General features: G+C 39.8%; 2 pseudogenes; one reads left to right on the top strand and one right to left on the bottom strand.

Annotated features, from left to right (window-relative positions):
• The first annotated feature begins 44,533 nt into the window (after positions 1–44,533).
• On the top strand, positions 44,534–116,382 carry LOC145040474 (threonine--tRNA ligase, mitochondrial 1-like; annotated as a pseudogene).
• On the bottom strand, positions 112,925–113,923 carry LOC145044268 (uncharacterized; annotated as a pseudogene).
• Positions 116,383–144,179: the final 27,797 nt, after the last annotated feature.

Raw genomic sequence — 144,179 nt, 5'->3', positions numbered from 1 at the left:
ATGTTTCGATTGGTTGTATGATTTGGCTTTTGAACATGGTTTATGTTGTGATGTAGTTTGATCAAACAATGTTTTAATTATTAACGTTTTCTAAAGTAATGTTTTTAAAAACGAAATTTTTGGACGTGAAAATTGGGTCATTACAAGTTGGTATTAGAGCCCTGGTTTGAGGGATTTGGACACACGTTTGAGGGTGTTTGAACTCAAATCGAGGGGATTAAAAGATTTTGGAAAGAGAAAATGTTTTCTAAAAGGCTAAGTAAAGGGGTTTTAAGAAAGAACAAAGTGTGTGATGTGCGCGACCGGCCGAGCTCAAGTAAGTATTCCCCAATGTACCCATACAAGTTTATTTATGTTTATCAGTTTTAGTAGTATAGTATGCTAGAATAGGACTAAGGATCTAGGAGTGATGCCTTATGTGCCTGCTTTATGTGCTTCAATATATGGAAGAGTTGCATGCTAGAAATTGAGTAGACAGCAGTAGGGTAGCCTGTTTAGGTTATTCCTGATAGTACGAGTTTAGCTTTGTATGCTAGTTCAGTTCTCCCTACGAGGATAGAGCTGCTTGAGATTGTTTTCCTTATCTCCAAATGTTGTTTGCTTTGTGCTATGTGGGCTTTGAAGTGATGGGAGTGAACTGTTAGGTGAATACGTTAAAGTCACATGTGATCAGGGTTCAATAATCTCAGAGTGTCAGATTTGACTCTATTGTGTAGCTCTTGTTTGAGTCCTAACCGTGGTAGAGATGAGTCCCTTACTCGAAGGATTATCCGAGCCTCATCACATGTTATTGTATTCAGGTAACAGTTAATTGGCATCACCAAGAGGCCTGCAGCAGCTGAGGACCGGATAGAGTAGAGTCAGAGATTTCCCTAGGGCAAGCCTAGGATGAGTATAGCAGTGTTCAACCATAGTAGAAGGGATATGGTGGAGTCGAGGCAGTCCTTGAAGAAGGTACAGATAGATGTGGAAGGTAGTATGGGACCGTATTACTGGAAGCAGAGGATCCGTACCCGAACCAAGGGAGGCCAAGATGAGACCAGGGAATTTGTGGTAGATGTGATCCCTCAAGAAGTAGTAGTGTCACTAACAGTTATTATTTCTATATTGTAGAATGGTGGTACTACGATCGAGGCCAGCAATAGGCAGTTCAGGTTCGGGATCAGGTTCTGAGCTGATAGACGAGGGGCTACGTGAGTTCATCACGTCTGAGATTACCAGAGGCATCCTTGAGTCGACCCCCATTATCTTCGGGTCGATCAAGGAAGGGATCATCGAGTTGATGGAGGATCGCCTCAGGGCGTTCATGAGCGACATGGCATCTGGCCAGTCGGGATCTCACACGTTGTCGTTTAAGGACTTTAGGGGCAGTGGTGCGCCGGACTTCCACGGGGTGAAGGACCCCATTGTTGCCAGGGGATGGATTACAGACATCGAGTTTGCACAGTTGACTAGCTTCTGTCCCGAGGGGTTGAAGGTGAGGTATGCAGCAGGGTGTTTACGAGACCGAGCTCGAGATTGGTGGGAATTAGTGGGTGACTCTTTGGAAGCCTCATTTATCGAGGCTATGACTTGGTCGGACTTTGTGACCAGGTTCAGGGCAGATTTTACGCCGACTGTAGAGCTTCAGCAGTTGGCCAGGGAGTTTTTGGACAAGAGACAGACGACGGAGACCATGGCGGAGATCACCGCCAAGTTCCGGGAAAGGGCACTGTTGGTGCCCCAGTATGTGGGCGATGAGGACATGAGGAGGACCCACTACCATGACATGCTCCGGGCTGATATCCAGGAGCACGTTAGTCTTTCAGCCTGCCCCACCCTGGACTCCATGATTGCCAGGGCGAGGGAGAGGGAGATAGATTTGGAGCATATCCGGAAACGGAAGTCAGAGGAGGGACAGAAAGGAGGGGCTTCGGGGAAGAAGCCCAAGGGATCAAATGGTAGGCCGAAAGGCCAGTCAGGACCGAGCCACTGCAGGAAATGCGGCAGGCCGCACGAGGGGTGTGCAAGATGGGATCATAAGGCTGCTACAAGTACGGCAAGACTGGGCACTATAGCAGGGATTGCACTACTCCGGCAGCAGTTATTCAGACATCGGAGTTGCTGTGTTTCCACTACAACCAGAGAGGCAACAAGAAGGCCAATTGTCCCCAGTTGACAGCTTCAGGGCCGGTGAAGGCGCCAGCTCCAGCGACCCTGCGGATCACAGATGGCCGGCAGGGCAAGGCAGAGGCTCCAGTGGTGAGGAGCCGGGCATTTCAGCTGACCACCGAGGAGGCACGGCAGCACCCAATGTGGTGACGGGTATGATTCTTTCCCTCTCGTTTATTTATATGATGTAATGATATTGATATGTGCTCAGTATATGTATATGTGTTAGGATCGTTCCATGTGAACGGTATCCCAGTTCAGGTGTTGTTCGACTCGGGTGCATCCCGATTGTTTGTGTCCCTTGTGCTTAGCAAGAAGTTTCCTGAGTCTTCGGGCATGTTGGATTGCCCTTTGGAGGTAGAAATTGCTGATGATCGATCGGTGCGAGCATCGATGGTGTTTCGGGACTGCGTATTGCGTTTGTTCGAGGAGCTCTACTTGGTAGATTTGGTTCCCATTCTGTTGCGTGGGAACAAGGTGATTATAGGCATGGATTGGTTGAGCCCTAATGGGGCAGTGATATATTGCGCATAGCAACTAGTGCGAGTCCGGACCCCAGGTGGGGGAGAGTTAGTGATTTATGGCGAGAGGCCACAGTGTGGACCCTCAGTCAGTTCAGCAGCGAGGGCTAGACGATACCTTCAGCAGGGATGCGCAGGTTATGTTGCGTATGTGGTGGATACCCGGGAGGCGGGTAAGGCGACAGTGAGCGAGGTTCCAGTGGTGCGAGATTTCGCAGATGTTTTCCCAGAGGAGCTTCCTGGGATACCTCCGGAGCGACAGGTAGAGTTCAGGATTGACCTCTTTCCTGGTGCGGCTCCGATAGCCAAGGCACCATATCGGCTGGCTCCTCCTGAGTTGCAGGACTTGTCTACGCAGCTGCAGGAGCTACTAGACTAGGGATTCATTAGACCAAGCAGTTCATCTTGGGGAGCCCCGATTCTGTTTGTGAAGAAGAAGGACGGGTCGCACCGGATGGGTATAGATTACCGGGAGTTGAACAAGGTAACGGTGAAGAACCGCTACCCACTCCCGAGGATTGATGATCTCTTTGACCAGCTTCAGGGAGCATCTTGGTTCTCCAAGATTGATTTGCGTTTGGGTTATCATCAGATAAGGGTCAGGGAGGAGGATACGCAGAAGACTGCGTTTCGGACACGCTATGGCCACTATGAGTTCGTGGTGATGCCGTTTGGGCTCACCAATGCTCCTGCCACGTTCATGGACCTCATGAACCGCGTATGCAGACCGATGCTGGATCAGTCTGTGATAGTCTTTATCGATGACATCTTGGTTTATTCCAAGATGCAGGAGGAGCATGAGGAGCATCTGAGAGAGGTTTTGGAGACCCTGAGGAGGGAGAGCTTGTATGCCAAGTTCTCCAAGTGTGAGTTTTGGTTGCGCGAGGTGCAATTTCTCAGACACCTTGTCAACCAGAACGAGATTCTGGTCGATCCGGCTAAGGTTTAGGCCTTGATGAGATGGGAGGTTCCGAAGTCTCCATCTGAGATTCAGAGTTTCCTAGGATTGGCAGGCTATTATCGGAGGTTCATTTAGGATTTCTCCAAGATAGCCGTACCCATGACACGGCTGACGAAGAAAGTCGTAGTCTTTCGGTGGGCACCCGAGCAGCAGGCAGCGTTTGAGACACTAAGACAGCGATTGTGCGAGATGCCGATCTTAGCCCTGCCAGAGGGTGTAGAGGATTTTGTGGTTTATTGTGACGCGTCTCATTCAGGGTTGGGTGGGTACTAATGCAGAGGGGGCATGCCATTGCCTACGCTTCGAGGCAGCTCAAGCCTCACGATGCGAACTACCCGACGCATGATTTGGAGTTGGGGGCGGTGGTTTTCGCTCTCAAGATTTGTCGTCATTACCTCTACGGGGTTCGGTGTACCATTTACCTGGACCACATGAGTTTGAGGTACCTCATGGATCAGTCAAATTTGAATATGATGCAGCATCGATGGTTGGATGTGGTGAAGGATTATGATTGTGAAATCCTTTACCACCCGGGAAAGGCCAACGTGGTGGCCGATGCGCTTAGCTGCAAGGCGGCGCCGATCAGGGATATTTGCATGAGGATGACTATAGTGACTCCCCTTTCGGAGTAGATTTGGGAGGCTTAATAGGAGGCTATCAAGGAGGAACATCAGAAGAGCGAGCGTGTGGTGGGTCAGGTTTCCTCCTTCGATTATGATAGCCGAGGACTATTGACACTACACCGTAGGGTGTGGGTGTCGTATCACGGAGGCGTGCACCAGATCTTGATGGAGGAGGCGCACAAGTCCCGATTCTCTATTCATCCCAGGGCGACGAAGATGTATAGGGATCTTCATCTGGATTATTAGTGGCCCTGCATGAAGCGGGATGTGGCATGGTACGTCGAGCGATGCTTGACATGCAGGAAGGTCAAGGCCGAACATCAGAGACCGCATGGGAAGATGCAGCCGTTGGACATCCCGTTGTGGAAATGGGAAGACATCACGATGGATTTTATCACAAAGCTTCCCAGGATTGCGCGCGGAGTAGATTCGATTTGGGTCATCGTGGATCGATTGACCAAGAGCGCCCATTTTATTCCGATCCAGGAGAGCATCTCGGCCGAAAAGTTGGCTGATATCTACATCAGGGAGATAGTAGCGTGGCACGGGGTGCCAGCATAAGTGATATCTGACCGAGATGTGCGATTCACTTCCAGATTTTGGAAGAAGTTTCATGACGAGTTGGGCACTCGTTTGCATTTTAGCACCGCCTTTCACCCGCAGGCGGATTGTCAGAGCGAGCGGACCATCCAGACTTTGGAGGATATGTTGCGGGCATGTGTGTTAGATTTCGGTGGTAGTTGGGATACCTATCTTCCCTTGGCTGAGTTCTCATACAACAACAGCTACCACGCGAGTATTGACCGTCCCCCATTCGAGATGTTGTACGGACGGAGGTGCAAGACCCCGATATGCTGGGGTGAAGTTGGCCAAAGGGTCATGGGGAGCACTGAGGTGGTGCTCGAGATGACTGAGAGGATCCAGCAGGTTCGGAGCAGGCTTCAGACTGCTCAGAGTCGACATAAAAGTTACGCCATCAAGCGTTGATCCGACTTGGAGTTCCAAGTCGGGGATATGGTTCTCCTGAAGGTGTCTCCTTGGAAGGGCGTCATTCGATTTAGGAACCGGGGAAAGTTGGGCCCGAGATTTATCGGACCGTTCAGGGTTGTAGCCTGGGTGGGCAAGGCGGCGTATAGATTGGATCTGCCGGTCGAGCTCAGCCAGATCTACAACACTTTCCATGTCTCTCAGCTGCGGAGGTGCTTAGTGGATGATTCAGCAGTAGTGCCATTGGAGGATATTAAGGTTGATGACAGCCTGAATTACATTGAGCGCCCAGTCGCAATCCTCGACCGGAAGTCGAAGGATTTGAGGAACAAGAGGGTGGAACTAGTGAAGGTGCAATGGCAGCACCGCAAGGGTTCGGAGTGGACTTCGGAGCCAGTAGAAGAGATGATGGAGCATTACCCCGAGCTGTTTCAGGATTGAGCGACAAACTTTGAGGACGAAGTCTAAAATAAGTGTGGGAGATTAGTAGCACCTGGTTCCTAGTACGTGAGTTTTGCCTAAGTACTTGTGTTTTTGGCCGTGGACTCGACGAGTTGGAGGCCCAACTCGCCGAGTAGAGACGAGACTTTGGGGTGCAGATAATATGGCGACTTGTCGAGTCCATATTATGGACTCGGCGAGTCTGCGCTGTTTGATGAAACCCTAATTTCCAAGGGTTTGCAGCCTATTTAAACACCCATTTGCGCCCCCAACTCCGCTCCCATTCACCCCCAGAAGCTCTCCATACGTTCTAGCTCTTGTTCTTGTGAGTTTGAGGAATTTTAGTGTGTGTTCTTGAAGATTTTGAGAAGGAAGTAGAGTAGATCAAGAGGAAGGGAAGGAAGCCAAGCATCTTAGTGTTCTCTCAGTGATTTCCTTGAGGTAAAACTCGTTTTCCCCTGTCTCTATGCTTATAACTCCATTAAAGTCTTCCTTGAGCCCTTCCCCAAGCTTCTATGTGCATCATGTTTCGTAATAAGTTGATTGGCCTCTAGATCTAGGCATGGTTGAGCTCCAGGAGCTCAGATCTACTACCTTTATGGACCCATATTGCATGAAGACCTTAGATCTACTCTTTTGGTGCATTTTGAACCCTAAAACCCTCATGGATGAATATCTACATGTAGAGTTGGAAAATTTACGTGTTATTCATGCTCTAGGAGCCTAGATCTATGAATGGAATGGACTAGATTCGAGCAAAATCGCGTATATGGCTCTTGCATGAAGCAGACTCGGCGAGTCGCTCATCTAACTCGATGAGTCTAGTTGCGAGTCTCCGAGATTGTCCCCTTTTAGCTGTGTCGAGCTGTGTGGTGAGTCTAGGGTGGATTTGGTGATTTGGAAGCCAAAACTCACCCATAATGGAACTCGGCGAGTCGATGCCCAGACTCGGCGAGTTCAAGGAAATCTCCTTAGATCAAGAACAGACTCGGCGAGTTGTTCATACAACTCGGCAAGTCGTAGCATAAGTGTTCTTCGGATGAAGATGAACTCGCCGAGTTGTTCATACAACTCGGCGAGTAGGATGAAGGACTTGAACATCAGTTTGGATGGAGAACTCGTCGAGTCAACGCCTAACTCAACAAGTAGAAACAGAATCCAGGTCAGTAGATTGGACAGGGACTCGGTGAGTTGGTGAGCCAACTCGGTGAGTCGGGTCAACTGAAAGTTGACTCTGACTTTGACTTAGGGCATGATCAGCGGTAAAATGGTCTTTTTACCCAAAGGACAGTTAGCAGTATTTGATTGACTTGTGGGAATTGCAGCCAGAGGATTTCTGGAGCAGTATCGACAAAAGTAGACAGTCAGTTCCCGATCAGATCAGCAGCTACTCCGAAGTGAGTTGCCTTCCAGTAGCGGTGGGTCTAAGGCCACAATGTCGGCCCACCAGTAGGAGATATATGATAGATGATTGTCTTTGTGATATCATCTAGGTTTGCTACTACTTGATATGTTATATGCTAGCATGATATGTTGTATGTGATAGTAGTAGAGTTCGGTTGTTAGGACCGAAGGGTAGTCAGACACCCCAGATATGTCTGATATTATGTTTGTGTTATGATATATGTGATGGTAGTAGTAGGGGTGAAATAGTCCCCGAGATTCAGTTGTTAGGACCGAAGGGCAGTCAGCACCCCAGAATAGCTCGACATGGGTAGGTCAGCCCCCCAGAATGGCTTGACACGGGTAGGACGACACCCCGGAATGGCCGCACGGGTAGTCGGCACCCCAGATTGGTCGTACCGGGTAGTCAGGCACCCCAGAATAGCCTGGCAGTATGTATGTTATGTATTGTATGGTATGTAGTACGATGGGGAAACTCACTAAGCTTTGTGCTTACAGTTTACAGTTTTGGTTTCAAGTACCTCTTCATCGAAGGGGAAGGAGCTGGCACGGTAGCGACACATCATGCACACACACTAGTTTCCGCATCTATTAGATTTCTCTGGGATTTATACTCTGATGTTTCGATTGGTTGTATGATTTGGCTTTTGAACATGGTTTATGTTGTAATGTAGTTTGATCAAACAATGTTTTAATTATTAATGTTTTCTAAAGTAATGTTTTTAAAAACAAAATTTTTGGACGTGAAAATTGGGTCGTTACACACTACCTCGAACAACTCAGGATAATGCCCCTCATCTATTCATTCGGCTCCCAAGTCCACTCAAACCCCTTGCATGCAGCCACTGCACCTTAACCAACTCTACAACCTTGTTCCTCAAGGTTTTTGACTTCTGATCTAAAATTGCCACTGGTCTCTCAATGTAATTCAGGCGGTCATTCATCCAAATTTCCTCCAAAGGTACAACTGTGGAATCATCCACCAAACACTTCCACAACTGAGATGTCACACCCCCAAACCAAGGATGGCGGAAATGTCCGGGGGTGGAGGACTTCATGTATAGTATCATAACCACAATTTCAATAGTAATTTAAGCAAACACAACCAACATATATATAATTGAAAAGTTACATCACTTGTATGAATTACATGTTTGACAACCAATTACAAATGTTGACAAAATATGAAAAGTTTGACGCCTTAACGTCCCATCCTCAAAAGCACTTGATTACCTGTTTAGTGTTTTCCTGAGAATACAAGTTGTTTGAAAAGTGTCAACACAAAGGTTGGTGAGTTCATAAGCTTTTATTAATAAACTTAGTAGAAGTCTTTCACATGTAAATGTCGCGTTTGTTTCAGAAAAATCCGATATTTTCCTTGAAATCCGTAAAATGTAGCCTTATAATCAAGACCAAAATGTATAAGAAATCATCATTTCTTAGTAGAAATGTCGTGAGTTTAAAATGATATGGAAAGTAAATTTTTAATCAACCTAAAACCTACTTCGGTTTTATGAAATCCCGTAAACTTTATGAATTGTTAACTCCCTAGGTGAGTCGCTATAATCATACTATGACTATGTGAACCTGCCACAACGTTTCTCAGACGTCGCAAAATGTAATGACATTTGTCACCCGTAGACCTGCAGGTCCCACTGTAGCTAGCAGCAAGGTGTGGGGTGTCAAACCCAATATAGATCTATATACAAGTATCACGTTCTCCCTCAAGGAGATTCTGATTACAACTACCAGGAATTATATCCCGCACTCGGACGTACGGGGAGAGAGAGTGTCTCACAACAAAGGTTAACAAGTTTACGTGAAATGTGTGTGAATAGGGATCTTCATCTGGATTATTAGTGGCCCTGCATGAAGCGGGATGTGGCATGGTACGTCGAGCGGTGCTTGACATGCAGGAAGGTCAAGGCCGAACATCAGAGACCGCATGGGAAGATGCAGCCGTTGGACATCCCGTTGTGGAAATGGGAAGACATCACGATGGATTTTATCACAAAGCTTCCCAGGATTGCGCGCGGAGTAGATTCGATTTGGGTCATCGTGGATCGATTGACCAAGAGCGCCCATTTTATTCCGATCCAGGAGAGCATCTCGGCCGAAAAGTTGGCTGATATCTACATCAGGGAGATAGTAGCGTGGCACGGGGTGCCAGCATAAGTGATATCTGACCGAGATGTGCGATTCACTTCCAGATTTTGGAAGAAGTTTCATGACGAGTTGGGCACTCGTTTGCATTTTAGCACCGCCTTTCACCCGCAGGCGGATGGTCAGAGCGAGCGGACCATCCAGACTTTGGAGGATATGTTGCGGGCATGTGTGTTAGATTTCGGTGGTAGTTGGGATACCTATCTTCCCTTGGCTGAGTTCTCATACAACAACAGCTACCACGCGAGTATTGACCGTCCCCCATTCGAGATGTTGTACGGACGGAGGTGCAAGACCCCGATATGCTGGGGTGAAGTTGGCCAAAGGGTCATGGGGAGCATTGAGGTGGTGCTCGAGATGACTGAGAGGATCCAGCAGGTTCGGAGCAGGCTTCAGACTGCTCAGAGTCGACATAAAAGTTACGCCATCAAGCGTCGATCCGACTTGGAGTTCCAAGTCGGGGATATGGTTCTCCTGAAGGTGTCTCCTTGGAAGGGCGTCATTCGATTTAGGAACCGGGGCAAGTTGGGCCCGAGATTTATCGGACCGTTCAGGGTTGTAGCCTGGGTGGGCAAGGCGGCGTATAGATTGGATCTGCCGGTCGAGCTCAGCCAGATCTACAACACTTTCCATGTCTCTCAGCTGCGGAGGTGCTTAGTGGATGATTCAGCAGTAGTGCCATTGGAGGATATTAAGGTTGATGACAGCCTGAATTACATTGAGCGCCCAGTCGCAATCCTCGACCGGAAGTCGAAGGATTTGAGGAACAAGAGGGTGGAACTAGTGAAGGTGCAATGGCAGCACCGCAAGGGTTCGGAGTGGACTTCGGAGCCAGTAGAAGAGATGATGGAGCATTACCCCGAGCTGTTTCAGGATTGAGCGACAAACTTTGAGGACGAAGTCTAAAATAAGTGTGGGAGATTAGTAGCACCTGGTTCCTAGTACGTGAGTTTTGCCTAAGTACTTGTGTTTTTGGCCGTGGACTCGACGAGTTGGAGGCCCAACTCGCCGAGTAGAGACGAGACTTTGGGGTGCAGATAATATGGCGACTTGTCGAGTCCATATTATGGACTCGGCGAGTCTGCGCTGTTTGATGAAACCCTAATTTCCAAGGGTTTGCAGCCTATTTAAACACCCATTTGCGCCCCCAACTCCGCTCCCATTCACCCCCAGAAGCTCTCCATACGTTCTAGCTCTTGTTCTTGTGAGTTTGAGGAATTTTAGTGTGTGTTCTTGAAGATTTTGAGAAGGAAGTAGAGTAGATCAAGAGGAAGGGAAGGAAGCCAAGCATCTTAGTGTTCTCTCAGTGATTTCCTTGAGGTAAAACTCGTTTTCCCCTGTCTCTATGCTTATAACTCCATTAAAGTCTTCCTTGAGCCCTTCCCCAAGCTTCTATGTGCATCATGTTTCGTAATAAGTTGATTGGCCTCTAGATCTAGGCATGGTTGAGCTCCAGGAGCTCAGATCTACTACCTTTATGGACCCATATTGCATGAAGACCTTAGATCTACTCTTTTGGTGCATTTTGAACCCTAAAACCCTCATGGATGAATATCTACATGTAGAGTTGGAAAATTTACGTGTTATTCATGTTCTAGGAGCCTAGATCTATGAATGGAATGGACTAGATTCGAGCAAAATCGCGTATATGGCTCTTGCATGAAGCAGACTCGGCGAGTCGCTCATCTAACTCGATGAGTCTAGTCGCGAGTCTCCGAGATTGTCCCCTTTTAGCTGTGTCGAGCTGTGTGGTGAGTCTAGGGTGGATTTGGTGATTTGGAAGCCAAAACTCACCCATAATGGAACTCGGCGAGTCGATGCCCAGACTCGGCGAGTTCAAGGAAATCTCCTTAGATCAAGAACAGACTCGGCGAGTTGTTCATACAACTCGGCAAGTCGTAGCATAAGTGTTCTTCGGATGAAGATGAACTCGCCGAGTTGTTCATACAACTCGGCGAGTAGGATGAAGGACTTGAACATCAGTTTGGATGGAGAACTCGTCGAGTCAACGCCTAACTCAACAAGTAGAAACAGAATCCAGGTCAGTAGATTGGATAGGGACTCGGTGAGTTGGTGAGCCAACTCGGTGAGTCGGGTCAACTGAAAGTTGACTCTGACTTTGACTTAGGGCATGATCAGCGGTAAAATGGTCTTTTTTACCCAAAGGACAGTTAGCAGTATTTGATTGACTTGTGGGAATTGCAGCCAGAGGATTTCTGGAGCAGCATCGACAAAAGTAGACAGTCAGTTCCCGATCAGATCAGCAGCTACTCCGAAGTGAGTTGCCTTCCAGTAGCGGTGGGTCTAAGGCCACAATGTCGGCCCACCAGTAGGAGATATATGATAGATGATTGTCTTTGTGATATCATCTAGGTTTGCTACTACTTGATATGTTATATGCTAGCATGATATGTTGTATGTGATAGTAGTAGAGTTCGGTTGTTAGGACCGAAGGGTAGTCAGACACCCCAGATATGTCTGATATTATGTTTGTGTTATGATATATGTGATGGTAGTAGTAGGGGTGAAATAGTCCCCGAGATTCAGTTGTTAGGACCGAAGGGCAGTCAGCACCCCAGAATAGCTCGACATGGGTAGGTCAGCCCCCCAGAATGGCTTGACACGGGTAGGACGACACCCCGGAATGGCCGCACGGGTAGTCGGCACCCCAGATTGGTCGTACCGGGTAGTCAGGCACCCCAGAATAGCCTGGCAGTATGTATGTTATGTATTGTATGGTATGTAGTACGATGGGGAAACTCACTAAGCTTTGTGCTTACAGTTTACAGTTTTGGTTTCAAGTACCTCTTCATCGAAGGGGAAGGAGCTGGCACGGTAGCGACACATCATGCACACACACTAGTTTCCGCATCTATTAGATTTCTCTGGGATTTATACTCTGATGTTTCGATTGGTTGTATGATTTGGCTTTTGAACATGGTTTATGTTGTGATGTAGTTTGATCAAACAATGTTTTAATTATTAATGTTTTCTAAAGTAATGTTTTTAAAAACAAAATTTTTGGACGTGAAAATTGGGTCGTTACACACTACCTCGAACAACTCAGGATAATGCCCCTCATCTATTCATTCGGCTCCCAAGTCCACTCAAACCCCTTGCATGCAGCCACTGCACCTTAACCAACTCTACAACCTTGTTCCTCAAGGTTTTTGACTTCTGATCTAAAATTGCCACTGGTCTCTCAATGTAATTCAGGCGGTCATTCATCCAAATTTCCTCCAAAGGTACAACTGTGGAATCATCCACCAAACACTTCCACAACTGAGATGTCACACCCCCAAACCAAGGATGGCGGAAATGTCCGGGGGTGGAGGACTTCATGTATAGTATCATAACCACAATTTCAATAGTAATTTAAGCAAACACAACCAACATATATATAATTGAAAAGTTACATCACTTGTATGAATTACATGTTTGACAACCAATTACAAATGTTGACAAAATATGAAAAGTTTGACGCCTTAACGTCCCATCCTCAAAAGCACTTGATTACCTGTTTAGTGTTTTCCTGAGAATACAAGTTGTTTGAAAAGTGTCAACACAAAGGTTGGTGAGTTCATAAGCTTTTATTAATAAACTTAGTAGAAGTCTTTCACATGTAAATGTCGCGTTTGTTTCAGAAAAATCCGATATTTTCCTTGAAATCCATAAAATGTAGCCTTATAATCAAGACCAAAATGTATAAGAAATCATCATTTCTTAGTAGAAATGTCGTGAGTTTAAAATGATATGGAAAGTAAATTTTTAATCAACCTAAAACCTACTTCGGTTTTATGAAATCCCGTAAACTTTATGAATTGTTAACTCCCTAGGTGAGTCGCTATAATCATACTATGACTATGTGAACCTGCCACAACGTTTCTCAGACGTCGCAAAATGTAATGACATTTGTCACCTGTAGACCTGCAGGTCCCACTGTAGCTAGCAGCAAGGTGTGGGGTGTCAAACCCAATATAGATCTATATACAAGTATCACGTTCTCCCTCAAGGAGATTCTGATTACAACTACCAGGAATTATATCCCGCACTCGGACGTACGGGGAGAGAGAGTGTCTCACAACAAAGGTTAACAAGTTTACGTGAAATGTGTGTGAATATAAATCTTTCTTGTATGAATGTACCCTTTTTGTACGAGTGTGTTGAGTGATGTATCATAAACTATACCTATTATAGTTTATCTAAAATGTATGTACTATGTATGAATTCTTTTATGGAATTGTATTAGTGTTGTGAATTTATCAAACTATACTTTTTATAGTTAAATAATACGTGTTACAAAATGAATGAATAATATTTAGTATGAATGACTTAGTTTCAGTTCATAATGATAAACTAACAAGGAAACAAATTCAAATATTAGAACTTATGATTATACACTTTGCTCAACAAAATACAAAGTGTTATGATATTTACATGTTGTTGGCTAACTTTAGCCATTCTGCCCTATTTTGGAAAAATCATAGAAAAATCATACGAAGTCGAAAACTAGATCCGTAAATTTTGACAGTTCACAAAATGTGTCTGGTTTACTCATAATTTTTATGACGATTTTTAATGTCCTCCAACTTGGGTGAAAAAGTCCATAATCACAGACTGGTCCGGATTGTTGTTTGAAATGATAGGCAGTTTTGTAAAAATCACCATAAATTGTAGAAAAATCGTATGGAGATGTGCAAGTAGTCATTTTAAAGCTACAAACTTGAACTATTTTCACCTTGTACAGTTTTTAAAACCAAAATGTTTAAGATGCCCAAAACAGTCCGTGAATGGAGTTGAACTTTTCTGATGAAGGCTGTTAGAAATATTTAGTTATGTTCTTGATGTTTTAACTTGTATTCCCCCCCCCCCCCCCCATGAAAACTTGAGAAAACATGAAAATGTAGGGGTATGAACTCACCTTAAGTGATTTAAGTAGATGATTGTTGAAGAATGGAAGTGTTTAATTCAAGAACACTTGGAGATGCCTTGAAGGTTTTCGAGAATCTAACATTATAGTTATGGAGTTTGTGTAAGAAATCAAAGATTTGAGTAGAAGGAAGTGAAATAATAATAGGGAGGATGAATTTTTTACTTACTAAGAGTGGAAGAACACTTGAAATCAGCCTTGAATCTCGAAAATTTGTGTAGAAAAAGTTTGAGAGAAAAGTGGTGTTTGTTACTTAGTGGAATGAGAGAAATGAGAGAAAATGAGGAGTGTGGTTGTTTGTTCCAGCTCAAAAAAACATGGGAGTGAGTGAAATATGAGTGTAAGGGGACATTGAAGTGACATACGTAAGGTGGGGAGGTATGGCTGGTCATAGAGTGGGTGTGGGGTGGTTGCTTGTGTTATAAGTTAAGGCAAAGTCAACACTCCACCTTAAATAAATCCCCATTAGATCTTTATTATTTAGATAATGATTTTCATAAAAATATGTTTAAATTATGAATATTTAGAGTTTAGTATGTTAAAATATAATTTCTGGAGAAAATCCCGCTTTAAAATCACGAAAAACGGGCTTAAAATGTTAAAAATATCAAAAATGGGCTAAAAGTGACAATTTCCCGAAGTCTGGCCGAGGTTCGGCCTTCTAATGCTGAAACCGAGAGAAGGGAGGGTAGAAACCGAGAGAAGGAGAAGAGAGAGGGAAGGAACCGAGAGGGGGAAGGAGAGAACAGAGGGCGCGAAGAGGCAGAGAGGATAGAAGGCAGAGACCGAGAGGGGTAGAGCGTGAGAAGGCAGAGACCGAGAGGAGCAGAGCGTGAGAAGGCAGAGACCGAGAGGAGCAGAGCGTGAGAAGACAGAGACCGAGAGGAGCAGAGCGTGAGAAGGCAGAGACCGAGAGGAGCAGAGCGTGAGAAGACAGAGACCGAGAGGAGCAGAGCGTGAGAAGACAGAGACCAAGAGGAGCAGAGCGTGAGAAGGCAGAGACCGAGAGGAGCAGAGCGTGAGAAGGCAAAGACCGAGAGGGGCAGAGCGTGAGAAGACAGAGAACGAGCGACCAGAAGAGAGACTGAGAGAGGTAGAGACCAAGGCTCGGTCTCGCATGCCTCAGCCACCAGAGGCTCGGTTCTGGTCCTAAGAGGCCTCTCATTCCGGTTTCGGTTCCAAAAGCCTATTTTTCTCGTTTTCGCCCCGTTTTAAGCTGTTTTTGACCCGGTTAAGGTCCGGAATGACCTGAATGATTCTAAAAAGTTACGGGAACTATTTGAGGGAGATTTGGGAGAGATTTCTCATACTTGGAGAGATTTGGGAGAGATTTGACATTCTTGGAGAGATTTCTCATACAAAGAGATATTTGAGAGAGGTTTCACATACTTGGAGAGATTTGGGAGAGATTTGACATTCTTGGAGAGATTTCTCATACAGAGAGATATTTGAGAGAGATTTGGGAGAGATTTCTCATACTTGGAGAGATTTGGGAGAGATTTGACATTCTTAGAGAGATTTCTCATACACAGAGATATTTGAGAGAGGTTTCACATACTTGGAGAGATTTGGGAGAGATTTGACATTCTTGGAGAGATTTCTCATACACAGAGATATTTGAGAGAGGTTTCACATACTTGGAGAGATTTGGGAGAGATTTGACATTCTTGGAGAGATTTCTCATACACAGAGATATTTGAGAGAGATTTCAAGTGTGGCATTTGTGAGTGTTTGGCTCCGCAATGCAAGTTTCTTGAGCCCCTTTAAGTCATGATTAAGGATCCCACACACTCCCAATGAGTATGCAACATGGTTTTTATCAGTTTAGTTCATTGATTAGCACTAGGGCTTAGGAAATTTTTAACACAAGACTTTTCTCAAGTGATGTTTTCCCATTAATATAGCAAGTTATACAGTATGAACATAACACAAACCCTAATACACAAGGTTTAATCGAGTTGACCGGATTGACTTGATGACTTGACTTGACTCAAGATTGACGATTGGCACATCATCCCCCCGTTAGAGGGAATTTCGTCCCAAAATTTAAATTCGGCTGGGACTTCAAGGGTTTGGGAAAAGATGTGGATACTTTTGCTTCATTTGATCTTTACGTTCCCAGGTAAACTCAGGCCCTCGTTTCGCGTTCCAACGAACCTTCACTATGGGAATGCGACTTTGTTTTGTTCTCTTGATCTCTCGATCCATGATCTCGACGGGTTCCTCCACAAAGTGGAGATTTTCATTAACTTCGATTTCTTCGAGTGGTATTACGAGTGTCTCGTCAGACAGACACTTCTTTAAGTTGGATACGTGGAAGGTAGGGTGTACATTACTAAGTTCTTGTGGTAGTCGGAGTTTGTACGCCACAGGACCAATCCTAGCAAGGATTTCGAACGGACCGATGTACCTTGGGTTTAGTTTCCCTCGTTTACCGAAACGTATCATCCCCTTCCAGGGGGAAACTTTTAGTAGTACCCGGTCTCCGACCTGGAATTCTAAAGGTTTGCGTCGCTTATCCGCGTAACTCTTTTGTCGATCACGAGACGCTTTTAGTCTTTCCCGAATTTGAATGATCTTTTCTGTGGTTTCCCTTATGATTTCAGGCCCAGTAAGGGTGCTATCATGGACTTGCCCTCTGGCTAGCTGAGTATCTCCAACTTCGGTCCAACACAGTGGTGATCTACACTTACGACCGTAGAGAGCTTCGAATGGAGCGACTCCAATGCTAGTGTGATAGCTGTTATTATAAGAGAATTCGATAAGTGTAGATGGGTATCCCATGCCTTACCAAAATCTATCACACAGGCTCTCAGCATGTCTTCCAATGTCTGGATGGTTCTCTCGCTTTGTTCGTCAGTTTGTGGATGGTAGGTTGTACTCATGTCTAGCCTGGTTCCCAGAGACTTCTGTAGGGACTGCCAGAAACGCGAGGTGAATCTACTATCTTGATCAGAGATAATGGATGTTGGTACACCATGTAGTCGCACGATCTCTTTAATGTACGTCCTGGTTAACTTCTCCATCTTGTCTGTTTCCTTTATTGGCAGAAAGTGCGCGGAGTTGGTCAATCTGTCCACAACCACCCATATGGTATCCATCCCACCTGATGTCTTAGGCAGTTTGGTTATGAAGTCCATGGTTATTCGCTCCCACTTCCACTCGGGTATATCCGGTTGTTGAAGTAGTCCTGATGGCTTCTGATATTCCACCTTGACCTTGGCGCAAGTGAGGCACTTGCTCACATAAGTAGCAATTTCAGCCTTCATGTTTGGCCACCAGTATAACCTTTTGAGGTCTAGATACATCTTATCTGACCCAGGGTGAATGGAGTATCGAGTCTTGTGGGCCTCGTTCATTACAACATCTCGGTACCCACCGAACTTCGGTGTCCAAATTCGATTCATGAGATAACGAGTTCCATCCCCTTTGACTTCCAAGTTCTTATCCATCCCCCTTAGTGCTTCGCTTGCCACGTTTTCTGGTTTCAAGGCTACTAATTGGGCATCCTTGATCTGGGTGGCTAGTTGGGAGTGGATGGTCATGGCTAGGGATTTTACTCGGCGACCCGAGTATTCTTTCCTGCTTAAGGCATCGGCTACTACATTGGCCTTGCCCGGGTGGTAGTGAATTTCACATTCGTAGTCATTCAGTAATTCCACCCATCTTCTTTGGCGCATGTTAAGTGCTTTCTGATTGAGAATGTGCTGAAGACTTTTGTGATCAGTGAAGATGGTGCACTTGGTGCCGTAGAGGTAGTGCCTCCAGATCTTCAGGGCGAACACCACCGCTCCTAGTTCAAGGTCGTGGGTTGTGTAATTAACTTCATGTGTCTTCAGTTGCCTTGATGCATAAGCGATGACTTTTCCCCTTTGCATGAGCACACAGCCGAGGCCTTGATTCGAAGCATCGCAATACACCACAAAATCATCGGTTCCTTCTGGAAGAGACAAGACTGGTGCGCTGCATAGGGCTTGCTTTAGTGTCTGGAATGCGGCTTCTTGTTTATCTTCCCATTCGAACACCACACCTTTCTGAGTCAAGGTGGTGAGAGGCTTAGCGATCTTGGAGAAATTTGTATGAATCTTCGATAGTAGCCTGCGAGTCCCAAAAACTGTCGGATTTCTGTCGGCATTGCAGGTGTTGACCAATCCTCGATTGCTTTGATCTTTGAGGGGTCCACATGTATTCCTTCTTTGCTTACTACGTGGCCAAGGAATCCTACTTCACGGAGCCAAAATTCACACTTTGAGAATTTGGCGTAAAGCTTCTCGGTTCTTAAAATCTCCAAAAGTAGTCGTAGGTGTTGTCTGTGCTCTTCTTCGCTCCTCGAATAGACCAAGATATCGTCGATGAATACGATGACGAATTTATCCAAGAAGGGTCGACACACTCGATTCATCAAATCCATGAACACCGCAGGCGCGTTAGTTAACCCAAATGGCATCACTACAAACTCATAGTGCCCATAACGAGTTCTGAATGCCGTCTTGGGGATATCCTCTTCCTGAACTCGCAGTTGATGATAGCCCGACCTCAGGTCGATTTTTGAAAAATAGCTGGCTCCTTGGAGCTGGTCGAAGAGGTCATCGATTCGGGGTAGGGGATAACGGTTCTTGATAGTGAGTTTGTTTAGTTCTCGATAGTCTATGCACATGCGAAAAGACCCATCCTTCTTCTTTACAAATAAGACTGGTGCTCCCCAGGGTGAGAAGCTTGGCCTGATGAACCCTTTGCTCAATAGTTCATTCAGCTGGCTGGATAGTTCTTGCATTTCTGCCGGTGCTAAGCGATATGGAGCCCTGGCGACGGGGGTAGCTCCTGGGATTTAATCAATCCGAAATTCGACTTGTCGTGCGAGTGGTACACCTGGCAGATCGTCTGGGAAAACATCAGGGAAGTTGCATACTTCTGGAATTTCTTTGATGTACTTTACCTCCTGTTTCTTGTCTACGATGTGGGCTAAGAAAGCATGGTATTGCTTTCGGAGGTACTTTTGGGTTTTAACACAAGAGATGATTTGTAGGTTCGCACTAGGTTTATTGCCATAAACGGTGAGAACGTTGCCATTCGGCAGATTGAGGCGGACGGCCCTTTCGTAACATAGAATGTCGGCACGATGAAGGCTTAACCAATCCATACCAATGATTATATCGAAGCTTTTTATGGTGACCGGCATAAGGTCAATTTTGAACAAATGGTTGTCTAGAGTGAAAGTACACCCTATGTAAATATCATTAGCGCGCCCAACCTTTCCATTTTCCATTTCTACGATGTAAGAATCTTCTAGTAGTTGAGAATTTTGCTTAAGTATATGTTTGAATTGGTGACTTATGAAACGTCTTTCTGCCCCACTATCGAAAAGTACGCATGCATAAGAGTTATTGAGGAGGAACGTACCAGTAACCACAGAGGGATCCTTGACTGCTTCTCCCTGCCCTAAAGTTAGGACTCTCCCTACACCCCCAGCATTAGGGGCTCGTGCCTTGGGGCAGTTCCTCCTGAAGTGTCCCGTTTCACCACATCCATAGCAGGTTTGGCTTGCTCCGGTGTTGGCGGTCGTAGCGACTTGTGCGGCGGGTTGGGTAGTCGCTCTACAGAATCGTGCGGTGTTCCCCTTTTTGTTACAGTTATTGCAGTGTAACTCTCGACAAGCACCATTATGGTGGTAGTTACACTTGTTGCACTTGGGAAGAGTTCCTGTATACTGTTTCGGCGGCGCTGGAGTGACAGCAGTAGTGGCGGCACGAACAACAACAATCTGTTGCTTTTTGGCGGGGTCCTGCATTGGTTGTTTCTTTTTATTGCCCCAGAACTTCCTCTTGTTGTTCCCTCCTTTTGTTCGATCGGTGGTGGTTATCACGGTACCACGACTAGCCCTGTGATCTATGAGTTGTTGTGCCAATTCCTTGGCACTCTCAAAGGTAGTGGGTTTCGAGGCCAATACACTATCTTGAATCTGGGATGACAGCCCCCAGAGATATCGTTCCACCTTCTTCACTTCTGGAGTGACCATTGTTGGACAGAGGAGTGCTAGGTTGTTGAAACGGGCAGTATAAGTTTCAAGATCAGTGCCTGTCATTCTGAGGTTCCAAAGTTCTTCTTCAAGTTTTTGTATTTCGCCCCTCGGGCAGTATTCCTTTAACATTAGGGCTTTCAAATCCTCCCAGCTGATTGCGTTAGCTACTGCGGGAGTAAGTGATTTAACTCGGCCATTCCACCAAGTAAGTGCTTTTCCAGTGAAAGTGAATGCCGCATACTTGACCTTGCTCGCTTCGGGACAAGCGCAGATTTCAAAAACTGCCTCGGTCCTTTCGAACCATTGCACCAGTGTGATAACGCCCCCGCTTCCATTGAAAGGGTTGGGTTTGCCATTCGTGAAGTCTTTGTAAGAGCACTCCCTCGTACGCCCTGTGCTGTCCCCATGAATGGAATTGGTAGCTTCGGATCCAGAACTGCCAGAACCATTGGTTCCCATTTGCGATATCGCTGCCGCCACGGGTGCCGTTACTGCAGCCTGGAACATTGCAGGATCAAACTGCAGAGGTGGTGGTGGAGGCGGCACTGTGTTGTTGGAAGGCCTTGGTCTTTTCCTTGGTGGCATGGTTCTGTCATAAAAAAAATGACCAGTCGGTAAGACTTAAATAGTGATAACGAGTCGAGTGTTACTGGTTTCATCCCTCTTGTATTTTATCAAAACTTTATTATTCGTAAACTGTTTGTGTGATCAGGTTATGATGTATAGTGCCAAACATTCAATAAATAAAACACATGCCAAATTTCATTGATACTTTTAGTACATAACGTTTAGAGGGAAAATTTTGACCTCATAAGGGTCTACATTACATCGTTACAAAAGATAGTTTTTGGCATTACAAAAACCCTTTGAATAGTGTAATCACATAGTCGCAGGGTCAACCTACATACAAAGAGTAGCACCAACGCATACTCCTAAAATTTTACTACCAAAATGTGAGAATAGTAATGAGTTCTAATCACTGCGACCCTTCTTTGGCGGAGGCTGCGATGATGTCGATGCGCCCTGTAGTTCCGCCAATTTGCGTTCGGCTGCAACCATTCTTTCTTCGAGTGCCATGTATCTTTCCCAATACTCTCTTGTTTCTGCTTGAGCTGCGAGAAGGTCTTGAATGAGTTGGTCTCTGTGGTGGGAGTCTCGTTCCAGGTCTCTGGTGCGATCAGTAGTAGACTGTACGATGGCACTTAACTCCCGGACCTGATCGGTCGTCGTCCTTCCACGATCATCCATACTTGCTATTCGTTGTATCGTGACGGGGAGAGCTCTGTCAGCCAGTCCACCATGAGTGAGATCATAGTAACCTCGTTGGTAGCCATATGGTGACCGTTGGCGTTGTTGTCGGCTCCATCTTTCGATCATTGTTACCCAAGGGGGTTCAGGTCCGTTGTATCCAAAACGGTGTGTGGGTACCCTCGCGATGTAGGGAGGGTTGAATACTTCTGGTGGTTCATCCGCTTCGTTCCCAAACATGACTATCTCATCACCTTCCTATTCTTCCTCTTCGTCTTCCTCTTCTTCTTGGTCGTCTTCCTCTTCTTCTTCTTGTTCGTCTTCCCCCTCGGGCTCCCCCTCGGGATCCTCCTCGGGATCCTCTTCGGGATCCTCCTCGGGATCTTCTTCAGGATCCTCCTCGGGCTCATCTTCGATCCATCCCGCGTTTCCCTGATTAGGAAAATAGGGGTCCCCGGGTATGTGAAATCTTGCCATGTCGTCTGCACGAGAAACGGGGTTAAGAAGCACATATCGGAAAATAATAATCTGGCACTATAGAAACGTACAAATACTCCTATAGTATTTTTAAATGTTTATATTTGGTTCTTAGCATGTTCTTTATGGAGTGTAATTAGGTTATCAGATTTGTCGCTCATTACGACTATTCCTTAGTGTGCGTAAGTTACTTCTTGGATGGATATAGTTGATCAGGCTATATCCCTCCCAGAATTGATTACACATGCTAAGGCGTACTAATAATGTTCGACTCCTCCTCTTTCAATTTATATTCTCCTAAGATATGACACCATGCTAGTATAGAATGCATGTAAGTATACTTTAAAACAAGAAATTATTTGTTTTCTAAAAGTACAACTCGTTAAAGCATTTTAAGAATCAGAGACTTTTAGTCCCAAATGTGTTTATAGTTTGTATATCTTATGTGGTTTGACATACTTAATTCACTATAAACCGTGCTCTGATACCAATCTGTCACACCCCCAAACCAAGGATGGCGGAAACGTCCGGGGGTGGAGGACTTCATGTATAGTATCATAACCACAATTTCAATAGTAATTTAAGCAAACACAACCAACATATATATAATTGAAAAGTTACATCACTTGTATGAATTACATGTTTGACAACCAATTACAATATGTTGACAAAATATGAAAAGTTTGACGCCTTAACGTCCCATCCTCAAAAGCACTTGATTACCTGTTTAGTGTTTTCCTGAGAATACAAGTTGTTTGAAAAGTGTCAACACAAAGGTTGGTGAGTTCATAAGCTTTTATTAATAAACTTAGTAGAAGTCTTTCACATGTAAATGTCGCGTTTGTTTCAGAAAAATCCGATATTTTCCTTGAAATCCGTAAAATGTAGCCTTATAATCAAGACCAAAATGTATAAGAAATCATCATTTCTTAGTAGAAATGTCGTGAGTTTAAAATGATATGGAAAGTAAATTTTTAATCAACCTAAAACCTACTTCGGTTTTATGAAATCCCGTAAACTTTATGAATTGTTAACTCCCTAGGTGAGTCGTTATAATCATACTATGACTATGTGAACCTGCCACAACGTTTCTCAGACGTCGCAAAATGTAATGACATTTGTCACCCGTAGACCTGCAGGTCCCACTGTAGCTCGCAGCAAGGTGTGGGGTGTCAAACCCAATATAGATCTATATACAAGTATCACGTTCTCCCTCAAGGAGATTCTGATTATAACTACCAGGAATTATATCCCGCACTCGGACGTACGGGGAGAGAGAGTGTCTCACAACAAAGGTTAACAAGTTTACGTGAAATGTGTGTGAATATAAATCTTTCTTGTATGAATGTACCCTTTTCGTACGAGTGTGTTGAGTGATGTATCATAAACTATACCTATTATAGTTTATCTAAAATGTATGTACTATGTATGAATTCTTTTATGGAATTGTATTAGTGTTGTGAATTTATCAAACTATACTTTTTATAGTTAAATAATACGTGTTCAAATATGAATGAATAATATTTAGTATGAATGACTTAGTTTCAGTTCATAATGATAAACTAACAAGGAAACAAATTCAAATATTAGAACTTATGATTATACACTTTGCTCAACATAATACAAAGTGTTATGATATTTACATGCTGTTGGCTAACTTTATCCATTCTGCCCTGTTTTGGAAAAATCATAGAAAAATCATACGAAGTCGAAAACTAGATCCGTAAATTCTGAGAGTTCACAAAATGTGTCTGGTTTACTCATAATTTTTATCACGATTTTTATTGACCTCCAACTTGGGTGAAAAATTCCATAATCACAGACTGGTCCGGATTGTTGTTTGAAATGATAGGCAGTTTTGTAAAAATCACCATAAATTGTAGAAAAATCGTATGGAGATGTTCAAGTAGTCATTTTAAAGCTACAAACTTGAACTATTTTTAACTTGTATAGTTTTGAAAACAAAAATGTTTAAGATGCCCAAAACAGTCCGTGAATGGAGTTGAACTTTTCTGATGAAGGCTGTTAGAAATATTTAGTTATGTTCTTGATGTTTTAACTTGTATTCCCCCCCCCCCCTGAAAACTTGAGAAAACATGAAAATGTAGGGGGTATGAACTCACCTTAAGTGATTTAAGTAGATGATTGTTGAAGAATGGAAGTGTTTAATTCAAGAACACTTGGAGATGCCTTGAAGGTTTTCGAGAATTTAACATTATAGTTATGGAGTTTGTGTAAGCAATCAAAGATTTGAGTAGAAGGAAGTGAAATAATAATAGGGAGGATGAATTTTTACTTACTAAGAGTGGAAGAACACTTGAAATCAGCCTTGAATCTCAAAAATTTGTGTAGAAAAAGTTTGAGAGAAAAGTGATGTTTGTTACTTAGTGGAATGAGAGAAATGAGAGAAAATGAGGAGTGTGGTTGTTTGTTCCAGCTCAAAAAAATGTGGGATTGAGTGAAATTTGAGTGTAAGGGGACATTGAAGTGACATAGGTAAGGTGGGGAGGTATGGCTGGTCATAGAGTGGGTGTGGGGTGGTTGCTTGTGTCATAAGTTAAGGTAAAGTCAACACTCCACCTTAAATAAATCCCCCATTAGATCTTTATTATTTAGATAATGATTTTCATAAAAATATGTTTAAATTATGAATATTTAGAGTTTATTATGTTAAAATATAATTTCTGGAGAAAATCCCGCTTTAAAATCACGAAAAACAGGCTTAAAATGTTAAAAATATCAAAAATGGGCTAAAAGTGACAATTCCCGAAGTCTGGCCGAGGTTCGGCCTTCTGATGCTGAAACCAAGAGAAGGGAGGGTAGAAACCGAGAGAAGGAGAAGAGAGAGGGAAGGAACCGAGAGGGGGAAGGAGAGAACAGAGGGCGCGAAGAGGCAGAGAGGAGAGAAGGCAGAGACCGAGAGGGGCAGAGCGTGAGAAGGCAGAGACCGAGAGGAGCAGAGCGTGAGAAGGCAGAGACCGAGAGGAGCAGAGCGTGAGAAGACAGAGACCGAGAGGAGCAGAGCGTGAGAAGGCAGAGACCAAGAGGAGCAGAGCGTGAGAAGATAGAGACCGAGAGGAGCAGAGCGTGAGAAGACAGAGACCGAGAGGAGCAGAGCGTGAGAAGGTAGAGACCGAGAGGAGCAGAGCGTGAGAAGGCAGAGACCGAGAGGGGCAGTGCGTGAGAAGACAGAGACCGAGCGACCAGAAGAGAGACCGAGAGAGGCAGAGACCGAGGCTTGGTCTCGCATGCCTCAGCCACCAGAGGCTCGGTTCTGGTCCTAAGAGGCCTCTCATTCCGGTTTCGGTTGCTAAAGCCTATTTTTCTCGTTTTCACCCCGTTTTAAACCGTTTTTGACCCGGTTAAGGTCTGGAATGACCCGAATGATTCTAAAAAGTTACGGGAACTATTTGAGGGAGATTTGGGAGAGATTTCTCATACTTGGAGAGATTTGGGAGAGATTTGACATTCTTGGAGAGATTTCTCATACAAAGAGATATTTGAGAGAGGTTTCACATACTTGGAGAGATTTGGGAGAGATTTGACATTCTTGGAGAGATTTCTCATACAGAGAGATATTTGAGAGAGATTTGGGAGAGATTTCTCATACTTGGAGAGATTTGGGAGAGATTTGACATTCTTAGAGAGATTTCTCATACACAGAGATATTTGAGAGAGGTTTCACATACTTGGAGAGATTTGACATTCTTGGAGAGATTTCTCATACACAGAGATATTTGAGAGAGGTTTCACATACTTGGAGAGATTTGGGAGAGATTTGACATTCTTGGATAGATTTCTCATATAGAGAGATATTTGAGAGAGATTTCAAGTGTGGCATTTGTGAGTGTTTGGCTCCGCAATGCAAGTTTCTTGAGCCCTGTTAAGTCATGATTAAGGATCCCACACACTCCCAATGAGTATGGAACATGATTTTTATCAGTTTAGTTCATTGATTAGCACTAGGGCTTAGGAAATTTTTAACACAAGACTTTTCTCAAGTGATGTTTTCCCATTAATATAGCAAGTTATACAGTATGAACATAACTCAAACCCTAATACATAAGGTTTAATCGAGTTGAACGGCTTGACTTGATGACTTGACTTGACTCAAGATTGACGATTGTCACATGAGAGACATCAAAAAACTTCTATGAATATGGCTGCTATCGACTAGAAGATCAAGACGATAAGCTACCCGACCAACCCAAGCCAAAACCCTGAAGGGACCAATATACATGGGGCTCAGCTTCCCCAACTTCTTGAACCTGATGACACCTTTCCAAAGTGACACCTTCAGGAGAACCATATATCCCACCTGGAACTCCAAGTCTAAACGTCGCCTATCGGCATAGCTCTTCTGCCGACTCTGAACTATCTGGAGCCTGCTCCAAACTTGATGAATCAGCTTAGTGGTCTTGAGCACCACCTCTGTACTCCCCATGACTCGTTGACCGACCTCGGCCCAACAATTAGGGTTCTGCACTTCCTCCCGTAGAGCATCTCAAAATGAAGTCGATCGATACCGATGTGATAACTATTGTTATACGAAAATTCTGCCAACGGAAGATACGTATCCTAACTCCCACCAAAGTCCAACACGCACGCTTGCAGTATATCCTCGAGAGTTTGAATAGTCCGCTCACTCTACCCATCGGTCTACAGATGACATATCGTACTTATATGGAGACGAGTGCCCATCTCGTTTTGAAACTGCTTCCAAAATCTGGAAGTAAAACGAACATCCTGGTTTGAAACAACGGACACCGGCACCCCATGATGTGCCTGTTGGAATAGTGTCTAAGGCTGCAACTATATTAGGCAAGTATTTGACCCGATTGTGCATGGTCCTTTTGGGTTGCCTTCACCATAGCAACTTGGTAGGATGATTTATTATGAGAGAATAGATATTATTAATATATTATGAGAATAATATAATGAATAATAATATTGTTATTTGATTAATATAAGTCATAGATAAATTAGTATTAATTTGGTGACTTAAAGAGATTAATTAAATAAGAGGGTATAAACTGTCAATTGTTTGATAGTTACACTTTAGGCTGTAAATCCTTTTATGATAGAGGGTGGACGATTTCTAGGGCTAAGGATAGCCATAAAATCGTCCATGGCTTATCTATGGAAAGGATTGGGATTGCTTAGAGTCTAAGTTATCCAATTAGGGTTTAAGGGTGAAACCCTAGGAGCCTTACAAGTATAAATAGACCCCTTGGGATAGGAAATCGGCATCTCCTCTACAGCAAGGATACCCTGTCTGATTTCCTCCTCTCTCCTCTCTCTCAAATCATTCTCTTTGCTAGTTGGTGTTTGTAAGCCATTAGAGGAGTGACAATTGTGACTATAAAGCTCCAAGAACAAGAAGATCAAACAAGTATTTCAAGGTATGATTCTAACTCTGATTTTGTGTTGTTATTATACCTAATTAGCCATTAGGAGTCTTGGATTCAATGCATGTTTAATTAGAGAAACCTAGATCCAAGTATTAGGGTTTGTATGCGCACATAGGAAAGTTCTTATGTACAAAACCCATTAGTGGTATCAGAGCCTAGATTGGTTTCTATTAAATTTATGCTTAATTGTTTGAATGCTAACTGCAAAATTTGAATTTTCTGTTTCTGAGTCATGGACTCGGCGAGTCCAGTTTGGGTACTTGGCGAGTCCGAGCGTCAGGAAGAGCCAAAAACGGGATTTTTTTCATATTTATCTTATGGAAACTTACCTTAATCGTATTAGATCAACCCTAATCCAATTTTATGATATATATGACTATATTTTTGATCTAATTGAAGATATTTATCAATTAATAAAATATTTAATTTCCTTATATGATAATTATTAAATTATTTTGATTAAATTGGTAAATTGTTTTTCAAGAAATCAAATATGGATAATTATGTGATTAATTGTTTATTTGAATTATTTGTTATTTGATCCTTTATGTTTTAAATGTTTAAAACTTGCCCTCAAGTTTTGAAATTTATGTTTTGTGATTAAAAGTTTAATTTAGACAATTTAAATTTCAAACCCTAGAATTTTACAAGTTTAAAATACAACCCTATACTAATATAATATTACAAGATTAATATCTATATGTATAACTTAAATGCTAGTCTTACCGTTAGTAGGCCTCATTCATGAAGCCAATCTATAAGGTGGGTATAAGGTTGCGGCCTATAAAATGGCGCTTAATGGGTGTACACTCACACCCACCGCTTGCTTGATCGGTGGAGGGTCTTTAGCCGAACGGGTAGGATAGGGTAACCTCATCCTCTCATTAAAAGTATAATAAGAAATACAAAGTAACTACATGTTTTCTTAAAATTTCCCAATCTTAGTTACTTTAGGAAAAAGTGAATTGATGCAATCCCATGAAATTACACTTTGCACCTTGCTAAGAAGTTAGTGGAGCGTGTGTGGTTTACCGGCACACTAATTGGTTCTAAGCGAAGGTGGCAAAGGGTGATTCATTGTTTATCATAGTTCGATGGAGCGTGTGTGGTTTACCGGCACATCGAATAGGTGATCGTTACAATGAAGGCACCATGTGAATTTGCATGGTAATTCACACCCGCTTTGTGATCCTCGGAATCGCAGTCACAAACAAGAGGGGCATATCGAGATTTAAACATGCCATTGAAAAGTTTCAATGAATCTCATCCGAACCTAGGAATTCTCAATATATTTAGGACTAAAAGTTATGTTTTTCATGGTGGAGAATTAGTGAATCGTCATTCACTTACCTTCAAATTGTTTGCATGTTAGATTACGACATCCCTTTTCTAATGTGTAAATATTGTTGTTGGATCCTAGCCCTAATTTTTTTCTTATTGGGTGATAATTAGGGATTCACATTCTAATCAACTTTGTCCTTTCTATTGTAGATGTCGAACACTAACAACGTTGATGCTAGTTCATTCACTTTGATGAGCCTTTGTCAAAAGGTCACCTTTGATGGAACAGACTTTAGCGAATGGATAAGATACATTCGCACGATTTCTCGCTATGAGGATAAGGAGTATGTCCTCGACGAGAAGCTCGAGAAAATCAACCCCAAATTCGCTACTCTCGCCGAAATGACCGCTTTCGAAACTCACGAGCGTGATGCAATGAAAGTACATTGCATCATGATTGTGACTATGAACCCCGAATTCCAAGAGTCCTACGAGGACATGTATCCATACGAAATGCACCAAGACTTATTGGAGAGATACCATCAAAACACGAGACAAGAGCGTTATGAGATTTTCACTAACATGATTTCCGCTAAGATGGGTCATGGAGAGTCTCTTACCGTGCACCAGCAAAAGATGCAAAGGTATGTCGACCGCCTTCGCAAGTTAAACGTTGACTTTGTGGAAGACTTGGCGATCGACATGGTGCTTCACTCTTTGCCTCCAAGCTACAATCAATTTAGGATGACCTATCACATGAACAAAGAAGAGGTCACCCTAAGCAAACTCCAAGGTCTCTTGAGGGTCGCTGAGAGCAACTTCAAGGAGAAGTCTGTTGCACCAACTCCCAATCCGCCCGCCGCTCCTGTCTTGGCAATTGGACAAGGAAAGGGAAAGAAGAGGAAGGCTTCGTCAAAGAACTATCGCAAGGTGAAAGCCCGAGATAGTGCCTCTTCTAGTGGGACCAAAGTTGATCCCGCTAAGCCATGCCCTAACTCGAAGGAGGCAGAGTGCCACCACTGCCACAAGAGAGGACATTGGAGGAGAAGCTTCCCGGAGTACCTGTAAGCCATCAAGGAAGGAAAGATCAAGCCATCTTTCGCAGGTATATATACAATTAAATCTAACGATTCATATCATTATACTTCTTGGGTTCTTGATACCGGTTGTGGTTACCACATTTGTTCTAATGTGCAGGGACTAAGAAAAAGTAGAGACGTTGAGCATGGAAGAATAAATCTAATCATGGGGAACAGAAGATCGTCGCCTGTGACCAAGATTGGAGTGTATTCTTTAGTGCTTGGGAATAGTTTATCTTTAGATTTGAACAATTGTTTCTATTCGCCAGAAATGGCTAGAAACATCATTCATTTCATGGTTTGTTTAGACAAGGTTTTAGATTTTCTTTTAATAATGAGAATGGTTCTATTTTAGCTTATTTGAATGGTGTCTTTTACTTTGAAGCTATACCATGTAATGGAATTTATGAAACTGTTATGATTGTTGATAACTTAGGAAATGATGTTTTATGCATTGATTCTTCCAATAGTATGGATAAGGCATCCTTATGGCATAGTCGTCTTCGACACGTCAACAAGAAACGCATAGCCCAACTCCAAAAGGATGGAGTGTTGGAGTCATTCGACCTTAGGGAAGATGACACATGCGAGTCTTGTTTAGTTGGAAAGATGACTAAGTCACCCTTCGCTGGTACATGCGAAAGGGGTGAGGGTCTATTGGACCTCATACATACCGATGTGTGTGGACCATTTAGATCTACCACGAAGGATGGAAACCGCTTCTACGTGACTTGTACCGATGACTATAGTAGATATGGGTATATCTACTTAATCAAGCAAAAGTCAGAAACTTTTGAAAAGTTCAAAGAGTTCAAAAATGAAGTGGAGAATCAATTGGGCAGGAAGATCAAGACGCTTCCATCCGATCGAGGAGGAGAGTACCTAAGTCTTGAATTCCACGATTATCTTAAGGAGTGTGGAATAGTTTCACAATTGACGCCACCTAGGACACCGCAATTGAATGGTGTGGCAGAAAGGTGTAATCGAAGCTTGTTGGACATGGTTCGCTCTATGATGAGTCGTGCTTCGCTATCTATCTCTTTTTGGGGGTATGCCTTAGAGACTGCCACCCATATCCTTAACCGAGTCCCTACTAAGAAGGTTGCCAAAACACCTCACGAGATGCGGACGGCGAAAGCTCCTTCGTTAGCACATATCAAGGTTTGGGGTTGCGAGGCTTTCGTAAGATGAGATACTCACGACAAGCTTGAACCTCGTAGTGAGCGATGTATTTTCATCGGCTACCCGCAAAAATCCTTTGGATATCTCTTCTATAGACCGAAGGACAACGTTGTCTTTGTTGCGAGGAGAGGAGAGAGAGAACTCATAAGTCAAGGAGACAGTGGGAGGCAAATCGATCTTAAAGAGATTCAAGAGTCGATAGATGAAGGAGCCTCTATCGCTGGCGCTCAACTCGAGGAGGAAAATCCGGTTGAACCGATTGACGTATCATTACCTCTTAGACGTTTCGAAAGAGTTAGAGTTCAACCCCAGTTGTACGGTTTTCATATTACTACCGAAGGGGACACGTATATTAGTGATAGTACACTAATAAATCTTGATGAACCTAATAGCTATACGGTCTCGGAGACTGCAATGTGGAAAGAGGCAATGGATAGCGAGATCCAATCCATGTATGATAACCAAGTTTGGAATTTGGTTGATAATGTGCCTGGACGTAAGACCGTTGGGTGCAAATGGATCTTCAAGAAGAAGACCGATGTGGATGGAAAGGTACACACGTTTAAAGCGCGATTGGTTGCGAAGGGCTTTACTCAAACTCCCGGAGTTGACTATGAAGAGACCTTCTCACCAGTTGCGAAGATAAAGTCTATTAGAGTGATGCTAGCTATTGCCACATTTCATGAGTATGAGATTTGGCAAATGGATGTCAAGACCGCTTTCCTAAACGGGAAGTTGGCTGAGGATGTTTACATGGCTCAGTCAGAGGGGTTTGTGGATCTGAAGCATCCGAATAGAGTGTGTAAGCTTGAGAAGTCCATTTATGGACTAAAGCAAGCGTCTCGCAGATGGAATCTTTGCTTTGATGAGAAAGTCAAAGAGTTTGGATTTGTACGAAGCGAAGATGAATCATGTGTATATGTCAAAGCCAATGGGAGTGTAGTAAGCTTCCTCGTTATATATGTCGATGACATATCACTCATAGGAAACGACGTCCCGACCCTGCAGGAGGTTAAGTCCTGGCTCGGGAAGTGATTCGCTATGAAGGACCTCGGAGAGGCTTCCTATATTTTGGGAATAAGGATAGTAAGAGAGAGAAGTAAGAGACTAATTGGACTTAGTCAGAACACTTACTTAGAGAAGGTACTAAAATGTTTTAGTATGGAAAACTCGAAGAAGGGAGAATTACCGATACAAAGCAATGCCAAGTTGAGTAAGACTCAAAGTCCGAGTACCGAAGCCGAGATAGTTGAAATGAGCATAGTTCCATACACTTCCGCAGTTGGTTCAATCATGTACGCTATGACTTGTACTCGCCCTGATGTAGCCTTTGCTTTGAGCATGGTTAGTAGATATCAAGGGAACCCTAGCAGAGCCCATTGGATTGCGGTGAAGAATATCCTTAAGTACCTTCGGAGGACGAAGGAATGGTTCTTAGTCCTCGGAGGGAGTGATGACTTGAAGGTGCGAGGGTATAGTGACACCAGCTTTCAGACCGACAGGGATAACTACCGTTCGCAGTCGGGCTGAGTCTTTACCCTGAATGGAAGAGCAGTAACTTGGAAAAGTTCCAAGCAGTAAATCGTAGCTGATTCAACGTGCGGATCAGAGTACATTGCAGCGAGCGAAGCGTCGAAGGAGGCAATATGGCTGAAGAACTTAATTGGTGATCTTGGAGTTGTACCTGCCATAAAGGAGTCCATGGAGATTTTTCTGTGATAATGAAGGAGCGGTTTCCTTGACCAAGGAACCAAGAGATCATGGTAGATCACGACATATCGACAAAAAATATCACTTTATTAGACATCATGTAGAAGGACAACTCATAGTGAAGAGGATATCATCAGAAGATAATCCAGCAGATCCGCTTACGAAGGGACTGAGTAGTGTTAAGCATTTGCAGCATGCTAGGAGTATTGGGCTGAAGGATGATATTAGTATAGATTAGATAGTATTAGAAACGTATAATAGATAAATGTAATTAACATTTGATGATTAAATAAAGGAGTTTTATTTATAAGTAATGTTACTGTCTTGTGTTAATTGTTTAACTATTGTTTCACTTTGCATGTTTTGACTTCCAGAATAATTGAGTTTATGAAAAATAATCGAATTATTCAAATTGTCCAATATCATTCATATGTTGGAAGTAGATGTGAATGAAGATTGTCATGAATAGGTGTGTAGAGTGTCTAAATGGTTTTAGACATAGCAAAAGATTGCTGCAACATTCATCAGTGCTTATGAACTAGTTTTGAGCATTGGAACAAACCCGCGCTTGCTGGAATCACCTTATGGAATGTGATAAAAGGGCGATCGCGAGACGATAATATCATATAGTCTTAAAACCTAGATATATGGTTTGTTATTTGTTAATTGATTGTACATTGATAATGCAAAAACGCATTGGTAACTCGATGTTATAAAACACATTATTGTGTATAGTTGATTAATGAATAAGTAAATGCATATAAGTCGAAGTTTATCTGTAACTTTTATCCTAAGAAGGAAAAAGTGATATCTCGGCCGCTTGATGATTTGATTTGACTTATGTGCTGGGCCCAGTCAGAACTACATTGATGTGTTCGATTAAGTTCTATGTCGAATAATTCGGAGATCGAGAAACCAAATGCTAGACTAATCATTCCATAGAATTGTCAGCATGATATCTAACAGAGGACTGTAAGATCCCTTATCTAAAGGACAAGACTGATTAGATCAGAGTTTGACAGTATCTTGAGAGCTACGATTGCAAATCGGATTGCACTTGTGCATATAGTAACTAGACTTATCCAAGTGGGAGACTGTTGGAATAGTGTCTAAGGCTGCAACTATATTAGGCAAGTATTTGACCCAATTCTGCATGGTCCTTTTGGGTTGCCTTCACCATAGCAACTTGGTAGGATGATTTATTATGAGAGAATAAATATTATTAATATATTATGAGAATAATATAATGAATAATATTATTGTTATTTGATTAATATAAGTCATAGATTAATTAGTATTAATTTGGTGACATAAAGAGATTAATTAAATAAGAGGGTATAAACTGCCAATTGTTTGATAGTTACACTTTAGGCTGTAAATCCTTTTATGATAGAGGGTGGACGATTTCTAGGGCTAAGGATAGCCATAAAATCGTACGTGGCTTATCTATGGAAAGGATTGGGATTGCTTAGAGTCTAAGTTATCCAATTAGGGTTTAAGGGGTGAAACCCTAGGAGCGTTACAAGTATAAATAGACCCCTTGGGATAGGAAATCGGCATCTCCTCTACAACAAGGATACCCTGGCCGATTTCCTCCTCTCTCCTCTCTCTCAAATTATTCTCTTTGCTAGTTGGTGTTTGTAAGTCATTAGAGGAATGACAATTGTGACTCTAAAGCTCCAAGAACAAGAAGATCAAACAAGTATTTCAAGGTATGATTCTAACTCTGATTTTGTGTTGTTCTTATACCTAATTAGCCATTAGGAGTCTTGGATTCAATGCATGTTTAATTAGAGAAACCTAGATCCAAGCATTAGGGTTTGTATGCGCACATTGGAAAGTTCTTATGTACAAAACCCATCAGTGCCACCACCTCCTGAACATAAATCTCGGCTAACTTCTCTGCAGAAATATTCTTCTGGATCGGGATGAAATATGCGTTCTTGGTCAATCAATCCACATTGACCTAGATAGGTACCACTCCGCGCGCGGTCCCGGAAAGATTCATGATAAAATCCCAGGTGATGTCTTCCTGTTTCCATACGGGAATCTCCAACGACTACATCTTGCCGTGAGGTCGCTGATGCTCGGCCTTGACTTTGCTACAAGTCAAGCACTACTCCACAAACCATGCTACATCCCACTTCATGCAGGGACACCAATAGTCAAGATGAAGATCCCTATACATCATCGTCGCCCCGGGATGAATGAAGAATCTCGAGTTGTGAGCCTCCTACATCAGAACTTGGCACACACTACCCCAATACATAACCCAGACTCTCCGATGCAGAATCAACATACGGCGATTATCAAAATCAAAATAAGCCACTTGACCCACCATCTGCTCGCTCTTACGGCGCTCTTAGTTCATAGCCTCAACCAATGCCTCATGAATCCGCTCCAACAACAGAGTAATCACGGTCATCCACAAGCATAGATCTCGGATCGGATCTGCGACCGCCTTGAGGCTAAGAGCATCAGCCACCACATTGGCCTTCTCGAGATGATAAAGGATCTCGCAATCATAACCGTTCACCACATCCAACCAACGATGTTGTCTCATATTTAGGTTTGTCTAATCCATCAAATACCTCAGGCTCTTGTGGTCTGTGTATATAGTACAACAAAACTTGAGGGCGAAAACAACGACCTCCAACTCCAAATCGTGTGTTGGAAAGTTCGCCTCATGAGACTTCTGCTGCATCGAAGTGTAAGCGATCACACGACCCCGCCGCATCAACACTGCACCCGAACCCGTGATCGAGGAATCACAATAAACCACAAAACCATCAATACCCTCTGGCAGGGTCAGAATCGGCACCTCACACAACCGCTATTGAAGAGCCTCAAAAGTTGCTTGTCGCTTAGGCCCCAAACGAAATGTCACTGACCTCTTGGTCAGTCGGGTCAATGGAACTGCGATATGGGAGAAATATTTGATGAATCTCCGATGGTAACCCGCTAGACCAAGAAAACTCCAAATTTCAGATGGAGACCTCGGAACCTCCCACTGCATCATGGCCTCAACCTTGGCCGGATCGACCAGAATACCCTTCTGGTTGACAAGATGTCCCAAAAACTACACCTCGCACAACCAAAACTCGCATTTAGAGAACTTTGCAAAAAGTCTCTCCCTCCTCAATGTCTCCAGTACTTCCCTGAAGTGCTTCTCGTGCTGCTCCTGAGTCTTGGAATAGACCAAGATATCATTAATAAAGAATATCATAGACCGATCCAACATCGGTCTACACACGCAGTTCATGAGATCTATGAACGCGGAAGGAGCATTGTTGAGACCAGACGACATCACCAGGAACTCATAATGACCATATCGAGTCCGAAAAGCCATTAACTTCACATCCTCATCCCGTACCCGCATCTGATGATAACTCTATCACAAATCAATATTGGAGAACCAAGATGGACCCTGAAGATGGTCGAAAAGATCATCAATCCTGGGGAGGGCATAATGGTTATTCACTATTACCTTATTCAACTCTCGGTAGTCGATACACATCTGATGAGGCTTATCCTTCTTCTTCACAAACAAAATCAGAGCTCCCCAAAGCGAACTGCTCGACCTGATAAATCTCTTATCTAACAACTCTTGCAGTTGTGTAGATAACTCCTGCATCTCGGGAGGAGCCAACCGATACAATGCTTTGTATATCGGAGCCACACCTGGAACTAAGTCAATCCTGAACTCCACCTGCCTCTTCGGAGGTACCCTAGAAAATCCTCCGGGAACACATACAGATACTCCAGCACGATCGGTACATCATCCATGTTCGCCTTACCCTTATCCCGGGTATCCATAACATAGGAAAAAAAACCCGAACAACCTTGATGGAGATAGCATCTAGCCCTCACTACTAAACACATAATTGGCCCACGTTGTGGTCTCTCACCCCGAATCACCAACTATCCCCCACTTGGGTTCTGACCCCAAACCAACTATTGCTCACAGTCGATCACTGCCCAATTAGGGCTCAACCAATCCATGCCTACGTAACCTTGTTCCGACGCAAAGGAAAAGGAACCATATCCACCGGATACTACTCACTGAATAACTGAAGAGTACAACCCCAATGAACCCTCGCAACCCAAATAGACCTATCATCAGCAATCTCAACATGTAGAGGAAAATCCATCTTCCCTGGAGCTCCAGCAAATCTCTTGCTAAGCACAAGAGATAAACATGATCGGGTAGCCCTCGAATCAAATAATACCATAACATAGATATCGTTCACAAGGAATGATCCTAAAATAAAACACACAAACATAAGCATCAATTCAATTCAATATAAATAAAGAGATAAGGAGAAGATACATACCCGTCAACACATCGGGAGCTGCACGCGTCTCCTCTGCCATCAGCTGGAAAACCTTGCTCTTCGTCGTAGGTATATCTTCCAGGCCCTGATGGCTGTTAGTTGTCCTCAGTGTCGCAGGAGCGGGTGTTGACACTGGTCTTGCTGTAGCCAAACTCGAACAATGGGCCTTTTTTGGCCCCTCTGTTTGCACTGAAAACAAATCAGATCATATACTTGAGTGGTGGGGGTGGCAACAGTACAATCCCTACTAATATATGACTAGTCTGGCTGGACTTGAAGCAGCCAAAACCACCCACTCTGCACGTCCCCTTGTGCACCTTTCTGCACTTGCCACAACGGCCACGGCTATGCTGTCCTCTCGATCTAGAATCAAATACCTTGGGCCTCTTGCCCGAACCCTCAACACCCGTCATAGAATCTGGCTTGCTCTTCTTCTCCATCTCTAAATCAATTTCCATCTCCCTAGCCCTGGCTATCTTGTCTTCCGATGTCTTGCAACTAGATCAACTAAACAATTGTCATATATCACTCCTCATCATCTCATGGTACCGAGCCTTCTTCATCTCCTTGTCCGCTACATATTGCGGAACCAGAAGTGCCCTCTCCCTAAAAATAGTGGTGATCTCAGCCACCGTATCAGTAGTCTGATGAAGATCTTGGAACTCTCATGCCAGCTGCTACACCTCAACTATTGGTGCAAACTTGGCTCGGAACGTGGTCGATAAATCAGTCCAAGTCATCGAATCAATAGCAACATCATCTCCAATAGAACGCCCTACCTCTTCCGACCAATCACATGCCCTGTCCTTTAAGAGGCAGGAAGCTATTTTGACCTTGCCCCCCTTGGGACAATGGATGGTACGGAAAGCATTAGCAACATCTGCCAATCACCTGCTGCTCACAATGGGATCCCTCGTGCAATGATAATTTGGCGCTCCATATGCCTGAAACTCCCTCAAAGTTTAGGAGTGCATCCCGACCAAAGCCACAATCTTAGCGCGAATGGTGCTCAACCACTCATCAAGAAGCTCCAAAATTCTCTCCTTGACTGAGCCAAAGATCAAAGGAGTCTGCTCAAGGATACTGTGCGTAACCTCAGATGAGATGAACTCCCTCGTCTGGTCATCAAGCTGTCCGGCTCCAGAACCTGAGCCTGAACTCTCCCCAGCACCGAAATTGCCCACTGGCCTGCCACGCAATACCACCATACTAAAAATAGACCACATAAACCATCAAAATATACATCAAATATACACATCGAGGAAATCACAACTGCACAAGCTCACTGGCTTCATTGAGGCCCTCCAATTATCGAGTACAGATCCTCTACTTCCAGTAGTACGGGCCCATACTACCTTCCACACATATTCGTACTTTCCTAAAGAAGTACCTTAACTCAACCAAGTTACTTTATAACCAATAATTTCCTCACACATAAGGCTCCCAACATTAAATCTCAACCTAGGATTTCCTAGGGCAAACTCTAAGCCACTCTGCGCCATCATCTGCAGAAGGAACTCACGCTAACTTCTTCTAACTAGCTCACGAATACAATTTCATATTACAAAAACTAGATAATTCTTCGAATGAGAATTCTCACACTACAATGGTTGGACTCAAACAAGAGTTGCACTATAGAGTTAAAACCTAACCCTCTAAAATTATTTAGTTCCCGTAATATGTAACTTAGGATATTCGCTTACTAATTAGCTAAAGCTAGCTAAATCTCCTAAATGAGATTATCACAAAAATGATAAATTAAGATTTATTAAAAATGATAATTCAAATTTAATAAAAGAAAAAATGAAATAAATTAGATAGTTTTTGATTAAAATTTGTATAATTAAGACAAAAAGTATATATTTATAATGTTTGGTTACCTATATTTTTTCCAGACCGGTCCGGTATTTTTTAGGGCCGGTCTCAGAACGGTCCGGTCTTTTTTAGACCGGTCCAGGACGGTCTCGAGCCGGTCTTTTTTCGGTCCGGTCTTTTTTAGGGCCGGTCTTTTTTTTGGTTCGGTATCGTGTTAGACCGATCTTTTTGTGCATGTCTAACAAAATGACACGTTATGCCCTAGCTCTTTCTTACCTCGCCCCCCACCGTCATTCTTCTCACAGGCGACGCTCCAGCCAAGCTCCAAGACCACCAGTGCCACTGGCCCGGACCTCCGTCGCCACTCTTCCAGACGTCCGATGCATCAGGTTTGTGATTCTTTCTTCTCCAATCGTTAAAAAAAAAAAAGACATGTTATGCGGAAAGCTGGCTGATTTGTGGTTCGTTTTTCTCCGATCGCTCAAAAAGCTGAAATCTTGCTAATTTGTGGTTCGTTTTTCTCCAATCACTGAAAAAAAAAGAAACTTTATATTGAAATATTGGTTTTTTTGAAATCGATAGTATAGAGGTGCTAAAAAATACTCTGAAAAATATGTTGATTTCTTGCTAGAACAGAAAATATGTGCTAATTTTTGGAATATATGTGTTGATTTGCTATGTTGTGATTGTCCTTGATTCTTTAGATGATTCTCACTTCCAAAGTTTAAAAGTATGAACCGATGCGTAATGTAACAACGTGAATTTTCAAAACTATTTTTCATTTTTCAAATAACAATAAACTCATTCAATGTTCTCAAATTCCCAAGTTTAACAAATGTCATCATGATAAAAACACATCACAAGATCATCAAATAAATCTCCTGCCAGTGTGTACGGATCATGCCGACGCCTTCCCGCGATCATCGCTAGTACCTGAAACACATAACACATAACACTGTAAGCATAAATGCATAGTGAGTTCCCCAAAATACCACATACAACATATATGCCACTCAAGGCCATAACTCTATCGGATCTTCCGATCCCTGTGTCTCAGGGGACTTCCGTCCCAACTCTGGTAGACCTTCCGGCCCTACCCGTATGACCTTCCGGTCATCATCATCTTGACCTTCCAATCCATACACTGTTGACCTTTTAGTCCATAGCAGGGTACTCATAACATAGCATAACACATACATATCGCGTAACAACACATATCACATACTCTGCATAACATATAAGACCTTCTGGTCACACATAGTTACCACTCTAGGTAAAGTATAGTGAGAAGACTCACCTCGTATGCTGTCTAGTAACTCACGTGCTCGATATCCCTAGACCTCGTAAAAATGACCTAGCCCCACCTAAACATATAAGCAATCATCTCAAATCAATAACAGCTCTCCAGGCTAGACTAGTTCGTTCAAATGTTCTCTCAGAAGGCTAAAAGACCATTTTACCCTTCTAATGGTCCAAAAGTCCAAGTGTTGACCCAACCCTAAAATTCAATGAAAGTCAACGGTAAAAATTTGACCAGACTCGTTGAGTGCACATAATTGACTCAGCGAGTCCAATTTCTAAACCTCATTAGACTCGTCGAGTGAACCTTCCACTCGACAGGCTACAACCGGTCACAAGTCGTAGGACAACCCGACTCGACTCAACGAGTTTCCCTTATGGACTCGGCGAGTTCCTTCCATAGAAACACTGAAACGACCTTCTGAGGTCAGATATGCTTCTCTAACTAGTAGATCTAACCTTCTAGCACTCAAAAGTCACATAAAGGTTCAAACTTTACGTTCAGGCAACACACACAAAGGCATAAATGGAGAAATAACCTTCAAAATGGCAACCTACTCTCAAAATTCTCATGAAACAACATAAAGCTGGAAGGTTGGGACTTTTTGAACCTCTCATGGTTCAAATCTAACATCTACACCACCTTGGGACATCACATGCCTCAAGATCCCACTCAAAATGATGCAAAGAAACCCTAGATTAAATAAATCTTTCAAATACACGAAATGGGAAAGGTTTTGTACCGCCAAAAGCGAATCTCAGTATTAACAACACAGATCCAAGCTCCATAATCGATCTAGCTTGGACTTACCCACTCCTTCTTGCAAGATCACACCAAAAGAATGAAGAATTAGCCTTTCCCTTGCTCTCTAAGCTCTCTTCGCTCTCTAGGGTTTCTCAGGGGAGTAAGTAGATGCAAATGAAGGCCATAAGGACCTTTAAATAGGTCCTAAACCCGAAAATTAGGGTTTCTGACCTCAGCACGGACTCGTCGAGTCCACCCATTGACTCGTCGAGTCCGTTCATTAATCCAGTCAGCAATCATGATCCTACTCAGCGAGTCTAAGCGTCAACTCACCGAGTCCCTCCTCATAAGTCAAAAATAAATAATTAAAATATGATACCTGCAAATCCGAATGTTACACGTAAGCTTAACCCCATACCCCATGCTCTTAGACTATCTCCAAAATCATCAAATGTAATGTGAGACAGAATAAAAAATAAAAAATTTAAATATTATATAACTAATAAAAATATAATAAAGATACATAAAACGTCATAGTTAACTAGAAAACAAATTTGTAGAAATTTTAACAGCATTGTCACAACTAATGTCACACCCCAAAACCAAGAACGGCGGAAACGTTCAGTGGTGGAGGACGTCATTTGAAGCATCATAACAATGTAAAGTAGTAAATAAGAAACAACATCATCCATTGCATTAAAAGTAAAGTTTTAATACATGTGTGTTCTTTCATTGTAATAGGACACCAAAATATGTAATCAAAATAAAAGATGAGTCTTGTCTGTGCTCCGTCTTCTCAAAACCTGGTCATCGTACCTGTCTACTCGTGACCTGAGAATACAAGTTATTTTGAAAGCGTAGATCAGCATAAAGCTGGTTAATTCATAATTATTTAAGTGTCATTACTCTGTTTTGGAAAGTTGTTATGAATGCTATGTAAATATTCGAATGAACATTTGATATAAGTATGAAAACCCTAGAAAATCCCAGATTTCCTATTAGTATAAAAGTAGTCTTCTACCAAGACCCGAATGTTTTATTGTAACAAAGATGGTTTTTCCCTTTTATGACTACAATTTAACAATATATAGTCTACCTCATCGTTTATGTGAATGTATTACAAAATAAAGGTAATAGGAAAAATATAGCCATATAAGTATTATCCTTTTGTATTAGGATAAACATGACATCGCGACTGCCGAAAAGTATTAACCTTGAATGTTCGTAGATGTTCATTATCCTCTGTAGCTAACAGCAGGGTGTAGGAATGGTTAGTCCCGTAAAGGTACCCCTAGTATAAGTATTAACTGTAGGCATCCGTTGATGTTCATTACCTCTGTTGCTAACAGGTGGGTGACGGAATGGTTAGTCCCATATGATATCCTTTTGTACTAGGATAGACAGAACTAAACTACACGTATGAATGAACTGACTCTGGTGTAATTCCTTGTAATAGGAATAATGTTTTGTATCTCCTAACTATCCCTATAATAGTTTACCGAGAGGTAATTGATGTACAAGAAGGTTTATACACCCTTGCTACGCAAGAGTGTGGGAACTGAATGAAGGATGAAAGCTATCATATCAATACATATCTATAAGAACATAAGTGTATAGATATAGTTTTGATCAAGACGATGAAAATGGTTTTGTAAGACATTTAAGAGTTTTGAACAATAAATAACAATGACTTGATGTCATTTTAATAAAAATTTCAAACGTAATACATTTGATAACAAAGTATTTTTAAGATAGAAAACCATTTCATGCATCACATTTTGAAGTATGTGAAATCAATTGGATGAAAACACAATTATGAATCACATATGATTGATTTTATAGCATGCTGTTTTCTACTTGTATCCGCCCCCCCCCCCCATTAAATCATTTAAAATCATTTAAAACATTGATTAAGGGGTATGAACTCACCTGTAGATGGTGGTTCAGATGAACTGAAAGATGTAGGATTGCTAGGTGACAAGTGAAGACTTGTTCACACCCAATGATCCGAGTTAACATATAATCACACATATATGTATTCAATTAGACTTTAAACCACTAATTGACAAGGTTAAGACATCCTAAGGCATGTAAAAGACCTTATATAAGTGCTACAAGTCATAAGGATTGCATCTAAGTGTTAAAGGACATTGCTATTGTGTTTGGGTTCAAGGGTAAACTCCTTTGGTGTTTACGGTTTTCATGACCATTACCCAATGAGTTTATGGTCGTAAAATCAAGAGTTTACAGTCGTAAACTTATCACTTTTTGACCATAAGTTGTTTTGAGGTTTTACAAGTCCTTTGAAGCATTTCCACTTGATGGTTAGGCCTTTGGAAGAGATTAGGGCATCATTACACTCCTTTGAGGAGTTTATGGCCCCAAGGACATTTCCTTTTGGGTTTACTACTGTAGACCCATATGGAAAGTAGTATTTTCATGTTTTCAAGTCCTATGCTCATCAAAGAATGGATCCATGTTAGTTACTAAGGCATAGGAAGGAATATGGGTCATTTATACATACTTTGGGGTGTTTACGGTTTTGGGAGCTCCCCAAACCGTAAACACATATAAATGATAGATTTTCTGTGCTTTTTATGTGATAAAAATATCAAGGAATGATTTAGACATGTCCCTAAGGCTTGTGAATGGACTAAGTCACCCTAAGGCACCCTTTGGCACCTTACTTGGTGTTTACGGTTTTGGGAGCTTCCCAAACCGTGAACACCTTGTTCTTGGTTTTCTTGGGACATTTCTTTGATGTAAAGATGTATAACAAGCTTAATAACACTCTAGGATAGAGGTACTTAGTATATGAAAGCTTAAAATGAGCTAAAAGTCCAAGAACACTAGCGTGTGTTCTTAGTGTTCTTGGTGTTTTGGAAATCTAATCAAAACATGAAATTTGATGGATAAAAAGATGTATAATAACTAGTGGTTATGATATAACAACAAATTAAGCCAATAAGTACTTACGTTTTCGGGAAATCGGTTGAATGATGGGATGGTAGTTGAGAGTGTTTGGAGTTTGCTCTTGAGATTGCAAGTAAGAAGTGAAGTATTTTGGAGAGTAAACTCATGCTTAAGGCAGAAGTTTACGGTTTTGGAGGGATTTACGACCAAACATAAAAGTTTGGCCATGAATCTCTTAACTACGTGGTACTTGCGGTTTTGAAATTTCAAGACTCGACACGACACTTCCTTTCACCCGTTCGTTTAAAGATTAATTATTAAAATAATAAAATGAACTTTAAATTTGCTAAAAACAAATAAAAATGAACTTGACTTATAAATTGAAGTCATTGACTTTAGGGTTTGACCGAATGAAAATTTTGGGTTGTCACAACTAAGTATTAAGAATGTATTAACAAAACAAATATTGAACAAAGTAATGTCAATATAAGTTAATCATCTATGATAGATTGATAGTCAATTAGGTTATTTAGATCGAAAATTTATTTTTTGTTTTATTTAGGTATTAAAAAAATTACATTTCTCTTATTTTTTCATTTTTTTAACAAGTACGCCCTCGCGCTTCCTGCCTCAAGTTCATTTTTCCACCGCCTTTTCACCCGATTTTTAGAACTAACTCGCTTCATTGCTGCTAAAACAAAAAACCCTAAAGCCCATTTTATTTAAAAAGCATTAAAGAAACCAAAGAATGCTATGTTCTGATTGTTCTCCATTCCTTAGGCGATTCTCACTTCTTTGCTGCCTAACACCACTCCGCTTCAAGGTCTTTACTACAAAGTATGAAGAATGATGCTTAGCTTGAATCAGTTATCTCGAAACGTATCCAACTATTTGAGTCAATCGATTTAAATAGATCAAGGAACGCCAGTCCATTGTCAGCAACCCAATCAAGTAAGTTTGGAATTCAATAAACATATTATCGGAACAAGTGATAATGATATCCATCTTTTTACATTCATTATAGGGTTACGTTGCCGGATGGGAATGTGAAGGAGGGGAAGAAGTGGGAAACAACTCCATTTGATATAGCCAAGGAGGTATCCAAGATCTTAGCATCAAATGCTTTGATTTCTCAGGTGGATGGAGTGCGTTGGGACATGTCAAGGCCTTTGGAAGGTGATTGTCGCCTAAAAATCTTCACATTCGATAGTGATGAGAGTCGTGACACCTTTTGGCATTTGAGTGCTCACATTCTTGGACAGGCTTTAGAAATCACATTTGGATGCAAATTGTGTATTGGCCCATGTACTAAACGAGGAGAGGTATTTTTTGTAAACTAACAAATGAAATACATATAACGGCTAGGGTTTCATATTATTATCAAAGAGAAGTATAAATACAATGAAAAGGAAAGACATAATATATAGACAAACTAATTAGGGTTTCCTAGCGGAAAGGCCCAATCATAAAACCCAATACAATATAAAGACCAAAATATTATTAGGTTAACATCCCCCTTCAAACTCACAATGCAACAGCAATAAGCATTGAGAGTCTGTCAGACAGAAAATGGAATCGAGGAGCAGTCAATGGCTTCGTAAGAATATCAGCAATCTGCAAAGAGGAAGGAACATAAGGAAGGGAGATAGTGCCCTTCTGGAGATGATGACGTGTGAAATGACAGTCAATCTCAATGTGCTTTGTGCGCTCATGAAACACTGAATTCTTGGCAATCATTATCGCACTCTCGTTATCACAATACAAAGGGGTAGGCTGAGAGATGTGAACACCCATATCTGCAAGAAGCCATCTCAACCAAACAATCTCACAAGTGGCGATAGCCATGGCTCGATACTCAGATTCTATAGAAGATCGAGAAACAACATCTTGTTTCTTGCTTTTCCATGATATCAATGAATCTCCAAGAAAAACACAATACCCAGTAGTGGACTTACGATCATAAATATCACTATCCCAATTTGCATCGCTATAGGCACGCAACTCAAGAGAGGATGAAGAAGGAAACATAAGAGTGCGGAACTGAGTACCACGTAAATATCTCAAAATACGAAGAACAGCTCCCTAATGAACAGTAGTAGGAGCAGTGACAAACTGGCTAACAACATGAACAGCATGAGCAATATCCAGTCTAGTGACAGTCAGGTAAACCAAACTCCCAACAATGGTACGATAAAGACTTTGATCTGATAATGGGACACCATCAGTTGGAGAGTACTTTGCATTACTCTCTATAGGCGTATCAACAGTTCGATTATCCGTGAGTCGTGCACTTTCAAACAAATCTGAAATATACTTCTTTTGAGATAAAAGATAACCCTTTGGAGATTGAGCAACTTCAATCCCCAAGAAATAACGAAGTAATCCCAAGTCTTTCATAGCAAAACGGTGAGCCAAATCACGCTTTAAAGACTCTATACCATCATGATCATCACCAGTAATAATCATGTCATCGACATACAAGGAAAGAATAATTCGCCCTGCATTCGTACATCGAATAAATAGAGCTGAATCATGGTTACTTGGTTGAAAACCAAGAGAAGTAATCACCGTAGAAAATTTCTCAAACCAAGCACGAGGGGCTTGTTTGAGGCCATATAGAGCCTTCCGAAATCGACAAACTTCACCTGGTCGGTGAGCAATACCAGGGGGAAGAGACATGTATACTTCTTCATGAAGATTGCCATTCAAGAAAGCATTCTTGACATCCATTTGATAAATCTTCCATTGACGAATGGAAGAAATTGCAATCAAGATGCGAACAGTCGTCATTTTTGCAACAGGAGCAAACGTCTCCTCATAATCCATACCATACTTTTGCGCGTACCCTTTCGCAAAAAGTCTGGCTTTACAACGCTCAATGGATCCATCAGACTTTGTTTTGATTTTATAAACCCAACGACAACCAATCGTGTGTTTTCCAGGTGGAAGCGGAACCAGATCCCATGTATGAGTCTGATAAAGAGCTGCAAGTTCCTCAGCCATAGCGGTCTACCAAAGGGGATCAGAAATGGCCTCTTTATAGGATGTTGGCTCAGAGAGACGATGTAAATTAGCAATAAAAGAGGCAAAAGCCGGTGAGTAAGAGGAATAGACAAAGTCAGGAAGCTTTGTGGACTTCTTATTACGATAAGGTCTCGATGGAGGGGGGTCTTGATGATTTGTAGGCAGAGGATCAACGATAGGTGCTGGATCAGCCACATGTGGTGAATCAGCAGCAAGTGGTGGATCATTGACATGTGGTGGATCATCAATGTCAATGCTAAACGGATCAATAATATAGAGCTCCTCTCGGGTTGCATCATGTGACTAAACAGGAATGCTATGGAATGGAATATGCTCCAAAAAGGTGACATTGCGAGATACATATAGTTTTTGATTTGAAGGATCATAGCACCGATAACCTTTCTGACCAATACCATATCCCAGAAAAACACAAAGAGCTGATTTTGAAGACAACTTATCTCTCTCTACATGAGGCTTCAAGACAAAACATGTACACCTAAACACTCGTAATGAAGAATAATCTAGGAGTTGTTCAAACAACATTTCATAAGGAGACTTTCCCAAAGCGTATGCAGTAGGAATGCAATTAATAACATAAGTAGCGGTATGAATAGCTTCTCCCCAAAACATATTGGGAACTTGAGCAGAGAGTAGTAAGGATCTAGCAGTTTCTAGGAGATGTCAATGTTTTCTTTCTGCAACACCATTCTGTTGAGGAGTGTCTGTACAAGATGATTGATGTATAGTGCCATCAGATGCCAATAATTGTTTAAAATCATTGGAGGTAAATTCTCCTCCCAGATCACACCGAAAACATTTTATGACAGCAGAGTGTTGAGTCTTGACAAGAGCTCTGAATTCACTATATATGGTGAAAAAGTCAGACTTGCGCTTCATAAAATAAACCCACGTATAACGAGTGTAATCATCAATGAATGAAACATAATAGTTAGCTCCTGACTTGGAGGTTATCGGAGAGGGACCCCACATATCAGAATGCACAATATCAAAGGGAGCAATAGAACGAGTGACACTTTTATTAAACGGTAAAGCAGAAAACTTTCCCAGTTTACAACCACAACAATCAGAAATATCATCAAATTTCAAAGAGCCTAACACACCAGTGGAAACCAAAAACTGTAAACAAGATGCTAAAACATGTCCCAAACGAGATTGCCAAAGATAAAAAGGAGACGATGAAGGGTTTAAACGAAAAGACGAAAAATCGACACTAGATGCAGCAACATCAGCAACATGTAGCTGCTCCAAGACATAAAGCTCCCCAAGTCTATGACCTATCCCAATCACCCTCCGAGACCGAATGTCCTGTACACAGCAGAATGAATCAGAAAAGAAGACCCAACAACCAGATTTACACAACTGACTAACCGACGCAAGATTCAAAGCAAGTGTAGGAATGTAATACACATCTGTTAAAGATATATAAGGAGTGACAATAGAACCAACACCCTCTACTGACATGGGTGTAGCACTAGCAGACATAACAGAGACAGGTGTACGAGAAGATAATGAAGCAAAAGATGAAAAATGTGGTGACATGTGATGAGATGCACCAGAATCCAATATCCACAAGGATGAAGGAATACCTGACGTGTTGGATGAAGACAGACCTGAATGAGACATGGAAGCTAACATGGCAGTTGGATTGGTAGCTAAGAACTGTCTGAACTGCTCAACAATCTATGGATCCAAGGCTGATGGTGGTGTGAAATCTGTTTCATTCTCAACTGAAGGTGTAGCAGCAGCGTACTGTGCTGGCCTAAAAGATGAAAAAGAGGGACGTGACTGTCCAGAAGACTTGTTCTGCTGTGAAGACTGAGAGTATGCTGGTGATCTTGTTTGTTGTTGCTGTTGATTTCCCTTGCTTGTCAGTAAAGGACAATTTGCCTTCCAATGGTTTTTCTTCTTACAGAAAGCACACTCATCAAATGCAACTCTGGGACAATTTTGGTTTGAAGCTTGGGGTCGTTGTGAAACAGCAAAGACAGCAGGAATGGCTATCTTGGGAGCTTTGTCAACATGGGACTTGATACGAGTTTCTTCAGCAATCAACTCGTGAACAACCGAATCAACAGTGGGAAGAGGTGTACGATGCAAGATTAATCCACGCAGACCTTCAAAATCTGAACGTAATGCCATCAAGAACTGAACCAAACGTTGCTCTTCCTTTCTATCAATATAAGGCTTAAAAGCCTTCAACACATCAGGTTCTGTAAGAGCTAACTGATCCCACAAATCCGACATAGCTGCATAAAATTCCTGAACACTAAGATTGTTCTGTTGGAGGGCTCGAATATTAAACTCTAACTGATACTGCTTTGCAAAGTTAGACTGAGTATACAACCTAGCCAAGTGATCCCAAACCTCCTTTGCAGTGTCATACTTCGCCAATTGAGTACCAATAGACTGGATGATAGAATTATTAATCCAAGTAATGATCTTGGAGTTATCAGTCTCCTATGAATCCGGTAAGGTTTCATAATTAGTGGCCTTCTCGTCTGTTGGTTTCTTCTTGTCACCTGTAACAATCCCCCACATAGTCTTGCCCCGCAAGAAATTTTTCATAACATAACTCCAATAGGCATAGTTTTTGCCATCAAGTTGAATACTAATGGACTGTAAAGAATCATCTCTTGGGGCCATATTTCAATATCAGTCAAATAGTAAATACGAGTAGTAGCAAAAAATGATCAAGATCTCGAAATCAACAAAGCTAGACGAAAACGAAACCCTCAAAACCGACAAACGAACAAATCAAACCAAACCAAATACTGAAACGAGAAAAAAAGGCATACCCCAAAATTGCAAATGGTGACAATGAACAGTACACGTGAATAGTGCTGATGAATAGTAACCGTGAACAGTACTCGGCGGTGAACATTGTCGATGAACAGTAATCGGTGAACAGTAACTCCTGTGAACAGTAACCGCGCAATGAACAGTTTCGATGAACAATAATCGGTAAACAGTAACTCCGATGAAGAGTAACCACACGATGAACAGTGTCGATGAACAGTAACTCCGGTGAACAGTAACCACACGATGAACAGTGTCGATGAACAGTAATCGATGAACATTAACTCCGGTGAACAGTAATCGATGAACAGTACTCGCCCCAAAAAAAAATGAAAAACTACAGATAATCAACCGAGCTCTAATACCATGTAAACTAACAAATGAAATACATATAACGGCTAGGGTTTCATATTATTATCAAAGAGAAGTACAAATACAATGAAAAGGAAAGACATAATATATAGACAAACTAATTAGGGTTTCCTAGCGGAAAGGCCCAATCATAAAACCCAATACAAAATAAAGCCCAAAATATTATTAGGTTAAAATTTTTATCTACTTATTTATTTGATTCAGATTGTGTAGTAACATATATAATTGTTTTTGTGATAGGGTTTCTGCTATGATGGTTTCTTTGGTGACCTGGGCTTAAATGACTAACACTTTGACCAAATTGTTGTTGGAGCAAAGAATGTTGTTGGGGTATCATATATACATCATCTCGTTCTTGTAAAACTTGATAGTTTTGGGTAACAGATTTTGATTTATTTATTTATTTGTTTTGCGCAGGAAAAGCAACCTTTTCAATGAATTGAAGTTTCAAGAGACGAGACTCTTGAGATGTTATTCTGTTAATGAGTTTAAGGTAAGGTAAACCTCACTCTATCTGACAACTGACATGCAACATTTTCAGTGGGATTTTTTATAATGTTAAATGATTATGTTATTATTATTTTTTCTTATCAGGTTGATATTATTCAGGATCTACCTACCGACAAGACTATTACAGTTTACAGATGTGGCCCATTAGTTGATCTGTGTCGTGGGCCACATATACCACATACCTCTTTTGTCAAAGCAATTGCTTGTTTAAAGGTAACACTTTTTATTTATTTATTTATATATATATTTATTTATTTTATTATAAAATTATATTGAATATACTTTTTTTTATATAAATCATATTAGGCTTCAGCAGCTTACTGGAGGGGGAACAAAGATCGTGAAGCTTACAAAGAGTATATGAGATATCTTATCCTGACCAAAAATGTCTTAGGTAATTTTTATTTTTCATTTTTTCGTTTTTCTTTTTTCCTTTTCTATAATTCCTTTGAAATATCATTATTATCATTATATACTTATAAATGAAGTATTTTTCCTTTCCTCACATTCATTTGAAACCCCCATTCATCTTTCCTTTCACCTTATTCATTTGAAACTCCCATGACTTTTCAATTTCTTCCTAATAATGATTATAAGTTGGTTAAAATAAATATTATATATAAACTAAATTTTAATATTAAAAAAATCTATTTTCTTCAACTTATAAAGTTATATTTTTAACTTTTAACATATTATACTTAATTTATTAGGTTAAATACGTTGTTGTATGTAAACCTTTATCATTTTAAAGCTACAACTTTTGAACAATTAGTATAAAATTTTTAAATTGTTATTTTAAATATAACCTTATAGGATTAACTTAAATATATATTTTAGTTCAACTTAAACAGCCCAAAGAATATTTTTTAAATAGTTAAAAGTGAGAAATTATAGTGTCATTCTAATAATGATTATAAGTTGGTTAATAATGTTAAATAAATATCAAACATAAAGTGTAATAATAATAAACAAAATTTCAATATTAAAATAATATCATTACTTCTATTTATAAAGCTATGTCTTTCACTTCTAACATATTATATTTAATTTATTAGATTTAATATGTTGTTGTACGTAAACCATTACAAACTTAAAGCTACAACTTTTGAACAATTTGGAAAAAAATATTTAGATTGTAATTTAAATATAACATTATAGTGTCAACTTAAATATAAATTTCAATTTCACTTAAAATACCCAGTGAGCATTTTGTGAATAGTTAAAAGTGATAAATTGTAGTGCTAAATGCAAAAACTAAATTATAATCTCAATTTAACTAAAATATTTCTTAAAGATATTTTGTCACACCCCCGAACCAGACGGCGGAAACGTCCGAGGGCTATCGTGACTCATTGAATACCATTACAATGCATATACATGAAACATAACATAAAACATCACCAACATTTGGAATAGTACAACCGTTAGTGTTTACATTCGTTACAGTGTTCAAACGTTACATTCTCAAAATAATTGTTCAACATCACTTAAACTACAGCAAACATCATAGAGTATAAATCATCCGTTACCTTATCTGTTACCTGAGAATACAAGTATTTTGAAAAACGTCAACATACGAAATGTTGGTGAGTTCATAAGTAGAGTTTGAAATCCAATGTAATGTTTGAAACCCATCAGAAAATCCGATATTTTCTAATAATAAAATAGTGTAAAATATGTGTTGATCCATGAGTATGCATGTTTGAATTCTATTTATGTAAGCGTAATAGTTGTGAAAAATTCGACCGGTAATTCACAATTTGTAATTATTGAAAACCCTAGGAAAACCCGACGTTTTCCTATCACTTTGTATTACTTAGTTTGTATACCGTTGTTTCGTTTCGTTAGAGGGAAATCGTTGAGCTCCGGAGGCATTGAGAATACAATGGGTGGTGAAGTGTTGTGATGTACGTTAATGAAAACGGCCAATCGACAACCTTACAAGTGATCCCTTAGGTGCCACTCGCAATTCTTCACACAGCTCAATCCTCCCGGACTCGTGTAGTCCCACGACCCGAGGGAAGGAGAGAAGGTGCGAAACCCTAGGTATTTCCCCGCATCGATTGGGATAAATGCAATTGCGAAGGGCCCGAAGCCCAACACGCAATCGTGAGTTACCGACTTTACTAGCAGCACTGAAGAACCCTTGGGGTCCAGCAGCATGTATGCCATTGAAAGTCCTGTTACGTCATGTCGGATCGGTAAAACCCAACACTTCGTAAGCGAGAGAGAGACCTTCGGGCCTTAAGATCAGGTCATTGGGCTAGCTAGGCTCAACGAACAAGATTTTACACTTTTGGGGCCCAAAGATGGTGCATAGACGTCTGCGCACACTCGTAGGTATAGTGAATTCTCCATCGTTATTAGTTATGAATCGAAATGTCGTAATGTCGTCGTGTTAGTGGTTTTGGATTTTTATTGGTTCGAGACCGAACCAATTCGTTTAACAACGACTTTTGGTATTGGAGTGTATTGTAATTCGTCGACAAACATGGTATCGTCAATTGGTCAAATTGCATGTATTAACTAGCATTGAAGATTTTTCTGTTTTCAGCCCTTCCTTAATTGTAGAATTTACCCTTTTCACCCCTTTATTTAAAAACTTTCCGGTTTGTCCCTTAAATTAATTTTATTGACATTTTTATACCATAATTATTGAAATAAGTATTTTCCAGCATTTTTATCATAGAAAACAGTTTAAACCCTTGAAATTTCAGTTTTCTCGGTTATAGCCCCTCTTTTTCGCTACTTTTACGTTTTTGACCCAATTTGGAAAATTTTTACAACTTTGGTCCCTTTTAAATTTGCAAAGTATTTTAAACCTTTGAAAAACACATGGAACACTTATAGTCCACTGTTTTACAGAAAAATGCAGTTTTGGTCCTCCAATTTAGAAAATTTCGCATATTGGGCCTTATTGGGCCGAAAATGTCACACTTAGCCCAATAAGCTTGGAATTTATGTTTTTAACCCTCTAAACAATATATTTTCAGAAAATACATCATGTAAACTGTTTTGACTCATCTCACACATCAGATTTCGAAATATTTCACTTTAGGCCCTTTAACTTTGTATTTTCAACATTTTATGTCAAAAAAAAAAAAAAAAAAAAAAAAAAGAGTTTTTAGTCCAAGTTGAGTGTTGTTACGCTATTTAGCCATTTTCTTAGTATACCTTGCATGTGATAGTCTATTTTATGCTATGATAAAATATATGTCTCGGTTTTTAGCATATCACACTAGATCTATCATAAAAATCATACCAAACATACATGTAAGCATAAAAATCAACCACAACATACACATAATGATGGATCTACACTTTTTCTTGTATTCTCCCCCACAAAACTCATAAAAACCGAAAATAAGGGGATATGAAACTCACCTTGGGTGTTGATTCGGTTCTTGGAAGAAGGATGGAAGAAATGAAGTGATTTTTGGCCTTTGCACTCCTTGATGAAATTTTCGAGTTTATGGGGTTTCTAGAGTGCAAGATCATGATTTTTGCACGGATTAGGAAGAGATTTTTGATAACTAAGGAATACAAGTCATAGATCCAAGCAAAAATCTTACCTTAGATGGAGAATCTAGTGGAAATTTCCTCTTGAATGCTTCCTAAATCTCGAGATTTTGAGTGAAGAGGGAGGATATGTTCTTGAGTGTTCTTGAGGGAGGTTGAGAGATTTTTGTGTATGTGTGTGTGTGTGTGTTCGGCCGAGAGTGAGAAGAGAGAGGAGTGGAGGTGATTTTGAAGTGATGTTGCATGGAAATATGGACTAACTTGCATGGATACCCAATGGATAATAATGAGGTGGCATACTAAGGTCAACTCTCTTCTCTTGGGCTTGTTTTGGGCCTTGGGCCGAGATTTTTGGAATGGAAGGAGAAAAATTGGGCTTTAATGCCCTAAACCCATGTAGATGTTAAGTTGGATGGTTTTTGGTCCAAATCAATTTAAATGTGATTTTTACGACTTGTTAGGGTCAATTAGGTTAATTATGGTTCATAGTCATTAATTTATTTCATTCTAGGTTCAACCTAGCCCAAAATATTGAAATAAATGAATGTAGGTCCAATTAGAGCCCAATTAGGGTTCTAAGCCCATGATAGTCCAATTGGAAGCTAATTGGTCCATTTGGATCCAATAAGGAAGTCCTAGTCCAAAATGGACTTAACAAGAACTTCTAGGGTTTTCCAATTGTTTGATGACTATTTGTAGTACTTGTATAATGTATTTGATTGAAGTTTTTGATTCACATTAGCTTGAATGTATGGATTACATGACACAAAATTTCCAGTTGTGACATCATCCCCCCGTTAGAGGGAATTTCGTCCCGAAATTTTGTTTGAAAGCTAGATTTGAGAAAACTAGAATAGGTGAGGGTACTTTTGCTTCATTTGGTCTTCGCGCTCCCAAGTGAATTCTGGCCCACGCTTTGCGTTCCACCGTACCTTCACGATCGGGATGCGACTCTGCTTAGTACGCTTTACCTCCCTGTCCATGATTTCGATTGGTTCTTCAACGAACAGGAGTTTCTCATTGATTTCGATTTCGTCAAGAGGTGTGATGAGTGTTTCATCTGAGAGACACTTCTTAAGATTAGATACGTGAAACACGGGGTGTACACCGTTTAGCTCTGCGGGTAGTTGCAGTCTGTATGCTACTGGACCAATTCGAGCGACGATTTCGAAAGGTCCAATGTATCGCGGGTTCAGCTTTCCCCGTTTTCCGAAATGTATAACCCCTTTCCAGGGCGAGACTTTTAACAGTACTCGATCACCGACCTGAAATTCTAAGGGCTTTCGTCGTTTGTCAGCGTAGCTCTTTTGTCGGTCACGCGATGCTTGCAATCGAGCTCTGATTTGAACGATCTTTTCCGTGGTTTCACGGATGATCTCCGGTCCCGTTAGTGTTTTGTCCGACGCATGCATTTTTGCTAGCTGGGTGTCACCTACTTCAGCCCAACATAACGGTGATCTACATTTACGCCCGTAAAGTGCTTCGAAAGGAGCCACCTTGATGCTCGAATGGTAACTATTGTTGTATGAGAACTCGATTAAGGGTAGGTGGGTATCCCAAGACTTTCCAAAGTCTATCACGCATGCACGGAGCATATCTTCGAGCGTTTGGATAGTTCGCTCGCTTTGACCATCCGTTTATGGATGATAAGCGGTGCTCATATCGAGGTTTGTTCCCATCGCCTTATGGAGTGATTGCCAAAATCGGGACGTAAACCTACTGTCCCTATCCGAGATAATAGATTTTGGCACTCCATGGAGTCTCACGATTTCTCGTAGGTACAACCGCGTCAGTCTCTCCATCTTGTAAGATTCTTTGATTGGCAGGAAATGGGCAGATTTCGTCAGTCGATCGATGATTACCCATATGGTATCCAGTCCGTCCGATGTCTTGGGTAGCTTGGTGACGAAATCCATTAAAATCCCCTCCCATTTCCACTCGGGAATTTCCGGTTGCTGCAACAATCCTGAAGGTTTCTGGTATTCCACCTTTACTTTGGCGCATGTAAGGCACTTGCTGACGTAGGTCGCGATTTCCGCCTTCATGTTAGGCCACCAATAGTGTTGTTTAATATCCAAATACATCTTATCAGAACCGGGGTGAATGGAGTATCGCGACTTATGGGCTTCCTTCATGACAACATCTCTAAGCCCTCCCAGTTTAGGGGCCCAAATACGGTTCATGAAGTAGTATACCCCATTCTCCCTTGTTTCTAGGTTCTTTTCCATTCCGCGCAATGCTTCGCTTTCTCTATTTTCCGTCTTCATGGCCTCTGACTGGGCTACTGCAAGTTGAGTGGCCAGGTGTGACTGAATGGTCATCGAGAGAGTTTTCATACGGCGGTTAGAGTACTCCTTCCGACTTAATGCATCAGCTACTACGTTGGCCTTGCCTGGGTGGTACTTAATCTCGCACTCATAGTCGTTTAGCAACTCAACCCATCTTCGTTGCCTCATGTTTAACTCTTTTTGGTTTAAGATGTGTTGGAGACTCTTGTGATCCGTGAAGATGGTGCACTTTGTACCGTAAAGGTAATGCCTCCAAATTTTTAGGGCAAAGACTACAGCTCCCAAATCTAGGTCATGGGTTGTGTAGTTCACTTCATGCGTCTTTAGCTGGCGGGATGCATAGGCTATCACTCTCCCACGTTGCATGAGAACGCAACCTAAACCCTGATTTGATGCGTCGCAGTAGACTACAAAGTCTTCCGTTCCTTCAGGTAGAGATAGTACAGGTGCGCTGCAGAGAGCTTGTTTCAAGGTTCGAAATGCGGTTTCTTGTTTATCTGTCCATTTGAATGGTACGCCCTTTTGGGTAAGCGAGGTAAGTGGCTTGGCGATCTTAGAGAAGTTTTGAATGAATCTCCTATAGTAGCCTGCTAATCCCAAGAATTGACGAATTTCCGTGGGCGTTGTCGGGATTGCCCATCCTTCTACCGCTTTGACCTTAGAGGGATCCACATGGATTCCATCTCGGCTGACTACATGGCCTAGGAAGTTCACGCTTCGCAGCCATAACTCACACTTGGAGAGTTTGGCGTAAAGTCTTTCTGATCGTAAAGTTTCTAAAACTTGTCGGAGATGTTGGCCATGCTCTTCCTTGTTTCGAGAATAGACAAGGATGTCATCGATAAAAACAATGACGAAGTTATCGAGGAACGGTCGGCAGACCCGATTCATTAGGTCCATAAATGCAGCAGGGGCATTCGTTAGACCGAAGGGCATTACGACAAATTCATAATGTCCGTAATGAGTTCGGAAAGCGGTTTTTGGAATATCCTCTTCCCGGACTTTGAGTTGGTGATACCCGGATCGTAAATCTATTTTAGAAAAATAACTAGCCCCTTGGAGCTGGTCAAATAGGTCATCGATTCGTGGGAGTGGGTAGCGGTTTTTGATTCTGAGTTTGTTTAACTCTCTGTAATCGATACACATTCTAAAAGATCCGTCTTTCTTTTTGACAAAGAGTACCGGAGCTCCCCATGGCGAGTAACTAGGTCGAATAAATCCCTTATCCAAAAGTTCGCTGAGTTGGCTGGATAATTCCTGCATCTCGGCAGGAGCCAACCGATAGGGTGATTTAGCAAGAGGAGTTGCTCCTGGAATAAGGTCAATTCGAAATTCGACCTGTCTTTCTGGGGGCACTCCCGGAAGATCTTCAGGAAATACATCCGGAAATTCACATGCCACTGGAATGTCTCGAGCGTTAATGTCCTCCTTGGTCTTGTCCACCACATGAGCCAGGAACGCCAGATTGTTCCTTCGTAGATATTTTTGTGCCTTGACACACGAAACGAGGCGAAGGTTCATGCTAGATTTGTCTCCGTAGACCACTAGGGTTTCATGATTTGGAAGACGAAGACGGACGGCCTTCTCGTGGCACATAATGTCGGCATGGTGGGGGCTTAACCAGTCCATACCGATGATCACGTCGAAACTCCTAATTGATACTGGCATTAGGTCTATTCGGAAGGCGTGTTGATTAAGAGTTAGGGTACATCCGATGTAGATTTCCCCAGTGGATTCGGTTTTCCCATTGGCCATTTCCACCGTATATGCTTCATTTAGCTTTTGGGGAAGTTGTTTTAATAAGTGCTTAAACTTATTGCTTACGAAGCTTCGCTCCGCTCCGGAGTCAAATAAGATGCATGCATAAGCGTGGTTTAAGAGAAACGTACCGGTAACAACAGAGGGATCCTGAATAGCTTCCCCCTGACCCATAGTCATCATCCTTCCTGTTCCTCCATTTCTTGAATTGTTGTTGTTGGGACAGTCTCGGCGGACGTGTCCAGTCTTCCCGCATCCGTAGCAGGTGTAGCTAGGCCCTGCGCTGTTGCCGCTGACATGGGTGTTGTTGTTGTTGCGAGGGTTGTTGTTGTTGATTCCCTGATTTTGGTTATGGGGAGGGTAAGCTTTGCAGTACTTTGCAGTGTGACCCCTTCGGTTGCAGCTGGTGCACTGAAAATCCTTGCATTCTCCATAGTGATGGAACCCGCACTTGTTGCATTTGGGAAGATTACCGGAATAAGGTTTGGAAGTATTTGAAGTGGCTGAGGTTGGAGCATGTGGTGCGGCTGGTGCCGATGTGGTAACAGCATTTACCGCCACCGTCTGCTGTTTCTTGGAGGTGTCGGGGCCCTGGCGCCCCTTCCTCTTATTGTTCTTTCCCCTCTTGTCATCTCCTTCCTTCTTCTTCTCAGCCTCCACTGGCTTTTCTCCCTTTTTGTTATTATGGTCGTACAACCTCTTCGCCAGTCTCTTTGCACTGTCAAATGTTTCGGGGTTTGCAGCTATCACATTCCCTTGAATTGGTGATGTGAGTCCCCAGATGAATCGTTCGATCTTCTTTCCTTCCGAGGTGATCATACCCGGGCACAACAGAGATAGTTCGCTAAATTTCGATATGTAGGCATCGATATTCGCGTTCTGCACAGTGAGGTTCCATAGCTCTTGTTCCATCTTTTGTATTTCGCCTCGTGGGCAGTACTCTGCCATCAACATTTCTTTCATTTCTGTCCAGGGGATAGAGTTGGCTACAGGGAGCATCATGGATTCTACATGTCCATTCCACCAGGTGAGCGCCTGATCCACAAAAGTGCAAGCCGCGAACTTCACCTTCATGTGCTCGGGGCAGTCGCATATCTCGAATATCGATTCCACCTTCTCGATCCAGCGCTTCAGAGTGATCACTCCTCCAGTACCATTAAAAGTTCGTGGTTTGGCGTTTGTGAAGTCCTTGTAGGTACATGTCTTGGTGGGTCCTTGATTCATTCCATTGTTTGAACTTCCGGCCCCTTGCCCATTGACTCCTCCATTGTTCCCTTGCTGAATTTGCGCAATCGCTGCAGTGACTGCTGCTGATACGGCTGCCTGAAAGGCGGCTGAGTCAACTTCGGGTGGGGTTGGTCCTGGGTTTCCGCGAGTAGTTGGGCGAGGCATCTTTCTGTCATGAAACGGAAAGATGTTGAGTGTACGTGGTTTCTGTGGGGTTGCGACCCTACTAACTAGGTGTATGATACGAACCTAAACATTTCTACCATCGGGCATACAATCATAACGTCTCAACACATAACAACTGTGAATATCGTAGCAAAGCACACAAAAGTTTATTAATATTATCCGTGTTTAGTACAAGAAAATTTGCTCGTAAGAGCATACATAAGTAACACTAATCCGACAGCATAACGGCTCCATGAGTAGTGTAGTCACTTAAACATAGAGTCGGAGTACATAACATAGTTCCTAATGATCTACTATGATGAGTCTATCCCTAACCACGATGAGCTGCATCCTACTATAATGGTGAAATCATATGCCGAAGTGCTGAGCTAGCAGCTGCGCCATCTCTGTCATGTCTACAATGACCTCATCCCTCTCAAGCTCTGCTCGCACGGCTCGCGCTTCCATGGCGAACAGTTGTTGTCATAAGTCGGCAATCACGGCCTCTGGGGAGCGATTTTCCCTCGCGGGATTCACTGGCGGGACGTGGGGATCCCGTTGCACTTCGCTAACAGGAGATGCGATGTGATCCATGTCCGGGGCCTGGTCCTCCTCCATGTCATCGTTGGTCTCCTCGAACTCGTAATCGGTGTCCATGTACTCGTCTGGTTCAACACCGTGGACTCTCTCTTGATTTCCCTCGGGTCCGTCCTCGAGCACCCCATATGCCTCAGGGGCTTGGAAGAACTGGATGCCCTGATGCTCTCCCTCCATGAAGGCTGAGAGAGTATGCGAATAAGCTACCACTTTCCTATAATTCTATCGTTATGGCACAAGCTAAACCGACGTACTCTTTTCGGAGGTAAGGTTATAATTTTAGGTTCCCTAGATATCCCGATCTCATCAGAACGTGCATTAGTTATATGTTGGAGAGGATGCAGTTGATCAGGCTACATTCACTCCTTGGTACCACTAAGAACAGTCCTGAGTTAACCGAGACACTAGTATTATTTTTGTTTGGTTCGGCGTTAAGTTCCTATTCTTAGTGCAAACAAGGTTGTTTTATTTACTTGTTTTGTTCAGAGTTATGTTAGTCCTTCTTTTTGGTTTATAGTTGCATATCCGTGTGTGGCTAGATATGCTAGTTCACTATAAACAATGCTCTGATACCAACCTGTCACACCCCCGAACCAGACGGCGGAAACGTCCGAGGGCTATCGTGACTCATTGAATACCATTACAATGCATATACATGAAACATAACATAAAACATCACCAACATTTGGAATAGTACAACCGTTAGTGTTTACATTCGTTACATTGTTCAAACGTTACATTCTCAAAATAACTGTTCAACATCACTTAAACTACAGCAAACATCATAGAGTATAAATCATCCGTCACCTTATCTGTTACCTGAGAATACAAGTATTTTGAAAAACATCAACATACGAAATGTTGGTGAGTTCATAAGTAGAGTTTGAAATCCAATGTAATGTTTGAAACCCATTAGAAAATCCGATATTTTCTAATAATAAAATAGTGTAAAATATGTGTTGATCCATGAGTATGCATGTTTGAATTCTATTTATGTAAGCGTAATAGTTGTGAAAAATTCGACCGGTAATTCACAATTTGTAATTATTGAAAACCCTAGGAAAACCCGACGTTTTCCTATCACTTTGTATTACTTAGTTTGTATACCGTTGTTTCGTTTCGTTAGAGGGAAATCATTGAGCTCCGGAGGCATTGAGAATACAATGGGTGGTGAAGTGTTGTGATGTACGTTAATGAAAACGGCCAATCGACAACCTTACAAGTGATCCCTTAGGTGCCACTCGCAATTCTTCACACAGCTCAATCCTCCCGGACTTGTGTAGTCCCACGACCGGAGGGAAGGAGAGAAGGTGCGAAACCCTCGGTATTTCCCCGCGTCGATTGGGATAAATGCAATTGCGAAGGGCCCGAAGCCCAACACGCAATCGTGAGTTACCAACTTTACTAGCAGCACTAAAGAACCCTTGGGGTCCAGCAGCATGTATGCCATTGAAAGTCCTGTTACGTCATGTCGGATCGGTAAAACCCAACACTTCGTAAGCGAGAGAGAGACCTTCGGGCCTTAAGATCAGGTCATTGGGCTAGCTAGGCTCAACGAACAAGATTTTACACTTTTGGGGCCCAAAGATGGTGCATAGACGTCTGCGCACACTCGTAGGTATAGTGAATTCTCCATCGTTATTAGTTATGAATCGAAATGTCGTAATGTCGTCGTGTTAGTGGTTTTGGATTTTTATTGGTTCGAGACCGAACCAATTCGTTTAACAACGACTTTTGGTATTGGAGTGTATTGTAATTCGTCGACAAGAATGGTATCGTCAATTGGTCAAATTGCATGTATTAACTAGCATTGAAGATTTTTCTGTTTTCAGCCCTTCCTTAATTGTAGAATTTACCCTTTTCACCCCTTTATTTAAAAACTTTCCGGTTTGTCCCTTAAATTAATTTTCTTGACATTTTTATACCATAATTATTGAAATAAGTATTTTCCAGCATTTTTATCATAGAAAACAGTTTAAACCCTTGAAATTTCAGTTTTCTCGGTTATAGCCCCTCTTTTTCGCTACTTTTACGTTTTTGACCCAATTTGGAAAATTTTTACAACTTTGGTCCCTTTTAAATTTGCAAAGTATTTTAAACCTTTGAAAAACACATGGAACACTTATAGTCCACTGTTTTACAGAAAAATGCAGTTTTGGTCCTCCAATTTAGAAAATTTCGCATATTGGGCCTTATTGGGCCAAAAATGTCACACTTAGCCCAATAAGCTTGGAATTTATGTTTTTAACCCTCTAAACAATATATTTTCAGAAAATACATCATGTAAACTGTTTTGACTCATCTCACCCATCAGATTTCTAAAATTTCACTTTAGGCCCTTTAACTTTGTATTTTCAACATTTTATGTCAAAAAAAAAAAAATAAATAAATAAAAAAAAAGAGTTTTTAGTCCAAGTTGAGTGTTGTTACGCTATTTAGCCATTTTCTTAGTATACCTTGCATGTGATAGTCTATTTTATGCTATGATAAAATATATGTCTCGGTTTTTAGCATATCACACTAGATCTATCATAAAAATCATACCAAACATACATGTAAGCATAGAAATCAACCACAACATACACATAATGATGGATCTACACTTTTTCTTGTATTCTCCCCCACAAAACTCATAAAAACCGAAAATAAGGGGATATGAAACTCACCTTGGGTGTTGATTCGGTTCTTGGAAGAAGGATGGAAGAAATGAAGTGATTTTTGGCCTTTGCACTCCTTGATGAAATTTTCGAGTTTATGGGGTTTCTAGAGTGCAAGATCATGATTTTTGCACGGATTAGGAAGAGATTTTTGATAAATAAGGAATACAAGTCATAGATCCAAGCAAAAATCTTACCTTAGATGGAGAATCTAGTGGAAATTTCCTCTTGAATGCTTCCTAAATCTCGAGATTTTGAGTGAAGAGGGAGGATATGTTCTTGAGTGTTCTTGAGGGAGGTTGAGAGATTTTTGTGTATGTGTGTGTGTGTGTGTTCGGCCGAGAGTGAGAAGAGAGAGGAGTGGAGGTGATTTTGAAGTGATGTTGCATGGAAATATGGACTAACTTGCATGGATACCCAATGGATAATAATGAGGTGGCATACTAAGGTCAACTCTCTTCTCTTGGGCTTGTTTTGGGCCTTGGGCCGAGATTTTTGGAATGGAAGGAGAAAAATTGGGCTTTAATGCCCTAAACCCATGTAGATGTTAAGTTGGATGGTTTTTGGTCCAAATCAATTTAAATGTGATTTTTACGACTTGTTAGGATCAATTAGGTTAATTATGGTTCATAGTCATTAATTTATTTCATTCTAGGTTCAACCTAGCCCAAAATATTGAAATAAATGAATGTAGGTCCAATTAGAGCCCAATTAGGGTTCTAAGCCCATGATAGTCCAATTGGAAGCTTATTGGTCCATTTGGATCCAATAAGGAAGTCCTAGTCCAAAATGGACTTAACAAGAACTTCTAGGGTTTTCCAATTTTTGATGACTATTTGTAGTACTTGTATAATGTATTTGATTGAAGTTTTTGATTCACATTAGCTTGAATGTATGGATTACATGACACAAAATTTCCAGTTGTGACATCATCCCCCCGTTAGAGGGAATTTCGTCCCGAAATTTTGTTTGAAAGCTAGATTTGAGAAAACTAGAATAGGTGAGGGTACTTTTGCTTCATTTGGTCTTCGCGCTCCCAAGTGAATTCTGGCCCACGCTTTGCGTTCCACCGTACCTTCACGATCGGGATGCGACTCTGCTTAGTACGCTTTACGTCCTTGTCCATGATTTCAATTGGTTCTTCAACGAACAGGAGTTTCTCATTGATTTCGATTTCGTCAAGAGGTGTGACGAGTGTTTCATCTGAGAGACACTTCTTCAGATTAGATATGTGAAACACGGGGTGTACACCGTTTAGCTCTGCGGGTAGTTGCAGTCTGTATGCTACTGGACCAATTCGAGCGACGATTTCGAAAGGTCCAATGTATCGCGGGTTCAGCTTTCCCCGTTTTCCGAAACGTATAACCCCTTTTCCAGGGCGAGACTTTTAACAGTACTCGATCACCGACCTGAAATTCTAAGGGCTTTCGTCGTTTGTCAGCGTAGCTCTTTTGTCGGTCACGCGATGCTTGCAATCGAGCTCTGATTTGAACGATCTTTTCCGTGGTTTCACGGATGATCTCCGGTCCCGTTAGTGTTTTGTCCGACGCATGCATTTTTGCTAGTTGGGTGTCACCTACTTCAGCCCAACATAACGGTGATCTACATTTATGCCCGTAAAGTGCTTCGAAAGGAGCCACCTTGATGCTCGAATGGTAACTATTGTTGTATGAGAACGCGATTAAGGGTAGGTGGGTATCCCAAGACTTTCCAAAGTCTATCACGCATGCACGGAGCATATCTTCGAGCGTTTAGATAGTTCGCTCGCTTTGACCATCCGTTTGTGGATGATAAGCGGTGCTCATATCGAGGTTTGTTCCCATCGCCTTATGGAGTGATTGCCAAAATCGGGACGTAAACCTACTGTCCCTATCCGAGATAATAGATTTTGGCACTCCATGGAGTCTCACGATTTCTCGTAGGTACAACCGCGTCAGTCTCTCCATCTTGTAAGATTCTTTGATTGGCAGGAAATGGGCAGATTTCGTCAGTCGATCGATGATTACCCATATGGTATCCAGTCCGTCCGACATCTTGGGTAGCTTGGTGACGAAATCCATTGAAATCCCCTCCCATTTCCACTCGGGAATTTCCGGTTGCTGCAACAATCCTGAAGGTTTCTGGTATTCCACCTTTACTTTGGCGCATGTAAGGCACTTGCTGACGTAGGTCGCGATTTCCGCCTTCATGTTAGGCCACCAATAGTGTTGTTTAATATCCAAATACATCTTATCAGAACCGGGGTGAATGGAGTATCGCGTCTTATGGGCTTCCTTCATGACAACATCTCTAAGCCCTCCCAGTTTAGGGACCCAAATACGGTTCATGAAGTAGTATACCCCATTCTCCCTTGTTTCTAGGTTCTTTTCCATTCCGCGCAATGCTTCGCTTTCTCTATTTTCCGTCTTCATGGCCTCTGACTGGACTACTGCAAGTTGAGTGGCCAGGTGTGACTGAATGGTCATCGAGAGAGTTTTCGTACGGCGGTTAGAGTACTCCTTCCGACTTAATGCATCAGCTACTACGTTGGCCTTGCCTGGGTGGTACTTAATCTCGCACTCATAGTCGTTTAGCAACTCAACCCATCTTCGTTGCCTCATGTTTAACTCTTTTTGGTTTAAGATGTGTTGGAGACTCTTGTGATCCGTGAAGATGGTGCACTTTGTACCGTAAAGGTAATGCCTCCAAATTTTTAGGGCAAAGACTACAGCTCCCAACTCTAGGTCATGGGTTGTGTAGTTCACTTCATGCGTCTTTAGCTGGCGGGATGCATAGGCTATCACTCTCCCACGTTGCATGAGAACGCAACCTAAACCCTGATTTGATGCGTCGCAGTAGACTACAAAGTCTTCCGTTCCTTCAGGTAGAGATAGTACAGGTGCGCTGCAGAGAGCTTGTTTCAAGGTTCGAAATGCGGTTTCTTGTTTGTCTGTCCATTTGAATGGTACGCCCTTTTGGGTAAGCGAGGTATGTGGCTTGGCGATCTTAGAGAAGTTTTGAATGAATCTCCTATAGTAGCCTGCTAATCCCAAGAATTGACGAATTTCCGTGGGCGTTGTCGGGATTGCCCATCCTTCTACCGCTTTGACCTTAGAGGGATCCACATGGATTCCATCTCGGCTGACTACATGGCCTAGGAAGTTCACGCTTCGCAGCCATAACTCACACTTGGAGAGTTTGGCGTAAAGTCTTTCTGATCGTAAAGTTTCTAAAACTTGTCGGAGATGTTGGCCATGCTCTTCCTTGTTTCGAGAATAGACAAGGATGTCATCGATAAAAACAATGACGAAGTTATCGAGGAACGGTCGGCAGACCCGATTCATTAGGTCCATAAATGCAGCAGGGGCATTCGTTAGACCGAAGGGCATTACGACAAATTCATAATGTCCGTAATGAGTTCGGAAAGCGGTTTTTGGAATATCCTCTTCCCGGACTTTGAGTTGGTGATACCCGGATCGTAAATCTATTTTAGAAAAATAACTAGCCCCTTGGAGCTGGTCAAATAGGTCATCGATTCGTGGGAGTGGGTAGCGGTTTTTGATTCTGAGTTTGTTTAACTCTCTGTAATCGATACACATTCTAAAAGATCCGTCTTTCTTTTTGACAAAGAGTACCGGAGCTCCCCATGGCGAGTAACTAGGTCGAATAAATCCCTTATCCAAAAGTTCGCTGAGTTGGCTGGATAATTCCTGCATCTCGGCAGGAGCCAACCGATAGGGTGATTTAGCAAGAGGAGTTGCTCCTGGAATAAGGTCAATTCGAAATTCGACCTGTCTTTCTGGGGGCACTCCCGGAAGATCTTCAGGAAATACATCCGGAAATTCACATGCCACTGGAATGTCTCGAGCGTTAATGTCCTCCTTGGTCTTGTCCACCACATGAGCCAGGAACGCCAGATTGTTCCTTCGTAGATATTTTTGTGCCTTGACACACGAAACGAGGCGAAGGTTCATGCTAGATTTGTCTCCGTAGACCACTAGGGTTTCATGATTTGGAAGACGAAGACGGACGGCCTTCTCGTGGCACATAATGTCGGCATGGTGGGGGCTTAACCAGTCCATACCGATGATCACGTCGAAACTCCTAATTGATACTGGCATTAGGTCTATTCGGAAGGCGTGTTGATTAAGAGTTAGGGTACATCCGATGTAGATTTCCCCAGTGGATTCGGTTTTCCCATTGGCCATTTCCACCGTATATGCTTCATTTAGCTTTTGGGGAAGTTGTTTTAATAAGTGCTTAAACTTATTGCTTACGAAGCTTCGCTCCGCTCCGGAGTCAAATAAGATGCATGCATAAGCGTGGTTTAAGAGAAACGTACCGGTAACAACAGAGGGATCCTGAATAGCTTCCCCCTGACCCATATTCATCATCCTTCCTGTTCCTCCATTTCTTGAATTGTTGTTGTTGGGACAGTCTCGGCGGACGTGTCCAGTCTTCCCGCATCCGTAGCAGGTGTAGCTAGGCCCTGCGCTGTTGCCACTGACATGGGTGTTGTTGTTGTTGCGAGGGTTGTTGTTGTTGATTCCCTGATTTTGGTTATGGGGAGGGTAAGCTTTGCAGTACTTTGCAGTGTGACCCCTTCGGTTGCAGCTGGTGCACTGAAAATCCTTGCATTCTCCATAGTGATGGAACCCGCACTTGTTGCATTTGGGAAGATTACCGGAATAAGGTTTGGAAGTTTTTAAAGTGGCTGAGGTTGGAGCATGTGGTGCGGCTGGTGCCGATGTGGTAACAGCATTTACCGCCACCGTCTGCTGTTTCTTGGAGGTGTCGGGGCCCTGGCGCCCCTTCCTCTTATTGTTCTTTCCCCTCTTGTCATCTCCTTCCTTCTTCTTCTCAGCCTCCACTGGCTTTTCTCCCTTTTTGTTATTATGGTCGTACAACCTCTTCGCCAGTCTCTTTGCACTGTCAAATGTTTCGGGGTTTGCAGCTATCACATTCCCTTGAATTGGTGATGTGAGTCCCCAGATGAATCGTTCGATCTTCTTTCCTTCCGAGGTGATCATACCCGGGCACAACAGAGATAGTTCGCTAAATTTCGATATGTAGGCATCGATATTCGCGTTCTGCACAGTGAGGTTCCATAGCTCTTGTTCCATCTTTTGTATTTCGCCTCGTGGGCAGTACTCTGCCATCAACATTTCTTTCATTTCTGTCCAGGGGATAGAGTTGGCTACAGGGAGCGTCATGGATTCTACATGTCCATTCCACCAGGTGAGCGCCTGATCCACAAAAGTGCAAGCTGCGAACTTCACCTTCATGTGCTCGGGGCAGTCGCATATCTCGAATATCGATTCCACCTTCTCGATCCAGCGCTTCAGAGTGATCACTCCTCCAGTACCATTAAAAGTTCGTGGTTTGGCGTTTGTGAAGTCCTTGTAGGTACATGTCTTGGTGGGTCCTTGATTCATTCCATTGTTTGAACTTCCGGCCCCTTGCCCATTGACTCCTCCATTGTTCCCTTGCTGAATTTGCGCAATCGCTGCAGTGACTGCTGCTGATACGGCTGCCTGAAAGGCAGCTGAGTCAACTTCGGGTGGGGTTGGTCCTGGGTTTCCGTGAGTAGTTGGGCGAGGCATCTTTCTGTCATGAAACGGAAAGATGTTGAGTGTACGTGGTTTCTGTGGGGTTGCGACCCTACTAACTAGGTGTATGATACGAACCTAAACATTTCTACCATCGGGCATACAATCATAACGTCTCAACACATAACAACTGTGAATATCGTAGCAAAGCACACAAAAGTTTATTAATATTATCCGTGTTTAGTACAAGAAAATTTGCTCGTAAGAGCATACATAAGTAACACTAATCCGACAGCATAACGGCTCCATGAGTAATGTAGTCACTTAAACATAGAGTCGGAGTACATAACATAGTTCCTAATGATCTACTATGATGAGTTTATCCCTAACCGCGATGAGCTGCGTCCTACTATAATGGTGAAATCATATGCCGAAGTGCTGAGCTAGCAGCTGCGCCATCTCTGTCATGTCTACAATGACCTCATCCCTCTCAAGCTCTGCTCGCACGGCTCGCGCTTCCATGGCGAACAGTTGTTGTCATAAGTTGGCAATCACGGCCTCTGGGGAGCGATTTTCCCTCGCGGGATTCACTGTCGGGACGTGGGGATCCCGTTGCACTTCGCTAACAGGAGATGCAATGTGATCCATGTCCGGGGCCTGGTCCTCCTCCATGTCATCGTCGGTCTCCTCGAACTCGTAATCGGTGTCCATGTACTCGTCTGGTTCAACACCGTGGACTCTCTCTTGATTTCCCTCGGGTCCGTCCTCGAGCACCCAGTGTGCCTCAGGGGCTTGGAAGAACTGGATGCCCTGATGCTCTCCCTCCATGAAGGCTGAGAGAGTATGCGAATAAGCTACCAGTTTCCTATAATTCTATCGTTATGGCACAAGCTAAACCGACGTACTCTTTTCGGTGGTAAGGGTATAGTTTTAGGTTCCCTAGATATCCCGATCTCATCAGAACGTGCGTTAGTTATACATTGGAGAGGATGCAGTTGATCAGGCTACATTCACTCCTTGGTGCCACTAAGAACAGTCCTGAGTTAACCGAGACACTAGTATTATTTTTGTTTGGTTCGGCGTTAAGTTCCTATTCTTAGTGCAAACAAGGTTGTTTTATTTACTTGTTTTGTTCAGAGTTATGTTAGTCCCTCTTTTTGGTTTATAGTTGCATATCCGTGTGTGGCTAGATATGCTAGTTCACTATAAACAATGCTCTGATACCAACCTGTCACACCCCCGAACCAGACGGCGGAAACGTCCGAGGGCTATCGTGACTCATTGAATACCATTACAATGCATATACATGAAACATAACATAAAACATCACCAACATTTGGAATAGTACAACCGTTAGTGTTTACATTCGTTACATTGTTCAAACGTTACATTCTCAAAATAACTGTTCAACATCACTTAAACTACAACAAACATCATAGAGTATAAATCATCCGTCACCTTATCTGTTACCTGAGAATACAAGTATTTTGAAAAACGTCAACATACGAAATGTTGGTGAGTTCATAAGTAGAGTTTGAAATCCAATGTAATGTTTGAAACCCATCAGAAAATCCAATATTTTCTAATAATAAAATAGTGTAAAATATGTGTTGATCCATGAGTATGCATGTTTGAATTCTATTTATGTAAGCGTAATAGTTGTGAAAAATTCGACCGGTAATTCACAATTTGTAATTATTGAAAACCCTAGGAAAACCCGACGTTTTCCTATCACTTTGTATTACTTAGTTTGTATACCGTTGTTTCGTTTCGTTAGAGGGAAATCGTTGAGCTCCGGAGGCATTGAGAATACAATGGGTGGTGAAGTGTTGTGATGTACGTTAATGAAAACGGCCAATCGACAACCTTACAAGTGATCCCTTAGGTGCCACTCGCAATTCTTCACACAGCTCAATCCTCCCGGACTTGTGTAGTCCCACGACCGGAGGGAAGGAGAGAAGGTGCGAAACCCTCGGTATTTCCCCGCGTCGATTGGGATAAATGCAATTGCGAAGGGCCCGAAGCCCAACACGCAATCGTGAGTTACCGACTTTACTAGCAGCACTGAAGAACCCTTGGGGTCCAGCAGCATGTATGCCATTGAAAGTCCTGTTACGTCATGTCGGATCGGTAAAACCCAACACTTCGTAAGCGAGAGAGAGACCTTCGGGCCTTAAGATCAGGTCATTGGGCTAGCTAGGCTCAACGAACAAGATTTTACACTTTTGGGGCCCAAAGATGGTGCATAGACATCTGCGCACACTCGTAGGTATAGTGAATTCTCCATCGTTATTAGTTATGAATCGAAATGTCGTAATGTCGTCGTGTTAGTGGTTTTGGATTTTTATTGGTTCGAGACCGAACCAATTCGTTTAACAACGACTTTTGGTATTGGAGTGTATTGTAATTCGTCGACAAGAATGGTATCGTCAATTGGTCAAATTGCATGTATTAACTAGCATTGAAGATTTTTCTGTTTTCAGCCCTTCCTTAATTGTAGAATTTACCCTTTTCACCCCTTTATTTAAAAACTTTCCGGTTTGTCCCTTAAATTAATTTTCTTGACATTTTTATACCATAATTATTGAAATAAGTATTTTCCAGCATTTTTATCATAGAAAACAGTTTAAACCCTTGAAATTTCAGTTTTCTCGGTTATAGCCCCTCTTTTTCGCTACTTTTACGTTTTTGACCCAATTTGGAAAATTTTTACAACTTTGGTCCCTTTTAAATTTGCAAAGTATTTTAAACCTTTGAAAAACACATGGAACACTTATAGTCCACTGTTTTACAGAAAAATGCAGTTTTGGTCCTCCAATTTAGAAAATTTCGCATATTGGGCCTTATTGGGCCGAAAATGTCACACTTAGCCCAATAAGCTTGGAATTTATGTTTTTAACCCTCTAAACAATATATTTTCAGAAAATACATCATGTAAACTGTTTTGACTCATCTCACCCATCAGATTTCTAAATATTTCACTTTAGGCCCTTTAACTTTGTATTTTCAACATTTTATGTCAAAAAAAAAAAAAAAAAAAAAAAAAAAGAGTTTTTAGTCCAAGTTGAGTGTTGTTACGCTATTTAGCCATTTTCTTAGTATACCTTGCATGTGATAGTCTATTTTATGCTATGATAAAATATATGTCTCGGTTTTTAGCATATCACACTAGATCTATCATAAAAATCATACCAAACATACATGTAAGCATAGAAATCAACCACAACATACACATAATGATGGATCTACACTTTTTCTTGTATTCTCCCCCACAAAACTCATAAAAACCGAAAATAAGGGGATATGAAACTCACCTTGGGTGTTGATTCGGTTCTTGGAAGAAGGATGGAAGAAATGAAGTGATTTTTGGCCTTTGCACTCCTTGATGAAATTTTCGAGTTTATGGGGTTTCTAGAGTGCAAGATCATGATTTTTGCACGGATTAGGAAGAGATTTTTGATAAATAAGGAATACAAGTCATAGATCCAAGCAAAAATCTTACCTTAGATGGAGAATCTAGTGGAAATTTCCTCTTGAATGCTTCCTAAATCTCGAGATTTTGAGTGAAGAGGGAGGATATGTTCTTGAGTGTTCTTGAGGGAGGTTGAGAGATTTTTGTGTATGTGTGTGTGTGTGTGTTCGGCCGAGAGTGAGAAGAGAGAGGAGTGGAGGTGATTTTGAAGTGATGTTGCATGGAAATATGGACTAACTTGCATGGATACCCAATGGATAATAATGAGGTGGCATACTAAGGTCAACTCTCTTCTCTTGGGCTTGTTTTGGGCCTTGGGCCGAGATTTTTGGAATGGAAGGAGAAAAATTGGGCTTTAATGCCCTAAACCCATGTAGATGTTAAGTTGGATGGTTTTTGGTCCAAATCAATTTAAATGTGATTTTTACGACTTGTTAGGATCAATTAGGTTAATTATGGTTCATAGTCATTAATTTATTTCATTCTAGGTTCAACCTAGCCCAAAATATTGAAATAAATGAATGTAGGTCCAATTAGAGCCCAATTAGGGTTCTAAGCCCATGATAGTCCAATTGGAAGCTTATTGGTCCATTTGGATCCAATAAGGAAGTCCTAGTCCAAAATGGACTTAACAAGAACTTCTAGGGTTTTCCAATTTTTGATGACTATTTGTAGTACTTGTATAATGTATTTGATTGAAGTTTTTGATTCACATTAGCTTGAATGTATGGATTACATGACACAAAATTTCCAGTTGTGACATCATCCCCCCGTTAGAGGGAATTTCGTCCCGAAATTTTGTTTGAAAGCTAGATTTGAGAAAACTAGAATAGGTGAGGGTACTTTTGCTTCATTTGGTCTTCGCGCTCCCAAGTGAATTCTGGCCCACGCTTTGCGTTCCACCGTACCTTCACGATCGGGATGCGACTCTGCTTAGTACGCTTTACGTCCCTGTCCATGATTTCAATTGGTTCTTCAACGAACAGGAGTTTCTCATTGATTTCGATTTCGTCAAGAGGTGTGACGAGTGTTTCATCTGAGAGACACTTCTTCAGATTAGATATGTGAAACACGGGGTGTACACCGTTTAGCTCTGCGGGTAGTTGCAGTCTGTATGCTACTGGACCAATTCGAGCGACGATTTCGAAAGGTCCAATGTATCGCGGGTTCAGCTTTCCCCGTTTTCCGAAACGTATAACCCCTTTTCCAGGGCGAGACTTTTAACAGTACTCGATCACCGACCTGAAATTCTAAGGGCTTTCGTCGTTTGTCAGCGTAGCTCTTTTGTCGGTCACGCGATGCTTGCAATCGAGCTCTGATTTGAACGATCTTTTCCGTGGTTTCACGGATGATCTCCGGTCCCGTTAGTGTTTTGTCCGACGCATGCATTTTTGCTAGCTGGGTGTCACCTACTTCAGCCCAACATAACGGTGATCTACATTTATGCCCGTAAAGTGCTTCGAAAGGAGCCACCTTGATGCTCGAATGGTAACTATTGTTGTATGAGAACGCGATTAAGGGTAGGTGGGTATCCCAAGACTTTCCAAAGTCTATCACGCATGCACGGAGCATATCTTCGAGCGTTTAGATAGTTCGCTCGCTTTGACCATTCGTTTGTGGATGATAAGCGGTGCTCATATCGAGGTTTGTTCCCATCGCCTTATGGAGTGATTGCCAAAATCGGGACGTAAACCTACTGTCCCTATCCGAGATAATAGATTTTGGCACTCCATGGAGTCTCACGATTTCTCGTAGGTACAACCGCGTCAGTCTCTCCATCTTGTAAGATTCTTTGATTGGCAGGAAATGGGCAGATTTCGTCAGTCGATCGATGATTACCCATATGGTATCCAGTCCGTCCGACATCTTGGGTAGCTTGGTGACGAAATCCATTGAAATCCCCTCCCATTTCCACTCGGGAATTTCCGGTTGCTGCAACAATCCTGAAGGTTTCTGGTATTCCACCTTTACTTTGGCGCATGTAAGGCACTTGCTGACGTAGGTCGCGATTTCCGCCTTCATGTTAGGCCACCAATAGTGTTGTTTAATATCCAAATACATCTTATCAGAACCGGGGTGAATGGAGTATCGCGTCTTATGGGCTTCCTTCATGACAACATCTCTAAGCCCTCCCAGTTTAGGGACCCAAATACGGTTCATGAAGTAGTATACCCCATTCTCCCTTGTTTCTAGGTTCTTTTCCATTCCGCGCAATGCTTCGCTTTCTCTATTTTCCGTCTTCATGGCCTCTGACTGGACTACTGCAAGTTGAGTGGCCAGGTGTGACTGAATGGTCATCGAGAGAGTTTTCGTACGGCGGTTAGAGTACTCCTTCCGACTTAATGCATCAGCTACTACGTTGGCCTTGCCTGGGTGGTACTTAATCTCGCACTCATAGTCGTTTAGCAACTCAACCCATCTTCGTTGCCTCATGTTTAACTCTTTTTGGTTTAAGATGTGTTGGAGACTCTTGTGATCCGTGAAGATGGTGCACTTTGTACCGTAAAGGTAATGCCTCCAAATTTTTAGGGCAAAGACTACAGCTCCCAACTCTAGGTCATGGGTTGTGTAGTTCACTTCATGCGTCTTTAGCTGGCGGGATGCATAGGCTATCACTCTCCCACGTTGCATGAGAACGCAACCTAAACCCTGATTTGATGCGTCGCAGTAGACTACAAAGTCTTCCGTTCCTTCAGGTAGAGATAGTACAGGTGCGCTGCAGAGAGCTTGTTTCAAGGTTCGAAATGCGGTTTCTTGTTTGTCTGTCCATTTGAATGGTACGCCCTTTTGGGTAAGCGAGGTATGTGGCTTGGCGATCTTAGAGAAGTTTTGAATGAATCTCCTATAGTAGCCTGCTAATCCCAAGAATTGACGAATTTCCGTGGGCGTTGTCGGGATTGCCCATCCTTCTACCGCTTTGACCTTAGAGGGATCCACATGGATTCCATCTCGGCTGACTACATGGCCTAGGAAGTTCACGCTTCGCAGCCATAACTCACACTTGGAGAGTTTGGCGTAAAGTCTTTCTGATCGTAAAGTTTCTAAAACTTGTCGGAGATGTTGGCCATGCTCTTCCTTGTTTCGAGAATAGACAAGGATGTCATCGATAAAAACAATGACGAAGTTATCGAGGAACGGTCGGCAGACCCGATTCATTAGGTCCATAAATGCAGCAGGGGCATTCGTTAGACCGAAGGGCATTACGACAAATTCATAATGTCCGTAATGAGTTCGGAAAGCGGTTTTTGGAATATCCTCTTCCCGGACTTTGAGTTGGTGATACCCGGATCGTAAATCTATTTTAGAAAAAATAACTAGCCCCTTGGAGCTGGTCAAATAGGTCATCGATTCGTGGGAGTGGGTAGCGGTTTTTGATTCTGAGTTTGTTTAACTCTCTGTAATCGATACACATTCTAAAAGATCCGTCTTTCTTTTTGACAAAGAGTACCGGAGCTCCCCATGGCGAGTAACTAGGTCGAATAAATCCCTTATCCAAAAGTTCGCTGAGTTGGCTGGATAATTCCTGCATCTCGGCAGGAGCCAACCGATAGGGTGATTTAGCAAGAGGAGTTGCTCCTGGAATAAGGTCAATTCGAAATTCGACCTGTCTTTCTGGGGGCACTCCCGGAAGATCTTCAGGAAATACATCCGGAAATTCACATGCCACTGGAATGTCTCGAGCGTTAATGTCCTCCTTGGTCTTGTCCACCACATGAGCCAGGAACGCCAGATTGTTCCTTCGTAGATATTTTTGTGCCTTGACACACGAAACGAGGCGAAGGTTCATGCTAGATTTGTCTCCGTAGACCACTAGGGTTTCATGATTTGGAAGACGAAGACGGACGGCCTTCTCGTGGCACATAATGTCGGCATGGTGGGGGCTTAACCAGTCCATACCGATGATCACGTCGAAACTCCTAATTGATACTGGCATTAGGTCTATTCGGAAGGCGTGTTGATTAAGAGTTAGGGTACATCCGATGTAGATTTCCCCAGTGGATTCGGTTTTCCCATTGGCCATTTCCACCGTATATGCTTCATTTAGCTTTTGGGGAAGTTGTTTTAATAAGTGCTTAAACTTATTGCTTACGAAGCTTCGCTCCGCTCCGGAGTCAAATAAGATGCATGCATAAGCGTGGTTTAAGAGAAACGTACCGGTAACAACAGAGGGATCCTGAATAGCTTCCCCCTGACCCATATTCATCATCCTTCCTGTTCCTCCATTTCTTGAATTGTTGTTGTTGGGACAGTCTCGGCGGACGTGTCCAGTCTTCCCGCATCCGTAGCAGGTGTAGCTAGGCCCTGCGCTGTTGCCACTGACATGGGTATTGTTGTTGTTGCGAGGGTTGTTGTTGTTGATTCCCTGATTTTGGTTATGGGGAGGGTAAGCTTTGCAGTACTTTGCAGTGTGACCCCTTCGGTTGCAGCTGGTGCACTGAAAATCCTTGCATTCTCCATAGTGATGGAACCCGCACTTGTTGCATTTGGGAAGATTACCGGAATAAGGTTTGGAAGTATTTAAAGTGGCTGAGGTTGGAGCATGTGGTGCGGCTGGTGCCGATGTGGTAATAGCATTTACCGCCACCGTCTGCTGTTTCTTGGAGGTGTCGGGGCCCTGGCGCCCCTTCCTCTTATTGTTCTTTCCCCTCTTGTCATCTCCTTCCTTCTTCTTCTCAGCCTCCACTGGCTTTTCTCCCTTTTTGTTATTATGGTCGTACAACCTCTTCGCCAGTCTCTTTGCACTGTCAAATGTTTCGGGGTTTGCAGCTATCACATTCCCTTGAATTGGTGATGTGAGTCCCCAGATGAATCGTTCGATCTTCTTTCCTTCCGAGGTGATCATACCCGGGCACAACAGAGATAGTTCGCTAAATTTCGATATGTAGGCATCGATATTCGCGTTCTGCACAGTGAGGTTCCATAGCTCTTGTTCCATCTTTTGTATTTCGCCTCGTGGGCAGTACTCTGCCATCAACATTTCTTTCATTTCTGTCCAGGGGATAGAGTTGGCTACAGGGAGCATCATGGATTCTACATGTCCATTCCACCAGGTGAGCGCCTGATCCACAAAAGTGCAAGCCGCGAACTTCACCTTCATGTGCTCGGGGCAGTCGCATATCTCGAATATCGATTCCACCTTCTCGATCCAGCGCTTCAGAGTGATCACTCCTCCAGTACCATTAAAAGTTCGTGGTTTGGCGTTTGTGAAGTCCTTGTAGGTACATGTCTTGGTGGGTCCTTGATTCATTCCATTGTTTGAACTTCCGGCCCCTTGCCCATTGACTCCTCCATTGTTCCCTTGCTGAATTTGCGCAATCGCTGCAGTGACTGCTGCTGATACGGCTGCCTGAAAGGCGGCTGAGTCAACTTCGGGTGGGGTTGGTCCTGGGTTTCCGCGAGTAGTTGGGCGAGGCATCTTTCTGTCATGAAACGGAAAGATGTTGAGTGTACGTGGTTTCTGTGGGGTTGCGACCCTACTAACTAGGTGTATGATACGAACCTAAACATTTCTACCATCGGGCATACAATCATAACGTCTCAACACATAACAACTGTGAATATCGTAGCAAAGCACACAAAAGTTTATTAATATTATCCGTGTTTAGTACAAGAAAATTTGCTCGTAAGAGCATACATAAGTAACACTAATCCGACAGCATAACGGCTCCATGAGTAGTGTAGTCACTTAAACATAGAGTCGGAGTACATAACATAGTTCCTAATGATCTACTATGATGAGTCTATCCCTAACCACGATGAGCTGCATCCTACTATAATGGTGAAATCATATGCCGAAGTGCTGAGCTAGCAGCTGCGCCATCTCTGTCATGTCTACAATGACCTCATCCCTCTCAAGCTCTGCTCGCACGGCTCGCGCTTCCATGGCGAACAGTTGTTGTCATAAGTCGGCAATCACGGCCTCTGGGGAGCGATTTTCCCTCGCGGGATTCACTGGCGGGACGTGGGGATCCCGTTGCACTTCGCTAACAGGAGATGCGATGTGATCCATGTCCGGGGCCTGGTCCTCCTCCATGTCATCGTTGGTCTCCTCGAACTCGTAATCGGTGTCCATGTACTCGTCTGGTTCAACACCGTGGACTCTCTCTTGATTTCCCTCGGGTCCGTCCTCGAGCACCCCATATGCCTCAGGGGCTTGGAAGAACTGGATGCCCTGATGCTCTCCCTCCATGAAGGCTGAGAGAGTATGCGAATAAGCTACCACTTTCCTATAATTCTATCGTTATGGCACAAGCTAAACCGACGTACTCTTTTCGGAGGTAAGGTTATAATTTTAGGTTCCCTAGATATCCCGATCTCATCAGAACGTGCATTAGTTATATGTTGGAGAGGATGCAGTTGATCAGGCTACATTCACTCCTTGGTACCACTAAGAACAGTCCTGAGTTAACCGAGACACTAGTATTATTTTTGTTTGGTTCGGCGTTAAGTTCCTATTCTTAGTGCAAACAAGGTTGTTTTATTTACTTGTTTTGTTCAGAGTTATGTTAGTCCTTCTTTTTGGTTTATAGTTGCATATCCGTGTGTGGCTAGATATGCTAGTTCACTATAAACAATGCTCTGATACCAACCTGTCACACCCCCGAACCAGACGGCGGAAACGTCCGAGGGCTATCGTGACTCATTGAATACCATTACAATGCATATACATGAAACATAACATAAAACATCACCAACATTTGGAATAGTACAACCGTTAGTGTTTACATTCGTTACATTGTTCAAACGTTACATTCTCAAAATAACTGTTCAACATCACTTAAACTACAGCAAACATCATAGAGTATAAATCATCCGTCACCTTATCTGTTACCTGAGAATACAAGTATTTTGAAAAACATCAACATACGAAATGTTGGTGAGTTCATAAGTAGAGTTTGAAATCCAATGTAATGTTTGAAACCCATTAGAAAATCCGATATTTTCTAATAATAAAATAGTGTAAAATATGTGTTGATCCATGAGTATGCATGTTTGAATTCTATTTATGTAAGCGTAATAGTTGTGAAAAATTCGACCGGTAATTCACAATTTGTAATTATTGAAAACCCTAGGAAAACCCGACGTTTTCCTATCACTTTGTATTACTTAGTTTGTATACCGTTGTTTCGTTTCGTTAGAGGGAAATCATTGAGCTCCGGAGGCATTGAGAATACAATGGGTGGTGAAGTGTTGTGATGTACGTTAATGAAAACGGCCAATCGACAACCTTACAAGTGATCCCTTAGGTGCCACTCGCAATTCTTCACACAGCTCAATCCTCCCGGACTTGTGTAGTCCCACGACCGGAGGGAAGGAGAGAAGGTGCGAAACCCTCGGTATTTCCCCGCGTCGATTGGGATAAATGCAATTGCGAAGGGCCCGAAGCCCAACACGCAATCGTGAGTTACCAACTTTACTAGCAGCACTAAAGAACCCTTGGGGTCCAGCAGCATGTATGCCATTGAAAGTCCTGTTACGTCATGTCGGATCGGTAAAACCCAACACTTCGTAAGCGAGAGAGAGACCTTCGGGCCTTAAGATCAGGTCATTGGGCTAGCTAGGCTCAACGAACAAGATTTTACACTTTTGGGGCCCAAAGATGGTGCATAGACGTCTGCGCACACTCGTAGGTATAGTGAATTCTCCATCGTTATTAGTTATGAATCGAAATGTCGTAATGTCGTCGTGTTAGTGGTTTTGGATTTTTATTGGTTCGAGACCGAACCAATTCGTTTAACAACGACTTTTGGTATTGGAGTGTATTGTAATTCGTCGACAAGAATGGTATCGTCAATTGGTCAAATTGCATGTATTAACTAGCATTGAAGATTTTTCTGTTTTCAGCCCTTCCTTAATTGTAGAATTTACCCTTTTCACCCCTTTATTTAAAAACTTTCCGGTTTGTCCCTTAAATTAATTTTCTTGACATTTTTATACCATAATTATTGAAATAAGTATTTTCCAGCATTTTTATCATAGAAAACAGTTTAAACCCTTGAAATTTCAGTTTTCTCGGTTATAGCCCCTCTTTTTCGCTACTTTTACGTTTTTGACCCAATTTGGAAAAATTTTACAACTTTGGTCCCTTTTAAATTTGCAAAGTATTTTAAACCTTTGAAAAACACATGGAACACTTATAGTCCACTGTTTTACAGAAAAATGCAGTTTTGGTCCTCCAATTTAGAAAATTTCGCATATTGGGCCTTATTGGGCCAAAAATGTCACACTTAGCCCAATAAGCTTGGAATTTATGTTTTTAACCCTCTAAACAATATATTTTCAGAAAATACATCATGTAAACTGTTTTGACTCATCTCACCCATCAGATTTCTAAAATTTCACTTTAGGCCCTTTAACTTTGTATTTTCAACATTTTATGTCAAAAAAAAAAAAAAAAAAAAAAAAAAAAGAGTTTTTAGTCCAAGTTGAGTGTTGTTACGCTATTTAGCCATTTTCTTAGTATACCTTGCATGTGATAGTCTATTTTATGCTATGATAAAATATATGTCTCGGTTTTTAGCATATCACACTAGATCTATCATAAAAATCATACCAAACATACATGTAAGCATAGAAATCAACCACAACATACACATAATGATGGATCTACACTTCTTCTTGTATTCTCCCCCACAAAACTCATAAAAACCGAAAATAAGGGATATGAAACTCACCTTGGGTGTTGATTCGGTTCTTGGAAGAAGGATGGAAGAAATGAAGTGATTTTTGGCCTTTGCACTCCTTGATGAAATTTTCGAGTTTATGGGGTTTCTAGAGTGCAAGATCATGATTTTTGCACGGATTAGGAAGAGATTTTTGATAAATAAGGAATACAAGTCATAGATCCAAGCAAAAATCTTACCTTAGATGGAGAATCTAGTGGAAATTTCCTCTTGAATGCTTCCTAAATCTCGAGATTTTGAGTGAAGAGGGAGGATATGTTCTTGAGTGTTCTTGAGGGAGGTTGAGAGATTTTTGTGTATGTGTGTGTGTGTGTGTTCGGCCGAGAGTGAGAAGAGAGAGGAGTGGAGGTGATTTTGAAGTGATGTTGCATGGAAATATGGACTAACTTGCATGGATACCCAATGGATAATAATGAGGTGGCATACTAAGGTCAACTCTCTTCTCTTGGGCTTGTTTTGGGCCTTGGGCCGAGATTTTTGGAATGGAAGGAGAAAAATTGGGCTTTAATGCCCTAAACCCATGTAGATGTTAAGTTGGATGGTTTTTGGTCCAAATCAATTTAAATGTGATTTTTACGACTTGTTAGGATCAATTAGGTTAATTATGGTTCATAGTCATTAATTTATTTCATTCTAGGTTCAACCTAGCCCAAAATATTGAAATAAATGAATGTAGGTCCAATTAGAGCCCAATTAGGGTTCTAAGCCCATGATAGTCCAATTGGAAGCTTATTGGTCCATTTGGATCCAATAAGGAAGTCCTAGTCCAAAATGGACTTAACAAGAACTTCTAGGGTTTTCCAATTGTTTGATGACTATTTGTAGTACTTGTATAATGTATTTGATTGAAGTTTTTGATTCACATTAGCTTGAATGTATGGATTACATGACACAAAATTTCCAGTTGTGACATATTTTTATAATCGTTAAAAGTTTTCAAATAAATAGCTTAAAGTAACTTAAAATAACAATAGTTAAAAATGATTTTATATAAATGATTATATTGTTACCTTTAAAATCAAAAAACAAATATTTGATGTTTTAGGTAATTATAATGATAGAAATGAAAAGGTTTAGCAAATAAATTTTAAAAAATAAATTAAAAATAACAACTACTATAAATAACATTAAACCATATATTATAGTTAATTTTATTTATGAGTAACCCGCGAGTAGAGATCATTCAAAAGATTAAGATTATGCAGTTTTGATAAATGTATATATTATCATATAATTCAAAATAATTAATATATTATATCAACTTATTATATGAATTATTATATCAAATTTAACAAAAACATTATTGTTATATTTAAAAAAACATATATTTGTAAAGATTTCAGCTATGTAGATGCTTCTGCGCAACGCACGTGTATTCGCCTATCTATATCTATATATCTTATAAAGCTAGCATTTTTCTTTGATTCTTATGCATTTGAAACCCCCTAATTTAATTTCCTTGATTCTTATGCATTTGAAACCCCCTAATTTAACTAATACCACTCAAAAGACTTTTTAATAATGATTATTAATTCGTTCTTTAATGTAAAAATAACATGAACAACATCAAACATAACAAGACCAAGTATAAAACTAGTGAATAATAGGAACACCTTTGTCATATTTTGAAAGGATTAAGTACCTTTAAAGAAAGAAAAAAAACTTTTATATGTGTCCAACTTTTCATATAAATTTCAATAATTTTTTTCTTTTTACCAACTGTTCAATGTACGATTGCTTCCGGTATGTCACATGTAATATTCGGGGTAGAAACTTTTGTATAAAGATGCAACTAATTCCATTCACTACAGGTACTAAATTAATATTTGACTCATGTATACATAAACAAATCTTGCTGATCATTTTAAATTCTTTGAATAGATTCGATTTTCATCATCATTCCTTCAACAATGGAAACTATCTCTACCTTCACTATTTGACGCTTCCATATGTATCCATGCGTGCAATAATTTTTATTTTTCTTAAGATTTTTTTGTTAAAACCATTTTAATATTTAAGAATATATAAAAAGATGGAAAACCGTGAAATATTCATTGTTGGCATCACAATGTGTATTTATTAAACCCTAGAAGATATTGGAAAATTTGAAGTCATATTAGCAGATGTATTGCTACATATAAATTGTTTTACATGTCAATTGGTTTTAGTTTCAATTAAAGTCATGATTTTCTATTTAATCCTATAAAATATCACATGTGAACTAAAGGCATGTCATGCATATTTTAATATTATACTTGTAAAATCGGTACCAATGAGTTGTCATGCTCCTTTTCAAGTCATGAGAAGGTAATACTTTTAGCTTTCATTTATATATATATATATATATATATATATATATATATATATATATATATATATATATATATATATATATATATATATATATATATAAACATTTATTCTCAACCAAACATTTTTATGGAAAGGGTGTGTTTGTATTAGTCTCTAATAGAAATTAGATGTTGGTATCCAGACTATGCCTATGTGGTTTTCGTTTGCGGATGTTGAAATATGAAAATTAATAGGATGCATCGATATGCATTTAACAAATAATAAGTACATCACATTATTTACTTAGTCGATATTAATGGATATAAATGCCACTTTGTGCATTTGCAGTTGCATAATCTGGATTAAAGTAGAGCGGTAGAGGTGTGTGGTGATAAACAAACATAGGTTTCGTAGTAGTTGTTGGATGTTTTGGTTTTGATAGAAAAGAACCCATCAAAAAAAAAAAAAAAAAAAAAAAAAAACATTAATATATTTCTTAAAATGAAAACGATGTATTTTGAATAACATGTATGGTAAAATATGAAAGGTGTTATGATATAAATATCAATAACATATATTAATTTAAATATTTATTTGTCAAAATATTAAATACATAATTTTACGTTGTGCAACGTACGGCTATTCGCCTAGTATACTTATAAAGGAACCATTTTTTCTTTCAAAACATTCATTTGAAACTCCCATGTATTTTTCATTTCACCGTTCATTTGAAACTCCCATGACCTTTCAATTTCTTTCTAATAATAATTATAAGATGGTTAATAACATTAAATAAATATGAAACCTAAAGTGTAATCATATATAAACTAAATTTCAATATTAAAATAAAATCATTACTTCTACTTATAAATTTATGTTTTTTTTTTTAACTTTTAACATATTATACTTAATTTATTAGTTTTAATATATTGTTGGATGTAAACAATTATCATTTTAAAGATACAATTTTGGAACAATTGCTATAAAATCTTAAATTATTAATTTAAATATAATATTATAGTGTCAACTTAAATATAAATTTTAGTTTAACTTAAACAACCCAAAAAAATATTTTGTAAATAGTTAAAAGTGATAAATTATAGTGTCTTTCTAATAATGATTATAAATTAATAAATAACGTTATATAAATATCAAACTTAACATGTAATTACAGATAAACTAAATTTCAATTTTAAAATAGTATATTTACTTCTACTTATAAAGTTATGTTTTTAACTTTTAACATATTATACTCAATTTATTTGATTTAAAATTTTGTTATATGTAAACCATTATCAATTTAAAGCTACAACTTTTGAACAGTTTGAACAAATTACTTAAATTGTTAATTTAAATATAATATTACAGTGTCAACTTAAATATAAATTTATGTTCCACTTAAAAAACCAAATAATATTTTTATAAATAGTTCAAAGTGATAAGTTTTAGTGATAAATGTAAAAAATAAACTGTAATCTCAATCTAACTACAATATTTCCTAAATGTTGAGTCTATTGGATTGCATCATGGGCTCGGTCCATAGCCTACTTTGAATGTCGGTATTAGGTCTGTCCAGCCGTGCATAATTTTGTATTAGGGTTTAGTAAATAAGTTGCATGCATGCAGACTTAGAGAATATAGCTTTCATTAATTGTTTTTATTTCATATCTTCTGTAAACCCTAGCTCGATTCTACAGCGGAAGTTCTTCATCGAGCTCTGCTAAGGCGTGACTTAGTTTTGAATCATAAGCATAAGTTTGATTATGTTTTGTGTTCTTTCTCATGTTGATCTTAAACTGTTTGATTACTTTTATCGTACTTGTGAAAGATCTAATAGATCTAAGAGTTTTTGAACTCATCAATTGGTATCAGAGCAGGAGACTGTGTAATCCATACACATAGGGTTTTAATTCCGCATTGATTGATATTTATTGAGTCGTCACTCTTTATTGACGTATCTCATTAATTGTTAATCTAACCCTAACGAAATATTACAAGTCTGATCTTTTACAGGTTATCGATCAAAAGTATTTACAATGTCCATGGACGATTCACAAACCAATCCGATCAATATTTCCAACAGCATATGGTCTACAACAAGAATACAAATCTTGTATACACAAGACTATGAAGTTTGGACGCATCACTTTGAAGACTATGTGATTGGATCAGAGGAAAATGGATATCTAATCTCGGAAGCAATCACTTCAGGCCCATTTGCTCAATCAAGCACATCAAAGATTGTTAAAACACAGAAAGAATACAATCAGCTTGTTAATGACGTCAAAGACATTCCTCAGGATTAAAAAGAGAAGTTTCAGTGCAACATCAAAGCTCTATGGATGATAAGGTTTGCTCTACAATCGGATACGTTTCGTTTAGTGAGTTCTTGTGCTACAGCTAAGGAGATCTGGGATAGATTCAAGGAATTATATTCCACAGATGAAGATCTGGAAAACTCTATCCAAACTCTCTTGTTATCTGAATTTGGTGACTTTAAGCAGAAGCTTGAAGAAAAACTTGTTCAAACTTTCGATCGCTTCAATCATCTTTTGAGTAAGATGATAAAGCATGGAATTGAAAGAAGGGTAATTGAACAAAAGGTCACTTTCATGAACGGCCTCAGATCTGAATGGATGGTTGTTGTGGCAACAGTAAAGGCTCATGAACAGTTCAAGTCTTACTCTCTGGCAAAACTGGTGGGTATTTTAAAATCCCATGAGAATGCTTTATCAAAGGAAATGAATGTGGTGTCGGGTCTAGGTTCTTTAGCTCTTGTCTCCAAAGGAAAGAGTTTGGTTGAAGAAGAAGAGGAATTAGATCTTGCTAATTTTGATCTAACCGGCGAAGAATACGCCATGATGGTGTCAAATCCCAGAAAATTCATTAAGAAGAAATTCCCAGCCAACAAGAACCGAAACTGGCAGGGAAGTTATAGCGCCGAAAGGATCAAGGAGGAACCGAAGATGGGTTCAAAGTCAGAAGAGTCAAAGAAGGAAGCTATAGTTGGAGGAGACTCAGGATTCTATTGTCATTATTGTGGAGGCAAAAATCATTTTGCTAAAGATTGTATGCTGAGAAAGAAAGAAGAAAAGACAAACGAAGAAGATGAAGAAGCGAGCCTTTTAAGAAGATTGGAGGAAATAAAGAAAAGAAAGTCTACTGTTAATAACTCTACCATGAATGCTTTGATTGTGCAGGGTACAAATAACAGTGATGAATTTGGTGGTGTGGAGGTCTGGTCCACAAATTCTGAGGATGATGAAGTAAGGAAGCCTACTCGCGGAAAAGCTATGTTGGCAAAAGCAGAACAGGCAACGGGAAGATGTTTTGTAGTGAGCGAGGGTGTGTCCCAAATGAGAGGATACATAACTGATGGGGGAGTTGAATAAAAAAGAGAGCGAGAGGACATATATTTTGCTGCCAAGCCTGTTAGTGCTCTAATCAACGAATGTGATGAGTTGATAAAAAAGGTAAAAGATATTCTTGCTTCTCTAAAAATACCTACTAATAATTATGAAAAGGAATTAAATAATTTAAATTCAAAACTCTTTAGCATAAGTAGTAGTCTCACCCAAAACCCTGTCACAAATTCTAACCTAACTGATCAAATCAGCAGGATTTCTTCAAAGAGTGAGGAACGAAGAATATGGATCGAGCAGAAGGAAAAGGAGTTAATTAGATCTAAAGATGATTCTATTTATTTGTAGAGAGACAATCTTAAACTTCTTAAACAGAGAAATGTTTTTTTGTTTAATTGTTAAGAGACTCTATTTTAACATCACTCAGTTGCATCTTGATTGTGAAATAGGGAAGAAGATACATCGTATGATTTTACCTTTCCTTGAATTAAAGAAGGATGAAATTGATGTTGAAGCGTAGAACTGTGAAAGTGTTGTATCTTCTGACGAAGTGTCCCCATCATACAAAATAGGTCTGGAAAAAATTGAATCCTACATAAAGTCCAAGGACCACAAGGACATGCTCAAATATCTGTTAGATGAAAATGATAGATTGAAATTGAGAGCCGAAACTATACAAAAATTTGACTCCTTGAATGTCAATTTAAGTTCAGAAAACAAAATTGATGTTGAAAATACATCTGAAATTAATGAAGATGATGACATGAGTGAAATTTATGTAGTAGATTTGGTAGACTGTTCTGAATTAGCCAAAAACGAACCCAAGTCCCATAAGAACCTAATTTCTGAAAACTCTGTTGAGTTTGCTCGTTCCTCTACTGAAAAGTCCAAAGTTCTTAAAGATAAAGTTGTTGTGTACCAAAAGGTTTAAACCACTCCAAACCAAGTCTACACAGTGTCGATATCACTCCACAACAAACTGCAGAGTTAACTACCATGGTAAAAGAAGATAATACTGGTGGATGTGATGAATTCTTCTGGTCGGACCCAATAGACAACACGGACGAGACGAAGGGTCTTTCTCAGAAAACCTCATGGCTGGTAAAAGGTAGATACATACCTGAACCACTAAATGAGCCTACAAAGTATGATGTGCCGAGCACAAGCGGAACTAAAACTCCTTTGGACGAACCTATGCAAACCACTAGTGATACTTTTTCAACAAAAAGCGCATGTTGTGCACATGCTTCAAAAAGAAAGGCCAACATTCATAAAAATCCAAAACAGGTGGCTGATCATAAGCATCAAAGAGATCTGAGATACAAGAAGAATCTCTCAGAGAAAAAACAATTTTGGAATTCTCAAAATCCTGATTTTGTAAGGATTGAAAGGAAGCAAAAATCACAAGAAGACTCAAGGAACCGAAAGGATGGTTTCGGTCCTTCTACCAACGGGAACCAAAAGGATGGTTTTGGTCCTTCGACCAACAGGAACCGAAAGGATGGTTTCGTTCCTTCAACTGACAACAACCGAAAGGGTAGTTTCGGTCCCTCAACTGAAAACAACCGAAAGGGCAGTTTCAGTCCATCATCCATCTACAACCGAAAGAGCGGTTTCCGTCCCTCATCCTACAACAACCGAAATGAGAGTATCGGTCCCTCATCCAATGGCAAAAGAAATTGCAATTTCGGTCCTCCTGCCTGCAAGTCTGATAAAAAAACTGGGAATCTAATGTCTCTTCTAAATCCAATTCTCTAAATTCTAGTTCCTCAGCCAAAAGCCCCAGTCCTCCTAAATCAACTAAAATTAGAGTTTTCACTATTAAAAGACAAGATGAAACAACCTTGATTAAACGTACATATATGGTTGATATTTCTCTTACTATCCCTGTCCTGTAAAAGGCTCACAAGGACCCAAGAAACTTTGGGTTCCTAAATCTGCTTAATATTTTGCAGGTTATTCGTGACGAGCAGTTTGACGAAGAATGGTACATTGATAGTGGCTGCTCACGTCACATGATAGGAAAGAAGGAGGAACTAAGAGAGTTTCGTTCTTGCAAAGATGGTGGTATTGTAAAATATGGCAACAACTCTTTTGGAACTATCAAAGGCTATGGAATGAACACTAATGGCGAGTTCTCCATAAGTAAGGTTGCATATGTTGAAGGGCTCCAACACAATCTCATCAGCGTATCACAGCTGGTGGTTGGTATCGGATTAAAAGTATCTTTCGATGATGAAGGCTCAGAAATTGTCGAAAAGAGCTCAAACAACATTCTATTGAAATCAAAGCGAAAAGGGAAAATGTATCCTTTGAACCTCAATCCTATAAGAGGTAAACCAGCAGTATGCTTACTCGCAAAGGCTCACTCCGAGGAAAGCTGGTTATGGCATAGGATACTTTCTCATCTGAACTTCAAGGACATCAACAAGTTGGTCTTAGGTGATCATGTTCGAGGTCTACCAATTCTAAAATTTGATAAAGAACATCTCTGTGCAGCATGTGAAATGGGAAAGGAGAGTCGGAAGAGTCATCCTTCAATTATCAATACTAAGGTGATAGAACCATTGGAATTACTGCACATTGATCTATGTGGTCCTTCGTCCATCGAAAGCATTGGGGGAAACAAATACATTATGGTAATTGTGGATGATTTCTCGATGATTACATGGATTTTCTTTTTCAAGCAAAAGTATGAAGCTACTCCAAAGCTCATGCTCTTCATTAAACAAATCGAGACGCAACTAAGAAAGGTAGTCCGTAATATTAGGAGTGACAATGGCCTGGAATTTAAGAACAAAGACTTTCAAGGTTTTCTTGTTGAAAAAGGGACGACTCACAAATATCTCAGCTCCCTACACTCCGCAGCAAAATGGCATTGTTGAAAGGAGAAATCGGTCACTATGTAAAGCTGCTTGTACCATGTTATGCTTCGTGTCCTTGCCGTTGTATTTCTGGGCTGATGCAATTGCGGCTGCATGTTATACTCAGAATCGATCATACTTGAAAAAACGATTCTCAATTACTCCTTACAAGATCCTGAACAATTGAAAACCAAAAGTAAAATTCTTTCATGTTTTCGGTTCAAGATGTTTCATTTTCAACACCAAAGAGAATCGAAACAAGTTTGATGTCAAGACAGATGAAGGAATTTTCTTAGGCTACTCCTTGAACTCCAAGACGTATAGAGTTCTCAATAAACGATCGAAGAAAATTGAAGAAACATACTATGTCACTTTTGACGATAGTTATGTTAAGAAGTTAAAACCAACAGAAGATGCATCTCATGACATATTTTCGAAGAATGGTCAGGTTACTATCTCCATCTCGAATTTTTTCGACCAATTCATGCTCTTGTTTGATGAGCGTCAAAAGACGATTGACTCTGAATCAACTGCAAAAGACAACAAAGTTGATAATCTAAAAGAGGTTATAGACGATGTTGCTAAGAAGATGGCTGAAAATCAATCCAAAGACACCGAAGGCACAAACGCAACCGAACCTTCTGGTGACCATCCTACTATCCAGGGGGAGGGTTCCTCTACTCCTCATGATGAAGTTCCTTCATTCCAGGGGGAGAACTCATCACCAAATTCATCAAGCTCTACTGAAATTCCAGTCAATGAAGAAGATACAAATGCTAGTCCTGAACAGGGCTTATTCTTCAAGGGGCAGAACACCAATGTTGGTGATGATGACACCATGTCTGAACTAGGGGAAGAAATTAATGTTGAACTAGATCCTATTTATGATCCAAAGTTTCCTCCACTTATCAAATGGACCAAAGATCATCCGCAAACTCAAATTATTGGGGAATCATCAGAAAAAGTGTTAACTCGCTCTCAAATCAAAGTGAAACAAGCTGCACTTTTTTCAAAAGTAGAATTCTGCATGTTCAATTCATTCGTTTCTAAAATTGAACCAAATACTGTCAACTCAGCTCTTGATCATTCGAAATGGGTTCAAGCCATGCAAGATGAGTTAAATGAGTTTGAGTGAAACAAGGTATGGCGTCTTATTCCAACTCCTAAGGATGCTTCGGTTGTCGGTCTCAAATGGGTATTCAGAAACAAGATGGATAAAGAGGGGAATGTCATTCGTAACAAAGTTGGGCTAGTCGTCAAAGGATATTGTCAGGAATAGGGAATCGATTATGAAGAAACCTTCGCTCCTGTGGCAAGATTAGAATTTGTTCCTATCTTTCTTGCGTACGCTGCTCACAAGAATTTTGAAGTCTATCAAATGGATGTCAAATGTGCTTTCCTCAATGGTGAACTTGAAGAAACCGTATATGTTGAGCAACCGCCAAGCTTCGTGAACGAGAAGTATCCCGATCACTGTTATATTCTTGAAAAAGCTGTATATGGTCTTAAACAGGCTCCCAGAGCATGGTATGAAACTCTCACTTGTTTCTTAAAAATGTCTAAATTCAAACATGGTTCGGTTGACCCAACCTTCTTTCATAAGCTAGAAGGTAACCACCTTATGATAGTCCAAATTTACGTTGATGACATCATCTTTGGCTCCGCGAATCCTAGGTTAATAGCTAAATTCCGAAAGTTGATGGAAACTAAATTTGAGACGAGCTCAATGGGTCAGTTGGCAATCGAAGAAACAAATCTATGTTTCGTTATCCAGTGCAGAAGCAGAATATATTGTTGCAGCATCCTGTACATCTCAGGTCGTATGGATACAAAGTCAACTCTAGGATTATGGGTTAAACATGAAGAAAATCCCACTATATTGTGACTCTGAAAGCACAATTAGGATTTGTCACAACCCAGTGCAACACTCCAAGACAAAACATATAGCACTGAGATATCACTTCATCAAGGATCACGTCGAAGATGGTAACGTAGAAATTCACTTCGTCAGAATGACTGATCAATTGGCAGACATATTCACGAAGGCCTTACCTGAACCAAGCTTCAATAAGATCCTACAAGGCCTAGGAATGATGCAAGCTGAGTCTTTACCGAAATTTCCTTCGCTCTCATAGAGGTAACAACCGAAATAGAGCGAACCGAAATGAATCGAACGTTCGGTCTATTTTGGGTGAAGTTGGTCCATGAACCGAACGTTCGGTCTATTTTGGGTTCGGTCCTTTTGAACTCGTTCGTTTTTTTTTTGGCATTTCAATTTTTCTCTTATGTACATCTTTTCTTTACTTCTTTTCCACTTATAAAATTCCAAAAATATTTTCCTTTTATAAAAATTGTTAAGAAATCCAAAAATATTTTTCTCTTTCGTTCAATTGGTCTACTCTCACAAAATTCAAAATTATATATATATATATATATATATATATATATGTATATATTAATATATATATATATATATATATATATATATATATATATATATATATATATATATATGGCTCTCGATGGCAATGTTAAGGCAAGTACATGGTTATCCTAGTTAGGAGTCCCTAGAAGCATGCTGTTGTATGTTGACTAAAGCCCCGACAGATTTTGAGTGAAGCCTTAATAACATGATATATACCAATCATGTTTTCCCAATCCAGGCTATGCGATTCACTCTAATCATGAGCTACCTTACTCTGCTCATATTGAGTTTTGAGTTTTCTGCTTGGTCCTTCTTTTCTATAATGCAGAGGTACTTTCGCTTCTTATACCATCTCCATCATCTTTCTCCATTATAATTCAATTCATCAATTTAACCCCTGAGACTCTCAGTTTTAACCACTGAGGTTTATGGTTATACGAAGTCTGTGTTCATGATCTTAGTTTCATGCTACTATGTACTAAGTGAAACCCAAAATTCAACGCCATTAATGAATTGATGGTGAATTTAACAATTCAAGATCTTACTTGTTACCCTTTGAAATCTCCTTTTTCTTTTGAGTGATCTTTATTAGTTTGCCTTTCACCAAAGCTTCTCTAACCCTAAAAGATCCTGTTTTATTTTTTTGAGATTTCCTCTTTCCCTCGTCACTATAAAGTTTATAATACCTACTTGTTCAACATATCACAATGATCTCACAAGTACTTCATTCAGTTTCGGTCTTAAGTTAAGTATCGAAATTATGAATTGAAGCGAAAGCCACCCTCTTTAACCTTTAAAAGAAGCCTTTCAAAACTTCTCAACAAGTTATTGATCGTTATTCCATGGGAAACCAAGCAAGCACTTTAATGTCTCTCTTGACATTAAAGGAAGTGATTTCTACCCAGAATCAATTTTTTAATGTCAGATTATGACATCACATAAGATCCCTAAAATCTCGTTTTATTTCCATATCTTTTACACCCTATGCACGAAAATTTTTAATTTTCCAAATTCTAGTTCTGATTCAAATTGATCATTAAAGCGCTAAAGGCACAAAGATTCAAGCGTCATAAGGAGAAACGATTGGGATAAAGTGGACGCTGACTCAGCAGCGATCCAAACGAATTGGCGATTTGAAAAAGTGAATTTTATGAAAGGGCGTGTAAAAGGGAAACGTCTTTTCTCTCTCATGCATCATCCTCAGCATGCCAACTGTCAACCCATCAACTCAGACGCTTTTTCCGAGATAATCCAAGATTTCAGCCAGATTTTTCTCTCTCCTCATTGTACATATAAAAGGAATTGGAATGGTACACTCTCCTCCTTTACCACTTCCAAAATTCTCTCAAAAAAACCTGGTGATTCTCTGCAGCTGTTCATCATCTTCTCCAAGCTACTACAATGGCAGATTCCTGATCCGTTCATGATACCTCCGTTCATCAACCCCTACTCACTATCAAACCCCAACAAAACCTGATCATTGATCTCACTCCATTCTTATATGAGTCCTATATGCTGTATGTGGTCGAGTGTCTCAAATACCCACCACTCGTCGACGCACTGAAAAAAGTTGAAGTCGTTCCTATGTCGTTCACATCTCATGTCTACTCTACTGCATTCTACGACAAGGCTAATGAAAGAATTCACTTTGAACTTCACGATGAGAAGATCTCTATCTCCAAGAGTCGATTATGTGCCCTAATTGGTCTTTCTCAAGATCCGTCTCTGGTAAACCCTGATTCCATTACCACTGGTCAACTATTCACTATGTTCTATCAAATGGGCTATAGCGAAACCCTAACAACTGTCACCAAGTTCAAAAACTCTTGCCTTCCTCCTCAATGGAATGGATTTTTCACGCTATTGTTCAAGGGATTGTCTGAGAGGAGATCTGGTTATGATGGTGCAAGCAGTTCATTCATGATGATGCTGTATGGGTTGTACAATGGGCTTAACCTCGACTATGGGTCAATAATTTGGCACCAGTTGGTTCAAAGCAGGGTTTCTTTATCTAGGCATTCTGAGATTTCATGTGGGTGTTTTTGGTCTCTCATCACCCAATGGGCAATGGATCGTCATCGTGTCCCAATAATGGTAGATTCCTTGCTCTCCTCTATTGCCACTTTTCACAAGACAAAAATCATCGTCACTAATCCAAAAAAAATTTCCTACATCGGACCTATTCCTGAAACTATGCTAGGTCGTCTTTCAGCGCCTAGTAATGTTCTTCAACAGTACAGGAAGCGTCCTCCTGTTGCTCCAAGAGAGCTTATGCCGGCAATGCTTTGTTCCATTGAAGAGGCTGATAAGCCAGACAAGAGGGGTAAGAAGCCTGAAACACAGAAGGAGGGACCGGTCACAAAACCAACCAAGGGGTAGACCGCCAAGAAGCGAAAAACTAATAAAGCTGCTCCTTCTCAACCTCAACCCAAAAAGCAGAAGAGGCCTGCTAGGAGACTTATTCTTCAATCCTCCAGTGATTCGGATTCAGAATATGTTCCTCCTATGTAGAAGAACGCACTTCCTTTAGAATCTGAGAGCAAAAGCTTTGATGAAGAGACTTCGTGCCAAGGGGATACTCCACTTCGCTCCCTTACTCCAGAAATTCCGGTTCGTTCTTTTCATCCTTCACCTCCACCTGTTACCATTCCAGCTTCTATCCCTCATATCTCTCCAATAACCACCTCTCAACCCTTCACTACAGTTCCCATTCCCACTCCAATTTTCACAAATACTACTTCTACCACAACTACAAGACCTAACTTTACTGTTCCCAATCCACCTGTAACCGAACCTCTTGTAACAACCGAACCTCCACCTTCTTCAAAACCCTTATCTCCAACACCTTCTACTGAAACAACCCCTATTTTAGGCGGAGAGGACTTGGAATTCGATTCCACATATTTCAGTCCTTATCGTGTACAGAGTGAGGATGATGACGATGAGCCTATCACCAAACGTCATCTCAAAGTGGTAAACGACAATCTTGATCAACTGCTTTCCTCCTTTTCCTCTAGAGCTTATTCAGACGCTGCATTAAAAGCCTTATTCTCTTCGGTCGTTGCCAAACATAGTGCCTCATTATCTGCTACAGCCAAGGCTATTGAAGCCTCCACTTCCCAATGTCAACAGGCCTCTCTTGCTGTTGATGCCTCTACTAAGGAGTGCAAGGAAGCGACCAAAAAAGTCGATAAACTAGTTTCACATGGTCACTTGTTTCTAGATTCCTTGCAGGCTGCTGCTGCCAAGAATGTTGAAACTGTCAACACTTCAGTAGAGAATCTTCAAAAGACTCTTCAATCTGAGTGCTCCAACATTGCAGCGGCACACCATTCCATTGAACAAGCCAATGAATCGCTCCATGCTAATGTCAACGAACGCTTAACTCAACTGGAAGAGGACTTAGCTATGGAAAATCAGATTATGGATAAGCTCGACAGACATACAGCCCAGCTTAAACTGCAAACACAGAAGCTGCGAACTGCTAATGCTGAGATTAATGACCTCAAGTCAGAAAGGGAGGTTATCCGAAGTTCTGCTACAGATGTTCACTCCATCCTTCTTCATCTTATTGAAGGTCATGATCCCCTTATCACTATCACTGTCAGAAGGCATTTGGCAAACAAGCTCAGACCGGTACTGGACGTTCTCAGCCGTATCGAGGGTGTTCCGGTGACTGGGGTCCAACTGCAACAAAGGGGAGAGAAAGAGTCAAAGCAACCTCCTCCTTCTAGATCAAAACCAGCTGCTGAACCGACGGGAAATGAAGCTTCGGTCAGTAACAAAGATAAGAAGAAAAAGAAGATCGGTGAAGATGATACAGACAATGTAGATGATGTCTATGTCAAGATTCCCAAGAAGCCTGTCCCGAAGGTTAACACTTCTGAAAAACAAACTGAAGAAATCACCATGAAGCAGCGAGTTGAGCTAGAACAGAAGCGAAAGGAGGTGGAACTCCTAGAGAAGAAAAAGTCTATGTTTCTTGTATGGACAAAAGATTCGCTTCAGAGGTGTGTAATCGACGAGCCAACTGTTCTCTGGCTCGATCCAATAATGTCCTTTGGCCTTGACAACTCCAAGGATTCACAGTTCAACATGCCAATCAATTGAAAGGCATTCATCTTCCACTACTTCAACTCGACTGTTTCCATTCCATCTCCTGACCCGAAGGTAGATAGGGATCTTATGGAGTTTTACTTGGAGTTTGCTCAACCCCAATACCTAACCTGGAGCTCAAAGAAGATAACTACAGTCAAGGTGATGAAGCCCTATTCAGTAGGGAAATTTATTAATGTCAAATTCAGGGTGACTCGAGGAACCGAAGGCTCGGTCTACCATTTTACCCTTGCTGATCTACCAAACCTCAACCCCCATGACTGGATACTCCTCAACGACATTCTTCTTTTGAATCCTTGGTAGTATCAGCCAATAATCGATCATGTCAAGCGTATGCTTGTTTGCTACATACATGAGGTAGCGAAGATGGACCAGGAGATTGCCTCTGCCATACACAAACAACCAACGATCAAGCCCATAGGCAGAGCTGGCAATGTCAATACCATGATCCAGGGGAAGATAGATTCAAAGTATCACACGGTTATGTTTCTCAGGGGCGAAGGTCAAAAATGTATGTTCGCTCTTATTGATAAACACCTCTTCTCGACGTCTTGTCTTGAGCATATCTTGGAGATCATACAGAGGTGCGACCAGAACAATGCTGCTGATAAAAAACTATTTATTGACATGCTAAGGTGGTACATTCTGTTCCGACAAACTCTTCTTGCCATTATTCCTAAACTGTTTAAAGTTATACAGATTTTGAGGCCTGCTCAGAAGAAATAATATCTCGCCTCATTTGACGCAAAGGGGGAGATTGTTGAGTCTATTGGGTTGCGTCATGGGCTCGGTCCATAGCCTAGTTTGAATGTCGGTATTGGGCCTGTCCAGCCGTGCATAATTTTGTATTAGGGTTTAGTATATAAGCTGCATGCATGCAGACTTAGAGAATATAGCTTTCATTGTTTTTATTTTATATCTTCTGTAAACTCTAGCTCGCCTCTACAGCGGAAGTTCTTCATCGAGCTCTGCTGAGGCGTGACTTAGTTTTGAATCATAAGCATAAGTTTGATTCTGTTTTGTGTTCTATCTCATATTGATCTTAAACTGTTTGATTAATTTTATCGTACTTGTGAAAGATCTAATCGATCTAAGAGTTTTTGAACTCATCACCAAATATATTTTTATAATCGTTAAAAGTTTTCAAAGTATCTTAACAAAACTTACAATAACAATAGTTAAAAATAACACTATATAAATAATTATATTGTTACCTTTAAAATCAAAAAAACAATGTATGTTTTAAGTAATTATAATGATAGAAATTAAAATATTAAGCAACAATAAATTTTAAAATATTAATTAACAATAACAACAACTATAAATAATATTAAGCCATATATTATATTTAAATTTAGTTATGTGTAACTAGCGGGTAGAAGTCATTCAAACAATTGAGATTATCGAGTTATAATAAATGTATATATTATCATATTACTTAGTATACAAATTATTATATCAAATTTAACAACAACATTACTGTTATATTTAAAAAAAACATATATATGTAAAGACTTCAATCATTTAGGTGTTGTTGCGCAACGCCCGAGCATTCGCCTAGTATATTCATATACAGGAGTACATTGCGTTTCTAGAGGAAGTGAAAACATATGACCACAAAGAGGTAGGAAAGAAACATGAACTTTTCTTTTTTCATTGGCTCAGGTAAGTTTCAATCTAAGAATGTAAGTAATCTCTAGTTTATTTATGTACACTGTTAGTAGATGTTAATATTTTTCAGCCCAGGAAGTTGTTTCTTCCTTCCTGATGGTACTCTAATAACTGAAAAATTATTCACATTTAAAAAAAAGATTATCGTAAAAGAGGTTACTCAGAGGCAAGTTGTATATTTTTTCAAACCAAGTGTTACATTAATCTTGTAGGATTTCAAGGAGACACCTTCTGGGGTACGAAGTCTCCAACCTAAAACTCGATCTGACAAAATCGAGATCGGTACACCATGTGACAACCCGATATTTCAACTACATGTAAACGACCTAAAAAGTCAAGTATTGTAACCATGTTAGTTGTAATAAAATTAACTTCGAAAATAAAATATCCAAAAATCACTAATTAAATTACCTATTATGTTAGAAGTCATTAAACTGTGATCGTACGTAAAAAGAACGCCCAAATCCGACTTCGTATAAGAAAGTTAGGAATTTTTCAAGTTCGGCTTAACGGAAGACGGCTAAAAACTCGAATCAGAGATCAAACGACTTTTGGCCCGAATGACCTAAACGACAATCGAAGGTCTCAACAATCGTATTTCAGCGGTAAAAAGTCTGGCAAAAACCGACGTCAGATAAAGAAGTTATGAATTTCTAAAGAAATTTTCTTACCGCGACCTTTTAAAAATAAATAATAAAAATAATTTCAGAATTTGCCAACGGGATCTAAACGAAAGTTGTAGAGTATGGTCTCACATTCGCGTGGATATAAAGAACGTCGAAAACGAAGTTCGTATGAAGAAGATATGAATTTTTGAAGTTTATTAAATAATTAAAATATAAATATAATTAAAAACCCTTGGTATTATCCGAAGGGGAGTCACCCGATAGGGCCGAGTTACGCCTAGCGTAACCCCCATACGCCCAGCGTACGCGAGGCCTTGGCCTCGGATCATCCACGTCGCACCTGTGCGAGGCTATGTCCCGTCCCATCCGAGCTCCAAGGCAGTCGAGGACTCGCTCACGCATGACGCACGCGTACGAGGTCGGTTCCCAGTCCCTATAAAACGGATGCGAGGGTTCTGGGGAAAACACACCATTTCTCTAATTTCCCTTACGTTCTCGCCTCGTTTTCCGTGCCCGTGCTACCCCGAAGCCCCGATCACTTTGTTCAAGTCCCGAAGGTCGTTTGTGCTCCCGAGATTCCCGAGAATCCCGAGGAAATCCACTTTCTCGAGCCGAAATTATGTCCGGTTTTCATCCCGCAACCTCCGATCTTTCAAGTGAGTTCATACCCCTATAATTCACACTTTTAAATGTTTTATGAGTACTTTTACATGCTTTTAAGGGGGGGGGGGGGGAATACAAGTAAAACACTCGATTATTATCGTGTGTTATATAAAGTTTCACTATACGCGTTTTATCAAAGGAATCATATGTGATTTAAAACTATTATAGGGAAACTTTCATATGCAAATTATACCACGACAACATATTATCTTTTGAAATGAGAAAAGATTTATGTATTTATATAAATCAGATACTTTGCTTATACTACATTTCTGTGTGTCGGTTTTGGCACTACAAAAACTACACTTTTCATAACAAGTGAACATTTTCACTAAGGGTTTATTATACAAACGAAACACACTTTTAGGAAACTATAATAGGTATAGTTTTACGAGAATACTACGAACTTTTACATACATGGAAATACTATTTCAAGAAGCTACTTTCATATACAATAACGAACGAACGTTTTCACACGTAAATCTGTTTTATACTAAGTTTTGTGAGACATTCACTTCACGTACGTTCGAGTACACATTTCAAGTCCTGTATTATATACCAGAATCCCTTGGAGGGGGAGCATGGTGTTTGTGTATAGATCTATACGGGCTTGACAACCCGCGCCCTGATTGTTAGCTACAGTCCACCATTTGGGGTGACAAACGTCAGAACATTCCAACGCCTGAAGAACATTGTGTATAGGCATTCATTGTCAATAGTATGGTTATAAAACTCACATAGAGTATTAAAAACACAATGATTTATGGGGTTTTTCAGACGTATTGGAAATTTTATACGTACATACATTTACTAGAAACAAACATTGGTCTTGAAAGAAGGCTACATTTGTACTAGTAGAAAATATAGGATTTTCTAGGAACAAACAAACAAGAACAAAAACATTTCATTTCATACCCCTACATTTTCAAGTTTTAAGGGGGGGAATACAAGTTAGAACACTAAGCATAACTTAAATTTAAATGACAGCTTTCTACAGAAAAGTTGAGTCCTGTTCACGGACTGTTTTGACCATCTTAAACTTAATATCTTTCAAAAATGTACAATATGAAAGTAGTTCAAGTTTATACCTTTCTAAGGACTACTCACAAGCGTTCATATGATTTTTCTACAATTTATGGCGAGTTTTATAAAACTGCCTGTCATTTCAGAAGTGATTTCGGACCAGTCTATGAAGATGTTCATTTTCACACTAGTTTGAGACCACTAAAAATCATAATAAACATTAGGAACAAAGTAGACTCATTTTATAAACTCTCAGAGGTGACGGATTCAGTTTTTGACTTACGATGATTTTTCTATGAGTTTTCTAAAAACAGGGAAAGTAAAGGGTGAAACTGTCAAAAGTGGTTTATAGATTTATTAACACCTTCCAACATTTTTGAGCAATGTTTATACATTAAGGAAGTTAAAACACAATCATTTAAATATGTTTAATTACCATTTTTACAAAAGTGATAAGTACAAAAAGGTCTTTAGTATCAAACTTAAGGATTATTTCATGCAAAGTTTCTAATGAAAACGTAAGAATATGAACAACAATTACGAAACAAACCAAATCATCTTTTAAAATTGATACATACATATATATATATATATATATATATATATATATATATATATATATATATATATATATATATATATATATATATATATAACCATATACATATATAGGTTTTGTATACAAACTTGTCTTCTACATCGAAAATATACATATATATGTTTTGTTTACAAACTTGTCATCTACATCAAAAATATACATATATAGTTTACGAAACTCTACTCCATTTGTATCCTGTTGAGCAAAGGGTAAAACATTGTCATTAAATACTTATGAAACTCACCAGCTTAAATGCTAATCTACTCTTTCAAAACTACTTGTATGTCCCAGGAATTCAGTAATTACAGGTAACAAACAGGTTTTGGAGAAGGGATGTTGCGACGCCAGTTTAATTTCATATTTTGACATCATATTGTAATTGGTTTTGAACATGTACTCATTTAAACAATGTAAACTTTCAATTATATATATGATGGTTGTATTGCTTTCTTTACTATGTATTCATTTGTTACGTTACCACATGAAGTCATCCGCCCCCGAACGTTTCCGTCGTTCCGGTTTGGGGGTGTGACACACCATGTCGCGATACCACCTCTACCACATACATTTCTGCCAGCCTTTCTGCGGAAGAACTCTCACTGATAGCAAGGAAGTAAACGCTCTTCATCAACCGATCAACAATCACCCAAATTACGTTAACACCGTTCGTAGTTCTCGGCAATTTGGTGATGAAATCCATAGAAATCTATTCTCACTTCCACTGGGGAACCTCAAGTGCATGCAACTTGCCATGTGGATGCTGGTGCTCAGCCTTAACCCTGCGACAGGTCAAGCACCTCTCAACAAACCATGCAACATCCCTCTTCATACAGGGCCACCAATTTTCTCTTCTCAGGTCCAAATACATCTTAGTGGCCCCAAGATGGATCGAGAACCTCGGTCTATGTGCCTCCTCCATCAGGATGGTATGCACCCCGCCCGTAAACGACACCTAAATCCGACTCTAAAAGGTCATAAGCCCTCGGCTATCGGTAAAAAACTCCGATACCTACCCAATCACATGCTTTATCTTGCGGTTCTCCAGTCTCACGGCCTCTATCTGGTCCTATCGAATGGTATCCAACACCGGAGTCATCACCGTCATCCTCATACACATGTCTCGTATCGGGGCACTTTTCGCCCTACAGCTCAGGGCATCGGCTACAACGTTAGCCTTGCCCGAGTGGTAGAGGATCTCACAATCATAATCCTTTACCACATCCAATCATCTCCTCTGGTGTATATTCAGGTTGGGGTTATCTATCAAATATTTCAAGCTCTTGTGGTCCGTGTATATGATACACCAAACCACATCTAAATGATGACGCCATATCTTGAGGGTGAACACCACGACTCCTAATTCCAAATCATGGGTGGGATATCTCACCTTGTGAGGCTTCAACTGCCTCAATGAGTACGCTATCACGTGCCCTTTCTGCATAAGCACCGTGCCTAACCCTGATGTCGATGCGTCACAATGCACCACAAAATCCTCCATCCCTTCCGGGAGGGTTAATATCGGGGCTTCGCATAATCTCTGACGAAGCATCTCGAATGAGGCCTGCTGCTCTGGACCCCAACTAAAAGTCACGTCCTTCCGGGTCAACTTGGTGAGAGGAACGACAATCTTTGAGAAATCCTTGATAAATCTCCAATAGTAGCCGGCCAACCCCAGAAAACTTCTGATCTCGGTGGGGGATTTCGGCACCTCCCATCTCATAACCGCCTCAATCTTGGCCGGATCGACCAATATCCCGTTCTGGTTAACGAGCTGTCCCAAGAACTGGACCTCTCGTAACCAGAAATCACACTTGTAGAAGTTGGCGAAAAGCCTCTCCGACCTCAATACTTTGAGAATCTCTCTCAAATGCTCCTCATGCTGCTCTCTAGATCTTGAATATACCAGAATATCATCGATGAACACGATAACCGACCGATCCAACATCAGCCTGCACACCCTGTTCATGAGATCCATGAACGCTAACGGTGCACTGGTGAAACCAAAAGGCATCACCATGAACTCGTAATGCCCATAACGAGTCATGAATGTTGTCTTCTGGATATCTTCATCATGCACTATCATCTGATGATATCCAGACCTCAAATCTATCTCGGAGAACTAAGATGCTCCCTGCAACTGATCGAACAGATCATCGATCCTCGGTAATGGATAACGGTTCTTGACCGTCAACTTGTTCAACTCCAAGTAATCAATTCACATCCGGTGTGAACCATCCTCTTTCTTGACAAAAAGGATTGTCGCTCCCCAACATGATCTACTTGGTCTAATAAACCTTTTTCCCAACAGCTGCTGAAGCTGCGAGGATAACTCCTGCATCTCTAGCGGCGCAAGGCAATAAGGCGCTGCCCCCGTAACTAAATCGATGCGGAACTCCACCTGCCTCTCGGGAGGCACTCCCGGTAACTCCTCGGGAAAAACATTCGGGAACTCATGCACTATTAGAACATCATCAATCGAACTCGGCCTCTCTGCAGCCACTCGTGTATCCATCACATAAGCTACCAACCTGCTACAACCCTGCTGCAGACTCTGTCTCGCTCTAGCAGCTGAACAGAATGCTGACCTACAACGGCTACCCTCTCCATATACAGTCAGCACTCCCCCAATAGGGTCTCGTATCGTCACTATCTGTCGCTCGCAGTCTGTAACCGCCCCAAATCGGCTCAACCAATCCACTATAACGCAAATGTCCCCTATCGCAATCGGGACCAGATCTATCGGAAACTCAACTCTGAAGATCTCCAGTATACATCCTCGAATCACATCAGTATCATACACCGCTCTCTCTTTAGCTATGGAAACTCGTAGAGGTCGACTCAACGCCTCTCGCCGAATACTGATGTGTTGACTAAACGCTAACGACACAAATGATCGACTCGCACCCGATTCAAATAACACCAAAACAGGCATAGAATTCACAAGAAAAGTACCTACGCATATCATAAAATAAGCATAATATCTCAACTCAACATAAATAAATGAAAGGATACATACCAGCCACGATGTCGGACACTGCGTGGACCTCCTCTGCTGTCAACTAGAAGGCTCTCCCTTGTGCCTCGGTGCTTCAGCCTTCACTGGCCGACCCTCAGTAGCTCGTGTAGTAATAAGGGCAGATCCCTGCGCTGATCCCTGTAACAGCTGCAGGCACTCGGCCTTCCGATGGCCCATCTGGTTGCAATGAAAGCAAACCATAAATCCCTTGGGGGTAGTCCTTGGCTATATGCCCCTCCTTGCCACATTTGTAGCAAGCAGCCGACCGACTGACCCCATCATGTCCTTTTCTGCACTTCCCACAGGTACGCCCCTTCTCGAATCGGCAGGCTTAGCCCAGTTGGCTGCCGACTGAGACTGTATCGGCCGCCTATCCTTCCCCTAAGACTCGACCTCCTCCCTGGCATGAGTCTCTAGCTCAATCTCCCTCTTCCGGGAATTTTCCTGGAGCTCAGCAAATATCCGATAACTCGAGTTCACCACGAACTCCCGGATGTCCCTCCTCAAAATTCTCAAATACCAGATCATGCGTGGCTGCTCAGACAGCACGTGCTCAAGGCAAAATAACAACCTCTAATGGAACATCCATGTAATCACAATCACTGACTCCGTCCCCTGCTTAAGGGACAAAAACTCCCATGACAACCATTCCGTCTCTACCGGGGGAACATACTCGTCTCTGAACATGGTGGTGAACATCTCCTAGGTTACCTCAGAAATCTCTGCAAGAGTAAAGTTCTCCGTCACAAACTTCCACCATTCCTTCGCTCCCAAGCAAAGCTGATTGAGTGCAAACCGAACCCCTAAATGCTCTGGACACGAACAGGTGTAGAAGCATCCCTCGATACCATAAATCCATCTCATCAAAGAAATCGAATCCTGCGTCCCATCAAACTCCGGTGGCTTTGTGTTGTTGAACTCCCGGAACAACATCGAGTCACCCCCTGATGTCTAGCAGCAGCCACAGCTGCAGTGGCTGCAGCAGCCGCAGCTGCAGTAACCGTTGTGTATCTCTCGTCAAACGTCTCAATCAAAGTGGTCTTGATAGACCCAAACATCTCCGGTATCTCTACGCAGATAGTCGTAGCCACCTCCTCGTGGATCATCTAACGAAGCTCCTCGTCACTCACGCCACTGGTCTCTGGTTTGTGGCGTGTCGCAACCAGGATGTCTCTGAAATACAACATAAAAATATCAAAGACTTGCTCGAGTGTACTCACACTCGACAACTCAACCCTACTTGTTCCTTAGTACCCAAAGGATTCTTACATGGACTGCGCACTGATCCGGTGCTTCCAGTAGTATGGGCCCTATACTACCTTCCACACCGCATTAACATTCATTCCAAGTCCTCCTCCTAGGATACCAAATCACAAGTACTCTACTTCTCGCTAAGCATAGGCTACCCTTTGGTAGGCCCCTCATAAGCTCCTCACTGCTACCTATTCACTCTCAAGCATCTCATAGCAGCAGTAATCTCCTAGGGTAAGGCATCACAGAATAGGCCACTCTAGTCCTAATATGAATACCTAGCCTACTCTAGCATGCATAACATATCATATCATATCATATCTCATAAAACATAACGTAAGGGTATTTTGGGAAATCACCGTTCGGGCGCTGACTGATCGTACACATTGCTTCCTTCTTAAATTCTTTTACTTTTTAGAAAAATTGTTTCTTGTATGAAAACTTTCTCAAATCTTCAGTTTGAGTTCAGATACGCTCGAAGGTGCATCCAAATCCCTTAAACAAAGGCTCTGATACCAACTTGTAACATCGTGAATTTTCAAAACAAATTTCCATTTTTCAAATAACATAAAACTCATTCAATATTCTGAAATTCCCAAGTTTAACAAATGTCATCACGATAAAAACATATCCCAAGATCATAAAATAAATCTCCTGTCAGTGTGTACGGATCGTGTCGGCGCTTTCATGCGATCATCGCTAGTACCTGAAACACATAACATATAATACTGTAAGCATAAATGCTTAGTGAGTTCCCTAAAATACCACATACAACACATACGTCACTCAAGGCTATAACTCTATGGGATCTTTCGATCCCTATGTCTCAGGGGACTTCCGTCCCAACTCTGGTAGACCTTCTAGCCCTACCCGTATGACCTTTCGGTCCTCATCATCTTGACCTTCCGATCCATACACTGTTGACCTTCCGGTCCATATCATGGTACTCATAACATATCATAAAACATACATATCACATAGAAACACATATCACATACTCCGCATAACATATAAGACCTTCTGGTCACACATAGTTACCACTCTAGGTAAAGTATAATGAGAAGACTCACCTCGTATGCTGTCTAGTAACTCACGTGCTCGATATCCCTGAACCTCGTAACAATAACCTAGCCTCGCCTAAACATATAAGCAATCATCTCAAATCAATAACGGCTCTCTAGGCTAGACTAGTTCGTTCCAATGTTCTCTGAGAAGGCTAAAAGACCATTTTAGCCTTCTAATAGTCCAAAAGTCCAAGTGTTGACCCAACCCTAAAAGTCCACGGTCAAACTTTGACTAGACTCGTAGAGTGCATATAAGTGACTCGGAGAGTCCAAGCGTGTACTGTGGATCTTTCTAAACCTCACTCGACTCGTCGAGTGAACCTTCCACTCGACGGGCTACAACCAATCACGAGTCGCGGGACAACCCGACTCGACTCGACGAGTTCCTTCCATAGCAACACTCAAACGACCTTCTGAGGTCAGATTTGATTCTCTAACTAGTAGATCTAACCTTCTAGCACTCAAAAGTCACATAAAGGTTCGAACTTTATGTTCATGTAACACACACAAAGCCATAAATAGAGAAATAACCTTCAAAATGGCAACCTACTCTCAAAACTCTCATTAAACAGCATAAAGCTGGAAGGTTGGGACATTTTGGACCTCTTATGGTCCAGATCTAACATCTACACCACCTTGGGACATCACATGCCTCATGATCCAACTCAAAATGATGCAAAGAAACCCTAGATTCAAGAAATCTATCAAATACATAGAATGGGAAAGGATTTGTACCTCCAAAATCAAATCTCAGTATGAACAACACAGATCCAAGTTCCATAATCGATGAAGCTTGGACTTTCCCACTCCTTCTTGCAAGATCACACCAAAATGATGAAGAATTAGCCTTTCCCTTGCTCTCTAAGCTCTCTTCCCTCTATAGGGTTTCTCAGGGGAGTAAGTGGCCGCAAATGAAGGCCATAAGGACCTTTAAATAGGTCCTAAACCTGATAAATTAGGGTTTTTGACCTCAATACGGACTCGTCAAGTCCACCCATCGACTCGTCGAGTCCGTTCATTAATCCAATCAGCAATCATGATCCTACTCGGCGAGTCTAAGCGTCAACTCGCCGAGTCCCTCCTCATAACTCAAAAATAAATAATTAAAATATGATACCTGTAAATTCGGATGTTACACGTAAGCTGAACCCCATACCCCATGCTCTTAGACTATCTCCAAAATCATCATATTAGGCTTTGACAGCTTACTGGAGGGGGAACAAAGATGGTGAAAGCTTACAATGAGTATATGGGATATCTTATCCCGACCAATAACATCTTAGGTAATTTTCATTTTTCATTTTTCGTTTTTCTTTTTTCCTTTTCTATATTTCCTTTGATATATCATCATTATCATTATAAACTTATAATTGAAGCATTTTTCCTTTCCTCACATTCATTTGAAACCCCCATTCATTTTTTCTTTCACCACATTCATTTGAAACTCCCATGACTTTTCAATTTCTTCCTAATAATGATTACAAGTTGGTTAATAAGGTTAAATAAATATAAAACCTAATGTGTAATCATATATAAACTAAATTTTAATATTAAAAAATCTATTTTCTTCAACTTATAAAGTTATATTTTTAACTTTTAACATATTATACTTAATTTATTAGGTCAAATATGTTGTTGTATGTAACCATTAGCATTTTAAAGCTACAACTTTTGAACAATTAGTATAAAAATTTTAAATTGTTATTTTAAATATAACCTTATAGGATTAACTTAAATATATATATTTTAGTTCAACTTTAACAGCCTAAAGAATATTTTTTTAAATAGTTAAAAGTGAGAAATTGTAGTGTCTTTCTAGTAATGATTATAAGTTGGTTAATAATGTTAAATAAATATCAAACCCAAAGTGTAATCATAATAAACAAAATTTCAATATTAAAATAATATCATTACTTCTACTTATAAAGCTATGTCTTTAACTTTTAACATATTATATTTAATTTATTAGATTTTAATATGTTGTTGTACGTAAACCATTATAAACTTAAAGCTACAACTTTTGAACAATTTGGAAAAAATACTTAGATTGTAATTTAAATATAACATTATAGTATCAATTTAAATATAAATTTCAATTCCACTTAAAATACTCAATGAGCATTTGGTGAATCGTTAAAAGTGATAAATTGTAGTGCTAAATGCAAAAACTAAATTATAATCTCAATTTAACTAAAATATTTCTTAAAGATATCTGTATAATCGTTAAAAGTTTTCAAATAAGTACCTTAAAGTAACTTACAATAACAATAGTTAAAAATGATTCTATATAAATGATTATATTGTTACCTTTAAAATCAAAAAACAATGTTTGATGTTTTAAGTAATTATAATGATAGAAATGAAAAGGTTTAGCAAACAAATTTTAAAAAATAAATTAAAAATAACTAAAACTATAAATAACATTAAACCATATATTATATTTAATTTTATTCATGAGTAACCCGCGAGTAGAGGTCATTCAAAAGATTGAGATTATGCAGTTTTAATACATGTATATATTATCATATAATTCAGAATAATCAATATATTATATCAACTTAGTATATAAATTATTATATCAAATTTAACAAAAACATTATTGTTATATTTAAAAAACATATATTTGTAATGATTTCAGCTATATAGATGTTTCTGCGCAACGCGCGTGTATTCACCTACATACTTATAAAGAAACCATTTTTCCTTTCACAACATTCATTTGAAAGTCCCATGTATTTTTTCTTTCACCACATTCATTTGAAACTCCCATGACCTTTCAATTTCTTTGTAATAATAATTATAAGATAGTTAATAACGTTAAATAAATATGAAACCTAAAGTGTAATCATATACAAATTAAATTTCAATATTAAAATAATATCATTACTTCCTACTATAAATTTATTTTTTTTAACTTTTAACATATTGTACTTAATTTATTAGTTTTAATATATTGTTGGATTTAAACTATTATCATTTTAAAGACATAATTTTGGAACAATTTGTATAAAATACTTAAATTATTAATTTAAATATAATATTACAGTGTCAACTTAACTATAGATTTTTGTTTAACTTAAACAACCCAAAAAAATATTTTGTAAATAGTTAAAAGTGATAAATTATAGTGTTTTTCTAATAATGATTATAAATTGATTAATAACGTTATATTAAGTGTAATTATAGATAAACTAAATTTTAATTTTAAAATGATATATTTACTTCTACTTATAAAGTTTTGTTTTTAACTTTTAACATATTATACTCAATTTATTAGATTTAAATTTTTGTTATATGTAAACCATTATCAATTTAAAGCTATAACTTTTGAACAGTTTGGACAAATTACTTAAATTGTTAATTTAAATATAATATTACAGTGTCAACTTAAATATAAATTTCAGTTCCACGTAAAAAACCAAAGAATATTTTTATAAATAGTTCAAAGTAATAAATTTTAGTGCTAAATGTAAAAAATAAACTGTAATTTCAATTTAACTAAAATATTTCATAAATATATTTTTATAATCGTTAAAAGTTTTCAAATAAGTAGCTTAAAAAAACTTACAATAACAATACTTAAAAATAACGCTATATAAATGATTATATTGTTATCTTTAAAATAAAAAAAAACAATGTATGGTGTTTTAAATAATTATAATGATAGAAATTAAAATATTAAGCAGATAAATTTTAAAATATTAATTAACAATAACAACAACTATAAATAATATTAATCCATATATTATATGTGTGACTAGCGGGTAGAAGTCATTCAAACAATTGAGATTATGGAGTTATAATAAGGGAAATATGCGAAAAAGTCCCAATATTTTAGGCCAGTTTACGATTTAGTCCCAAATTAAATTTTTTTTACAAAAAAGGACAGATTACTGACTAAAACTTCGGATTAACCCTTCGTGGCCGGTTTCACAGATTTAGCTGATATCTCGTCTTTTTTCGTTAATTAATCAAAATTCTGGGGCTTTTTCATTAATTAATCAAAATTTTAGGGCTTTTTCATTATTTATTACCAATAAACCAAAATATTTGGACTTTTTTGAAGATTACCTTTAAACTAATATATATTATATGATCTAATTTAATATGTACTATTCCATGTCTTCTTTCTTATGATCTTGTTGGCTCACCGTGTGTTTTTATCGGTGTCATCAAACCCAACAACAAAAATCTCACTTACAAGCCTCGTGAACTCTATCGATTTTTCAAAATTATCCATTCATAACTCTATGATCATCTTTCAATATCCAAATAAAGAACGGAGAAAATTCTTGTTGATTACGTGGATGTCCCTATTACCTAACCATGACTTAAACCGTGGTTCCAACACTTGGATGTTCCTGTTACCTAACCATGACTTGAATCCTATTTCAAACACATACACTATTCGCATTGTCCATAGTGTTGTTCACAACAAAATACGAATCCCACATGGTTTAACCACTGATACCTTGGCTCAAGTCTTACATGAACCTTGTTTCCTTACAATAGGGCTTGAAAACCATGAAGAATGAACGATTAAGCTTAAAAAACTCAACATAGGTAAAAAAATCAACTCGATAGTATGTACTGAAAACCATGAAGAATGTTAACTCTAATTGTAAAAAAATGTCAACAAGCTATCCATCATAAACTATTAAAATATTAATTTGGTATACCTACGAGCTACGGTTCCAACACTCGGATGTTCCTATTACCTAACCATGACTCGAACCTTATTTCGAATGCATACACTAATGGCATTGTCCATAGTTTTGTTAACAACAAAATACGAATCCCACATGGTTTAACCACTGATACCTTGGCTCAAGTCTTACTTGACCCTTGTTTTCTTACAATAGGTGTAACATCCCAACTCCCATGTATAATATTTAATTAATTTATATTCTTGTTGTCTGATCAACTTGACGAGTTGGTGGCCCCAACTCGCCGAGTAGAGAGTGTTAATGGTCGCGTAATTTCTAGAGTCTACTCAACGAGTTGGAGGACCCCAACTCGACGAGTAGGAGCTGAGTGTGAAAACCCTAATTTTCAGGGTTTGTGTCCTATATAAAGGACCTTAAGCCTTCATTTCCGCCTCCCTTATCCTCTTAACACTCTGAGAGAAACCCTAATTGAGCTATATGCTTGTAGGAGAGAAAGAAGGGCTAATATTGCATATTGTAGTGCATTTTTTGGAAGAAGATTGAGGAGAAAAAGGCTTGGGATAAGAAGGAGATCTTGGATCCATCAATAAGATTGTGTTCCGATCTTTATCAAAAAGTTCATCATTTATTGGTTTTTATCTTGCCAAAAACTAATACATTCTAGAAGCCCCAAATAGACTAAAATGTAATAATGACAATTGTTGTGATGTTACGTTTAAGTTATATTGACAATTGGTGTGATATTACAATAATTGTCATTATTACGTTTTAGTCTCAAAATGCTTTACTTTTTGACAAAAAAAAAACCAATAAATGATGAACCATGTGGGATTCATCTTACGTTGGGGCTTCTATAGTGTTGTAAGGAAACAAGGGTCAAGTAAGACTTGAGCCAATGTATTAGTGGTTGAACATGTGAGATTCGTTTTATATTGTTAACAACACTATGGACATTATTGTATGGGTTCAAGTCATTGTTAGGTAATAGGAACGTCCAAGTGTTGGAACCATGGTTTAAGTCATGGTTAGGTAATAGGGACATGCACGTAATCAACAAGGATTTTCTTCGTTTTTTATTTGGAGATTGAAAGATGATTATAGAGTTGTGAATGGATAATTTTGGAAATTTGATGGAGTTAACGAGGCTTGTGAGTAAAATTTTTGTTGTTGGGTTTGACGACACTGAAAAAAACACACGGTGAGCCTAGAAGATGATAAGAAAGAATACATGGAATAGTACATATTAAATTAGATCATATAATATATATTAGTTTAAAGGTAATTTTTAGAAAAGTCCAAATGTTTTGGTTTATTGGTAATAAATAATGAAAAAGCCCTAAATTTTTGAGTAATTAATGAAGAAACCCCAAAATTTGGATTAATTAACGAAAAAAGACGAGATACCGGCTAAATCTGTGAAACCGACCACAAAGGGTTAATCCGAAGTTTTAGCCAGTAAAGTAAGTTGTCCTTTTTTTAAACAAAATTTAATTTGGGACTAAATCGTAAACTGACCTAAAACATTGGGACTTTTTCGCAGATTTCCCGTTATAATAAATGTATATATTATCATATTACTTAGTATACAAATTATTATATCAAATTTAACAACAATATTACTGTTATATTTAAAAAAGCATATATTTGTAAAGACTTCAATCATTTAGGTGTTGTTGCGCAACGCCTAAGCATTCGCCTAGTATATTTTTATACAGGAGTACGTTGCGTTTCTGAAGGAACCGAAAAAATATGACCACAGAGAGCTGGGAAAGAAACAAGAACTTTTCTTTTTTCATCAGCTTAGGTAAGTTTCCATCTAACAATGTAACTAATCTCTAGTTTATTTATTTACACTGTAAGTAGATGTTGTTCATATTTTTCAGCCCAGGAAGTTGTTTCTTCCTTCCTCATGGTACTCTAATAACTATTCACATTTAAAAAAAAAAAAAAAAAAAGTATTGTAAAAGAGGTTATTCAAAGGTAAGTTGTATATTTTTTCAAACCAAGTATTACATTAATCTTGTAGGATTTCACATATTAATAATTAAATAATGCAACATTTTTTTTTCAGGTTGGGACACCAAATATGTACGACATGCAACTATAGGAAACTTCAGGGCATGCTGCCAATTACAAAGAGAACATGTTTGTATTTGATGTAAGTCACGATATGATAACTTTTTTTAATAATTTATTTTCAATTGTTACATGGATTGATTTCAATGAATGCAGATAGACAAGCAAGAGTTTGGGCTTAAGCCAATGAATTGTCCAGGACATTGCTTGATGTTTGATCACAGAGTTTCATTCTTATAGGGGTCAGTCTTGTAAATTATTTGTAAAACTATATCATTTCTATCTATTTTTAACATAAATATTTATTAAATCATTTCAATTTCAATTTTACAGAACTTCCAATTCGGTTTGCGGACTTTGGAGTTTTGCATCGCAATGAAGCGAGTGGTGCGTTGACCGGTTTGACCCGTGTTAGAAGATTTCAACAGGTAATAACAAATAGTAATAAATAATAAATAATAGTAGAATGATTCATATGTCTAACATTTTATTTTATGTTATAATTAATAGGATGATGCTTATATCTTCTGTAGAGAATCCCAGGTGACTGAGTGAGATTAAATAAATTAATTTTAAATTTTATGTTTTGTTGACGTGTTAATTTCTTGATTTATATATGTAGATAAAAGATGAAGTGAAGGGTGTTTTAGAATTCATCAATATAATTACGTGTACGACATATTTGGATTCACCTTCGAACTCAAGCTATCCACAGTAAGTACGTGTTAATATAAATTATTAAAGACAAAATTGCAAGAATGGTTCCCATGGTATGTCTAAAATTGCTACTTTGGATCAAACATGTTTGGACTAGCATTAATACTCAAAAAGTTTTCATTTTCTAGGGTTTTGGTTCATATCAGTTTAAAAAATCTAAAAGTGATGGATTTGTTATTTTCTATTTGTTTTTTGCTTTTTTTTTTGTTATTTAATTATTTTCTAACTAAAATAAATAAATAAAATAAAATAAAATAAAATCTCTCTCTTAAACACACAAACCCACCTTCTCTCGCAATCCTAATCCATGAAATCCTCTTGATTCCAATAACTATTGCACTAGAACCGGTACCTAAATCCACCCACAAACCTTCGTTCAATTCTTGACTTTGCTTGAAACTCGGTTTCAGGGCTTGGAATCAGAACACCTTCTTCGACACTTAGAACCAAATCCTTCGATGGTCACATCCTGTAATATATATTGTGATATATACTGAAACAATTTTCTCTTTTCAATCATTTTCTTCCATAAAGAGTAAAGATCTCCCAAATATGCTCTTAATTGCAAAACAGAGTTGTGTTTGGAGTCGTTGACGGTTAGTAATGGTTTTGAGTTTTCTAGAGCATCTTCAATCATAATTGAGTTCTCTGTGTAAAATTTTGGAGTCTTGGCCGTTATCTAAATATGTGAAAGATGAACTAACAGATGACGTTAGGGTTTTCGCCCAATTCTGCCATTGTTGCGGGTCGGATAAGGTTTCGCTGAAGGTGTGTGGTCAGAGAAATAAGGGGAGGTTAGGATTTAAGTGGGAAACGGAAACTGATGAAGAACAATAAATGGGTTTGAAGGAAATAGAGCGATTAAGGGTTCTTGATGCGAATGTAGTTGAGAGAAAAGAGAGTCGTGCCAAGCTCGATAGATTCAAAACCCAGATGAAATCAAGCTTGTGGAAATATGAATTTATGTGGAGGTTGCTTGAAATCGCAAAAGGATGTTCTCTTTCTATGTATGAAGGGTGAGAAGTGAGTGGGGTTTAAAGAGAGAGAGAGAGAGAGAGAGAGAGAGAGAGAGAGAGAGAGAGAGAGAGAGATTTTCTTTTAGTTTTTTTTTTTAGTTAGGAAATAATTAAATACCAAAAAGAAAAAGAAAAAAACAAATGGAAAAGAGCAAATCCGTCATTTTTAGATTTTTTAAACTGATTTGGACCATAAACGCAGGAAAATGAAAACTTTTGGACAATTAGTGCTAGTCCAAACATATTTGGTCCAAAGTAGCAATTTTGAACATACCACAGGGACCAATCTTGCAATTTTGTCATTATTAAAAGCAATGTCTATTGTATTGTTTATTTTCTAAATGACTATTCTACCCTTACACTTACAGAGGCCAGAGAAGTATCTAGGAGATGTAGAAACATGGGAAAAAGCCAAAACTGCCCTTGCAGACGCACTGAATGAATTTGGAAAACCATGGAAGATCAACAAATCTGACGGGGCATTCTACGGACCAAAAATCACCATATCGGTTTCTGATGCCATGAGAAAAAAATTCCAGTGTGCAACACTCCAGGTTAATTTGTCAAACACACTAAGGGTATTTTACGGAATTATTTATTGATTTGTCAGATGACATGATATGACAGCTGGACTTCCAACTACCTGAACGTAGGGATGAGATTTAGAATCGGAAACCCAGACCGGAACCGGAATCGGACTGGAACCGGAACCGTTAGAACCGGAATATATAAAACCGATTCCGGTTCCGGGTTTAAAAATTGGCTTTATCCAGGTTCCGGGTAATCCGGCTTTGGGTCCATTAGGTCCGGGTAAACCGGGTCTAAAAACCGGAACTGGTGATAGGAACCGGAACCACTTTTAGGGCCGGAACCGGTTTTTGTGAAACGTTTAAAAGATGCATATCTCATTAGTTTCAACTCCGATTGACATGCGATTTTTTTCAACATGTAGTTTAAAGTTTGTACATGATTTTAGACTATAAATTTGACATTTTTAGTTTTATATTCATTAACTTACAGCCCTTCAAAGTCGAGATATTAAAACTGGAAGTTTTTAGTTTTTCAGGTTTTTTGTATTCGGTGAAAGTTTTAAAAGATGCGTATCTAATTCGTTTGAAGTCGGATTGACATGTGGTTTTTTTCAACTTGTAGTTTACAGTTTGTACATGAGTTTAGACTATATTTTTATCATTTTTGCTTTAATATTCACTTATTTACAGTCCTCCGAATTCGAGATATCAAAACTGAAAATTTTCAAAGTTCAACCCACTAAGTAGTAAGTAATTACCAAAAAATTCTAGTTTTTCCTGGTTTTCCGGTTCTAAACCCACTTTATCCGGTTCCAACCTACCCACTTTGATGTTTCCGGGTTTTCCGGTTCTAGACCCACTTTAATCGGTACCATACCCGGAACCGAACCGGAACCAGTTCCTATATACCGGTCCGGTTTCTAGTTCTAAAAAATCCCGTTAACCGGTTTCGGGTTTTCCGGGTCCGGGTCCATCCGGTTCGGGTTTGGACCCACTTTCATCCCTACCTGAACGTTTCAACTTAAGCTCTTCAGGGGAAGATGAAAACAAAAAGGAAAGACCTGTTATGATACACAAAGCTATTTTAGGGTCAGTGGAACATATGTTTGCTATTTTGTTGGAACATTATAAGGGAAAATGGCCTTTTTGGTTAAGTCCACGTCAGGCACTTGTTTGCCCTGTTTCTCATAAGTCACAAGACTATGCTCTACAGGTATACTACATATAATGATGATGTCATAAATAGCATGCAATCTACTTTCTTTTTCTTTTATTATTAATTTTTTTTCTTTTTTTTTTCGGGCCTACAGTAAGGGCCATATTTTTTAAGCTGGTTATCACGTTGATATTGATGAACTGATTGAACAATCCATAAAAAGGTACCTTATAAACTGGAGGAAAGACTATAATACCCTTATAAATGGAATATTTAAAACCTATCATTTTTCATACAATCTCATAAAGAACATACATATCCCCTTTAAACATAACATGTGTCCTACAAGTCATATATTAGCATTTTATTATATATAATTATTATATAAAATGCACATGAAATGTCACAAAATTGTATGATTTTTTTACAAAAACCAGCATTCAACTTATATTAATGAAAAGCTATCCTTTATTTTTTTCGAAAATTTTCATAATGTTTTATATAACTACACTAAACACATATTTTTAACAAAAAATCATGTATTTACATCCTAAAAGTCACATATTTTTAACAAAAATCATGTACTTAAATTAAATGTCACAAATTGTATGATTTTTTTACAAAAACCAACATTCAACTTATATTAATTAAAAGCTATCCTTTATTTATTTCGACAATTTTCATAATGTTTTATATAACTGCACTAAACACATATTTTTAACAAAAAATCATGTATTTACATCCTAAAAGTCACATATTTTTAACAAAAATCATGTACTTACATGAAATGTCACAAATTGTATGATTTTGTGCAAAAAGCAGCATTCAACTTGTATTAACGAAAAGCTTCAATCTCTTCTTTAAAATGTTGAAGAAGATCAGGAATGGTCTTCATAGAATGTTGTTGCTTGTCTCTCACTCGAACACTTACCTGTAAATACACATATCATTTAAACCACATGGTACAATCCAAATTACATCTTTACCATCGTGTTATATCAAAAGATGAAGATGAGTAAGTACCTTTCCAGTGTTAACTTCCTCTTCTCCAACAACCAATATGTAGTTGTACTGTGCCAACTGAGCAGGGTCGTTAGCCAAACGGGTAGGACAAGGACTGGTGGAGGGTCCACTCTCACCCACCACTTCCTTGACTAGTGGAGGGTCGTTACCCAAACGGGTAGGACAAGGACTATAATTATCCCTTCATTAAAAGTATTAATGATAAATACTAAGTAACTAAACCTTCTATAAATACTCAATCTTAGTTACTTAGGAAAATGTGAATTAGGTGCTAATCCATGAAATTACACTTTGTACTTTGTTTAAGTCGTTAGTGGAGTGTGTGTGGTTAACCGGCACACTAACCTGGATTTAACAAGGTAGGAAAAGGGTCACTTAATGTTTATCATAGTATCGGTAGAGCACGTGTGGTTAACCGACACATCGATTAAGGGGTAAACACTTAAGGGTATCAAATATATTTGCATGGTTATTCACACCTTGTTTTGTGATCCTCGGCATCCCAGTCACAAAACCTGAAGTGCAAACCCAAGATTGAAACATGCCATTGAAAAGTTCAATGAATCTCAAAAGAATCTAGGAGTTTCAAAACTAATTAAAACCTATTAATACATTTCGTTTATCTTGGTGGAAATTGGTGAATCGTCATTCACCTACCTTCAAATATATTATAGCTTGGATTACGGCATCCATCTTCCAAGTTATAAAAGTATTGTGTTGGGTCCTAGCCTTAATATTTCATATTGGGTGTTATATTAAGGACTTTAAATCAACTATCTTGAATATCTCCCAAAAGATGTCTGGTTTAGACATTTATGATCTTCCCAAATCTCTTGAAACAAGCTTTCCTAAATGAAGATGATGTCCCATGGAAATCATACTTCTTTCACCTCCTCCAATTATTCTCCCTAACCCACAAGTTCTTGAAAAGTTTAAGGTCACTCAAGCCCTATTGGAAAGCAAAGGTATATGTATGGTCACATCTTGAAGATGTAGTCACATATTGATAAGCCGGGAGAGTTGGGTGTCAAAGTCTTGAGAAAGTTGGTGGTTCAATCACTTTCTAAGTCACATAGTGAGTTCCTTTGGGACTCCTATGAAACAGACTATGAAAAGACCCTTAATGATCTTATCTATTTGCTAAGATGAACTTCCTAAAATTTGTGGACATTGACAATAATGACATTGGATATCTAGTAAGGCTCTCTCTTCCCAATGGAAAGGGATCGACCATAGTCAACTCGGTTGACCAAATGGTAAAGAGAAAGGCTAAGTTTGTGATAGTCCCATGTTCCATTACCAAAGCGTCCATATGTTAAATTGTCAAAGGAAGGGGAATTGGTTGCGAAGCTGCCAATTTTACCTAAGGGTGTTAAAGTCAATAAGTTTGACTCTACTTCAGGTAAAGTCCACTATCTAACTCTGCTAAGTTTCTATTCTGAGATTCTTGATACATGAGGTGACTAGGTCACATGGTGATGTTTTAAGAATCAAAGAAAAGTGAAGGAACTTAAAGAAATAATATGTTGAATCTGATCGCGTAGATGGATTTCTATCGCATAGTTTGAAGATCGGATTGTTGAGCTACTTCTTAGGAGTTATGAGATATTGCTTAGGAATAGATAACAAGTTTTCATATGGATTGTAAGGATAAGATTTTCCGCAAAGTTTTAAAATAAAAGGAAATTTTTGATTTTATTTATTTTATGTATCCTTACAATGGAGTTTGTGGAAAATTGTTGCTTATAAGATTCCACTGATAGCAATATTGGAAAGTGAATTTGATTCTTTCATTTGTGGTAATGTCTGAGGTTACCAAATAAGGAAAGATCCTCATCACCCAAGTTTCAATTAGACCGAAACTTGGAATCATGCAAGTTGTATAGCATGATGAATGAGAATTTTTCATCTTTAGAAAATTAAGACTAGTTCCTTGTTCACATGTATATGTGACACAAGTGAAGGACTAAGGGACCGAGTACACATTCTTGTGCACTGATTAAGTCCACCACAATGATCGATAAGACTATTCGTCATGATTTACTTAAGTTTAGTAAATATGGTTATACTTACAAGTTTAAGTATAATTCTGAAACATTGGAAAAGTTTCAATGTAAGGCAGAACGAATAAGAAGAGTCAGGTTAGGCAGAAAGATAAAAGTTTCTCAAATCTGAAAAGATGGGAGAGTACTTTAGTATCATGTTTTGTGATCATCTTAATGATTAAGAAACCATATCACAATTGGTCTTCTGAGGAAATCTTAGTGCATTTTTATGACTAAGAAGAGGAGTCATGAAATGTTGAAGTGGTTAAATCAAGAAGATGAATCATACTTCATTCTAAAAACAATTCTTAGAGTCATACTCTAAGATTGTAAATTGAGTGACATGCCTTAAAGAAGGTCTAGAACACTTGTCAAATGTAAGAGTAAAAGTTTTCTACTCTTGTACATTTGAAATTGGTAAGTTGTGATGTTTTTGGATAAAACAAAGACCAACTAAGGCCAATTGTGTGAAGTGTTTGTCTTGATTAGAATCCACACTATCTCTTGAATATTTGACAAGAGAGTCTTATATGTCAAGAGGATAGTGGGAGTCTTAAAGGTCTTGAAAGTCTCAAGAACTAATCAAGAATAAAACCTGAATTTCTTCACTAGCACACGACTTGAGGTTTATAACCTATCGTGTTGACATATTTTGTGCCCATTCCAGTTAAAGTTGGATCTACATATGAGTTCTTAGAGTTCTCAATTGGTTGCATAACAACTTGGAAGCAATGGCATGCCCTTGAGCTGTCATGTTGCAAGAAATTAAGATTGAGTTCAGTCCATATGAGTTTGGATTTGTCATTATCCTTGTCTTGTGACTATGGTTTTGACAATTCACATGGATAAGAACACATACACCATTAAATCTAAGTGTCATAAGGTTTCTCTCTGATTCATGAAAATGATGGTGAGGAAACACTTTCACTAAGTAGATTTTAGCTAGATAGCAATTGTGATATTTGCATTCTCAAAGTCGTTAGTGGAGCGTGTGTGGTTAACCGGCACACTAACATGGACTTCTGAGAAGTGGCAAAGGTCTAAACAATCGAGACTATGATTATGGCATCCCTTTTCATAGTTCTTAAAATTGTTTAGACACACCTGTGAGATATCTAAGATAAGATGTATGATATTGATAAAGTTTTATCAAAGCAATCTAGTATCAGAAATCTGAACTTTGGTAAGAAAGTCAATAAAGTATTGATTTCTAGAAGTCCAACTGATTTCTAAGTACATATCAAAGCTAGTGGGAGCATAAGTGTTATGCTAATAATCATCATGTTAGTGGGCGCATGATAATTATGATAAGTATTGCAAGTTAGCAATGTTAATTATAAAAAACAAAAAATTTCAATTAGGAAAGAGTTGTTTTGATATAATTAAGGGAGAGGAAATTATACTTCATCTCAAATCTAAAAGCTTAGATTGAGGTTTTAATCGTATTTAGTCAAGGATATAAATATGAATTTCATGTTGGAATGGATCAACATAAGGAAATTCTGTATATGAGTATATTATTTGCGTTCTCAAATTCGATTATGATTACGGCATCCCTTTTCATAATCTGAAATTATGAGAACTTGTCAAATAGAAATATTGTAGCAAAAGGAATGGTCTAGTATCATGTATTTATGTGAGACATCTTTGTTGAATCCATTTGTGTTGCGTCTTGGGCCATAAGTTTTGTACCCGGATTGGGCCTATCCATCCGTGGTTATCTAGAATAGTTTGATAGTTATCTAGATTAACTAATAGGGTTTTGATATAAATATGCATGCATGTATGCATAATTAAATGCGATCGTTCACTACGCTTATCATTGTAACCCTAAACTCCTCTACAGTTGAAGTTCTTCATCGAGCTCATTTGATGTGTTGAAGTTATAATCATTTGACATATCCAGTACAATTCTCGTGTTCATTATTACGTTATTATTTATTAACTTGTTTAGAATCATTCGATCCTAAAAGAACTTAGTTCTAACAGTTGGTATCAGAGCAGGAGATTGTGTGATCAATACACATTCCTTCTGTATTCAGATTACTTTAGGGTTTCCGCTTTTATCGTATAAGTAGAAGTCGTCTTCTTCATATCGACGGTAACTCAGTTTCTGATAAAACCCTAATCTCAAGATTACAGGTTTGATTCTAACAGCTCACCATGACTCACGATGATTCGCATACAAACCCCATCAACATCTCAAACAACATTGGATCTACAACAAGGGTACCCATACTCTATACTCAAGATTACGAAGTATGGGCTCATCACTTTGAAGACTACGTGGTTGGATCTGAAGATAAGGGCTATCTCATCTGGGAAGCTATCACTCTTGGACCCTTTGTACATTCAGGAACGAACACGACTGTTAAGTCCCAAAAGGATTACAACAAGCTGGTGACAGATGTAGAGAAGATACTACAAGATGAGAAAGATAAGCTCTTGTGTAACGTGAAGGCCATGCGAATGATAAGATTCGCCCTGCAATCTGACACCTTTCAGTTAGTTGGTTCATGCACAACGACTAAAGAAATATGGGATAGTCTGAAGGAACTTTACTCAACTGATGAAGATCTAGAACACTCAATTAAAACCCTAATACTGCCAGAATTTGGAGTCTTCGAACAGAAACCTGAAGAGAAGCTTATACAGACTTTTGACCGGTTCAATCATCTCCTAAGTAAGATGATCAAGCATAGAATAGAGAGAAAGTTGATCGAACAGAAAGTGACGTTCATGAACGAACTGAGACCGGAATGGATGGCCATAGTTTCCACTGTGAAGGCACATGAACAGTTTAAGTCTTATTCTCTGGCTAAACTTGTACGGATACTTAAGTCCCATGAAAGTGTAGTAACCAAGGAAGCGAAAGTGGTTTCTGGTGTGGGATCGTTGGCTCTTGTCTCTAAAGGAAAAATTATTGCAGAACAAGAAGAAGAGTCAGATATGTCTGAATGTGACCTTACAAGTGAGGAGTATGAAATGATGGTCACAAATCCAAAGAAATTTTCAAGGAGAAAACTTCCTATCAACAAAAACCGAAACTGGCAGGGAAGTTATAGTTCTGAGAAGATAAAGGATGAACCAAAAGTCTCCTCTCAAAAGGATGAAGAGAAAAAGGGGAGCAACCTTGTAGGAGATTCTGGTTACGACTGTAATTATTGTCATGGCAAGAACCATTTTGCCAAAGATTGGATGTTGAGAAAAATAGCTGAGAAGAGAGAGGGTGAAGATGATGAGGCATATTATATGCGCAAGTTAGAGGAAATCAAGAAGAAAAAGGCGACTAACAACTCTATGAATGTCCTTATTGTACAGGAGAATGCTGGGGAAGATGAGTTCGGTGGCGTAGAAGTTTGGTCAACCGACTCTGAAGATGAAGAGGTTAGAAGGCCCACTCATGGAAAGGATTTTGTGGCACAGGAAGAAGGTTCGGATGGAAAGTGTTTTATTGTCACTGTTGATCCATCAACCGAAAGTGAATATAAGGAACCGAACCTGACCGATAATAAGTGTTTTGCGGCCAAGCCAGTGAATGAGAAGATCAACGACTGCGATCGGCTGATCAAAAAGGTTCAATCTCTTCTTCAAACTCTTAAAATTCCAAAAACAGATTATCAAGAAGAATTAAATGAATTAAACTTTAAATTTTCTAACCTAAGAAGTAGCCTCATACAAACTCGCTTAGCGAATTCTAACCTAACTGACCAACTCAGCAGGGTGTCTTCAAAGAGTGAGGAAAGAAGAATGTGGATTGAGTTGAAGGAAGCAGAGTTAGTTAGAGCTAGGGACGAAAGTATTTATTTGCAAAGAGACAATTTAAAGTTTTTAAAACCAAGAAATGTTTTCTATTTAATTGCTAGGCGTCTTCATACTAATATTGCTCAATTACATTTAAGCTGTGAAATTGGAAAGAAAATTCATAAAATGATATTGCCCTTTCTTGAATTGAAGGAAGATGAGATCATAGCAGAATGTGAATAAATAGTGTCCTCCGAAGAGACATCTATGTCTTATAGGTTAGGTCTGGAAAAGATAGAAACCTTCATCGACTATAAGGAACACAAAAGCATGCTAAAAGATAACCTAGATGAAAATGATAGGCTAAAAATTAAATCTGAAACTATTCAATCATTCGATCTCTCAACTGCCGAACTTGACAAGGAACATAAAATAAACTTAGAGAGTACGTCTGAATTTGATATGGAAAGCGAGATGAGTGAAATCTCAGTAGAGGACGAAGTTGACTGCTCTAAGTTTATGAAAAATGAAACCGAGAATGGAAAACCACTAATATCAGAAAACTCGGTTGAATTTGCTCGTCTGTCAGTAGAACAGAAACCGAAACTCAAGGAAAAGGCCATGGTCTATCTAAAGGTTCAGACTATGCCAAATTAGGTTTATGCTATTACTGGGGTCACTCAAAGGCAAATAGCAGAATTAAGAATCTTGGTCGACAAAGATAATGTTGAAGGATGCGATGACTACTTCTGGTCTGCTCCAATTGACAACGCAGATGAAACTGTTGGCCTATCTGAGCAGACTACATGGAGGGTCAAAGAAAGATATATTGCAGAACCCATCAACACACCCTCCGGTTTCGACAAACCAAGCACAAGTAGAACCAAAGAAATTCCTGAGGAACCAATTGAAGAACCGACAGTTCTAACCAAGAATAGTGCACAAACAAAAGTGTCCAACAAGACAATCGAAACTCAAAAGGAAAATGCAACGCCCACGTTTCCAGGCTAGGCATTATCATTGATGTAATAGTCTAGTTTAATCCTTGTAACTCTTTTTGAAGTATTAATGATGAAATATTTGAGTACTATGTGAATTATGTGTTTATTTTCTTAATTATTATAATTTAATGAATTAAGAATAAAATAAGCGTCAAAATTAAAGTATGAGATAATCTCGATATCTTTGCATAAAGATGTAGTGGTCGAAACAAGGATTCCAAAGATATAAAGAATGCCAAAATCCGAGTTATAACGAAGAAGTTATGACCTTTCGAAGTTTCGCGATAGAACCGACAACGCTGAATGACGTAAAAAGTGAAATTTACATTAGAAAAATATTTAGCCTTAGTAGTCACACCCCAAAACCGGAACGAAGGAAACGTTCTGGGGTGGATGATGTCATGTCAAGTATCACAACACATGCATTATAGTAATCAAAGTACAACAAAACATTGCATTAATAGTAATAGTTTTACAATGTTACATTACAACGATTTAAAGTAATACAAGTAATAGAATAAATACAGCATGGTACAAAGCTATCTTCATCAACAGCTCCGGGGATGTACTTGTCTAATGCTGACCTGAGAATACAAGTTATTTGAAAAGCGAGTATCAGAATTTTTACAAATGCTGGTGAGTTCATAAGCATTTAGTGACATTTCATTCAAATAACTTAAGAAAGTAATAGTTTAAGAGATTTCAGTGTATTAGAGTCCTTTCCAGAAAATCTTATATTTTCTTTAATAAAAGCAGCCTTCTACCAAGACTGGTCAGTGATGTAGGGTAAAAGTAGTTTTCCCTAAATTGCTATCATTATCAAAATACTGAATTTGATTATTGAGGAAAGCAACGACATCAGGGAATATCATATACCTCAGCAATGAGGACTGCTGACTAAGGCGAAGAACATAGACTCCAGGGGAGTATCGAACTAACATCACGCCTGGTTCAGTCTAACAAATGGAGACACAGACCCGAGAAGGTACCAAATGAAAGGTACATCTCGCAAGGTCAAAACAGTGAAGACAGACCGTGGACGATACCAAATGAAGGGTACATCTCGCAAGGTCAAAACAGTGAAGACAGACCGCAGACGATACCAAATGAAAGGTACATCTCGCAAGGTCAAAACAGTGAAGACAGACCGCAGACGATACCAAATGAAGGGTACATATTGCAAGGTCAAAACAGTGACGACAGACCGCAGACGATACCAAATGAAGGGTACATCTCGCAAGGTCAAAACAGAGACTACAGACCGCAGACAGTATCACATGAAAGACACATCTAGCAAGGTCAAACAGTGTGACTCTGAAAAAGGTGACATCAGCATACAATGTAAATTGCTGACGAAATACCGTTACCTTAAAACCATGAATTATAAGGCAACCCATGATACTCGTAACCATACTGACTAGAGTTCTAGACGCCCTACAAGCATCTATATAATGTGACATTTGTCACCCCTTGGCTTGGTAGGCCGTGGACTGTAGCTAGCAGTCAGGGTGCGGGGTTGTCAATCCCGTATAGGCCTATACACACAATGTCCGCTCTCCCTACAGGAGACTCTGGTTACCAACTAGACGACGGAGAAGGCCGCATCCCGAAGATGCATCCCAAATAGAGGATAATGTGTTACTAGGAGGGAGTGGGTTTCTAATGTAAGTGTAGACTAGAGATAGAGACTCTTAACAGAACTGACTGGAGAATTTCCTGTATGTCCATACTCATATACATAGTATATAAGTAATGAACCGAATGACTTTCGGACGGCCACCCGATCCCACCAGACCACATCTCAACGAAGAAAAGGAAATAGGGCGGATGAGCCTTCCTATGTCTTTCAATCGTTACTTATATGTATCTATATACGCACAGACGTACATCTAACTATGACTAAGTGTGTAATAATTGAAGACATATCATCGTGGTGTGAATTCATACAATGTGGAATAATAGAATCGTAGAGTATAAGTGTATCAAGTATAAGTGATTCTTGTGAAGTAGGAGTGTCTAACGAGTGAAGTAGGAGAGGTCGCAAATGAAGTAGAAGTGTCGAACAAGTATAAGCGTATCACGAAGTAGAGGCGACAATAAGTGAAGCGAGAGCATATCAAGTATAAGTGAAGTAGAGTAGATATCCAGTATAAGTGAAGTAGAGTCGATATCAAGTATAAGTGAAGTAGAGTCGATATTACTAAGTAAGAGCATGAATAAGTATAAGCGTCATCAAGTATAAGCGACTATAGGTATAAGTGAAAGTGTTACCGAGTCAGAGTATAAAATAAGTATAAGCGAAGTAGCAGTATTTAACAAGTAAAGGTATACGTCAAAAAGGGAAATCTTAATGAAAAGCCTCTATGTACAGAGAAAATCACAAATTGAATTCTTTTGTAAAATATGTTTAAAAACCTTATAGGATCCTTCATAAACCAATTTAGAATGAATTTGGATAAATCAGTATAAGTAAAAGTTATGAAATAAGTAAAAATCATTATAGTGTCCCACTCGGTAAAACAGTGTAAAGTGGTAAAATGTTGTGCATGCGGGTTATCAATCACATGTAATTGACCTGATAAGTGGCATGTTTAACTTGTATTCCCCCTATAAAACATTTAAAAGCCTTTAAAAAGGTTCATTCAGGGGTATGAACTCACCTGGTGTAAGTAGGTCCGACGAGAGTGTTGTTTGGGCGTTCGGTGCCACGTAAGGACTCGAACACACTCAATGACCTATTTAACATATGATAACATATGTTCACATTCAATTAGTATATTTAATTCTAATTACACAAATATACGCACTCAAAGGAGCGGAAAACACTTTTGGTTAAGTGTTTGGGGTCCCGGGTAGCGTTTAAGGGTGCTACGGGTCTCCTATCAGTTGTGGAACTTTGCTAAACTCAAATATCAAGTGTGTAAATGGGTTTAAGTCATTAATATGGACCATTTTGGAGTTTACGGCCTAACTCAAGGGAGTTTACGACCGTAAACTCCCATGGTCATATTCTTGGGTGTTTGATGCTTCTAGTTTGTTCATTGATTTATTCTAAGCTCTTTTCCCAAAAGGCATGAGTGGGTTTGAGGCATCGAAAGGCATGATCTATGAGTTTACGGCCAAGGAACCTCTCCTAAAGGAGTTTACGGCCGTAAACTCTAATCCTTAGAGTTTTGGGAAGTTTAAAGCCCCTAATGCCTTTCTAGTGATTTCTAATGAAGTATGATGCTATTTTGGAGGATTAAAACCATCATTTGAGTGGGTTTTGGGGAGTTTACTACCTAGATAAATGCTTGGGTCGTAAACTCCAATTCAAGCCTCGTTTCCTTGTGTTTAAGCCTTTAAATCCTTCCTAGCATTTTATATAAATAGTCTAAGGCCATTTGGGGGACAAAACCCAACATTTTGGGCATGTTTGGGGAGTTTACGGCCTAAGCATGTGCTTGGGCCGTAAACTCATTTTTATCCTTCATTTTGATGTGTTTTAGTGATCTAAACCCAAAATACCAAGTCCCTAAATTATGTATGAAGCCTAAGGGTGGTTTGGGAGTGTTTTTGGGGCCTTTTAACATGATTTTGGGGTGTTTATGGCCTAAGATTGTGCTTGGGCCATAAACTCTCTTTTGTCCCTTAAATCATTGTGTTTTCATGTTTAAACACTCCTAGGCAATCCCCTTAATTTATTTCCAAGCCTATAGGGACAAGTTTGGGTCATTTTAGCCTCACTTTGGGTGTTTACGGCCTAAGGAGGTTCTTAGGCTGTAAACTCCTTTTCCATTGCTTCTACGTCCGATTTTTGGGCTATAAACACAATCAATATGTTTAGAATAAGCTAGGGTAAGCGGACTTACAATTTGGAAGCGTTTGGTTGCGGATTCGGGGCTAAAACGAGTCTAGAGAGAGAGTATAGAGAGAGAGAGTGTAAAAAGTCTCCCATGGACTCCACTCACCCTTACATAGGGTTCTGAGTCGGGGCTCAGTGGGATTTTACCCGATACTGCCGTTAAACGGGGCTTTTGATCGCACCCGATTTAGTGGTCGTGATAATAAACTAATATTTTCCAAGTAAATGGAAATATGTGCTATGTATATTATTTCCTTTTATCACGACATAACGACATATAAACATACACAATTGAAATGTTTATTAAACTTGACGACTTCTCATTAACGAAACTTTTGAACAGTGGAATATTCCGTTAACGGTAACGGAGAAATGTAACGGGGCAACTTGGGTTGTCACATCATCCCCCTGTTAGAGGGAATTTCGTCCCGAAATTCAGATCTAGGCAAGGAAGTAGGTATGAATGGCCAAGTAGAGGTAAGAGAGTACTTCCTATGTGGTTGTCCTTGCATCCCCAAGTGATCTCTGGTCTGTGTTTGTCATTTTAACAACCCCTCGCGTACGAGATGCGGATTTCATCTTGCGTAGCTAGTGGGTTCCAACTAGTGTATCTACAAGGTTAGGGTTCTCGATGGATTCTATCAAGATGAGTGAGGCACGAAGAGTGTTGTCGGGAATTCACGTATCAAGTCTAAGAAGTGAGTCGATCGAATGTGAACCTTGTGGTATATCCGAAAGTAGTAGCGGCCTGAAAAGGGTCGGACCTTGTCTCCATGAGGATTCTCGGATGGTCCTAAGCTCTCGGAAAGGAGTAGAGCTTTTCAGTACTAAGAACATAGTGTACTTCTATGGCAAGATCAACACTGGCGTGATCGCCATTACGAAGTTCCTAACGTTCTCACTTGTACTGGATGTGTAGTCCTTCAGGTTAGTCCTTAGGAAGCTCAGGTGGTCTTCGGTTTCGTGTTTTCTTTCAACTGGCTGATAGAGACTTTCCAGATCGTCAAGTGGGTTGCGTGGCTATGGTTATTCGTTTGCTATAGAGTGTCTATCTCGCGCTTGTGAAAAATGAACCTGCACTAACGAAGCTTGAGATATGGAAACCCTGAGGGTCGAGGAGATAAGGTTTCACCTAACGAGTGTTGGACTATCTCGGGAGGTAGTTCTATTATCTCTGCGTGAGATAGTATTTGTGGAACACCTAATAGTCCAATGAATCTCTAAGACTGTGGTTTATCCTGGCGTGGAAGGTGTATGTTCCTGCATAACTCTTCGACTAACACCAGGGCTGGTGTCAAGTCTATGATCTCTTCGGGATCAGGGTCAAGAGGCTTAACGCAACTATGTTCGCACTTTACCAAGTATTCTTGGCTGCGAAGGTTATCTTGTGGTTCTCGGTATCCTAGGGTTCACTTCAGAAAGTGTAATTTCATCGTCTACCGGGCGACAACGATTTCCTCCTTGCGAAAGGGTGGAGGATGATAGTCACTACCTGTCTGTAACAGGGTGGGCAAGGTGCCTAAGTAGTTATAGCATCTACTGCAACTACTCTTTCGAAGGTTCTGAGTTTTCTCGATTTAGGTCTAATCTAGTGGGTATATGATTCATCATTCGAAACTTTACTTGCTCATCCCGAAATGATTCTCTTGACTTCGGCTCCTATGTTATGGAAGATGGTGAAAGTGTTTTGCTAAGAGGTCCGTGGTGGGTCTCATGCCTAGCCTAACCACAAATACCGGGTGTATGCGAGCAGTGTACAATTGAGGTCGGTGGGATGTTCAGCTGTGCGACTCCACCCCAAACCCACAACCCAATGAGGAACAGGGAATAGGGAGGAAACACACACCTTAAATCTTTTTGATCTCAATTATATGCCACCCTTATGCATATACCTAGTTATAGCGGTCAGTCCCATGAGTTTTATCTTCTGGGTTCACGAACCTGATGTGCGAGGTGCGAAGGGTTTTCCGAGGGAATCTACGGAGTATGCTTCGGTTGGTTGTTGTCTTCTGGAGTATCTTGTAGTGTGTTTCGCTTCGGTGTTCATCTGACTACGAGGGATCAGTCAACAGTGTATGGTACCCTCCCTTGGGTACTTCGAAAGGTTTGAGATAAGAGGGACTATTGATAGATCGTATTAAGTTTGATTATTTGTGTTAGATTTAGGTTCGGAAGAACCTTTATTTGCCGATATGGCTATGGAGAAAGTTCTTTTTACACAGCACTCATAATGTACACATGGTTGCACGTAGTCAAACCATGATCAATAGAGTCGTCGAAGTTGGCACACTCCGACATGATATAAAGTGAAGATCGATAGAGTCATGTGCCGAACAGGCACACTAGTTCTAGGCGTCTTGGGTTCCGTCCTACGTATCACTACCGCGGATACTTGGACCGGTAGAGTCGATGCGGAACTACAGAGAGTTCTAAGTGTTTCCGAATAGAGTATCTTTTCATGAACGGAATCTCACGAGGCATTTCTATAATCGCCTCACATATACTAGTCATGTATATTTAAGGTGGGGAGGACTGTTGACTGAGCGACCCCGCCCTAAATCCACAACCAAACGAGGAACAAGAGATGAGGCGGCATTCGCTCACTCTAGGTCTGTCCATCTTAAATATACATGGCCGTAACGTATATGTTTAGCCACTATAGTTTTACCTAATGGATTTTACACTTTATAACAGTGCTGCGACTTTCGCCTTACTGGAAAGAATTTGCATTTGAATTAGTCTTTTAATGTATTTAGTTTAGTTATCCGAGATCGAGAGATGTACCAAAATCTAATGAGTTCCTTGCCGCTTCTCCCTAAGCAATAGTGTCAGGCTCCTTCTGTGTCTTTGTCTTTCCCTTCGGTTGGGCAGTCCTTCTTGAAGTGTCCAAACTCGCCACATAGGCTGCAAACCTGAGTGGCTGCCGCATTGGCGATTGGTGCAATACGTTCCACCAGAGTTCTACATACACGAGCAGTATGCCCCTTCATGTGGCACTTAGCACAATAGAGTTCCTGGTAGGCACCATGATGATGGTAGCTGTACTTGTTGCAGTGGGGGAGGTCTCCTAGGTACGGTCTCCTTGAGATCGGGAGGGAAGGGTTGACAGGAGTATAGGCTGCCTCAACTCGTTGTCCTTCTGAAGGTCCTTGAGCCGAGGTACTTCCTTCCTCAAACTTGAGTTTTCTCTTTACTGGTTTCGGTTGAGGTTCTTAGGTGGCTGAGTATGGAAGAGTTGGCTGCTGCTGTCCATCGCCAGGATGGGAAATCCCGACAGGGCCCTTGCTAACATCGGCGGTGTTAGCATTCAGGTGAGCCATGACAGCTGCTACGGCTGCTGAAACTGCAGCTTGGAACGTAGCTTCATCAAATAAGAGAGTAGGTTTCTTGCTTGTGGGTTGGTTACGCTTCTTCGGTGGCATGGTTTTCCTACACAGATAGGAATACATGGTAATGAGAGATGATGGTTAACCCTGGACATTTCTGTCCTAATCGCATTAGGCATAATATTTTTCCCGTGCCTCGGGTATTGGTTGTCTGAGTGTCGACCTACATCCCTATGATGTAGTCTTGGTATTCGAAGTGGGTGTATGAGTATCAAAAAAAGGCCATAAGATGCGAGTCGTTCCTACTAAGTTACCTTTATACTGAGAAAGGTTTCACTCTCCGGCCTGGAGAGATTTGAGAACCGTTCGGAACGAAGCTGCGGAAAGAGAGGCTCATGAGGGCTTATGGCTAAACACCTTACAGAGGTGAGGGGATCCGCTCTAAGCGTATTACTGGCAACGGGAACAAGGCGATTTACCTAACACATAGTGTGAGCAGTGTAACCACTAACTCACTAAATTGTATTATTTCATGGGTGTATTAGTGTGATGAACACGAGGAAAAGACACTTCTCGGGTTCCACGTACTGGCTCCCTCGGTCTGCCTCATACCTTTGAATGGAATCGGCGTTGGTTTCCTTCGGGCAGTTTCCTAGGGTTCTTTTCTCGTATGGACATATTGAATTTCTACTCCGCCTTTCTTCTAATTCCAACTATGGGTGTCATCACTTCATGATGGATGACTGGGAATCTCAGAAGTTTAGGCGAATTCCCCACCGATGTCCCTAAAAGAATATGGGCACTTGGTGCATTCAATAGTCTCGACCCAGTTCATTTATTTCCGAACAGGAAGTCTTCTAAATGAACCTCTTCGGGGTCGGAATCAACTCTTATGTTATGCACTGAAGTGGGTAGGGTTTTCTACAGGGTTCGTGCGAGAATGGAAATGTCTAAAGAATCCTAACAGATTATTAACATTTCGCTGGATGATCCACATCGAGTCCTGCTACGATTACACAGGGTATACAAATCATATATAGTTTAGATCCGATAGGCCTTCGAATATGTGATACTACTCTAGGACCACATCCCAACGAGGAAAAGGAAATAGAGCGAAACCACACATTCTTAGCCTATGTGATCCTTATTATATAAAACCTTATAAGTACACCCTCTGTAGTTGTAGATATATCAATAAGGATCTTTTAGTTCTCACACCAGGTTATCTATGTATCTTAAATACCCCTATGGTATTTTAAATTCTTGTTTGTTTTCTTATCTTCTGAATGTCATTCTGGGATTAGTGTGAATCTTTTAGCGATCTAAAATACTCCTATAGTATTTTAACTTTATGTTTGGCTCTAGCAAATCCTAGTTGGTAAGTTTCAGACCTATTGCACACCACAATAACTCCTGAGCACACGTTCATTGCATCTTGAATAAAAGTAGTTGATCAGGTTACATTTATTCCAGCGTACGATTACATAACTGCCCAGATTTGTCTGTAGTGCTCAACATCCAAAGACTTTTATTCTTGTTCTTCTTGTGATACTTGTGTTCGAGTGCTTAGATTCCGGATGTTATTATACTTTGGTAAAATATGGTTATACTTTAAAGTATAATTCTTGGTCAGAGTGTTTTATCCCTTTTGTATTTATAGGCTGTATATCTTTTATGAATTGATATACTTAGCTCACTATAAACAATGCTCTGATACCAATCTGTCACACCCTAAACCCGGAACAGCGGAAACGTTCTGGGATGGATGACGTCATGTCAACTATCACAACACATGCATTATAGTAATCAAAGTACAACAAAACATTGCATTAATAGTAATAGTTTTACAAGGTTACATTACAACGATTTAAAGTAATACAAGTAATAGAATAAATACAGCGTGGTACAAAGCTATCTTCATCAACAGCTCCGGGGATGTACCTGTCTAATGCTGACCTGAGAATACAAGTTATTTGAAAAGCGAGTATCAACATTTTTACAAATGCTGGTGAGTTCATAAGCATTTAGTGACATTTCATTCAAATAACTTAAGAAAGTAATAGTTTAAGAGATTTCAGTGTATTAGAGTCCTTTCCAGAAAATCTTATATTTTCTTTAATAAAAGCAGCCTTCTACCAAGACTGGTCAGTGATGTAGGGTAAAAGTAGTTTTCCCTAAATTGCTATCATTATCAAAATACTTAATTTGATTATTGAGGAAAGCAACGACATTAGGGAATATCATATGCCTCAGCAGTGAGGACTGCTGACTAAGGCGAAGAACATAGACTTCAGGGGAGTATCAAACTAACGTCATGCCTGGTTCAGTCTAACAAATGGAGACACAGACCCTAGAAGGTACCAAATGAAAGGTACATCTCGCAAGGTCAAAACAGTGAAGACAGACCGTGGACGATACCAAATGAAGGGTACATCTCGCAAGGTCAAAACAGTGAAGACAGACCGCAGACGATACCAAATGAAAGGTACATATTGCAAGGTCAAAACAGTGAAGACAGACCGCAGACGATACCAAATGAAGGGTATATCTCGCAAGGTTAAAACAGTGAAGACAGACCGCAGACGATACCAAATGAAGGGTACATCTCGAAAGGTCAAAACAGAGACTACAGACCGCAGACCGTATCACATGAAAGACACATCTAGCAAGGTCAAACAGTGTGACTTTGAAAAAGGTGACATCAGCATGCAGTGTAAATTGCTGACGAAATACCGTTACCTTAAAACCATGAATTATAAGGCAACCCAGGATACTCGTAACCATACTGACTAGAGTTCTAGACGCCCTACAAGCATCTATATAATGTGACATTTGTCACCCTTTGGCTTGGTAGGCCGTGGACTGTAGCTAGCAGTTAGGGTGCGGGGTTGTCAATCTCGTATAGGCCTATACACACAATGTCCGCTCTCCCTACAGGAGACTCTGGTTACCAACTAGACGCCGGAGAAGGCCACGTCCCGAAGATGCATCCCAAATAGAGGATAGTGTGTTACTAGGAGGGAGTGGGTTTCTAATGTAAGTTTAGACTAGAGATAGAGACTCTTAACAGAACTGACTAGAGAATTTCCTGTATGTCTATACTCATATACATAGTATATAAGTAATGAACCGAATGACTTTCGGACGGCCACCCGATCCCACCAGACCACATCTCAACGAAGAAAAGGAAATAGGGCGGATGAGCCTTCCTAAGTCTTTCAATCGTTACTTATATGTATCTATATACGCACAGACGTACATCTAACTATGACTGAGTGTGTAATAATTGAAGACATATCATCGTGGTGTGAATTCATACAATGTGGAATAATAGAATTGTAGAGTATAAGTGTATCAAGTATAAGTGATTCTTGTGAAGTAGGAGTGTCTAACGAGTGAAGTAGGAGCGGTCGCAAGTGAAGTAGAAGTGTCGAACAAGTATAAGCGTATCACGAAGTAGAGGCGACAATAAGTGAAGCGAGAGCGTATCAAGTATAAGTGAAGTAGAGTAGATATCCAGTATAAGTGAAGTAGAGTCGATATCAAGTATAAGTGAAGTAGAGTCAATATTACTAAGTAAAAGCGTGAATAAGTATAAGCGTCATCAAGTATAAGCGACTATAGGTATAAGTGAAAGTGTTACCGAGTCAGAGTATAAAATAAGTATAAGCGAAGTAGCAGTATTTAACAAGTAAAGGTATACGTCAAAAAGGGAAATCTTAATGAAAAGCCTCTATGTACAGAGAAAATCACAAATTGAATTCTTTTGTAAAATATGTTTAAAAACCTTAGAGGATCCTTCCTAAACCAATTTAGAATGAATTTGGATAAATTAGTATAAGTAAAAGTTATGAAATAAGTAAAAATCATTATAGTGTCCCACTCAGTAAAACAGTGTAAAGTGGTAAAATCTTGTGCATGCGGGTTATCAATGACATGTAATTGACCTGATAACCCAAGTTTCAATTAGATCGAAACTTGGAATCATGCAAGTTGTATAGCATGATGAATGAGAATTTTTCATCTTTAGAAAATTAAGACTAGTTCCTTGGTCACATGTATATGTGACACAAGTGAAGGACTAAGGGACCGAGTACACATTCTTGTGCACTGATTAAGTCCACCACAATGATCGATAAGACTATTCGTCATGATTTACTTAAGTTCAGTAAATATGGTTATACTTACAAGTTTAAGTATAATTCTGAAACATAGGAAAAGTTTCAATGTAAGGCAGAACGAATAAGAAGATTCAGATTAGGCAGAAAGATAAAATTTTCTCAAATCTGAAAAGATGGGAGAGTACTTTAGTATCATGTTTTGTGATCATCTTAATGATTAAGAAAGCATATCACAATTGGTCTTCTAAGGAAATCTTAGTGCATTCTTATGACTAAGAAGAGGAGTCATGAAATGTTGAAGTGGTTAAATCAAGAAGATGAATCATACTTCATTCTAAAAACAATTCTTAGAGTCATACTCTAAGATTGTAAATTGAGTGACATGCCTTAAAGAAGGTCTAGAACACTTGTCAAATGTAAGAGTAAAAGTTTTCTACTCTTGTACATTTGAAATTGGTAAGTTGTGATGTTTTTGGATAAAACAAAGACCAACTAAGGCCAATTGTGTGAAGTGTTTGTCTTGATTAGAATCCAAACTATCTCTTGAATATTTGACAAGAGAGTCTTATATGTCAAGAGGACAGTGGGAGTCTTAAAGGTCTTGAAAGTCTCAAGAACTAATCAAGAATAAAACCTGAATTTCTTCACTAGCACACGACTTGAGGTTTATAACCTATCGTGTTGACATATTTTGTGCCCATTCCAGTTAAAGTTGGATCTACATATGAGTTCTTAGAGTTCTCAATTGGTTGCATAACAACTTGGAAGCAATGGCATGCCCTTGAGCTGTCATGTTGCAAGAAATTAAGATTGAGTTCAGTCCATATGAGTTTGGATTTGTCATTATCCTTGTCTTGTGACTATGGTTTTGACAATTCACATGGATAAGAACACATACACCATTAAATCTAAGTGTCATAAGGTTTCTCTCTGATTCATGAAAATGATGGTGAGGAAACACTTTCACTAAGTAGATTTTAGCTAGATAGCAATTGTGATATTTGCATTCTGAAAGTCGTTAATGGAGCGTGTGTGGTTAACCGGCACACTAACATGGACTTCTAAGAAGTGGCAAAGGTCTAAACAATCGAGACTATGATTATGGCATCCCTTTTCATAGTTCTTAAAATTGTTTAGACACACCTGTGAGATATCTAAGATAAGATGTATGATATTGATAAAGTTTTATCAAAGCAATCTAGTATCAGAAATCTGAACTTTGGTAAGAAAGCCAATAAAGTATTGATATCTAGAAGTCCAACTGATTTCTAAGTACATATCAAAGCTAGTAGGAGCATAAGTGTTATGCTAATAATCATCATGTTAGTGGGAGCATGATAATTATGATAAGTATTGCAAGTTAGCAATGTTAATTATAAAAAACAAAAAATTTCAATTAGGAAAGAGTTGTTTTGATATAATTAAGGGAGAGGAAATTATACTTCATCTCAAATCTAAAAGCTTAGATTGAGGTTTTAATCGTATTTAGTCAAGGATATAAATATGAATTTCATGTTGGAATGGTTCAACATAAGGAAATTCTGTATATGAGTATATTATTTGCGTTCTCAAATTCGATTATGATTACGGCATCCCTTTTCATAATCTGAAATTATGAGAAGTTGTCAAATAGAAATATTGTAGCAAAAGGAATGGTCTAGTATCATGTATTTATGTGAGACATCTTTGTTGAATCCATTTGTGTTGCGTCTTGGGCCATAAGTTTTGTACCCGGATTGGGCCTATCCATCCGTGGTTATCTAGAATAGTTTGATAGTTATCTAGATTAGCTAATAGGGTTTTGATATAAATATGCATGCATGTATGCATAATTAAGTGCGATCGTTCATTACGCTTATCATTGTAACACTAAACTCCTCTACAGTTGAAGTTCTTCATCGAGCTCATCTGATGTGTTGAAGTTATAATCATTCGACATATCCAGTATAATTCTCGTGTTTATTATTACGTTATTATTTATTAACTTGTTTAGAATAATTCGATCCTAAAAGAACTTAGTTCTAACAGTTGGTATCAGAGCAGGAGATTGTGTGATCAATACACATTCCTTCTGTATTCAGATTACTTTAGGGTTTCTGCTTTTATCGTATAAGTAGAAGTCGTCTTCTTCATATCGACGGTAACTCAGTTTCTGATAAAACCCTAATCTCAAGATTAGAGGTTTGATTCTAACAGCTCACCATGACTCACGATGATTCACATACAAACCCCATCAACATCTCAAACAACATTAGATCTACAACAAGGGTACCATACTCTATACTCAAGATTACGAAGTATGGGCTCATCACTTTGAAGACTACGTGGTTGGATCTGAAGATAATTGCTATCTCATCTGGGACGCTATCACTCTTGGACCCTTTGTACATTCAGGAACGAACATGACTGTTAAGTCCCAAAAGGATTACAACAAGCTGGTGACAGATGTAGAGAAGATACTACAGGATGAGAAAGATAAGCTCTTGTGTAACGTGAAGGCCATGCGAATGATAAGATTCGCCCTGCAATCTTACACCTTTCAGTTAGTTGGTTCATGCACAACGACTAAAGAAATATGGGGTAGTCTGAAGGAACTTTACTCAACTGATGAAGATCTAGAACACTCAATTAAAATCCTAATACTGTCAGAACTTGGAGTCTTCGAACAGAAACCTGAAGAGAAGCTTATACAGACTTTTGACCTATTCAATCATCTCCTAAGTAAGATGATCAAGCATGGAATAGAGAGAAAGTTGATCAAACAGAAAGTGACGTTCATGAACGGACTGAGACCGGAATGGATGGCCATAGTTTCCACTGTCAAGGCACATGAACAGTTTAAGTCTTATTCTCTGGCTAAACTTGTACGGATACTTAAGTCCCATGAAAGTGTAGTAACCAAGGAAGCGAAAGTGGTTTCTGGTGTGGGATCGTTGGCTCTTGTCTCTAAAGGAAAAATTATTGCAGAACAAGAAGAAGAGTCAGATATGTCTGAATGTGACCTTACAAGTGAGGAGTATGAAATGATGGTCACAAATCCAAAGAAATTTTCAAGGAGAAAACTTCCTATCAACAAAAACCGAAACTGGCAGGGAAGTTATAGTTCTGAGAAGATAAAGGATGAACCAAAAGTCTCCTCTCAAAAGGATGAAGAGAAAAAGGGGAGCAACCTTGTAGGAGATTCTGGTTACGACTGTAATTATTGTCATGGCAAGAACCATTTTGCCAAAGATTGGATGTTGAGAAAAATAGCTGAGAAGAGAGAGGGTGAAGATGATGAGGCGTATTATATGCGCAAGTTAGAGGAAATCAAGAAGAAAAAGGCGACTAACAACTCTATGAATGTCCTTATTGTACAGGAGAATGCTGGGGAAGATGAGTTCGGTGGCGTAGAAGTTTGGTCAACCGACTCTGAAGATGAAGAGGTTAGAAGGCCCACTCATGGAAAGGATTTTGTGGCACAGGAAGAAGGTTCGGATGGAAAGTGTTTTATTGTCACTGTTGATCCATCAACCGAAAGTGAATATAAGGAACCGAACCTGACCGATAATAAGTGTTTTGCGGCCAAGCCAGTGAATGAGAAGATCAACGACTGCGATCGGCTGATCAAAAAGGTTCAATCTCTTCTTGAAACTCTTAAAATTCCAAAAACAGATTATCAAGAAGAATTAAATGAATTAAACTTTAAATTTTCTAACCTAAGAAGTAGCCTCATACAAACTCGCTTAGCGAATTCTAACCTAACTGACCAACTCAGCAGGGTGTCTTCAAAGAGTGAGGAAAGAAGAATGTGGATTGAGTTGAAGGAAGCAGAGTTAGTTAGAGCTAGGGACGAAAGTATTTATTTGCAAAGAGACAATTTAAAGTTTTTAAAACCAAGAAATGTTTTCTATTTAATTGCTAGGCGTCTTTATACTAATATTGCTCAATTACATTTAAGCTGTGAAATTGGAAAGAAAATTCATAAAATGATATTGCCCTTTCTTGAATTGAAGGAAGATGAGATCATAGCAGAATGTGAATAAATAATGTCCTCCGAAGAGACATCTATGTCTTATAGGTTAGGTCTGGAAAATATAGAAACCTTCATCGACTATAAGGAACACAAAAGCATGCTAAAAGATAACCTAGATGAAAATGATAGGCTAAAAATTAAATATGAAACTATTCAATCATTCGATCTCTCAACTGCCGAACTTGACAAGGAACATAAAATAAACTTAGAGAGTACGTCTGAATTTGATATGGAAAGCGAGATGAGTGAAATCTCAGTAGAGGACGAAGTTGACTGCTCTAAGTTTATGTAAAATGAAACCGAGAATGGAAAACCACTAATATCAGAAAACTCGGTTGAATTTGCTCGTCTGTCAGTAGAACAGAAACCGAAACTCAAGGAAAAGGCCATGGTCTATCTAAAGGTTCAGACTATGCCAAATTATGTTTATGCTGTTACTGGGGTCACTCAAAGGCAAACAGCAGAATTAAGAATCTTGGTCGACAAAGATAATGTTGAAGGATGCGATGACTACTTCTGGTCTGCTCCAATTGACAACGCAGATGAAACTGTTGGCCTATCTGAGCAGACTACATGGAGGGTAAAAGGAAGATATATTGCAGAACCCATCAACACACCCTCCGGTTTCGACAAACCAAGCACAAGTAGAACCAAAGAAATTCCTGAGGAACCAATTGAAGAACCGAAAGTTCTAACCAAGAATAGTGCACAAACAAAAGTGTCCAACAAGACAACCGAAACTCAAAAGGAAAATGCAACGCCTGCGTTTCCAGGCTAGGCATTATCATTGATGTAATAGTCTAGTTTAATCCTTGTAACTCTTTTTGAAGTATTAATGATGAAATATTTGAGTACTATGTGAATTATGTGTTTATTTTCTTAATTATTATAATTTAATGAATTAAGAATAAAATAAGCGTCAAAATTAAAGTATGAGATAATCTCGATATCTTTGCATAAAGATGTAGTGGTCGAAACAAGGATTCTGAAGATATAAAGAATGCCAAAATCCGAGTTATAACGAAGAAGTTATGACCTGTCGAAGTTTCGCGACAGAACCGACAACACTGAATGACGTAAAAAGTGAAATTTACATTAGAAAAATATTTAGCCTTAGTAGTCACACCCCAAAACCGGAACGAAGGAAACGTTCTAGGGTGGATGATGTCATGTCAAGTATCACAACACATGCATTATAGTAATCAAAGTACAACAAAACATTGCATTAATAGTAATAGTTTTACAAGGTTACATTACAACGATTTAAAGTAATACAAGTAATAGAATAAATACAGCATGGTACAAAGCTATCTTCATCAACAGCTCCGGGGATGTACTTGTCTAATGCTGACCTGAGAATACAAGTTATTTGAAAAGCGAGTATCAGCATTTTTACAAATGCTGGTGAGTTCATAAGCATTTAGTGACATTTCATTCAAATAACTTAAGAAAGTAATAGTTTAAGAGATTTCAGTGTATTAGAGTCCTTTCCAGAAAATCTTATATTTTCTTTAATAAAAGCAGCCTTCTACCAAGACTGGTCAGTGATGTAGGGTAAAAGTAGTTTTCCCTAAATTGCTATCATTATCAAAATACTGAATTTGATTATTGAGGAAAGCAACGACATCAGGGAATATCATATGCCTCAGTAGTGAGGACTGCTGACTAAGGCGAAGAACATAGACTCCAGGGGAGTATCGAACTAACATCACGCCTGGTTCAGTCTAACAAATGGAGACACAGACCCCAGAAGGTACCAAATGAAGGGTACATCTCGCAAGGTCAAAATAGTGAAGACAGACCGTAGACGATACCAAATGAAAGGTACATCTCGCAAGGTCAAAACAGTGAAGATAGACCGCAGACGATACCAAACGAAGGGTACATCTCGCAAGGTCAAAACAGTGAAGACAGACCGCAGACGATACCAAATGAAGGGTACATCTCGCAAGGTCAAAACAGTGAAGACAGACCGCAGACGATACCAAATGAAGGGTACATCTCGCATGGTCAAAACAGAGACTACAGACCGCCGACAGTATCACATGAAAGACACATCTAGCAAGGTCAAAAAGTGTGACTCTGAAAAAGGTGACATCAGCATACACTGTAAATTGCTGACGAAATACCGTTACCTTAAAACCATGAATTATAAGGCAACCCAGGATACTCGTAACCACACTGACTAGAGTTCTAGACGCCCTACAAGCATCTATATAATGTGACATTTGTCACCCTTTGGCTTGGTAGGCCGTGGACTGTAGCTAGCAGTCAGGGTGCAGGGTTGTCAATCCCGTATAGGCCTATACACACAATGTCCGCTCTCCCTACAGGAGACTCTGGTTACCAACTAGACGACGGAGAAGGCCGCATCCCGAAGATGCATCCCAAATAGAGGATAGTGTGTTACTAGGAGGTAGTGGGTTTCTAATGTAAGTGTAGACTAGAGATAGAGACTCTTAACAGAACTGACTGGAGAATTTCCTGTATGTCCATACTCATATACATAGTATATAAGTAATGGACCGAACGACTTTCGGACGGCCACCTGATCCCACCAGACCACATCTCAACGAAGAAAAGGAAATAGGGCGGATGAGCCTTCCTAAGTCTTTCAATCGTTACTTATATGTATCTATAAACGCACAGACTTACATCTAACTATGACTGAGTGTGTAATAATTGAAGACATATCATCATGGTGTGAATTCATACAGTGTGGAATAATAGAATCGTAGAGTATAAGTCTATCAAGTATAAGTGATTCTTGTGAAGTAGGAGTGTCTAACGAGTGAAGTAGGAGCGGTCGCAAGTGAAGTAGAAGTGTCGAACAAGTATAAGCGTATCACGAAGTAGAGGCGACAATAAGTGAAGCGAGAGCGTATCAAGTATAAGTGAAGTAGAGTAGATATCCAGTATAAGTGAAGTAGAGTCGATATCAAGTATAAGTGAAGTAGAGTCGATATTACTAAGTAAGAGCGTGAATAAGTATAAGCGTCATCAAGTATAAGCGACTATAGGTATAAGTGAAAGTGTTACCGAGTCAGAGTATAAAATAAGTATAAGCGAAGTAGCAGTATTTAACAAGTAAAGGTATACATCAAAAAGAGAAATCTTAATGAAAAGCCTCTATGTACAGAGATAATCACAAATTGAATTCTTTTGTAAAATATGTTTAAAAACCTTAGAGGATCCTTCATAAACCAGTTTAGAATGAATTTGGATAAATCAGTATAAGTAAAAGTTATGAAATAAGTAAAAATCATTATAGTGTCCCACTCGGTAAAACAGTGTAAAGTGGTAAAATCTTGTGCATGCGGGTTATCAATCACATATAATTGACCTGATAACTGGCATGTTTAACTTGTATTCCCCCCTATAAAACATTTAAAAGCCTTTAAAAAGGTTCATTCAGGGTTATGAACTCACCTGGTGTAAGTAGGTCTGACGAGAGTGCTGTTTGGGCGTTCGGTGCCACGTAAGGACTCGAACACACTCAATGACCTATTTAACATATGATAACATATTTTCACATACAATTAGTATATTTAATGCTAATTACACAAATATACGCACTCAAAGGAGCGGAAAACACTTTTGGTTAAGTGTTTGCGGTCCCGGGTAGCGTTTAAGGGTGCTACGGGTCTCCTATCAGTTGTGGAACTTTGCTAAACTCAAATATCAAGTGTGTAAATGGGTTTAAGTCATTAATATGGACCATTTTGGAGTTTATGGCCTAACTCAAGGGAGTTTATGGCCATAAACTCCCAAGGTCATATTCTTGGGTGTTTGATGCTTCTAGTTTGTTCATTGATTTATTCTAAGCACTTTTCCCAAAAGGCATGAGTGGGTTTGATGCCTCTAAAGGCATGATCTATGAGTTTACGGCCAAGGAACCTCTCCTAAAGGAGTTTACGGCCGTAAACTCTAATCCTTAGAGTTTTGGGAAGTTTAAAGCCCCTAATGCCTTTCTAGTGATTTCTAATGAAGTATGATGCTATTTTGGATGATTAAAACCATCATTTGAGTGGGTTTTGGGGAGTTTATGGCCTAGATAAATGCTTGGGCCGTAAACTCCAATTCAAGCCTCGTTTCCTTGTGTTTAAGCTTTTAAATCCTTCCTAGCATTTTATAGAAATAGTCTAAGGCCATTTGGGGGACAAAAACCAACATTTTGGGCATGTTTGGGGAGTTTACGGCCTAAGCATGTGCTTGGGCCGTAAACTCATTTTTATCCTTCATTTTGATGTGTTTTAGTGATCTAAACCCAAAATACCAAGTCCCTAAATTATGTATGAAGCCTAAGGGTGGTTTGGGAGTGTTTTTGGGGCCTTTTAACATGATTTTGGGGTGTTTACGGCCTAAGCTTGTGCTTGGGCCGTAAACTCTCTTTTGTCCCTTAAATCATTGTGTTTTGATGTTTAAACACTCCTAGGAAATCCCCTTAATTTATTTCCAAGCCTATAGGGACAAGTTTGGGTCATTTTAGCCTCATTTTGGGTGTTTATGGCCTAAGGAGGTTCTTAGGTCGTAAACTCCTTTGCCATTGCTTCTACGTCCGATTTTTGGGCTATAAACACAAATCAATATGTTTAGAATAAGCTAGGGTAAGCGGACTTACAATTTGGAAGTGTTTGGTTGCGGATTCGGGGCTAAAACGAGTCTAGAGAGAGAGTATAGAGAGAGTGTAAAAAGTCTCCCATGGACTCCACTCACCCTTACATAGGGTTCTGAGTCGGGGCTCAGTGGGATTTTACCCGATACTGCCGTTAAACGGGGCTTTTGATCGCACCCGATTTAGTGGTCGTGATAATAAACTAATATTTTCCAAGTAAATGGAAATATGTGCTATGCATATTATTTCCTTTTATCACGACATAACGGCATATAAACATATACAATTGAATGTTTATTAAACTTGACGACTTCTTGTTAACGGAACTTTTGAACAGTGGAATATTCCGTTAACGGTAACGGAGAAATGTAACGGGGCAACTTGGGTTGTCACATTAGTGATCTAAACGAAAGTTGTAGAGTTCGTTAAACCGAGAGCGTGCATAAAAAGAACACCAAAATCTGACTTCGTATGAGGATGTAATGATTTTTCGAAGTTTCGACTTAGTAGTATGCAACCCGAATACTCGATTTGAGATCGAGCAGTTTTTAGCCGAAAAAATCTAAATGAGAATCGAAGGTCTCGTTAATAGTAGTGAAACGATAAAAAGATAGGCAAAAACGGACGTCGGATGAAGAAGTTATGAATTTATAACGGAGTTTTCCTGTCCCGGCCTTCTAAAAATAAATAATAAAAATAAATTCAAAATTAGCCGACGGAGTCTAAATGAAAGTTGTAGATCGTAGTCTCACCTACACGTGGATATAAAGAACGTCGAAGACGGAGTTCGTATGAGGAAGATATGAATTTTTGAAGTTTATTAAATATTTTCGATATTTAATTTAAATATATATTAACCGATATTATCCATGGAGGGAGTCAGCAACCCTATCGTCATTACGCCCAGCGTAATCTCATGTTACGCCCAGTGTAATTCAAATTTCCAGCCCCTATAAAAGGGTGTCGAGGGCAACCGACATCTTTGCTCATTTCTTCCTTT

The sequence above is a fragment of the Lactuca saligna genome, chromosome 4 (genome assembly GCF_052625555.1).
Source record: "Lactuca saligna cultivar CGN05327 chromosome 4, ASM5262555v1, whole genome shotgun sequence".
Lineage (NCBI taxonomy): Eukaryota > Viridiplantae > Streptophyta > Magnoliopsida > Asterales > Asteraceae > Lactuca > Lactuca saligna.
Note: the sequence above shows the minus strand (reverse complement) of the source record. Positions and strands in the feature narration are given on the sequence as shown.